Raw genomic sequence first — 112,474 nt, 5'->3', positions numbered from 1 at the left:
TCACCCTGTGCTTACCTGGGCGGGTGGCAGGTTCCAGTAATGAGGCTGAGACGTGAAAAGCCATTAATAGGAGTGAGAGTCGGTAGCTCGCTGTGAGACTGCAGCTTTCTTTAGTTCGGTGTTCATTATTTAATGTTTAATTTTGTTTGATTTCCTGGGTTTCATTTTTGTCCTTGTTTTATTTGCACTACTCCTGCTTATCAACCTGATCCTTCAACATCACTTTTTAAAGTTGTTCCGCATGCCAAAACACTTCATCTGCATTTAACGCATTTAACATTAGCTAGAAACTTTTTTTATTTATTTGTTTGCTCATCATATAGACTCTACATTGAGAAGATCTTCACCAAAAAAAAATCCAAACAGAAACAGCTTTCGTAATAAAGAAAGGCATAGTCTGTGTTCTTTCTTCGTCGTTTCAATAACAACATCCTGACAACAGTCACAGATGCAAGTCTCTAAAGGAGACTATTGTAAGAATTGGCCTTCACCATTCTGGTAGCAAAAATCCAAGATGGTGAAGGCCAAAATGCAGAACTCAAAGCTTCAAAACAGTCACCGTGACTATATCCACTTTTTATGAATTTAAACTGTGAGAACTGAATGTGGAGGTAGGCTATATAGAGAGTTTAATTATTAGTAAGGACCACATTTTGTATCAGAGCAACTGAATTCAATTTCATAATATTATATTATTCATATATAAACGATAAATGACACATTTAAATTCAGTTTCTAGTGACACACATTTCTGCCCACACTTATCGACCATTAGCGGTAGCTAGCTATATACTTTAGCTGTAGCTAAAATACGTGTGTGTAAAGTTTGTGCAGGTTGTGTAACAGATCATCCTCTAGCTGATTCACACAGTCCCGTTCCCTTTTCTTCTTGTGTCTGTAAGGGATAGGATTTATTCGCACACAGATGGGTTTCCGCCTCAGTTGTGCCAAATGTGCGTTTTTGACCAGCCGTGTACTTTTTATTTACCATTGACTTTGCAGCAGTCATCCCTTGTCTTACCTTTTCTTCTTAGGGTGATAAACACACCCTCAGCCAGGTTGCCTTGTATACACATTGTCTACACATTCTAACACCAAAGTGTCAAATATCACAGCTTGGTCAAAATGTGCAAGTGTCGGTGATGGCGTGTCAAAAAATGACCATGACATGCATAACGTCTTTTCAAAATGAACGTCCGTCTTCACAGGAAGTTAAGCCAACAAAATGCATTGGGAGTTAGAAGGGGTTGAAATCACAGAGTACTGCATACTGCATATAATAGTGTGTGCTCAAGCAAGATGTATCACATGACTGACGGCCGGGGCGTTCTCAAGGCGCCCCGCTAGCTAGTATCTCCGAAAACGCTGCAAGACATTTCCTAACAGCCGCTATTTGGACACGTTCTCTTCAAAACACATATTACAACTTAATAAAGGAAGATAACAGCTTTTAGCCTGGCTCATGGCACCCAGATGCAATGCATTTTGGGGCAGTTGAGAACTTGCAGCTAGCTCACCTTTCATACTCAGAAATTTGAACACACCATACTCAATTTGAACCCATATTTAATACAAATAGTATGCTAGCCTAGCCATAGCCTTTGTTTTAGCAATAATAGATATTGGTGAACTTGGGGCTGCAGGATTTTTCTTTTGTTGCAGTACTGTGTTTGGCCACTGGGACAAAATGGTAGCAAGGCCAACCAGGGGTCCTGATACATATTGATGTGACTCACATTTGATCTGTCATGCTCTTGCTATGCTATGTTTGTTGTTCTCTCCACCTACATGTCCTGTAACGGTGTGCAACCAGTTCAGAAGATTTTTAATTAGGTATTTTGGGAAATGTAGGAAATCACTAAGTGATGTAGAAGTACGCAAGACAGCTAAAAAGAAAATCGAATCATATCAGTGAATAACTCCTAGTGTACGTCAAACATCACACATTGCAGTCGTAAGAATCTCAGGGGAGTTTCTCCTTCCTCTAGGACCTCGATTAGATCAATGAGGCAAATTAGATCAAGCCAGTGTTCACCTTCACAAACATGATGCAGGTCTGCAAAAGCGCACGCTGTATATGTCTTTGAAAATAGCCAATTTAGAGCAGCAGATTAGCTCTGCCACATAGCCTCTGAGGACTGTGGGGTTCTTTTTATTCATTTAAAAACACCCACGTGGCTCATTATGCTGGAGATGTATTTCATTAAACCAGGGGTTTGGAAGACGGACAGAGAGAGAGAGAGAGAGAGAGAGAGATCATAAGCACCCCAAAGTGTGCCATATAAGGGGGATGTCCTACAGGTTAAGCTGTACTGAGCCCAAAGCCGTGTCAGTAAGGAAACGCTCATTAAAGCCGGGAGACTAAGAAACATGCTGGCAACACCTGTATGTACATCGCAATAAATCCCACGCAGCTGTTGGCCTGATTCGGTGAGCAAATAAATGTAACACTAATGCCAGAAATACTCTCGCTATGAAATCATGTGGAAATGTCTTACTGAGTGAATAATTACAACCAGCGAGGCAGCCTGTCTGACATATTAAGGGGAAGAAGTTTTTGGCGGTCAAACTGTGCTGATTTCACTTCATGCTCAAGAGCCTGAGAGTTGTTGACTGTCTGACAACCACTTAGCAAACCCACACTGGTTTGAACTGTACGTCCCAAAAATAAATCTTACATAATGCAAGAGGATGGAGGATGTGACCCTGTCTTCCCCTCCAGCAGGCCCTATGCTGGCCCATCTGGCAGATAATGTGCAACGACAGTGGCACTCAGACTCGCCGAGATCCATTGTGGTTTTCCTGGATGCAAAGAATCTGGTCTGCACAACGTGACAATAGATACTGTAGGCATTTTAAAGCCATTCTAGATCTTGAATTTGTCTTTCTGTGGTATGTGACTTAGTGCTGCAGGGGTCTACGTTCCGATATGGGTACGTTCAGTCAACGGGCAAAAGCGATTTATTTTTAGAGTAAAAGTTCCCATCGAAAAAAATAAATCTTGTTTTTAGTTTATTAAGAGTTTAAAAAAACGTGTCAGGTCTTCACGTCAGCAAACATAATAAACATACACAAAAGTCATATAATCAACAAAAGTAAAAAAAAAAAAGCAAAAAACAAACAAAGCAGGCAACATAAATCAGACAGAAACAAAAAAATAGATAAAATAATGTAAAGCATGTGTGTGCATGTTTGCATATGTGTGTGTGTGTGTGCGAGCACTGTATAAAAGCACACTTGTGTTCATTCCTTACGAGAGAGAAGGGTCAATTAGATTCGGATATGATCAGGACGGATAGTTTGGTTCCCCATTTATTGAAATGAGAAGATGAGCAGATGCTTTGCTCAGCTTGTTGTAGAGACTGGAAACAAAGGGGGAACAGCTAGTCTGGCTCTGTTCAGAGAAAACAAATCCGTCTACCAGCACCTGTAAAACTCACTAATCAACAAGTCACACCTGGTGTGTCTCTTCAGCACCACAAAGTTGCCAGGCAACCAGCGGTGCCGCCAGGAGGTTACTGTGCCTGGCAGCTTTGACTGACAGTGACGACAACAAAGGCAAACAACCCAAAAATCACCCAAACTAGAAGGGAACTTAAAGAGTGCTCGAGCAATGTTAACGGAAGTGCAAAATATTTTGTGTATGTGCCCTGTGATCCTCCTAAAAATGCTGTTTCCATACGACGAAACTGCATTGTGAATTTAGTTTTGACTGAAATGTGTTTTTAGATTACGTTGCTTTTGACAAATCACAAATACATTTGAATCGAGTCCACAGAACTTTGCTTAGGTAAGAGGTCAGGGTGACGGGCGGGTACAAAAACAAAGGACTTCCACCCAGGAGACTGTAGTTAGAGTCCTATGTAAGCCAAGTACTGTTGTTGCCTGAACATAACCAAGAAGTACTTTTGTTACCTAAACACAACCGAGAAGTTTTGTTAAATTTTTCTTGTTTTTTTATGTCAGTTTCGTAGTAATTTTTTGCCAAACAATTGTGTTTTTTCTAAACCGAACCAAGTAGGTGTGTTGCCTAAATTTAACAAAGTAGTTTTGTAGCATTTCTTTTTTGACAACAGTAACCACGTGTCTCAAACGGTCTAAAACAGCATCGGTAATAATGCAGGAAATACTAATAAATCCCTCAAAACGCAATTGAGAGTGCAGCTTAGTTGTATGGGAACTTCATTTAGTAGGAGACGGTTGGATTTGGATCCGCTCCAATATGGAATGGGTTCTTCCTTGTCCCATGCTACACCCTCACACCAAGTGTCATGAAGATTGAGCCAGTAGCTTTTGTGTAATCCTGCTGACATCAGACAAACATAACCTCCTTGGCGGCGGAAACTATGAAAGAAAATGTTGACGGATCGAATTGCTCATTGCAAGAAACTAACTGAGAAAACATTGGTTTTGAGGGCCTTTTAAGGCTTCCACGCGGTTTGACAATAAAATAATTTCCCGTAACAATGAAATGCTGCAACAAGTTATAAAATATGTTTTTTGTTTTTTTTGTAATTCATCATGACAGTTTCATAACATCTTCCACTCACAGTGCAGAGCATATTAATGCATTCATTTCCAGACTGTCTTATCTCATCACTGCTGCTCCTTTCATTCTTGGATTGGCAAAATTAAAAGAACACCTGAAATACAATTTCCGGTATATGTGCTTAGTCTGTGCTCTGCGTTGTCAGCCTGTCGGAACATAGCCTGTTAACAGTGTGGTTTCCTGCAGGGCCGTGTGTCAAGACGGCTTCCAATTTAATGTTGTTTCTGTTTTCCTTCCCTCCCCCTTCCTGCTCCAGGCTGTAACGGAGGCATCGATGGGACTGTGTCTTTGCGTGAAGCTCGTCCTCAGCTCAGCTCAGCTCACATCTGCTCCACCGCCCGCCCGCCCGCCCCACCACCCACCCACCCACCCTCTCTTGCCCCACCCTGCTTCCACAACCCCCACCTTTCCTGCTCTTCCTTCTCGTTCCAGCTCTGACACATACATGTTTCCCCTAAAGCCCGGTTGGACCCTTTAGCGGTCGGTATTGGCCCACTTTGCCAGAGTGGGTGACAAACACACCGCAGACTTTGAAACAGAGAGGCCTTTCTCCGCTCTATGCCTGAAGCCCTTCCCCAAAAACGACACCCTAGTCTTTCTGTTGAATAATTTCAACATGCATACAGCACCATTCATGCCATGCTGCAAGTCATCTTAAGCTGCAAATGTGTTTTTTAATACCATGATTGTGCAACATCTCATTCTCCGCTTTTGAAGGGAGCCCCTGAGAGACATTTTCACAACAGCTTAGAAACTGTTAAGACAACATCGGGAGTGTGCAAATTATGCAAAGGAGTCATTTAGCACATTTTGAAGTCATGAAGTTAATTTGGTCGCCTCATTTCTCCACAAGGTTGACTTACGAAGATTTGAGGAGAAAACTCGTATTAGGTTCTGTCACAATGCATTTGGAATATTGACGTTATCCACATTTTCTTTTTACGGGTTTCATCGGCCTGAGAAGTAGGGAACTTTCTTTCAACCCTGAGAGCAACATTTTATTTTTTAGTTCATTCAAAATCTTAAAAGTCGCCAAATATGGAGATTCATTGTTTTTGCATTGGACAGCAAAGCATGGCCACTGTGCTTCAACTTTTGTATTTCTGTGATAGCTGTACCACTGCTTTTTTGTCTTTCTTTCATTTTTTTTTTTTGTGTGCCCGGAACCAAAAAAAAAGTCCCACACATGTAAACCTGCCTCCTAGAAATTCCAATAATGTACAGCTAGTTTTCCACAGTAGTTTAGACACATAATTAGGCAAACTGCATCTAGTGATTTTAATGGATGTTTTGGCACCTTTGAAATTCAGTATCTGCTTGTATCAACAAGCATAACATTTATGGTTATGTTAAGCAGAACTTTATCAAGGTTAGGCAAAGACTGTGGTCTTAGTATTGGTCTGAGTATTGAAAACTCCAAAGTGACTCCAAACACGAAGAACGAAAAGTAAATCCTTCCTTAACCTTAACCAAAGAGCTTTTGTTGCCTAAACCTCACCACAAGCGGGACTCAAGACGCAAACTCCGGCATCACAGTTCTGCACTCTGTATGCCAACAATCGACCTGCACCTGCCTACGACTTCTGCGTGGTAGACAAATGTAGCGCTTCATTGGCGTAAATTAACATTGCCTGTGAACACAATCCAGACAAGGCGGCGTTTATAAGAAGTGGATGTAGTCCCAGTGATACATTGGTTTGTGGACGACTGTTTTGATACCTAGAGTTTGGCTGATGCCGTCTTGGTTTTTGGCCGTCGGCTTCTTTGATTTTTCGAATCAGATTCAGTTCAGTACGACCGAAGGCTGAAAAAGAAATTTTAACCGACCCAAAATGTTTCAAATAACTTTCAACGACTGTAAACACACTTGTGAAAGGTTTAAAGTTGTGAGACGAAAACAGGGACAACTCCGAGACCAGACAATGCTGTGGTGGCAACCTGTCAATAACAGGGTAGCCACCTCCTAAAGCATACTCTGCTTTATGCTCTATTTCACTCTAAATTAAACTATAATTTACTAAATGTACATCATGTTGTATTAAAGAAGACTTGAGTTTATGATTGAGACCATAAACTCATGTTTACAATGTTTTCTGAGGTAGTAAATCAAGAGAGAAGTAGACTCATTTTCTCATTGACTTCTATACAATCTGACTTTTTTGCAACTAGAGGAGTCGCCCCTGCTGGCCAGTAGAGAGAATGCAATTTAAGACAAATGAAACAAATCAAATATATGGCTTCAGTTTGCAGAGCCGGAGGTTGCTGCCTGGTTTCACACGACAACATAATTGGCAAAAGGAGCTAATAGTACATACAAGTAATTTCTAGAGGGCAGGGTTAACAAGACCCAAAACTATGAAAGTTGTGCAAGTGTGAATGCTTCACATGCAGCACAGACTTCTACTGGTGGCCACTAAGCAGCTGTGTCTGTGCAGTCAGGAGGTTAAGTGCCTTGTTCATGGGCACTTCAGCAGCAGCCGTTATTGAAGAGAAAGGGATTCTTTACTTTTGTTGTTTGATTTGATTTTTTTTTTTATCTGAATGCAAACAGATGTGATTCTTTAAAGTTTCTGCTTCCACAATGCTCCCACTTGATACAAGAAAAAACAACACTTTTGTGTTGCACACTGAAAATCAGTCAATGGTTTTGTTTTTCATTCAAAGACAAATAGTTTGACTGAAACAAAGCCGTTTATCTCTCGTCTACTTTATACTCTGAAACGAGCATCTCAGCGGCACAAGCTCAAGCAAGTCACCGCTTGTGAGAGAAGATGGAGGAGTATCAAATGCTGGTGGAGGAAATAAAACCTCCCAATGAGAACATCGCAGTTAAATTGATTCTATTACATGCTCTGCTAACTTAGAAATCTGCACAGCAATTTATTTGTCTGGAATGGCAAATTATTCTCCTCCCAGTGAGTGAGGAAGATGAAATGAATTCCCAAAACCCTGTACCCACCAGACGAATGTTTAAATATCTCCATTCGATATTCACATCCAGTGGAGTGAATGTGACTTCTTTTTTTTTTTCTCTGAGGAATTTGCTTCCAAAATATTAAATCTCCAGGTAACGAGAGATTTCGGTGTGAATCACAGTGTGCATGCCGTTTGAGCAAATTACACAGGCACTAAAATACAGATAATTGGACAGTTTATCTACATGTGTGTTTGAGAGAGACAGAGAGCTAATAGGTTATTCAAACTCTTCCCCCAACGATTAAGTGTCTAATTACCTCAAGGCTATGCAATAAGATAAAGACAACATACAGTTCAATATTTTGAAAAGATTTTTTACTAAAGTGGCAATTTGAATTAGACTTAACTGCTCATTCTTGACAGTTTTGAGTATAAAAACAACATTTAAGCGAGTCCTTTTTTTCTCTTTAAATACACCTGCGACTCAAGGCATCTTTTGATTTGTTTAGGAAACACATTTTCCAATAAAACTCTGATGTGATAATCAAGAATCGGCATATTCAACCTCCCTGTACATTCATTGGAGCACTTGAAGCTTCGCTCCTGTAAAGTTGACAACGGTCTTCAAAGGGTTTCAGGGTTGGTCTGCAGCACTCAATTTACAGTCACCGCGTATGGTGTATAACATCTTCACTTTACCCTTTGCAAAGAATTCAATGTAAACATGTCAGTGCATGAACATAGTGAATCGGAAAAGCTCCAGTTTGTCGTTGCCCTTCATCCTTTTGTAAGAATGGCTACTCTTACATGCACACAATAATGCAACTATTACCAATAATGTGAGTAAAGCAGGAGTCTGAATAAACCATTTGTGTGGTTTCATACTGTGACAGCTCCCTTTAATTAATATTACCATTTTCCTGAGCGATGCCATGTTTTTCATTCTTGAAGGATTGAGGAGGGATTTTCTTTGCCAAATGTCAAAAAAACTCATTCTGAATTTATACATGGAAGTAGGTACTTTTTCTTCTAGTGTGCCCAATGTTTAAATGCTCCAGGCAGAGCGCAGAAATCAAAACATAGAAGATGTTTACACTGTGTGCTCTGCCTGCAGCTTCACAGACTCCTGCTACATACCGTCCTGGCTTTAAAACTGCAGCCTGACCACTCAGAAAAACTACAACGCATGCTTCACATGTGTTGCTGGCATGATAAGGATAAGGCTGATGATATTCTATATTTTCCTTCCTGTCAACAAATCCCACGAAACGACCGAAGTTAACAATGTGTTTATCCGTCTCTCAGTACGCTCTGGCTTCCTTAACCCCTGTGTGGCCACAAGCCCGTTGGTACCTGCGGACGACATACATCTCTAAAAACAAGCTATGAATAAGCAGTATATTTTCATTTTTAAAAATGGCTACTGTAATGTAGGAACATGTCAACCCACACCAAGGTGTGGCTCACTGATTTGTCTATGGTGTCACAGAGGAATAAGATATATCAATACTGAGCAGAAGGATAAATTCATTGCTGGTTTTGGTCTCTTCTTGGGATTTGGTTTTCATGGTGTTACGTTGGAGTATTGTATTTAAGGACTTTTTCCTGCACGTATACATTTCCTATTCACATTTTTGATGTGCATATAAAAAGTGTCCATTATGTTTGTGGTGGAAATGAAAGGAAACTTGTCCTTTGTCTATACTGCTTAATCATTTGGATTATAACACACAATATAAATTGAAGTTGGCGCCCACACTACAGGTAACTGTTTGAAAGTATTTTCCCTCCCAGCTCCTGCTGATTTGAAACGAAGCTCTGCATCATAAGAGTAAACACAGTGTGGGCAGGGGACAACCACTGTTAGACCTATTTCTCTGCAAGTCCTCTTAACCTTCCAACATGCACTTGGCTATTAAGGCCCTGTTGAGATCAAACACAGTGGCAGGACATGAAAAAAAACAAAAACATAATTGACAGAAGAAGAAAGGCAGCTCTAGACTGCAAAATGAGCTGTTCTCAGCTCCCCTGCTCGGCTAATTTCCTCTGGCTCAACACAAATATTTTCAGGTGACACAAGTATTGTACCGCAGTCGTCCGTGGGAAACCAGCTTTCCATGACAAATTCATATGATTCCATGCAGATGAGAGGCTGCAAAGATGTTTATTTTCCTACTTAGAGATCTTCACGGCTCATTGTTGACAGCAACAATACATCAGCACACACGCCAGGCTGCTGGAATTGTATGGATACTTATGAGCTTGATGCATAAGCTATATGAATTTTTCGAAAGCCTTTCATTTTATAGAACAAATTTACAACCTGGTCCCATGTAACTGACTTCAATTACTAAACAAAGTACATCATAAAAACAACAAAATGTCTTAAAAGATACAGTTTGAATATCCTGCATTTGTATTAGATTCACAGTGATAGTATGACGTTTTGGTAAATACACATTTTAGCCTTTTTGCTGAAGTTACATGAGAAGGTCGATGCCACTCACGCTAAATAGAGCCCTGCAGGAGTCCTAAAACATGAAAATTAGCATTTTTGCACTTACCGTTCCCTCGTCAATGTTTTTGGTTAGATGACTGAAATAATGTCTGTGGTTAATAAAAGATTAAGATATTTTAACGTTTTGATTCAAAATACTTCAGTAAATACCCCTCTTGTGAGTTTTTAAGCTTAAAAAAAAATCTTTAAAATGTAAGTAAAAGTAAAAAACAAAACTAATTGTGAGTACAAAACATCACACCGACTAGTCCGCCTTTAGCTTAGTGGTGGTGACTTGAAGTCATGTGACCGTGGTGTAGTTCGTTGATAGCCTAACATTAGCTTTTTACTGCTGGTGTTTGCATTTAGGTTTCAAAAAGGATGAAAGTGGTGTTCATTTGTGAAGATTATCTTGCTCAGCAAAACATGTAAGAATCATGAATGTTTGTTTGACAGAGAGTTTATTTTACAACAATACAATAATCCAAAATCCAACGGAAAAATCCAGTTGTCATTTTGTCGGGGGAACAAGTGCGATGCTAACTTCCTGGTTGGCCTACAAAAATACGTCACCCCCACGGCACTCTATATCAGCTGGAGCCACCAGCTAGTTAGCTTAGCATAAGTTTACAAACGATCTGCTCACTAATTGTCATTTTTACACTTCAGTCTTTCTGCGAATTGAACAAATGAGATATAATTTGTTTATTAAGTAAGTAAGTTCAGGTGCTGGAAGTTAGATTTTATTACCTTCGGACAGAGTTACGCTAGCGGGTTCCTCTTTTTTCCCAGGATAAGCTAACCAGCTGCTTGCCAGCTAACTGTTAGCTTCAAATGTACTGCACAGACAAGAGAGTGGTATCAATCTTCTCATCTAACTCTCAGAAAAAGAGAATAAGCATATCTATTTTCCAAAACATCAATCTATTCCTTTGAAGCCAGAGATTCAGCTACTACAGTGAAGTCTGTCGTGCCATGTGGCGCTAAGAAACACCATGAAATAGTTTCGACTGTTATACAAGGGAGCGCACCAAAAGGGCTTCTCACAACAGCTTTGTCAATATGTTTAACAGTATAATTTTTTTCAGAGTTTTGTTTGGAAAGGTTTAAAAGGTGACTCTAACGCTGTCATCAAATCATAATCGTGAAAACTTGAGAATGTACAGGATGATGTCAAATACAAGCAGCTTTTTCTAAAAAGGGAAGAGTTGATCCAATGTAAACAGATTAGCCTAAATTTACAGAATATCCTCCTTTCTGGTGACAACCGCTCACAACTGGTCTGTATTTTTGATTCACGGTCATATTGCTGATTCAAATGTGCTCTGAATCTGCTTTCATCCTGGGGACTGTGTGCTGTATAGGGGAAGTATTTTTGTCCAGGGCTCATCCCTCTGTTAATCATGACAGTTTTTTTCCTTCCTTTGTTGCCATTTTGTACCTAAAATACTTTTGCTGCAACACAGTCACATTCAACACCATGATGCTTTCCCCCCCACCAGGGTTCCTCACTTTGATTTCACTAAACCTCGACCCCATCATCAGCAAAATCACTTCTTCATGAGCATCAGCATCCTCGTGATGACATCAACCACACATAATGCTGTCCGTGCTCCAAGGAGCATATTACCTGTCATTCAAGCTTGTAATGGATCTTCATTTGTATAATTTGTACAGTAAAGTTTATAAAAAGTTTTCTACCCTTCCAGAAATGATTTAGTTTCTGCTGTTCAACTGAATGTCAATGAATTACTATTTGCAGGCCTTGTTATAAAGTTTGTGTTTTTTTGTGCAACATTTGAGTTTGTTCTACTGTCCAAAAGAGAAGAAAAATTGTCAATAAAAAAACTTTAAGTGATACTTCATGTTGTTTGTGTGAAGCTTGTGACCCCTCTATTATTTTTGTGTACTCCAAATGGTCTGACGCAAACAATAAATCTAAAAACGTAACAGAGGACACAACAGAATATGAGCTTGACCTCTTGCAGTGTACTGAAGTCATGATTGATGTCATGTTTTGTTTTTTTAAACAGCAAACAGTCTGACTCATATTGTGCCCCGAGACATCATTAACGTTGCTATTAATGCAGCTTACGTTGGCTTGACATTCAATTTAGAAAGCTAATTTATTGTTCTCTTGATATTGACCAACTGAACTCAATTCATGCTAATCTATTAAAGCTCATGACAGTAATTTAAAGAACAGCAAACACTGCATCTCAATTCTAAAATCAGGGCATTTTGCAAGCTGCACGTTTGTTAAGCATGATAATCATCTGTTGAACTTGTACAATTTAAAAGGTAACTTTCCAAAATGCTAAACATCCATGTTGTTAAATCGTGAAGCTCCATTGGAAAAGAGGCACAGTAGACCCTGCGCAGGTTGCCAGGCGATCACATGGCTGAGGGAAAAGACAACCGTCATCACATGAGAGGAAACATACACAGAAAAGCTGCAGCCCCATGGTGGTATTGAACCACCTGACCATGACTGCTGTGAGGCGACTAACCGCTGTGCAATGTCAGTACTTAATACATCAATTCCTTTTGAAACACGACTAAGAGTCTAAAGCCACGCTTGCTGTGCTTTGAGCCAAATACTAAAAGAAACATGCTTATGTGTAGCAAGTATTACTACACGGCTTGGTTGAATACTCCGATCTGATTGGTCAGTTAGAGCATTCTACCATCTCTTATTTCTTCATAGTAGACTGCTGCTATGAAGAAATTTGAATTTGAAGGGTAATGGTTAAATGGACTTGTACTTATATAGAACTTTTCTCTCAAAGCACTTCAACACGACATGTCTTTCATCCATTCATACACGAATGACGGGGGCTACCATGCAAGGTGCCACCTGCCCATCAGGACTCCAACCAACCATTCGTACCCATTCATACACCGCGGGCACAGACACATCGACATGGACTAGCGGAGCTGGGGAATCGAACCGCCGATCCTCTGACGGACAACCCTGCTCTACCACTGACCCACAGTGGACAATCTGCAGGAATCAGAAAGGATGTTTAAAAAAAAAAACGAGTGTGCAAATTGTGTATGTATCCATATGACCATGGTCAATGTGGATACATATTGGACCACAGAATCCAGCTTTTAGTGCTGCGGGTCCAAAAAACAAAACCACCTTGGTAGACGAACAGATGCTGAATTTTCACATGGTTTTCTCAATTTGCCTTTTACCCCAGTCTTCAATGATTAAACATACTTTCAGCAACTCTTTAATTATCCCCAGAGCCCGGGTGCCACTCTGTATAATAAAACGCTGCAGGTTTCAGCTGGATCATTTAACCTCGGTCAGAAACTGGTGGCCACCATCCCACTTATGAGAATGTGTCAGCTGGAGATGTGTTTGGCTCATGAAACTCCCTGTTGGATACAATCAGTGTAATTTCAGACCTCAGAGGGGGAATGCAAATCAGTTGATATAAAAGAAAAAGACGGAGACAGCCTCCATGCTCAAGTAGAACTCTATTTGCCGTCTGACCACCAGCAACTGACGGTTCAGTTTGCTTACTTGTTTTACTCAATAACGGAAAGGAAGAATATGATTTTTATATTTATATAAAGTCTATATTCTCGCTGAGTTTTGCATACCCTGATGGCATACAGGCTTAACCCTTCTGTTGTGTTGCTGTCGAATTTTGGACGTTTCATTTAACTTTCGTACACCTGTGGTGTACCCGGTCAAAAGTGAGCGGTCGTTAAAATTTGAATGGGTGAGACTACTATTAGTGAATACAATTGAGTACAGGCACATCCCCGTTCATCAGATGGACACACTTCCTCTTCCACACCCCCACATGCAACTGTGTTTGAGTGCACACACACACACACACACACACACACACATATATATATATAAAATATATTTTTGGTTACATGAAATAAAATCTTTGGTTAATACAAGCTTTTCTACGATATAAAATACGTCAGTAAATACCCTTCTCATGAATTTTGAAGCCTCTTGAGTCTTAAAGATGCGGTTTCTGTCAAGTGGCTAAATGAAACAAAGAAAAGTCATCACGCCGACTTGTTCGCTTTCTGTTGTATACTCATGCAACGAGGATCTAGTTTGTTAAAAAACGTTTTAGGCTTTTTACTTTCTGGTAAAAATCCATTGCCTTCTTGTACAGGGGCTCGCCTCAAAGTGTGTCATCTTTTTGGGAACCACACCTTTTGTCATTCTCAAAAAACAATCATTGTATCAATGACATACAGACCAGTTAAACATAATTGCAATGCCAGGCAACGGATTTTACATTGTGGCCTGTAAATGATGACAATTTGGACTTTAAACACCTGTAGTGTGTGCATTAGGCTGATAAAACTGCATCCACCTTACTGTTAGGCTCTATACTAAAAAACAACAACACAGTACTCGGTAGGTACTTCAAAATATTCCTTTATTTGTAAGCAACTAGCAGAGGCCATTAGATATTCTGCTCTGCAGTTCTGCTTAATTCTCCCAGTGCTCGTATAATTGTAATCTGTTGTCTGAATCAGAATCCATTCTGTGTAAATGATGAGAAAATCAATACTAAGAAACTGCACTTCCCTCCCACATGTCTACTAATTGAAAAAGGAGCAAAACAACGTCTGATGAAAATCAATCCAAAGGGTTGAGGTTTAAAAGTTGTCGTTTGCGACAAATGCAATAATGATAAAACTGTATTTTTGTGTGGATTGGCTGTGCTACTGTGACCGAGATTAAACGAGTAGAAAGCAGCTTTCAAAACTGTCCCTGATTACTGCTGGTTTTCTGTCCTTCCACTCACTTAATTACCGTTAATTACCGTTAATTGCAGTTATTTGGGTTCACCTTGGGTTCACCTTGTGTACATCGCTCCCTGATGAGAACCAGCAGGACTCCCGACTCCGATTATTTAATCCAATAGTGACTCATAGCAGTTCAAACACTTGATGTGCACTTTTAAATCGACAGAGAGCAAAATTGTTTTGTATTTGGAAAAATAATACATAGTTTTTTGATACTTAGGAAAGGTGGCATTTAAAAAAAAAAAAAATTCAATAGTTAGTAAAACTTATTAACCTTATGTGTGTCAGCGGAGTGATACCTGTATGATTGAATTTGACACACATTGTTTAGCGATATATCAGATATTAAAGCAATATATCAATCCTAATGTATTGTATATTACACATATGATTATAAAGTATAGAAGAGAGAGCTCTGACTCACACTGTTTAACAAAAGGACTCTAACACTGCACAAGCTGTTGAGACACAGTCAAATCTTCTTTAAAGTTCCTGCAACCCATTTTAAAATAGAAAATGCAGACGAGACATTGTGTTCTGTGCACAGTTTACTGAACCCGGGGTTCATGTGAGACGAAGCAGTGAAAAAGCTCCACAGCTAATGACGAGTTTGACCTTTCGGGGCGAGGAAGCAACAGGAGTCTACATTCTTCCTGGCAACATTTTTTAAAGGACGGCAGGAGCAGAAGGGAACACGCTAAAATACACAGGCACAAAAACATCCTGTTAATTATCCACATTAACATAGAAAGATGTGGCCATTTCAGTGAGCTTTCTTTTCGATGTGAGGCTGTTGGTGGGGTGGAAATTAATGTGGCCCCGCGCAAGCTATCAAGAAGTACAGCATTCAAAACATGATGATAATGTGAAGCATTCACTGGATAATGGCATGAGCCACATCTCGTTGTCTAAATGATTTGCGTCGTCGTTGTTGTTTTCCCATAGAGGTTCTACATCTTTATAAATGTTTGCAGGAGCCATTATGGTTGCTTGCTATGACCACATCAATTGTTTTAAGACCATTCCAACACAGCACAATATTCATACCCGCGCTCGTTTGGTGGAAAACCAATTTAAAGTTGCAGAGATCAATAGCACCAGAGGGCTCATCCTCCGACTTATAGATTATGAATTTGAAATTGTTAGCCACTCCCATGGAGCACATTATTGCGCTTCAGTGGAATTTGGGAAAGTCATTTCAACACCTAATGCAGTTCTAAAGTTCTAAATTTCTCATAGGTCAAAGCAGCCTCATGAGGACGATGATGTATCGGGCCATGTTGTGTTCATGGTCATAGTCTCGGGAGGAAAGACCTCAATCTCATTAGACATCAGAGACCGCAGTAAAAGGTTTCCCTCCTACATTTTCATCATGTCCAGCAATTTCAATTTCGAGAGGATTTCACATTCTTTGCTCAGACTCATTATTTTGAATTTGTAAAAGGGCTCAAGAGGCAAATAAGTTGAACAAAGGCTTATTAACTATATGAAGATACATAGTTTTCTCAGTGCGCCAATGACGCGGTGAAGCATCAACCAATCAAATGAACCATTTCTGGTTCAATGATAATTTAATCCCAATAACGGACGGATGCAATATATTTTGCTGCTACAGTTTTGGGGTCCTAGGACAGGACTTTTCCCTCAAGAGACATGTTGACTTGTGGCATGCTGAAAAGAACCATCGTTAGTGCCGTTAGTTACACCTGTGCTTTTCCTACGATAGCAAAGCAAAGCGTCCACAAGGGGATTGTGAAATGTGTCACATGTTCCTCAGGAAGTCGGAGGAAGGTTAATGGAGCTTTGTTTTGACTTATGTGCCATTGCTAACAGTCATTAGGTCACGGATCTTAGTAGAACCCTCCGTATGCAGGAGCCTAAAATCAGGAGGGTCGTTGGCATAATTGGGTGGCACCTGTTTAGATCTCCTAAAGACTTCACGAAGCGCCAGTGCGTGTGTGTGCGTGTGTGTGCGTGTGTGTGCGTGTCACCTCAAACACTGAGATGAGAGGAGCAACAGCTTCACATTTTCAAATGCCCCCATGGTCACATTTTAAACACCACAAACATGAAAGTTATATCAACGCGTTCGGCTTTCCTCTCCGTTGATGATAATATTTTGATAGAAAAATCCACTCCCAGACTTGAGATCTAGTCTGCAGCTTCACCCTGGTGCCCCCAATCACCATGGTAACCAGTGACACACACGCACACGAGTATGGCTCTCAAATGCAGAAATGAGAGAAGAGTGATATCTCAAATGTATCTCGATGATACATCCTACTTCTGGTAATGTTGGCGTATATATTGCAACGTCTACCGGACGCATTCATGCAAAATGTTCTAGTTTGTAAGCAAATGCTTAATTGGCACTTGACAGGTCTTACTTCCTTGTCACGTGCATTGAGCAGGTTTTCAACAATTTCAAACATTTCAAATAGTTTATCTCAGTTCATGGTGTGGCCCGAAGGGGGAAATTCCCCAAACTCCAGCTGAATACTTAAAACAATGCTTGCTTGTCTTTGGACAATCATTTATTCACTTTTGTTAATCTTCCTCAGATTTCATGTTAAGCCTGTGACACATTTCACAATCCCCTGACAGACATTCTGACTTGTAGTAGGAAAAGCTCAGGCGTCAGTAATACCATTAATAGTTCCTCCCTATTTCCATGTAACCTTCCTCACATTAATACATGAAACAAACAGAAATGCCATATTTACGTCCAATTTTTTAAATTGTTTTTCACAGTTTGAGGTTTGAATGACGCTCTTTTAATTAACCTTCAGATAATTCCCTCCCCTCGAGCATAGACTGGCCAATCACTCACCGGCTCTGCTCCATAGACTCTTAAGCAATTGTTTCCGATTTCTTTTATTTTCAGGCTTGTTTTGTGGATTTCAAGCTGGTCATGGTGAATGTAATAGTGATACTCGTTACCAGGAGAGGTTGGAAGGATATGTATGTTTCCAAAACGTTACGTTTCTACGTAAAAACCTGTGGAGCTGAAATTATCAGAGTACGTTAGCACATCATTAACTAGCACTTCTATGCTACGCTAGCTACTGAAGGAATACTGAATGTTTACACATGCTGCTTTTGCTTTTTATTGTTTTTTTGTAACAGTTAAAGACCTACATGGCTTACAGAGGAACGGCGTTGTTCTTTAATTTAATTGCTTCCTGGCTTATTTACATTTGATTATGTGTATCGCTTTTACACGGTGATCTGTAGACTTTAGCTTCTATCTTTATATTTTTAACATGTTTTCACTGCTTAATCAGTTTGATACGTCCTTCAAACGCATATTGTAGACCTTTCTGTTTGCTTCTCTCTGAAATCACTTTTTTTTTCTTTTCTAACATTAGATAATTTTTCATCAGGGAGTGCAGTAAGTGTGGCCTCCATGATAGCTCTAACAGCTTGATGGAGTAGCAGCGGGGGGGCTGGGGCGTAGTAGTGCGGGGCCAGATACGCCATCTTGAGGGGACAGGTTAAAGTGCAGGCTGAAAAAGGGAGGGGTCGTAACAACAATCCAACGCTCCAGGATGTAGATTGACGTGTTGTAAAGTAAAATGGTTGTAAAATAGTGTTGCAGATTAAGACTCCTACTGCCTATAATAAAAACATCCACAAATCTCAAGAGGAGTACAGTAAAAATATTTGGATAAAAGGCTTCCGACCTCTTAAACACTGCAAGGCCTTGCATACCACCCACGAGCATTTCGGGGCTGACACCACGCATGCTACTGTTATCATCCTCAACAGTCTGTTTTGAAGCTGAGATGAAAAAGTGGAGCTCATCTGTGTTGATAATGATTTTGCCCAATGACTTTGACAAAATGCGAACAGCATATTTCCATGTGCGGCGTTGCCCTTGGCTCTTTTCAATCCTCTGTCTTTAGCTCTGCGGCGTTGACCCTTTTAGCTGTGCTCAATTTGTTGGTTACAAGACGATCTCAATGCCAACAAAGAGTGGGAGTTTTCTTTTCAAGTGAGAGCTTTTGCATAAAATGCCCTGGCTGTGTTCCTGCCTCGCACTGGCCCGCTGGTCTTTACAGATTTTCAGTTTCACCTATGGGCTACGGGGAATCAACATTGATGTTATGTTTCGGATCACATCAAAAGGAACAAGTTCTCCACATCATAGCCTGTGGGAAACTGCTGGCCTTGCATTGCATATATTTCCAGACCATCACATTTTATCACCATTTTGCATGCACTGCCCACCTCATTTTGAATTCCCCAGGACTGCTACACGAGCCGTAAAGCTGATGACTTCTGAGCCCCTAACCCTCATGCTGGGCATGGGGAGAGAATATATTCTAGGTCCTCTCTGAGAGTTGATCGTGCCAAAATCTAAAAGGATTGTTTTGTTTTTTGGAGAGTGAGTCTTAGGACTGCGCATGCATTTTTTAATTTGTAACAAATTGTACAAATAAAACATATTTGAAAATGTAATGGTTTATTTTTTTAATGAAACGTGTTACAAACGAAGAAGTTACAACACTACGATTAGTGGAAATATGCCAACTAATGTTTATTTTTCACCTGTCATGGCACGTGACTGGCATGTGAATGTAAGTTTCACTAAGCCATGCATACAAAGCAAATACCAACATTAATCTACACAGCATTCCTGTCTTTCAATTCAGACAAGTAAGTGAATGTTTCAAATACTTAAACACTGCTGTTATAAGTGGCCTTTCTTCAACAAGGGTGTCAGCTTTGATGGATTAGTTCACACAGCTGCTCTTTTTGGAAGCTTGTACGTACCCCAGCCGAGGTGCAATAATATGCCAAATCGCCCGGATAGTCCACCGACTCTGGACTTCAGTGTGATGTATGAACAAACAAAGCCCAGTTCAAAAAGTTTAAAAGTTGTAATTTCTGGCACCCCTTTTATGTTTCATGGTTGGATACAAACCAACTTAAAACATCCACACAAGTATACGAACCATGAACAGAATTAACTTAATTAATTGACTGTAATGCGTGATATTGAAGTATGACACAGTATTATAGTTATTTGGCTCAAAATTGAGAATGCCTTTAAATGTTAACTTTTACTGTACATTAATTTGAAAGCAGGATTAATGTCTTAAAATGATGAGAACGTAATGATTAAAAATAAATCCTCCATGTTATGTTTTTTTTATATAAAGTCATAAAACAACACCCTGAATTCCAGAAAGGACTACCTTTTTCCTTTTCTTTCTGTTTTTGATGATGCCCTTTGATGCTTTAGGAAGCATGAACTATGTGTTACAAAGCTTTTCCCTGGTCACAAACTGCAGTAAGTTTTAGGGCAGCTTGAGGCTAAATTATGAGATTGGTTAAAAAGCAGATATACATTAAAGAGGCCATCTGCTGTTTCAGTCTCTTTGGTTTATAATGCAATTCAACATTGATAACCATACAGAACTGAAGTACAGAGAGAGTGAGGTACATTTGCCTCGAGCAAGAAACCTGTCAAGTCCGGCAAAAATGTAATCAACTCATGATTTCTCTTGTGTTTATAGGGGTATCGGCACAAAGTATATCTTAAAATGACGCAAAACTGTCGTTCGTGGCAGACATTTCCTGTTTGAATCTAAAGCTTTCAAGTTGTTGTCATCTTAATTTTTGTATTAGTTCCTTTGGTAGTACTTCACTTTTATTTTTAAACAAATAATCCATTAAAATAATGAGGAGAGACACAAACCTGATGGCTTTGGGCAAATGACTGACTGGCTCTGTGAGGTTTAAGGCCTCGTCATAACTTTCGTGTCCGCGAGTGTCCGCGTGAAGTACTGAGCATGCTCCAGTTTCGTTCCACACTCCAGTCCAGTTGGTGTGTATATATGCACCTCTAGCTGGTTTGCAAAGAAGGAGAAGAAGATAACAGATGGATGCCTGCTTTGAAGAGAGGTTGTGCGTGTAGATCCACCGTAACCCACATTTATGTAATTTGGATAACCAAATGCAGTTTATCATGTTAGCATGCTACAATTTGCAAATGAGATTCAAACACAAGGTCCAACAGAGGATGATGGGGAAAGTCATTAGTATTTAGTGTTTCACAAAATCAAGGCCAACCACAACGTAAACCAACAAAATAAACAAGTATCTTAATAAAAGCGAGAAAGAATAATCATATGATTATTTCATTTCTGTGTATTAGCTCTTAAAGGTGCACAGATCTATGTAATCAGTGATCATTCACTCAATCCTACATGCAATCACTTCACACACAGGTATTTCAATTGAGTGTTTTGTTTTCAATTATACATCTATTCATATTGGTCAATTAACTCCACAATCGACACTACAAAGTGATTCTGTACAATCAAACTGTGCAAATATTAGCTATAAACACAGTTATTTTAATTTATGATCCATTCATTGAGCAGACTGGTTTTTAAAAATGCTGTTAAATAGTCTCACGGGATCCACCAAGAAGCTGGAACACGAAACATGAAAAATATTTAATTAAAGGTTGCCATAGAAACAAAAAACAAAGCACTTTTTCGAAAACACGACTAATTAGATGGCTTAAAACTGTTGGGAAAAGGTAAGCTGTGAAAGCACCGTAGTGACAAGTCAAGACATACCTTAACCTATACTGTTATGGGCAGGATCTGTAAGACTGAGTTGTCATACTTCATATTCACTATTCACAGATATGCCTGCACTCCTGCTGTGTTAATGCTAGTAATTCCTCTAAATACATTGCAAATACAGATCCTCAGCCCACTACATGCGCCACTGTACAATTATCTGGTCAAGGACTGGCTGTCGGTTCAACAGGCTGATATAACGGAGAACGTCACACGGAAAAGACGTGATGTGAATTATGGTCGTTCTGGATTACGCGTGTGGAGGAGTCATTGGCATATGTATTCATACAGGCATGAAAATACAGTCATGCAAACAAAACGTCTCCTACATACACACATGCATGAGATACAATACTGTTTCTTTAATGGGAATAAAAAGGGCTAAAGGTCAAATAGGAAGTGGGGAAGAAGCATACAAAGAAACAGACGCGATTTTAAACAGGGAGCCTTAACTCTGGGCAATGTGCAACGTAACGGGGCTAAGCAGGGGCTTTGCACAGTGATCCACATGGTGTGTGGCTTTGTGAGAGGGCAGATGGTACCACTCAAGCAGGAAGTGATTGACATAATGACATGGCCGACCGTGGAATGTGGGTGTATGTGTGTGTACTGAATGAGTGTATGCGTGTGTCTAAAGATACATCCTTAAAGTGGATTCGAAGAAATCTCTCTTTTTTTTTTTCATTAAACCCTGCTATTTTTGTGAGTACGTGTGTGTGTGTGTGCGCATGTGTGTGATGTCCAGAAATTGCACCCTGTTTTGTCTGCATGTCGACACATCAAGTGAAAGCTGATGCAAGGCAAAGGCCAGTCTCGTCTCACTGATCACGCATGAATAACCACACACACTTTGAACTCTACCAGGCTACATCTCACCGCTATAATACATTTAAACAGTTCAATTCACTTGTTCTATAGCGGCCTCCCATCTGTAACTACCTAAATGTCTGTACGTCATCTGCAAGATAACAGAGAACACAAGGAGGAGGACTCCACTTCCAGGCGTTATGATAAATGGAGGTAATTATTTTTCTTCTATTCTGGGGAGAACCTTAAGAACCGCTGGGGAAAAGGAGGCTCACTAGGCGGTCGCATGCAGAGAAGCGGGGCTGTTACGCCCAGAGTGGCATCATTTGTTATCACTTGGGTACCAAAGTGGGGAGGGCACCGTAATGGAGACTTGAGCCAAAGTTTCATACTTGGTGATTAAGTCAAGAGGGAGGCTTCATCCCCTATAGGGGTTACACAAAGTGTTCTGCAACCAAAAGGTCACGTGATTGATTCCTGAAAGGGCCTGAAGTGTGTCCATCAGCAGCTACATGTCTAAGTGCCACTGAGCATGACATACAGCCTCTCCTCCCTCCCTCAGTCAGTGCATTTTTGCAAGAGATGTTTTGATACAACTTCTTTTTCTTTCCCAACATCGACTCCCATACCTGAACTTGCGTCTCGGCTGATCCCAGAGTACCAAACTGATACCAGTCGAGGAAAACAAAATATGTCATAATACTCTAATATCTATTTTATATTGAAAACATCTCTTTCAAACAACTGTGTTATTCAATTTTCATATGACATAAACTTTACAAGATTACCGTTGAACACATCTGGACATAACACTGTGGACCTTCATTTAAATCAGTGTAAATCATCTAGTGAGGAATATCTTAAATGTTTAACCCTTTTAGAATATAAAATCAGCTAAATACAATCAGACCATGTGTTGATGTCTTCTGCCCCAAACGTGCAATGTTTTATGCAAGTCTTTTCAAATGAGCTCATGATAGATAGATACAATGCCGCCTACATTTCTCTATGAAGTAATGGATGTGACTGCGCTTTGGTTGCTCTCACTAATTAACAGTTCTTGATCCTCTGGCTGCGTCCCCGAATATTTGAACATTGTCAGTGTTCAACCACTCATTAAAGAATCCGGCCTCGATCCATCAGAATGCAGCAATTAACAGACCTGTTTCAAAAATTACCTTTTTATTGCAAAGAAGACAGTCTCCCTCCAACTCCTCGAAGAGTTGAGACAAAACAACATTTATGAACAGTTTCAGTCAGACGTTAGACGGCATCACAATTCTGAAAGGGTGACAAATGAACGATTGATGCTGGTGAACCGCTCGAATTAAGAGTAGCTTTTTTGCAGTTGAACGCCACAATTTGATTGAGACGCTGCAGCACTGGGTTAGTATATCTGAGATGGCTCTGAAGTAGGTTTGTTGTTATTTGATAAATCTGATTTTCTTCCGTTTCTATTGATGACTTGTCCTACCACTCTTTAGCAAACTGTGCAGTACCTCAGGGTTCCACACTGGGACAGATTTTATTCACGCTACATATGTTCCCACTTGGCTACATTGTACAGAGACATAACATTTCATTCCACTGTTACGCTGACAACACGCAGCTGTATCTCTCAATAAATTCGATAAAAACGATCAAATTATAAATACGATCAAATTTCCTCACAGTTAAACTATTGTAATTGTATTTGAACAGGTATATATCAGAAATCAATTAATAGACTCCAAGGAGACACTCCAAAGACAAATCAAGAAAAGGGAACACATTACTCAAATATTAATGACGTTACACATTTGTTTTAGGATTGATATTAAGACTACTTATTACTTTATGACCTGGCTCCAGAACATATATCTGAACTGCTGTGCCCTTACCAACCAGTCTGAGCAGCAAACCATATTATATGTGGGGTGGCCAGCAATGGCTGCATGCTCAAGGACCTCTCATGGTTGACTCACACTTTCTCAAAACCCCTTTTTATTGCCAGCGTCTGCTTGCTCACACCTCACTCACTGCCGTTGAACGGCCTTCGGCTGGTCGGGGCGGTGGTGATATTACAGCTGAGTGCATCGCCGATCCCCAGCTGATACTCTGCGGCAAAAGACACAGTGCGGGTAAAACAGTTTGCTCACTTGTATTAATTTGGATGGTGTGTTTGGTTAACCGCTAATATAACTCACAGTTTACACACCGCTGTACCTCGCTGCCACTGAGCCGTTGATATGTGAGCAGACAGCTTGGTGAGTTTTTTTTTTTGTTTTTGGCCAATTGTGGGTTACAGACACACCTGGTTCAGATCAGTATACTCTACTGAGTGCACATTTAGAGTTAATATTATCAAGAGTTACCATCAAATATGTTTTCATTATTTCTGGAGATGGCTGCTTATTACACACATCAAAGTGAAACATATTTTAAAAAATACATTTTATGGTAAGAGCTCGGGTTATATTTATAATAAAGTGCTGTCATTATAACATAATATTGCAGCAATGATAGTAAGATTACACTGAACACAATGACAACTTGGAGGTTTTGTCTCAACTAAATGATGTTATTTGTTCTTTTGAACTGTTTAAGTGGCTCTTCACAATAACAACTAACTGCTACTGATACGTTTGCCTCTAACATAACAGCTTTTCCAAAATAGTCTCAGCACGGGTCACCACCCCTTCCAGCAAGCAACAAAGAAAGTAAAAACTTGTTACAAAAGGAATAATAAGTGAATGGTTTAAAGGTGATTGGGTTGTCAGCCTTAGTAAAAGAGGAATGGATGGCACACTGCAGGAGAACGTTGTGTTTCAACTGTTTGTTTTCTTTAAAAAAAGAATAAGACGAGCCGCAAAGTCAGCACAAAACAGACTCAACCCAAACAAAGAATGATCAGATCAGGTAAAGTAAGAGATATGACAGCAACCTGTGGTTTGGGTTTGACAAGGGTCATTGTGACACACAGGGGAGACATTTTTAGACATAAAAAGACAAAACCTACAAAAATGAAACTACTATTTTAACTATTTAATGATCCCAGTTTTTAGAAAACAGATAAGGAAAAAAAAAAGACTGTCTTTTGATACAGCTCCACTAGATCTCTGTTGTCACCCTCAAATACACAGCTGTTGTTAATTTATTTCGTAATTTATTCCCTGTTCATTTTGAAGATTTGATTACAGAGCTTGAAAGGGCTTTTGTAAACTGAAGGCTTGAAATCAGTGTGCCAAAGCAGTCTGGTCCTCCTCTCTTCTTCCTCGACCACTGTTGCTCAGTTTGATTTATATATTCATCCTTTCTTCTTTCATTTTTATTGCCATTCTGCATCTCAAAAGTCTGGAAAAACTGCCTTTTTACTTTACTTGTTTCGAATATAGTTGAGTTAAAGAGCTATTAACTTCTATTTGAGGCTCCCTGCATGCATAATTATTTAAAAAGGGAACACCTTAGGGCACAATTCAAAAAACCCTGTAAAGGTAAACGCTCAATAAACTGTCTTCTTTGTTAGGCTATTGGTTTCAGTTGTTGTTGTTTTTTATCCACACATGGTCTTTTGAAGACGGATTTTAATCTTAATGTGATGCTCTTGGAAAGATGAAGGCTAAATAAAATGAATGAAATCTCTAAAAAGGCTGGCAGCTTGATTACATTTGATTTTAGTCTCTCTGCATTGTCAGTTTAAGGTCATGGTGCTCATTTTTTCTGTCTGCTGCGAACACGAATTTTGGACTGGAATCTTCTCATAAATGCCATGCCTGTGTTTTATTACTTGCATTTGTAATGTAAGAAGAGGTGTTTGGTGTGACATAAATCAAGAGGGTTTTTCTTTTAACCCCTGAGTTGCACTTTTAGTCAAATCTCATGCTCTTCAGCCTTTTCCATTACAGGGGGGCATTGGGATTGGGGCAAGACTGCCTCTACAACTTTGAAAGTAACACAGGACCAGAGATTACCCACCGGATTTGCAGAGCGCAGTGTATGACGACATACTTTATAAGTACTTGAATAATGCTCACTGGGATACTGCAAGTTTAAGAGCTCACAATCAAGAAGGGGCACACCTTGCCCTCCCTTGCCCCACTCACAAGGCCTACAGCGGGCTCCAGGAGGATTGTGAATATGAGGAGAGTCGACTGTTGCATGCTGATTGATGACGATATCCGACACAACTAAACCCACCCACCGTTAGATTTAAATGCCCGCGCACGGCTCTCTCTCCAAGCTCGTCACCGTGCCTCCCGCTGCTCTGCATTTATAAGGCGCCCCGGTGCGCGAGAAAAGGCACAAGCGTGCCTCGTCTCTAGAGAGGCAGAGCGCGTCGCTGCGGCTTGGAGACGTTTTTTTGTTTGTTTGGATGACAGACTCGTGCAGCCGCTGCTGAGGAAGAGACGCAGGAGCGCAGGAGTTTTATCCCAAGTTCGCTGCAGCAGGTCGTTGTGACAGCGACCTTGTTGTCAGGGGGGTGAGTTGTTCCTTTTAATCCACTCTGCTCCCTTTTATATGTGTTCTTTTGTTTCTGATGAAAATTAGGCTGCGCATTCCCCTGGTGGATGAGGATGTAGAAGGGCTGCCCTTTTTTCCCTTTGAAAAGACGTTTAAAAAACGACCATGGTCACTGATCAAAAGACGCTCAAAATTGTTCAATAGTAAAAGTTTTTTTTTTATTCATTTTTATTTTTTTTATCGACTTTTTGAAGACGTTGCCTTAACAAACACATTGAGAGCATATCACATTGTATTTGCAATAGTGACATTTTTCATCCTCTACATTGTGCTAATAATAGCTTATCATCGTTTTGGAGCTTAACTAAGAAACCACATCCACATTTCTCCGTTGAAAGCCAGTATTGCAAACCCCAGTGAAATCTGGTCTAAATGTGAACGTTTATTCCACCTCTACACATATTCGGTGAAAAGACAAAGTCAATTTTAATCCAGTTTTTAATGTCTTTTTAAATGTTCAATGTAAAAGTAGTAATTTATAAACTAACACATCCACAGTTTCCACTAAAAGGACAAACAAACCCATGTGTCACAGGCTACAATTAATTTGTATTCATCAAGCAACAACTTATGTTTAACATAAACAATGTCATTTATCTACAATTACAATGAAATAGAAAAATACATGATTATGGACAGTGCAAACAATAAACAAATCCCCCTTTCCTTCTATAGATGCTTTTTTTCAAAGCCACCACAAGCCTTTTTCAGATGGTCATGTGGTGGACACCTGTTAATAAAAAATAAATAATATCAATAAGAGTTTGTTATACCTTTTGAGCAAAACTGCAATTGAACTTTGACATGCACAACTAAGGATACACATGGTAGCCTCTCTCTGTTACACATCATGCTCTACAAGGTGTGTGTGTTGTTGTATGCCAAACAACAATGTTTTACACAACTTCTTGTCTGTACATCACTTTGTCGTATTCAGTCCCTCCTCATCCAAACTAAATTAAATAAATGCAATGTTATAGTCTACAGCAACAGCCCATAAAGCCAGTCACATATGCATGCCAACATTACACACAAGCAAGTGTTGTTCAAAAATAGTCTGGCAGCATGTTAGGCTATGTTTACTGTTGGTCCAGGACCACGGTGCAGTATCCTACAAGCTAAGATGCTAACGCTAAAAACTAGCAGCCTAGCGCATCGAGAACAGCATGTAATTAAACAAAAGGTGGTAATTCCTGTATGCTTTATTGAAATGCAGTAATACAATTAAAAACAGAGTATAGTTGGCGTGAATCCTCGTGTTCATTTCATTAGTTCATTCATCTTGCTCCGTAAGTCCTTGTGCACATCCTGGCAGGTAGGCTACTACCTTCGAAGTCGAACCAGTCCTGCGCATGCGCATTACTGCAGTAAGGCCACTTATTTGACATTATCGGATGGAAATTCTCCCACAACGATGTCCTGGAAGCTTCTTGTTGGCAGCACACAGTCTATATATAGTTCCATGTGTATGCCTTTTTTAAATATAAAACATTAAATGCTTTGAAATTAAGTTTTTGAGTAGACCACATTTCACCAACAAATGCATTATGACTTTGGAGATATTCATTCGATCAATATCTGCTCTTTCAACCCCCAACTGAACAAGATCCCAGCATTTTCAGACAAATGGATGTTTTGATGTTGTAATCGTATTTTAGCTGGGTTTAAAAAAAAAAAAAAGAGTACAAAAAGAGGTCCAGACGTTCAGACCGAATATTTTCTACTGGAAATCAATGTCCCCGTTTCTGCAGCTGAGATTGTTGAGGGTGGATGGAGCGTTCCTGAACTAGTGTGCAAACCTGTGGATCAGACAGGATGTGTTTTCATTGAAATATCTCGTGGTCACACAAATTGCATATGTTTTTAGCCTTATTTGCGATGCTATTTGTATTTTTTTGCCAAAAGTCGGCACAACTTGTTGCTATGGTAAATACCAATGAGACTTAATCTTGACGGGAACATCTTGTGCAATTGTTGTCGATTGTATTGAGGAGAGCAGTGCAGCGAGTCCCCTTGCATGTGTGTGAAGTTTTGATGTGTTCCACTGTTGTGTAGTCATGAGATTGAAATAATGTCAATCGGGTTTCTTTGCATTTTGTGATTGGTTAATGTTTTATTTTTACATCGATAGCAACACGCACAATACTCATGTGATGTGTGGGGACTTATGTTGGCAAAATGCAGTCCACATTTGTCTTACTGCTGTTGAATAATCATATACGACAAAACGTGGCCCAGCTCTTTGGTCGATGTTTGGAGACAAACCGACGTATACAAAAAAGCAACCACATAATAAACGCATATGTAATTTTTGGAAAATGCACCGCGTGAGCACAGTAAAACAATAAAACTCGATTTTGCCCCTCTGACATGAACCCAACAACGGGACCCCGACCCTTGGTCCCTGCACGGCTGCTCGCTGCAGGATCAATACTGTTACAAGACAAGTAAGACGTTCATGCTATGTTGTTGGTATGCCTTTGTCTCCATTTGAAAAGATGTTAAACCTTTGCAAAGTAGAAGCTCTTTTCACAAACGACTAAAACTAGTTCAAACTTTACTTTATTTAGCTCCGAATCACCAATAATTCGTCTTTTCCGGCCTTTATTAAGTCGTTTAATTACGACATTATAATAGAAGTTCATCCTATACCCAGGTCAGACACCTAGCAACAAAAAAGAGAAGATTTTAATATTCAAGATCAGAGCGCATTTCAATCAATAGTCGCATCCGTTATTGGCAATTCCAGATCTTCGTAGGGTGCCGCTACACAGAGTGAGGATTAAAGTGCCGGGTACTTGAGTTATTCCTGTGCCCCAGGACAGTTCAGTCAGTATTTATGAACGCGCGCCACGGACCAAAAACCTCACCCCCTTCAATGTGTGATCTTTTTTTACTGATATGCAAAGTGGAGTTAAATCGTTTGAACGATCGCACGTATAGCTACAAGTCAGCGCCTCGCTCATTGGGCTCTGTGGAAGTTGGTTTCATATTGCAGCGACATCACACATTCAAGGGCATCCCCTTCCTGTGCTGGAAAGAAAATCAAACCGATAAAAGTGAACGAACTGTTGCAGGGGAGCAGAGAGAATAACCCAAAGCGGAAAGTGCGAGAGCGGGCAGCATTCAGAGAGGCTGTTGTAAAGAGCGGAGCGCTGACCTTGGTGCTGAATCGTTCTCGCTATACGCCGCGTGCCTGTCCTCGTGTACTGACCGACTGCGCAGTACGCGGCAGAGCAGCTTCAGCTGAACAGAATGTTCGCATCGGGTGTGTCAAGTGTTGCACCGAGCTCTAAAATAAGAGATGGTGTGACCCCCCCAGGGGAGCAATGTTAAGACGTTAAAAGACAAATCTTTAGAAGAAAATCCAACTATTGAATGATCACAGTTCTTGAAAACAGATGATGGGGAGGGGGATGACCACCCTCATGTCATTACTGTCTTTTTGATAAAGCACACATACATATCTACACTAAACTTCAAATAAACAACTTTTACTCATCTCTCTTTGATTTGTTCCAAGTTAATTTAGATAATTTGATTTCAGAGCTTGATATTTACTGCTTTTGTAAACTGAAGCCTTATGGACACTGCCTTGAAATCACAGTGTGCCAAAGCGCACTCTCTCTCTCTCTCTCTCTCTCTCTCTCTCTCTCTCTCTCTCTCTTCCTCCCAGGATGAATTCATGAATGAAACTTTCTTTCATTTGTATTGCTATTACATAACATTTCTCAAAGTCTACTTTTATGATAAAAGTCCATCACTCAAACCAGCAAAACACATACAAATATGTAATGCAGAATGCACCAATGCTTTTGGGCGATAGTATTGAATCGATATCATGGATGCATTAACATGTTTATACTGTTGGGTAGTCTAATCTAAAATAATGCATTCTATTCTATAAACTGACCATTTCAAATCTGTAGCTGTTAAACGTGCACTATTTCATATATAGTAGCTTAAAATGGAAATACCACCAAAGTAGCATACAATTGTACTCTGTGCTTGCGTCCAAATCCCATGAACCTGTTAACATCGAGTCTTGCCAATATTTGCATTTAGAACATTACCCTTTGACACAGTGTTTAGTCACCGTGATGCCAATATTGAGGATCACAGAGGTCCGAGCGGGTCTGATCAGTTGGAAAATAGAATTTTTCATGTCCATGGCGATATTTTGCATCCGCAGCTCAACTGCACTTAATGATCTGTGTAATATGACACTCTGCTTGAATGAATCATGCACCCTCTTTGGCTTATGTTAAATCAACACACTGGTAATTTCCTCTAAAACTAATAGAACTTCCTATTTCCCCTCTTCCTTCTGTTGCTTTTCAGAAACATCCCTGGGGACACACATATTCGCACTCGCACACACACCAGATCGGACACACACACACACGGGCACCATGCAGGAGTCAGAGCCCACAGTCTGCCAGCTGCAGCCCAACATCATCTCGGTGCGTCTTTTCAAGAGGAAGGTCGGCGGTCTGGGCTTTCTGGTGAAGCAGAGGGTGTCCAAGCCGCCTGTCATCGTGTCCGACCTCATCCGCGGCGGCGCAGCAGAGGAGTGCGGCCTTGTGCAGGTGGGCGACATCGTCTTGGCTGTCAACAACAAGCCCCTGGTGGACCTGTCCTATGAACGGGCCCTGGAAACGCTGAAGAACGTGTCACCGGAGAGCCACGCCGTGCTGATCCTCCGTGGACCAGAGGGCTTCACCACCCACCTGGAGACCACCCTGTCTGGAGACGGCCGCCAACGCACAGTGAGGGTCACACGTCCTGCCTTCCCACCTTCAAAGTCCTACGAGCACTGCTCCCCTCTCAGCCCATTCAGCCCCGGGCAGCAGGTCAACAAGGAGCCACAGCTCAGGGCCATCGAGAACCTGTCATCTCCGTCCATCACCCAGTCCCTCCTCCAGAAGGGGGGCGTGCAGGCCCAGGACCCCCTGCTGATGAGGGACGGGAGCCGCGGCGGTCTCCTGTGCAACGGGCTGGAGGAGAACAACGAGCTGCTGAAGGAGATCGAACCAGTGCTGCGCCTCATCAAAAACAGCAAAAAGGAGATCAACGGAGAAGGCCAGAGGAATGTGGGGAGAAGAGATACCGAGATCCAAGTGGCCTGGTAACTCGTCATGTGATACTACCTTACTGAACCCTCAGCTAGTGTCTTTGTGTTCGTACCCCTCCAGAGTGCAAGTCGGAGTCAGAGCCTTTGTAGAAATAGAAACACAAGTTAAGTCAAGGGCTCGCCAACATGGTGGTTAGTGGCTTACAGAAGAGCCTACACCTGGTCCTCTGATTGAAAGGAAGTCTCCCCACTCACTTTGCCCTGCTGTCCCTAAACTACCTGAACCAGCTGCATTGTAACAGCAGCTGTCAGACAGGCATCTCGTTCACCTAATATGACTCGGTGTTCAGTGCCAAGTAATTACTGTCACAACATTCATGACGATATCGGGTGACATTCTTCAATTACTGTGGTAACTCTTATTCAGGTTTATATAAACTTCTGTAAAACAAACAATGTAGCTTGTCTAAGGCTGTTTTTCAGATGTTAAATGTAACTTCCTCTCTTGGGTCAGGTTTTGAGGCTATTTAGCTGCATCTGTGGCCTGAGATTGGTTCTAAAAAGTTTCCGAAAAATAGTTTGAAAGTATCAGAATGTTATTGCAATCTGACTTAGTTTGACACTACAGCTCCCATACAAATATGTTAGGATAGACATAGGATTATATTCGCTACATTAGTGTTGATGTCAATTCCCATAATAAGGTGACATTAGTAGACCCCAATTAGCAGTCTGCAACACAAAGCTTATCTCACACATTAGGCCATTCATTATCAGCTTGCAAGAGAGCGAAACCGTCCCTCTTGGTTGTGGAGGTCGGGTGCAGCAGTGTTTCAGCAAGCAAGTCGTTGAGACGCGTGAAATTGGCAACAGTTCTGTATTCAGCATGTTTCCTTTTCAACATTTCATGAGAGAGACTGACAAATGTTGTGCTCAGAGTGCTTTAAGTTTGTTTTAAGTCTTAACCCTGGAGAAGCTTTTCATAAGGCGTCAGTCTGCGCCAATATTCCATCCCAGACTCTAAATGGTCTGCACAGTGTACTGTTGATATTGGCGTCTCGGTTATCCGCTATTGTACTCCTCGACCAATTTAAATCAAATTGAGGCCACCGTCTCCTCGAATCAATATGAGATTCTTGACCTCGTCGTTCACGAATGCACTTTTCGGATATTCATTGAATTCTAGAAAGACGTGTGCTTAGAAAAGCATGAACGGTGAAGTCTTGCTTGAATGGCTATTCTTAATAAGGTTTAATCCTACAACATTACAGAACATGTTGACATTTGGTCGGCACCAGGCAGGAGCTAACTTAATTGTATCCTGTGTTATAACTTTGGAAGGTTTTCTGCAGAGCTCAAAGCAAAAGCTAATGAGACAGGTTATTGTGAAAAGAATAGCCAATAATGTGTTGTTTCCTTTCTTCCTGGGAACGTTTATGAAATGACATCTCTCAAATTATTTCTTGATGACTATTAATCATAACGGTCGGCTTGTTTTCAGAGCCGAAGCGGTTACGATTTCACAATCCAGCATGAGGCTGATGACGCTCTGCATCAGAGCTAATGACAAACGACACATGCAACTTCTCTCTGTGTTTCTGCGTCTCTGAACTCCAGCTCTGAATTGTGGGGATGAAATATGCTCGCGCAGATTGCGGCAGTAAAGAGATACACCGTGACAGGGAGTGTGAAAGGGACAAGGGATGCCTGTGAGGATTTACAATTAGCACGTGCTCATGAGAAACATTGGGCAGCGGGGGAGTGTGAAAGTCGGTCGATGGCGATATATGTGTGTGGGCGTTTTTCGATTGCAGGAACGCATACTTGAAATCACACGCCGATGAGTTTGCCGTGTTTATGCATTCAGCAGCACGGCAACCTCCCCTCCCCCCCTTCTCCTTTAGACTCTTAGGAATGTTGCGTTACAGCCCAGCCCTTTGCTGAGTGAGTGGCAGCTGCGGTATGTTAAACATCTTTTGTAATTAATTTTTAGGTACCTGACTTACCCTTGTCACTCACAAGTTTTTTGTTTTTTTCATTCTGTTGAGTTCTTATGGCTCACACCAACAATCTCACTGAGGCTGACATGTAGGAGCAAGTTGTCCCACTGCAGCACCGCAAGGGGTGAAAATGGGAAACACTGAATAAACGCTAGCCAAGCTCCGTCTACACACCCACGAAGGCCCGAACAGAGAAAACACCTGTGTGGGTGTGCAGACCCTTTAGACATTGTGCAGGGATTCCTGATTTAATAGCATTTTGGAGAGTGTACAAGTCCATGGTTTATTTATTTGTAAAGATGGAAGAAAGGCGTCTTGTTTACTGCCTGTGTGTGTTTGCATGTTTGGCTTTTAACAAATAAAAGCGCTATTTTGCACCAGATGTGAGCGCACACACACCTGACAGAAAATTGTGTATGACCTCCAGGGACCTTGGCGTGGGAAATGGCACGTCTCCCCAGCTGGCGTCAGATAAGAACAGAATGCTGGAAAACATGCCGCAGGAGCTCCACAACGCTGACACTGACAAGGTAAAATGAAACCAATGTTCAGCCCTTGAAATGATTTAGCGATAGAAGAAATCATGTGTGAGCATATGTTGGTGGTACTCTACCCTCTTAGATCAATAACTCCAAATCCTTGTGTCTGTGCGTGCATGTGTTTGCAAATGTTCATGAGCAGACCTGCTGAGTGAATCTGTAGCTGTATAATGCATGTGCATCCATGGCTGCTTTTGCCTCTGTGGCTTTGTACAATAATCCACACTATTGGCCCTTTTCATGCTTTCAGATACTGAGCACGCACATCTGTGTTGCTTCTTTGCACATAGTAGAAAAGCCTTTGCTTAAGATCCCATCACCTAGGCATTAGATCCTTCCGGTGCGGGGGGGTGGGGGGGGGGGACGCTGATGCTGCATTAAATCCAGCTTATGCCTTCCACACAGAAGGGTCTGGTCACAGGTCGGAGAGTCTGTGACAGGGATAGCGTCGTAATCTGCACATGGTCCACGTTATCCACCCACTTGTGATGTTGCTCCAGCCCCCGTCAATGGGACCGGATGGGGCGAAATGATTCCTGGAGGCCTAATGAATACGTGCAGCTGCTGATCCGTCTCTCTCCATGAAATGTGGCCCCTGTAGAAATGATGCAGCCCCTCAGACCTGCAGAGAAGAGAGGGTGTTAATGTGCGTGTTTGTGAGAATATTTGTGTGAGAGTGTTTGAAAGGGGGGGGGGGGGGGGGGGGGGGGTGCAGGCATTATTTGAAGGCGGTAAGAGAGGATATGTATGTATAATGTGGTAAGGAACTAGATCTCTTTCCTGGTAGTGTGTGCTCAGACTGAGGAAACGTGTGCTTCTAGAAAAGTGTGTTGGGGAAGTGGAATCAGTGTGCGCGTGTGTGTGCGTGTGTGTGTGTGTGTGTGTATATGCATGCGTACCGACTCATTAACAAGACGTTCCCCTGCAGGCGTTTTGCTAGACACTGATGCTAACTTGGATGGCTCATCACTAAGTGTTTAATTCGATAGACTCTAGTCAGACACTTAAGAAAACTTTGTACGATTTAAATACATGAACTTCAAGCGACATGCTGATGGCCTGCAAATTAGTTTTTCTCAATTTGGTGAAGGATTTTCCAAGTGCCTTCAGTTTGAGCTTCCACTCTTGCCTATAATTTAATATTTAAATGCCCGTTGCAAAGGAAAGGTGACAGAATGTTCTGTCAAATTCCACCAGCTAGTGAGCTCTGGAGACACCACCTGTTTGATGATCCGTTGAATGCGAAGATATGCCTCTGCACCTTCCTTTGTTTTTTACACGCACTGGCTTAATCACCACTGAATAAGGTACCAGATGTCAAACCATAAATGTGCATGACTAAACCATATAAATATTTAACGACTATCTATTTCCACTTCTGAGGCTGTCAGTCTCACTTTCTTAATTTGATCTTTTCCCATCTACCCCCTGTCTTGCGCTCATTATCTCCTTTTTCCATCAGAAGTTTTAATTGGTGGGTGAATGAGAAACTTTTGCTGCGTAACTGCATTAACCAGAGAGTCTGTCTTTGGTCATTACATCCTGTTATGAAATCATCTTCATCAGGTTAGCTTCAATTATCTTTGTTTCTAGCTCCATGGACGCTCCCTTCTGTTACATCCACACCTCATTCCTGACATTTAGGCCTCGTAAATGAGTCATGACGGGATTTACAAGTAAGTGTATGTGTGGTCCGGCAATTTATCCCAGTAATATGGACTACAAGAGGGAGGTCTGTGTCATTAAAACAGACTGGACTTAGTTTGTGCATTAGCAAACAAGGAGATCAGGAAGCATGATCTGTTCAACGTTGTCCCTCTATATATTTGTTTTTCCATCAGTGTTGTTGTAATTGCTAAGACATGCTACTGTTGCTATGCCCGACAGCTTTCTCCTCAAATGTACTTTATAAAATTAACGGGGCAGATGTACACTCGAAATTTGTACTAATTTACAAAAAAATGTGTCCTTGATTTCGGAGTTGGATAAATACAAGCTGACATTTGCAGCTGGTGACCGTCTATTGCAGACTGAAATGTTGGTAGAACGTTTTATCAGCTGTAGTGAGTACATGATTACAGTACGCCAACGTTGGCTCCATGACTCGGTTGGAGAATGTTTTATGGCTGACTTTTTCTTTAGCTCAACCTTCCCAAAATCCAAATAAAGATGTAAATTGAGCTGCATTTCACAAATGTGAAAACTGCCCATTGAGCAACTCTACAGCAGTCGGTGTCAATGTGAAATGATAAGGATCAGTAAGTGTACAAATTGCAAATTACTGCTGATAATTGAGTGGGTGGTGAATAAGTGAACGAGGGAGTGATTTTGGACACAGACCTTGAAGGACCTGCCAATCGTAGCTGCATTGGCGAAGCTGTGATTGGGCAACCTCTGTTCGGGGGAGGGGTTTAGCAAAAGGTCAATTGGACATGCTTCATTTACTAGCTGAACTCGCTCTTATGTCAGTTTTTTTTTTTTCAGGAGCAAAAAAGCCGGCATCCTTCCACAGTGACTCTGACATTTAAAATGTACGTCGGTACACATGTATGAATAAAGCAAAAAGTAAAGTGACATTTACGGGCTGTTCATATAAACAGGCTTCTCTGAAACCTGCATGTGGCGTTAATAGAAAAGTGACTCTAAGCTATAGCTTCTGGTCAGTGAGCGACAAGACATGCATTCATCGTCAAATACGCAACTGCTCTGCTTCTTCTGTCAACAACCTTTAATTCCTTGCATCTGCTTTTCTTTGAGAGCTCTTTCCGGTACAATGATCTTTCTTTCTGTCCACAACCTCGGTGATAATGTGTCATATTATCTGAGCCGCACAGTGGGGGTTACTGCTGTTGGAGCGTGAACACATAGGAACTAAGCTCTCATCCTCAGTGAGTGCAAAATCAAATTCAATTCAATCCACCTCATTCCTCTCTGCTGTTTGAGAAGATGCGGAGTGACAATGAGACCCAACTGGCGTGACTCTGTTGGTATTCGTCTCCCCGGCGAGGATGATGATTGTGGCACTGTCGTTCAGAAGATGCTCCGCTGTGCGAGTAACAATGCTCTGGGAGACGATGAAAGAGCGTCCAAGTTGTGGCATTGATTACTCTGTGCCATTTTCTAGTAACACTTACAGGCGGCTTTGGGGTTAAATTGCAGGCATTCACAAGTCAATAGCTACAGTATTGGAAAACCCAGTGAGCCTCGAGTTAGCTCGCCATCAACCTGCTGTTAAATGTTGATTGCCTTTATCCTGGAGCGGGAAGTAAAACAGAAACGGAGAGCGGAGACAATGTAAGTAGTTTCTGTGCATATTCCTGTGCTAGAGACACTTAAGGACAATGACAAACTGAATTTCCTTGAGAAAAAATTGTCGATATTCCACAGAGAGAGAGAGAAAGCTCTATAACTCCTGTTAAAGTTCCTCTTGATATTACTTATGATATCCCCACTTACAATTGACAATTAATGTCCATGTGTGATACTCGCAATCAAAGGCCCACCACAGTATGACTCCCGGTCATAAACGACTTACCCCGGCTTGCACGAAAGGTGTCCGAGAGGTCAGCACCGTTGAGCCGGACGCGGTACAAAGACATGACGTAAAGACTCATGAGTAATTGTTTTTGTGCTCTTTCCAGCCGTCGGCTCAGGGCAGGACCTCGCCCACTAAGTCACTGCAGAACGGCAGCCCCTCCAAATGCCCCCGCTTCATCAAGATCAAAAACTGGGAGACTGGCACCGTCTACAGCGACACGCTCCACCACAGCTCCAGCAAGGTGAGGCGCATGGAAATCAGCTCAGTTAATGCTTGGATGAAGCCGTCTGCCGCAGCGTTTACATTTGTCGCTGAGGCAGCTGTCCTGGCAAAGATGAGAAAGAAGATCATCTTTGTAGCTAAGATTCTTATGACAGTGGTGACTCTCTTAAGAAGGCTGTGAGGTGCTATGGTTTCTTTATGCCCTGACACCCTTCACGATGGGGGAAAAGGCTTAAAACGACTGGCGCCAAGTGACCAGAAAAATAGCAACACCTGAATGATGCAATTGTAATGTAATGCATCACAGCAGCCGTGCAAAAATGACTTCATTTAGAATTCTGTTGAGCCCATTTAGGTTGTTTGTGTTTTGACTGTAGGACTGCAACCAGCAACTATTTTTTGTTATTAATCATCTCATCTGTGGATTGTTTTTTCGTTTCTGTAAGACAAATAAAAAATGAAATAACAATTTCTTATAACCACTAAAGTTGCAAAGTTTACCATCACATAAGATAAAGAAAAGCAACAAATCCTCACATTAATTTGTTCAATTGTCAAAATATATATAGTTTATCAATAATCAATGCTATGGAGAGTTTTGAGGCTGCACTTTCAATTGAAATTATACATCCACCTCATTTGACTAGGATATAAAATATTAAACATTTGATAATAAAATGAAAAGGGTTGAGTTGAGGACGTATCGAGACAAATGTTACAGATGTGATATCTGTGGCTTTACTTGTATGTTAACGGCACTGATGATCATCAAATATGATGTGTTGGTTGACTGGAAAAACATTCAGCGTGCAGACTTATCAACACATGATTTGCAAGTCAAGTAGATTGAAGTACAATAGCGCAGCGTGGCGTGCCTTTTCTCAGCTCCTCACCAACTATACATACATTAGAAAGTAATAATTAGCTAGAAAGCGGGGGGGTTTGGGAAATCTTGGGTAAAGCTTTTGAAACAATAAATCCTTCCAAAAAAACCTACAATTTCTTCTGAAGGGGACATCGTAGCAATCCATCCAACAGTTAACAAAGACATTTCACTCGAAACCAAAAAACTTAGCAGCATAAGTTCTCCAAAGTGGTCCATGCCTCCCGAATGACATGCTTTTTCCTGATCTGACGCCACAATCGACACAAAAATCATTGTTTAAAAAATAAGATTTTTTTTAAAATCTTACACCACAGAGGTGAAGGCTGGGTTTAGGTTTAGGCACAAATCCAACTTGTTTTGGGATTAATCATGATATTGGTTAGAATAACATAAGGTTACAGGACCTTTTATCATCATGGCTAAAATAATAAACACTTGCTTAGGGTTCGGAAATGAGAGAAACCAACGTTGATTGTTAGTTGGAGGCCGGAAATAAACAGTAGTCTACTGTTAAAGTCCCAATGGTTTAAGACATTTCACTCAAAACCAAAAATATCCCCGCATAAAGACCATTTCACACGGGGGAAATTTTTTTCGTGCAATTAATCCTTATGTTATATTCCAACTGTTGTTTTTGTAATGAACACTTACACAGAATACAAATATTATGTAATATACTATTTTCTGGAACGAGGTTCTGAGTTTTCGCAACGTGAATAAAGGCATCAACCAATAAAGTTGTGTCGAGCGGGTGGAGTGACGCCCATATTCATAAAACAACACGGAGACTCCGTATAGTCCAAACCAAAACATATATTATTACTCTTTTGAACTTTGACAAAGGTTGCGTAGACCTGATCCACTCCTTTCGTTCGTACCTTTCAAAACAAAAGCCCTCGACATATTCTCAGGCGAGAATTTAGCATTTTCATGTTGCTTATTTCTCACGACTTCTGTGGGAAAAGGCCTTGAGTCCTCCACATTAAATGGCCACTAGAGGGCTTTGTTGAATGTTAACGTGCTGTTTAGAGCGTGAAACAACGCGATTTTTGAGCAAACGACTTGGGAAGACAGTCTCCACTCTCATGGTGGCTTCAAAAAGCTAAAAAAGGTAATTCACATAAAACGTAAAAACAAAAAGCTGCATGCAAAGAATTAGCTAAGAAAGGTGTTCTCTGTGATAGATCCCCATTCATCTTTCCATTTTATCATGCAGCCAAGGGCTTCTCCTTCTCGTTAGTAAGCCAGTCTACCGAGCACAAGGTGAGCACCGCTGCTTAAGCATTCACCCCCCAAAACACAGCCGCCATTCGTAAACAGCAAACGGCAGCCTAATTACGTCTGTGACTTATCGGACACAGGCTGTGCATCCCAATGAATGGCCTGTAATAGCATCTTCAGATTTATTATATATCACAGACGCTGCTGTATTCGAGGATGATCCGTCTTTTTCAAAAAGGACAGCTGGCTGGCATGAATGCCCAGAGCGGTATGATGAGCGGACGTGCTGGAGCACGAGTGATTGCTTTGTTTTATTTTTAACACTCCCTACTCATCCATTTCCCCTCTTTCACTCTGTCACCTCTCACTCTTCATGTTGTTTTGTCTCCGCATTGTTGTCCTCTCTTGTTGCCAATTACCCTTTCCCAGCTTCCTCCATTTCTTTTGGAAATATCCCTTTTTATTTTTGTCTTTTCATTCACATATTCTCACTCCAATTTACTTTTATGTAGCGAGGGGTTGGATTTGTTGGAAGGGACACGAAGGGAAGTTTATTTTTGGCGGACTGCCGCTCCACGTCTTGGGTGTTTGGACAGTGCAAGTGTGTGGTTCAGCGTAACAAGCCAATTTTAGCAGCGCTGGGGTCAGTGTCAAATTTCCTCTTCGCCCGCACGCCTGCGCCATCGTTCCTGTCGTCCGCTCTCGCTCACTCATTCGATCTCTCTAAGCTGGTGAAGGCATTTAGGCAAACCAAAGTGACAGCTGACTTCAACTCCAATCATATTAAACTGACCACACAAGGTTGCTCTCAGCAATGAGCAATTTTCCCCTCTGCATCTGTCTGTTTTCTGTGGTTCCTCCTCACTCTTTCTGTCTTCCTGTCTCCGCTTAATAGAAAGATACCAATCCATGACTCACTGACTTGCTCATTCATTAACATGCGTGCCAGCCATGTGTGAGCCATGTAATGAAAGAGATTGTCAAACTGTTATTATGATCCCTTGTGTGCATTCAGAGTCCGGAACTTACAATAAAAACTGAACCAAGTGAAACATATTATGATACAACTGGAATTTGAAAACCTTTTGGTGTGGATGGATGTGATCTACCAATGGTCTGTTGGCCTTACGAAATACAGTTGCAGTACATTTGTGGTCTAAATCATATTGACACATTTTTATTCAGGAAAAAAGTAGTGAAGGGTTTGCAAGAAAGTCTAGTTTGTGTGTGTCCAAAAGGAAACAAAAAACTAAATAAAAACAAGCAAACTACAAAAAAGAATGAATAGACAATAATAAAAATGACAACGATGACAAACATAACAAACACAATATATGTGAGTAGTGAAACATTTGATACAGCTATAAAATAAAATTGTAGTACCACTAAAAACAACAAAGTGTATGTAGTGACTGAGGAAAGGAAAAACAGATATAGTAAGGGTGTTCTGTGCCGTCAAGTATTTCTTTAAGCTCTTTTCGTCTGATGGCAAACCATTCCATATCTTCATTTCTCTGAACATAACGGTACGTTGCAGTACGTTGTCTGGTAAAACATTTCAGGTGAACCTATTTTTCCACAGCACCCTGAGAGTGTTAGAAACTTCCTTCCAAAGGGCAAAAGAGCTGTACTGATTATGATTCACACAACAGCTAGAAGAGCAGCCAAAAACGTCTAAGAAACTTTCTAGTTGCATGAAGTTTAATTGAAGCATTTACGTCTGTTTCATATGAAGCAGAACCAAGACTTGGCCAGTTAATCCAAAATGAATACAGAAGGAATGGTAATGTGATAGCTCTGGCCTTATTAAATTAAGAGTTTGCCATGCCTCTTTCATTTTGCATTCAATCACAACGCAGAGATGGAGACAGGAGCTGTCTCTTGTGAGTGAACCCTGAAGGCCTGAACACACGGGGAGCCGACGTGGTATTTTCTGTTAGTGTCATTCTTCGCTGAAGAGTAAACATTGTTGATATTTGCAGATACATTACCAGAGAGCTGTACCATACGCCAGGATCACCTGGCTCTTCAGTTGCAATTTGGCAATGACGAAAAACCAACAAGCTGAATTAATCCCCGAAAAAGCCTCCCTCATCTGCCACGGTGTTTGTCTTTTCAGCTGCCAATCTGCTCTGAAAATGTGTGCCTTGGCTCTGTGATGATGCCCAACCAGCACGTCCGCAAACCAGACGAGGTCCGAACCGAAGAGGAGCTTCTTCCACTGGCCACTGACTTCATAGACCAGTACTACACATCCATCAAAAGGTAAGCCCGGCCTGTTCCATCTGCAGAGTTGAGAGTTAATTTCTGCCACGGATGGGCAATAATTAATGTTAATACTTCATATGTTTTTTATTTGCATTGCTTATTACGCTTCTACTCTCTGCATTGTCTTTTTGTTATATAGCAATGAATCTATCCGGCTCCGCCGGCTCCCTTCCACTCTCTATTGTCTTCCTGTCACATCTGCACAAGCAGGTGGAGCATAAATACCCTCCGTGCTTAGTTATGTGAGGAACACCAGCTCGTGACTTTTGTTCTTCCCAAAAACAAATCATTTTCTAACGTATTTGTAAAAAAGCTATTAGAAATCACTCTTTGTGCTTTGCTGAATTTTGAAGCTGATGCTTTTGCCGTATTTGGATTTGGCTCCACCCGTACTGAACGTAGGCCTAAATGTTCTCTCATTCTGTTGTGCATCTGTCCTGCCTGCAGGTTTGGCTCTAAGGCCCATGTGGACAGGCTGGAGGAGGTGACCAAGGAGATTGAAGCTTCAGGAACTTACCAGCTGAAAGACACCGAACTGATTTATGGGGCCAAGCACGCCTGGAGGAACGCTGCCCGATGCGTCGGGAGGATCCAGTGGTCCAAACTACAGGTAATATACAGGACGCCCATAACCAGAGCATGGGGCTGTCGATGCTTTCCACTCTTTAAATGTTGTTTCGGACATTTTGACAGGTAATGTGGATCAATATGGATTCTGCATATCGAAGATGCTCAGAGACCTAGTATAGCTGTTGTTTGGGTTCAGTCATTTTACTGTAACACATCAGCTTACACACAAAAAAGTCCTGTTTTTATATGATTTGTGTATTCAAAGCACTTCGCTGTGCGTAAACCTGCTCCCTGAGGTTTCATTTTCATGTTTGCTTTCTAGGTTTTTGATGCTAGAGACTGCGCAACAGCTCATGGAATGTACAACTACATCTGCAACCACATCAAGTACGCCACCAACAAAGGCAACCTGAGGTAAAAACAAGTGCAATCACACACAGCTCAACTATTCGTCTTGTTTCCTTATCATGTTTTCTAGTGTTCAACTCCCGCTTGTGTTCCTACACATGTTTCCCTCCACCATCTGCCGCTCGGTGCATCTCATCACCCCCCTCTTTATCTTCGACTGCCCTGACTTGCCCTGACTTGACCCACTGTCCCATCTGTCAGCGAGGCGCTCCGTCTCTTCACACTGTATCTGACACTATCTGCTGCCTGTCTATCTGTCAGCGTCTCGGCACCAATCATTGCCCTCGTTGGCGAGGCGGCAGACCTGGCTAACAAGCAATCATTTGTCAGACCTGCGCGGCGCTCTCTCACGTTCTGCCAAGTCCTAATCACATGTGACACCTCGTATTTACTTCTTGGAAGATGGATAGCTTCTGACTCATTACTACTCTTAGCCTGGCCTTCGGAGGGACAGCCCGGATACACATGTTGATGAAAGCCAGCAGAACATCCTCTCTCAGTCTGGCTGGTTTTAACATAAATGAACACAGGCACATAAATAAAGATATTGCAACATGTTTGCAATACTTTCTGGAATCCTTTTGCTTATTCCAAATCACCTGTCAATGTTACAAAGACAGATGTTTTTGACAAAATATGAATATAATGTAAGGAAGGGACCTAAAATGATGCACAAAACAAACAAGTTAATTGATTTCGAGTGGGAAAAATTGTGCAGCGCTACAGTGCAGTAAATATTCGTAGCAAGTGGGAGATTATCGTGTAAAATGTTATTAGATTTCCCTTTTTAATAGGTTTCACTTGAACTAAAAGACAATATATGTTGTAATATCACACTACTCACAACAGCTAATAACCAATCTATGACGCATTAGTAAATTATTTATTAAACATTAACAAAGCCATTGGTTACAACTTATTACTCGTTTGTATTACGAAGTGAAACAAAATATCAAACTACTGCTGTACAGGGATGTGATGTTACTTCATAAAATCTTCTCTTTTTACTTCTCTATTTTTAGGTGATCACATATTGCATGTGCTAATACATCATCTGTCAAAAGTATTTGACTCACGTACAACAAAGCTTTACCTGCATCTAGAAAAATGAATACATTTAGCTTGCTGAATACAATATTTCCTGCTTCTTTTGGACATTGATTACCCCACTGTATGTTGTCCACAAGTGCTAATAGTGACATGAAATGTCTGATCGTACAGACTCTAACTATTGGTTTGACCAATTCCCCCTGCAGATGTAGACTGCTGGCACAACTGGCCCAGATTCACACCAGCTGCTCTCCCTCCTCAGTGATTTACAACCAGCTTAGCAGAATTACCACTTTTCTTTTTTTTTTTGTACCCGGTCATGGCATTAAAACACCACTGTGATGTAGAACAGACTAAAGGTAGAAGCCATGAGTCCTCTGACATAGCATGATTGAAAATGCCTTTACCGACCATCTGTTAGCGATCTTGTTGATTGATGTACTTAGATATTCATACTCGGGATCTAATGCTTTGTTGCACAGCAGCTTACTCCTTCAGGGGAGACACTCCACGGGAACAGGGTACACATTTCAACTAATAGAGTTAATTACATAAATTAAGGCAATTATTTTTTGTATTACAAGTTTTCTGAAATGTAAAGCTTAAATATGCAAATTAGCCATTATCTAATTAAACGCTAATTTGCATACATCTCCACAGCAGAAATATGAACATTGGATTAAGCCAGGCTCAATATTCTTGTTCCATTTTGCTAAAATATTATTGTCAACGTTTTTTTTACGATCACTCCTTTAAACTCCTTTAAACCAGAAAATATTGTCAACATTGTCATTGATATATGAACAAGCCCCTCTGTAAAAACCTTCATATAGATATGAATGAAGCTGGAAAGTTTAGAGTATGTAAGAGCTACTGAAGTGGAGAAAAAACTCATTTTGAGAAAACGACCTAAATATACAAAGTATTATTTAGCATGTTTTATTTCTGAAAGAAGACATTTTACGGACAACAAATAGCTCAAAATGTGTGGCTCACCTTAAACAGCATGTGCAGATATCAACATGCTATTGATCTAAGAATTTGCTGTGGCACGGTTCAGATATCTAATTATGTCATTCCCAATGTTTTTTCAAATAATGGGATTATTAATTGTTATTAATATCTACATTACACATTATTGAGATACCTTTTTTTTTTGTCTTTTTCTTTGTTTGTAGGTCGGCCATCACCATATTTCCTCAGAGGACAGATGGCAAGCATGACTTTCGAGTGTGGAACAATCAGCTGATTCGTTATGCTGGCTACAGACAGCCTGACGACAATATCCACGGAGACCCCGCTAACGTTGAATTCACTGAAGTACGAAAGAGGATTATTACTCTTAAGTCTGCGTGGTAAACCTGCAACAGAAACCAGGTGTCCTATTTGCGCTCAGCTCGCGTGTTGCCTTTTGTCACCAGATCTGCGTGAAGCTCGGATGGAAAGCTCCGAAGGGTCGCTTCGATGTCCTGCCCCTCCTGCTCCAAGCCAGTGGGAACGACCCGGAGCTGTTTGAGCTTCCTGAAGACCTCGTCCTGGAGGTGCCGTTCACACACCCAAAGTGAGTGATGCCTTCCCTCTTAAGTGTGCAAAAAAAATATACGGAATGGAGGAAAACAAGAACAGTGGGGGCGACGCACAACAACAACAACAAAAAAAAATGCCATCCACCCACTCACACATCTCTTAACAACACTTCTTAAACAATGGGGTACTTTTCAGCCAAGAAGTCTGATTGGATTATTGTCACATTCCAACTGTGCTGCATGTTCCCAGAAAGCACCGCTAGCCATGCTTTAGCTGTTGCTATGTCGGCTTTTGTGGTAACCATGGGGCTTGTTAGTGAGGTTTTCAAGCTCCTGTCTTATGTGTTCACTTTACTTCTAAGAAAACTTTCCTCACATTGGTGGACACTTAATAAAGCTACAATGCCCTTGAGATCTCAAGCATTAAGCTGCTGCATCTAATACCCGTAATCACGGTAAAGAATTGGGTACGACAGCCACACGAGTGTTCATACGTACAGATGCACGCAGAGCTATCGCTGAGTCGCTACACGACCACAGAGAGCATTTCAGAATCCCTTGACTCACTGATCTCATTGCCAGACCCGCCCCCCGCCCCCAAAAAACAAAAGAAATTGGCATCTCTTGCTCCGCACCCTGCATCGACTGGTCCTCAGCTCCGGCAGCAGCTTGGCACAGGCCTCGACCACCAACAGCGCTTCATCATTACGAGATTAGACCCGTCTCTGCAAACAACACACTGAAAGCGATGTTATCAACCCCTCTAGAGGGTGTGAGCACTGAGTGCTGGGAGGTAGATTGACGTCCTGTCTGCTTCTGTCCAGCACTGAAAAGCTGTCCAAAGTGGTGCGTTTGTGTTAATGTTGGTTTTGGCTGCACTTCAAAGACGGCTACACATTGTTGTGGTTAATGATGATGTCAATGTTGGACGTAGGGAAGTTGAAATAGTTTCAGATCCCACAGGTCATTCCCCTGTTTGCTCTGCCCAGGTACGAGTGGTTCAAGGACCTGGACCTGAAGTGGTACGGCCTCCCGGCTGTCTCCAACATGCTGCTGGAGATCGGTGGTCTGGAGTTCACTTGCTGCCCCTTCAGTGGCTGGTACATGGGCACAGAGATTGGCGTGAGGGACTTCTGCGACAGCTCACGCTACAACATGCTGGAGGTAGTGCGTTGTGCCAAAGTACAGAGTCATGCTCCCTTGGAAACGGACGCCACCAAATGATCCATTCAGAATGCCATTCTTCTGATCAACGGCACTTAAAGCCGCCTTGTGCTTTGTCACAAACGCTCTTAACATAAATCATTGTACTTGTCTATTCCTTTATTTGGCAAACGGTATTGAACCGTTCTACCTCAAGACAAGTCAAAGAGTAAAATCCAAATGTTAAGATCATTCCCGGCCCCTTAAATTTAGCCCCTGAGGCACAAAACAAAATCTAACTTCAACGAGTTAGAAGATGTTACAGATGTTGAACGTGCAGAAAACAATTTGGATGCATGAAACAAACCTGAATGTCACAGAGACATTTCATTGCAGTGCCGTCATATTCAATTTTCTTTCTATATCATGTAGGAAGTTGCTAACAGGATGGCCTTAGACACCAGGAAGACTTCCTCCCTTTGGAAAGACCAGGCACTGGTAGAGATCAACATTGCTGTTCTCTACAGCTTCCAGGTAGGAACATCTTTATGTGGCAGTATTTTAAAGGAATACTTCACCAAAAACAGATGTTTTGAATGTCAAACACAAAATTGTTGCTTTGTAAGAGAATGTCTGACTGAAACATTTTTTGATGTGGAAACAACCATCTGGTGCTTCCACCTCATAACCACATTGCAGTTTTTGGCATCCAACCGGGACCTTTTTTGACACAACCTCACCGTCCCACCAATGTCTGCTGGGACTCCTCTGTCCATCTGTATAGTCAATAGGTTCCAAACACTCATATTGATGCCAAAATATGGCTAAATATGTTTGTCTCTAGTGCAGTTAGACACTCCTGAGTTTCGTCCAATGTAAGCAGGCATAAAAGATTCACTTTAATGTAATCAATTGAAAACATTTGGATGTGAAACGACGCCAACTTTGATTTAGAAAACTGCCTTTTGCAACTTTAGTGTCTTAACTATTGTAGTTACTGAATCATCAGAGAAAATAAATGAGTCAACGTCTGTGTCCTCCATTTCTAGACATGCAAAGTGACCATAGTAGACCACCACTCGGCCACAGAGTCCTTCATGAAGCACATGGAGAATGAGTACCGGGTGCGAGGTGGCTGTCCCGGGGACTGGGTGTGGATTGTGCCTCCCATGTCGGGAAGCATCACACCGGTTTTCCACCAAGAAATGCTCAACTACCGCCTCACCCCGTCCTTTGAGTACCAGGTAAGAGGGCGGTATGCAGAAAACATCTAGTGCTTATAGTGCGTTAGAGCTTTACCTTTTTGCCTCCGGTTGAATTCACCATAAAACAGTCGGTGATAATAATATCTGCACTTACATTAACTTAAATAGTCTGTAACGCAATTCACAGGATGTTTGTCAGAGGGCGCCACCACAATTATAGACATGCACTTATGTTTACAACCCGGTTGGCTGCAGAGCTATATTAAGGAAGGCATTAAGGTAAATTAAAGTTGGAACTCATTACCTGCTGGTACAGCACGTTAAAGGGAAAGTTTGCACAGCAAATTGTAAATTGCAGCTTCTTTTATACCAAGCCGCTGCGCAAAAGCACTGAATATCACAGATGATGTCTCAGTATCTTGGAGTGGATTTGAAAGTTAAACAAAGACAACCTCTGAACTTTAATTTCTTGTCCCATATGCAAAAGTCTGATCCCTGGAATACCCATGTGTGGAAAGGAGTCAATGGGACGCCCACAAAGAAAAGAGCCATCGGATTCAAGAAGCTCGCCAAGTGAGTGTGCAGTCACGCAGGCATATTAGAAGGAAACACTGCTTGGTTTTGTTACATTTGTGATTTGGTTTTCTTCTTGTCCTCATCCTGCTTTTCGAGAGTCAAAGTTTAAATAGCAGCCTTAAATGTCAAAGATAATTCACTGTAGGATGTGTGCATGATAATCTAAGGCCAAACGAGTAATCACTTTCCAAATACAAAAGTTAGACACACGGGAAGGAAGCTGGTGTACTCAGCGGTGAAATTCATTCAATCAACCCCTCAGGGAGTAATCAAAGCTTTGTCAGTGTTATTTCTGTGAATGCATGCACTACAGGCTCCGCTCTGTTAATGTAATTGCCTCGAGGATTTGACAAGCTAGGTAAACAATTGTCATCCATCCCCTACCTTAACATATTGTCCACACAACCCTTTAGGGTTCTTATCCCCGAAAGAAAAGTGTTGAAACGTATGGAATTAGATTTGAGTAATTTCAAGGTCTGGATAAGTATGAAAAAAAGAGAAAAGACAGTATGGAAAGAATTTGTGTTTCCGGACTATTGCCCCTATTGTTTTTAACTTTCAACTTTCTAAAACTAAATTGATCATACAAGCAGAGCCAGCGCTGCCAAAGGTTTACCACTGTGTGAGAGAGAGAGGGCCGGCCACAGCCAAAAGCACAGCAAGAAGTGTGGTGTGTGACGCTAAATAGACTTTATTTCTCTTTTAGTTCCCTGGTGAATTGCACATGAACATATCTATTGTTACTGTAGGATTTGAAGGTATACAGTTATTTGAATTTACACAACACTGTTTTAGCACTGCAACAAAAAAAAAAAAGCTGTGCATTGAACTTGTCTTGGTTTGGTGTCAACCAACAATCATCTTGCAATTATTTGGCAACATAATTCCACAGGCTGTATAATCACAATGTAACAAACATGTCAACAGTTTAATTTTAAAAAAGTATTTACATATTAAACATCTAGCTATTTGTACTCACTGGTCTAAAAAATCTACCAAATTGAAATCTGAGCCTGGAAAAGTATTTTGAAATCGAACATTTTTCGGAGACCTGCATAACAAATCTTTTATCAGACATGAGGGCGTATTCTGGTCATGGCACAGGATTAAACGTTGCAAACTGTGCCCTCAAATCAATGGTCTTTGGTTTCAACAATGTGTCCCTGTGCTTTTCCACATCTCATTCTCACTCATTCTCTCTCTTCGCCTCTGCAGGGCTGTGAAGTTTTCAGCCAAGCTCATGGGCCAGGCCATGGCCAAGAGGGTGAAAGCCACCATACTGTTTGCCACAGAGACGGGCAAATCGCAAGATTATGCCAAAACTCTCTGTGAAATCTTCCAGCACGCTTTCGACGCAAAGGTACGCTTGCTCCTACCTTGCATCATGTTATCCGAAAGTTGGACACGAGCTTGGAAAAAAGGAAGAATTGAAAAGACATCATTCCTACACCTCCTCACCTCACTCCTCTCGCTGACGAAGCCAGGCAGATGCCAGCTGAGTACAGGCGATGAGAGGGTGTAAGAAGAAGAAAGTGTGTCTTTTTGTCACATTTTCTTCTTCTCTCATGCAGTAAAGTGCCCACGGGTTGGAGGCAAGATTTAACCACCGAAGCGTTGAGCGGTGCAGTAGTTTAAGACAAGATCCCGAAGCACCCCTGGCTGTGCAAATCTGTTTAGAGAAATAGAGAGAGAAAACATGCTGCTCTCAATCATACACTGTGTGCTCTTCCTCCAGGTCATATCTTGTGTTCCCTTCCTGTTTCCCCTAGTGTGATCAATCACATAAGAAGAGATCCCTGCATGCAAGTGTGTGGATGTGTGTGTCACTGAGAGTGGGTGTCTGTAGATGGATCGCAGGGCAGATGCGAATGCCCGGGGCAAATCTCTGTTGTCGTGGGGCTAAAGCCTGTTTCCTCTTCACGCCTTTGGTTGTGCACGTGTGTGCGTGTGTGTGTGTGTGTGTGTGTGTGTGTGTGTGTGTGTGTGTGTGTGTGTGAGAGAAATACAAGTCCTGTGGCAGACAAACGCATTCATGCTGAGTGGTATTCCTCATGGATGCTCGTCGTGCGGCAGCAGCATGTTATCATCTCGTTAGAGGCGAGGACAGAGTGGTCATTACAACCTCTTCCTCTGCCAACGGCAGTGTGTTCAGCCTTGATTTACACGCTCAGGTCATCTGTCGTGTGGAGTGTGCGTCCAAGCGACGAGAGCGAGATAAAAGACCATGTAAATGGGAGCTAAGATTCCCTCCGCCCGATGCTCTTTTTCTGTGATATCTGCAGGTCATGTCGATGGATGATTACGATGTGGTGGACCTGGAGCACGAGACGCTGGTGCTAATGGTGACCAGCACATTCGGCAATGGCGACCCACCAGAAAATGGAGAGGTATGTCGGAAGTGAACCACTCCAGTTTGATTAAGTTAATTACATGACAGATTACTGACGGCCTTTTCTCTGGCTACCGCAGAAATTTGGAGCTGCCTTAATGGAGATTCGCCACCCAACATCCAACACAGAAGACAGGAAGTGAGTTTAGACCCGCGACCGGCCTGCGTTTGTATTCCTGCATGTCAGTTCCCATCGTTACCCTTTGAGTTATGCGTGTATGCGTCTCATCTCTCTGCTTTCGCCTCTTGTCCAGGAGCTACAAGGTCCGTTTCAACAGCGTGTCCTCCTACTCTGACACTCGCAAGTCCTCCAGCGACGAGCCAGAGGTTAAGATTAACTTCGAGAGCACCGGACCGCTCGCTAATGTCAGGTAAACCAAACCGAACCAAAGAGACATAACATAACACTCTGGGATTACACTTCTGATGAATACTATGCTACATAACAAAAAATACTGTGATGATTTGCTGTTTAAAGGATCTCTGGACATCAAGATAAGATACAGGTGATACTGTATATGTCAATAACATTGAAGTCATCTTAGTCCTTGAACGGCTGCTGATATAATGGTTATACGGACCCTTGATGTCTGAAAAACATTCACTTTTCAAGTAAATTCAGTAAACCAAAACAACCTATTTACTAAATGACAAATTCAATACTTACCTGGATAAAATCAGGGTTGTTTGTGTCTTACACAACATTTTTGTCATTGCAAAGGGAAAAAGAAAAAAAGCCTCCACCGATAAAGTCTGCTGGACATGAATGAGATTCTTTCAATCATCTTAAATGCTGAAATCCTCTTAAATGTAACTTATATTTAATTTAAATCCTTATCCAGATTATTCGTTTACTATCTACATTAGTTCAATTTCCTTTGTTAAACATTTTTGGAATGACAAATCTTATTGCAGTGGAGAGTTTGCTGACCTGGTAAAGAAGAAGGGGCCACAAAAACTATCAAACAAAGAACTGAAGTGAGTCGAGCTCTTCGCAGCGAAGCCGCGAAATTATTACTTTTCAGAGCGCAGAAAAGTAACAATTTCCATCCACAAAAAACAGATAGTTCAAGAAAAATTGAACATGTCCGATTTTTGATGCTTTTTTTGGAGAGGGAAGAAGGGCCAAGCTGCTTACATGGACTCGGTGGCGGTGCTTTGCGAATATCTGTTTGTGTTTTGCATTGTTACCACGACCTGCCTTTTACACTGTCTCTTTCTTCGTGTGTGTGTTTTTAGGTTTTCAGTGTTTGGCCTTGGCTCCAGGGCCTACCCACACTTCTGCGCCTTTGCCCACGCTGTGGACACGCTGTTTGAAGAGCTTGGGGGGGAGCGCATCCTACGCATGGGGGAAGGAGATGAGCTGTGTGGCCAGGAGGAGTCATTCAGAACCTGGGCCAAGAAGGTTTTTAAGGTCTGTTTTGGCTCGCTTTAGTTCAATTTGTCGATCTAAACAGTGTGGTGTTCTTGGAATGGGCACACCGTTTTTTTTTGTTTTTTTAATGCTGCTTCTTTTGAAATTCAAAACACATCTGTTGCCTCCACACACGGCTCTTAATGCGGCGTAGGCCGAGCCGGCGACGAGCAACTGACAGTGCTAACAGCGATAGTGCTGACAGAGCGTTTACCTAAGTGGGGAACAGGAAGGGTGGGCGCTATGCTTGCGTGACGGTCAGGACGGCGTTATTAGCTGTAATGGCCGTATTGGCACAGTGGACAGCGGCAGCCTTGAGCTAGCCAGTGGGGCATGCTCACATGCACAAACATGCACAAACATGCACTAATTAGCACGCACAGCTCTGTTAACAAATCACAAAGAAGCATGAATTAACACACACAGAGGGAGAGCGACTTCATTCTCTACTCATGTAGACATTACTCCACTATATATTTACATAGAATCTGAACTTCATTGGCATGTTGGTTAATTGTCATGGCTTGGATTTGAGTTTTCTAGGCAACCACAACAACATGAATCAAACCAGAAGGGCCTCTCATCACTTGAGAGTTCAAGAGATCATTTTCCAAATCCTTGTGTTATTCCTGTGTGAAAGGGACACTTTGATTAACGGTCCTTGTTGTTTCCTGTGGCTCCTCTGTTGCATGTCTAGGCTGCCTGTGACGTGTTCTGTGTTGGCGATGATGTGAACATCGAGAAGGCCAACGACTCCTTGATCAGCAACGACCGCAGCTGGAAGAAGAGCAAGTTCCGCTTGATGTACACGGCCGAGGCCCCGGCCCTCATAGAAGGTAAATAATAACCCTGTGGGAGCGGAGTGGTGAGCTGTTGACGGTGTCTTGATCTTAAAGGGGAAAATAAGTGCTAATATGCACTGCAGCACAAAGTGTCAGTAATGTATCTGCAGAGGGGTGGTAAGGTCGTCGATGAAGAGCAGTGACTCATCCATTATATCACCTGGAACTAAGATGTGGTCATTTTGGGCAGTTTGTGGTGCTGTTGAACAGTAATGCGCTATACAGGGAGGTGTTTCTGTTATATAGCCTTCCCTCATTGATATACATGGGGTAGACAACGTAATAGCATCTGTAAGAAATCAAATATATCGGATCTTCCAAAATGTTAGATTGTTCCTTTTAATAAAATCCTATCTATAGATACATAGATTACCTTCGATCAGTCCCTAAATGCAGGAAATGTAGATGATGTAATTGTGTGTTCTGTCTGCCAATAGCATTCAACAGTGTTCACAAGAAGAAGGTTTACGGAGCAAAGATGCTAGAATCTCAAAACCTGCAAAGTCCCAAATCCAAGTACGTATGAAAGACACACGAAATAGGAAAATAATTAGTCGCATATTTGTCTGTTTTGGCCAACTTGTGAAATTATGTGTAATTGATCGAACTCACTCTTCTGGTGTCCAACTCCTTCATTCAGTTTACTGTGGTGTGTGAACTAAATGGAACAGACTGAAAAGTGTGCAGCGTTGTTCCCTAAATCTCTGATCTCTTTTTCAGTCGCTCCACCATATTTGTGCGTCTCCACACAAACGACCACGACAGGCTGAGCTACCAGCCCGGCGACCATCTGGGCATCTTCCCTGGCAACCACGAGGACCTTGTGACAGCTCTCATAGATAAACTGGAGGACGCTCCGCCTGTCAATCAAATTGTGAAAGTGGAGTTCCTGGAGGAGAGGAACACTGCCCTAGGTGGGTGACGCTATTAGCAACGCCACGCTACTTTAGGAATACGGTCGGCGTGCAACCAGGACGTCGGGATCAAAACATGAATATGAAACATTGTCTCTCGCCACAGCAGACAGCACGAAGTCACACTTTAGGGAGGTATCTACTGTATGCCCAGAAATGTTTCAGTGAAGATGCATATTGGTAAACAGTTGCGGTGACACTGGGTGACACAAGTGTGATTTTCACTGTGACTGTGAAGCGAGGTGTTTCTTCAACAGAGTATGTGAGCCTCATCAAACTTCACTTGATGCATAAAACCGTTGTTGGTAAAAACAAACGGCTGCTTGCTGCACCTGGGAATGAGGTTGATGAGTTTGCAGGCTTAAAAAGCTAAACGGAAAGCTAAAATAAGCTCCAAAGCTCTGTAGACTTGAGGGGAACTGTAGAGTTGGGTGAAGATTATCTGTGGATTTATTATTTACATGAGCTTTCCCTTTTCATGTTACACATAGTCTTTTGATCCACTGTTAATATAAAACAAGAATGAATGCAGCTTTAACCGACTTCCTTTCTGCAGGTGTCATCAGTAACTGGACACATGAGACTCGCATCCCTCCCTGCACCATCTACCAGGCCTTCCAGTACTTCCTGGATTTCACCACCCCACCGAGCCCTGTGCTACTGCAGCAGTTTGCCGCTCTGGCAACCAATGACAAACAGAAAAAGAAACTAGAGGTCCTCAGTAAGGTAAATTCATTTAGACTTTGGCGTTAACCACCAACACTGATTTTTTTTTAATTATCGAGCTGCTACAGTTCGTGACTAGACACATAAGGGATGTGCGTAGGTTATATCCAAAAATACGCTCTTTTACGTATGCAGCTGTTCTTTCACTTTTTATTAGAACACACAAAGCACAGTTCTATAAAAAGTCACCATGTGTTTAAGGCGCAACAATAACCAACACATTCATCATGTTTGCCATAGAAATATGTGCGATAGTTTTCTGTTTCTGAAAGCCGATTCGATGCACTTTGCACTGAAATATGTACAGCGGGAGTGAGCTGGCGCCAAATTAAAGCCGTTGATCGCTCTAACCCAGAGCCATTCCCCCTTGCAGTGCCTCCCACAATTCACTCTCCATTTTTGTCAATGTGTGGAAAAGGCTGGCTGAGTCCAAGCAGTGACTCATATGCTCATACATCGAATTATTGTCACCAAAGCAAGAGGAAAAGATGGAAGGCTTCTGAGTTCAGAAAAATAAACGGTAGATTCAGCACTGCAGACCATATTATATAATATCTATATACATGTTGAAATTTCACGCTCATTTCAGGTTTCTCTGACTTTCTAATCATCACCATCAACAGGCACAAGAGAATAAAAAATGTGTATTTAGTTTTATTTGTGTGTTCTTTGCTATGAAAGCAGGAATTGATTGAATTTGAATCACAACCTTATGAACAATGTCTCAAGTAAACCAACTATATCAATCCCTGAAAAGCCCCACGGGCCCATCTGTGCATCAAGGTTGAAAAGCTCAGGCCCCAAAGTACTATTGCATGTTAGGATTTTGCTAATTGTTCATGCAGCGCTTCAAACAGTGCTTTAGGCTCAGCATGGAACCCCACCAGGCTTCCTCATGGGCACTGTGTCGCTCGTTAGCAGCTTGAGAACAAAGCAAAAGTTGGTTTGGTTTTTTTTTTTAAAGTCTGGTAGCAGTGCTCTAAATTCATCACATCCAAATGTCAGTGATGACACACGAAAACAGTTGGGCAGTGAACGGAGAATGGCTCCGCTTGTGGCTGCCTCCTGCCCTCCGAGTCACAAGTGTTGGCAGATCTTACCAAGAGACAAATGAAATCCAATAAATATCCACCTGTATTTTTATCCCAACCTTGTCTCTCTCTGTGTGACATCACAGGGCTTGCAGGAGTATGAAGAGTGGAAGTGGTACAACAATCCGACAATGGTGGAGGTGCTGGAGGAGTTCCCCTCCATCCAGATGCCCTCCACTCTGCTGCTCACCCAGCTGCCCCTGCTGCAGCCCCGCTACTACTCCATCAGCTCCTCTCCAGACCTGCACCCAGCAGAGATCCACCTCACCGTCGCTGTGGTCTCTTACCGTGCCAGAAGTAAGGACCTACAAATCACTTAGGGGCTCTCTGGGCATTAGTTAATGTCTCTCCAAGGATCTTAGGGCTGTGTGGGTGTAGCTGCAGGTGCTTTGGTATTTTTCTGCCGACAGTGAGGATGAACTTTTATGCTCCCTTTTACGATTTTGAGGGTCGGAAATTGGTCTTTTTCTGTCACCGGCGCAGGGGCATTTTGTTCGTGTTCCGTCCTTTCTTGTGAACGTAATATCTCAGGAACGCCTGGAGTTTATTTCTTCAAATTTGGCTCAAACGTCCACTTGGATTCAGGCATGAACTGATTGAAATTTGGTGGCTAAAGGTGACATTTTGGATAGACTGCAACATGACTGGTTGGCAGAGGCCTTTCTTGACCTTTCAGAAAATAAACAAAATAAACTCATACCCTATGGTTTCCAGTAAAATGCATCTAGCAGTAAGTTATTACTCAGAAAGAACCAATGAGTGCAAACGCTGTGTGTATATATATCTTTTGCTTCGGTTCAGTTTGTGCCATGGATGAAAAAGGACTGTGCTGTGGCTCTTTCAAGGTTGCTGCAAAAGCTCGAGAAGTCAAATGACTCAGCCTCTCATGAGAACCCTCCGATGGCTAAAAAAAAATTGATCGCAAGTTATCTCGGAGAGCCAGTCTGCTTCATAGGGCAACCAGACCACGACTGTAATTACAAGAAACGTAGATTCAGAAACACCTCAGGGAGATTCAATATCTGCAAACTGATTCTATTTAGAGATATGGACACAGACACAAATGACTTGAAACACTGCAGGTATACCAGTCTGTCTGAGAGTATATAAAATGATTTTGCTACTAGTGTTTCAATTGAAGTGTTTGTGCATTGTACATCACAAGGCTCTTATATCTCTAAACTTTGTAATTAGCATCTATACGCTCAGCCTGTCAAGTAGTCAGCAAACATTACCAGTTGGTAACGCTACTATTTTCTCTCGCACTTGTAATGTGTCCCAGTGCAAACATATTACTATGATTGTAAAGGCAACGGTTGAATTACTGTAATTTTCCTTTAGAGAGAGAGGGGTGGGGGGAGAGAGAGAGAGAGAGACACGGCCCTAGCCTTGGAAAATGTGTTAGGGCCACTATTCTCCTGTTAGTTTGTGCACTCAAAGAGAGTGGGAGGCGAAGAGAAAACGGTAAAGTGGTAATAATCCTCCCTTTCAGATGGAGAGGGACCTATCCACCATGGAGTGTGTTCGTCGTGGCTCAACAGGATAGAGAAGGGGGAGATGGTGCCGTGTTTTGTCCGGGGGTAAATATCACAATGTTTAAAACGTCATGTGGCAAGAAGGTTTGACATCTTGGGGAAATAAGCTAAACTGCTTTCTACCACTCTAATGTCTGCATGCTAAATATGAAGCTACCACCGGCAGCTGGCTAGCTTAGCTTTTAGTTTTCATGCGGAAGTGTTCTAAGGTTTAAGCGAAGATGTTTGTGTTTGGAAAGTAGTGAGCATATGATTTCTGAGACTTAGAACTGCACAAGAAGCGTGAGTGTTTATCAGGTGTTTTGATATAGTTTTGCTGCCCCAATCTAGTAATTCATCAAGGATTTACTTTTTTAATCATTTTAAATCTTCGTTCACCGTGGAGGCATGCAAGAAAAACGTTTTCTTCAAGAATCCAAGGTAACACAAATGGTCGTTTTGTGGATTAAATATTCCTTTAATCTAAACAAAAACCTAAAAGGGAATTATGGCTCCAGCTATTACTCAGTTGGGACCAGTAATTATTATAGAGAATATTCCCACATAACCTCATTAAAACAGCGATTTATCATTTTTACACTAAACAAACAAAACATAATGTGTTGATTAGTGAGCTTTAGCTAAACCAAGTTAGCCAGCTGCAGGCTGTTTAGCCTCATATTGTGCATACAGACACAAAAGCGTTAAACATCTTCTCAATATAACTTTTGGCAAAAAAGCGTATTTCCAAAAATGTCAAAATACGTCTTTGAATTAAAATGACTTTGTGGTCACTTTAAGGAAATTTTTACTTTTTTAATTAATATTTTCTTGTCTATTGCCATGCTTTAGTGCAGCATCATTCCACCTTCCCAAAGACAACCAAGCACCTTGTATCCTGGTGGGACCAGGAACAGGTATCGCCCCATTCAGAAGCTTCTGGGAACAGAGACTATATGACCTGGAACACAACGGTTGGTTGTTGTTTTATTTCCTTATAGATGTATTTATTACTACTTTATATCAAGACGCTTTGCAGTGGATTTTCACTGCTGAACATGAACCTGCAGAGAGAATGATTATAATAATATCCAGGACAAGCTGATAAATGTACTCTTACAGTTAAACTGCTGTCATATGCACCTCTGAGTAAGAATGGAATTCGGAGATTAAAGTGACACGCAAAACGGCAGACTGTCACTTCTACAATCACCATTTAGAGCAACAAAGCAACTCCGCCTGTCACCTTTTAGGAATCAAGTCGTGCCCCATGATCCTGGTGTTTGGTTGTCGGCAGTCTGAGATGGACCACATCTACAAGGAGGAGACCATGCAGGCCAAGAACAAAGAAGTGTTCAAGGAGCTCTACACGGCCTATTCCAGAGAACCCGACAAACCAAAGGTACGAGCGCTAAGCTGTCCATAGCTGTGGGTGAGTCAGCTTGTCACACCTCTCTTTTGTCTGCTGTGTCGGTTTGAAATACAATCAGAGGAGAGAAATGTCAGAATACAAACCGCTGTGGTAATTTCTGTTCTGAACAAAAAGAACAAAGTATTTTATGTATCCAACAGTCTTGCAGTTTTCCAATTCTACTTTATTTTACTTTCCCTTTCTGTCACTGGTCTCCTGGCTGTTTTTCCACGTTGTTTCCTCTCCTACCTTTCTCACACTTGAGTTCTTCATGCACACTCATCATTCCTCCTCTGCCTCTCTGTCAGAAATATGTACAGGATGTACTGCGCGAGCAGCTGTCGGAGATGGTGTACCACTGCCTGAGGGAGGAGGGGGGACACATCTACGTGTGTGGGGATGTAACCATGGCCGGGGACGTTCTCAAGACCATCCAGCACATCATCAAGCAGCAGGCCAACATGACGCACGAGGATGCCGGCTTCTTCATCAGCAAGCTGCGGGTAAGAGAGAGGGAAACATGATGGTCACCTTTTTAAAAACCCCCACTAAACAGCTTGGAGTGATGGTAGTGTCAGGAAAGAGGGGATCATGAGCTTTGAAAATAGTGAATATGAAGTGCTGTCCACCGTTGCAGAGGTGCCCTTTTGAGCAAAGCAATCAACACCCAGTTGAACAAGTGAAGTTCTACAGGGCGGCTTCTTCCCATGAATGTATGGAGCTGCTGAAAAACAGAAGGCGTGTTGAGTCACTATTTCCTGTGAAAAACAAGGTTAAAAAAAAAAACCACCCCCACTGGCTTATTTTTCATTTGTGAACTCAAGGGTAAAAAGGCTATAAAAAAAAGAACGACACGTGTCACCAAGCCAACTATATTCGCACACTTACCTGTGTCGAATACAAATGGACTGGAGAGTCGTTTTTCAGTACTGTTCAGTGAATCCGTTAAATGCAACGACTGCAGGCATGAAAACAGTCAGTTTACCTCTGTTCATCTACAATTGTTTTATCATAATGTAAAGTAAATCGGAAACGTTGACAAAAGATTCTAAACACTATCTAGTAAGATCTCCACAGTGAACAAAGAAATCGTGGACTCTGTTATTAAGATTTGACTGAATTCAGTTATTTCTTTGTGTCATTCACTGTTAGACAATATCCTTCTCATATTGTGATCCCCTTCTCTCTCTCTCACCATTCCACCGCATCCAGGATGAGAACCGCTACCATGAGGACATCTTTGGGGTCACCCTGCGCACCTATGAGGTCACCAACCGGCTTCGTTCAGAGTCCATAGCCTACATTGAGGAGAGCAAAAAGGATTCAGATGAGTAAGTTGTTTGCATCTTTTTTCTGGCATTTTTTATTTTCCTGAAGGTCATTTAAAAAAAGGTTATTCCTAATGTCAATATTGATGTGCAATAATCTAAGTAGATTAGTGATTTTACAAAGTATTTTACTACAAATCATAAAATTGTGCTGTATCATTAAAGAGTGAGTATCTGCAGATGGGGACCATGAGCGCCAATATTACAAGCATATTGCGTCCATTACTATCACCCACGTTAGCTTTGGGCCAATAGAACCTCAGACATGATTGTGACACATCATTCATCAATCTGTCACTTCACTCGGGGCACACTGAGCGCGTGTTTCTGTTTTGTTTATCACCAACAGGTCTTCAGTATTTTGGCTGAAAAGTTTTAGAATGCAAATGAGGCATCAACATCAATTTCTATTACAATTCTCCCATTAGTTCTTGTGTTGTATTGCCATGAATTATGGGTCATGTTATCATTTTATAGGGTGGCGGTGCTAGATACGTAGAAGTCACCTCAGCCACCAGAATTAATAGGAAGAGCATAAAGTTTGACCTAACCGTGCAACATTTATAATTTTAGTGTTTTAGGAGACAGAGCTGCTTTTGGTCCAATGCGTTTATGGGCTTCATTTTCTTTTTCTTTTTTAGTTTAATGTAACATGATTATTTTAAGATTCAAGCTGTGAATTAAAGCTCTTCACGAGTATCCAAACGGCAACTTGGTCATTTAAGTTTGAGAACGCAGGCCTACCTTCAAGTAGCTGTACTAGCTTAACTCATTTTGTAAGCTGCTTTAGGTAACCTGTTGACTGTGAGTCATGAAGGTCCCATATTAGTGAGATGTCTTTTTCGATTGTGAAGCAGGTCTACGTGATATATAAATACTGTGAGTGTCAAAAAAAGCTCAGTCCACGGATCAATGCACGCAGACCGTATTCAGAAACTCTACCATTTTAAATTCCAGATTAAATGAGAAAATGCCTTTCCAACCCTTTTAGATCACATCCCATCATCTATTAATGAGCTAACTTCAAATCACATTCATGAGACAATTTGTCTAATCACAGCTGGTTATTACCCCCTTAACCTCTTCCCAAGGTCCTAGACATTCAATACTGATACCCATCACACCGCAATGACAGCTTTAGTGCGGATAGAGCCCACTCCCAAGGCTCTAGGACCTTTCTATCAACCCTAGTCCCCAGCCCAACGCAATGGGATTTGTCTAATTTCAGATTAGATTTGAGAGGAAATGGTGCATAGTTACAAAATCATTTCACAGCAGGTTAATAGCAGACCACCTCAAGGTCTCACTCAGAGAGTACCAGGACATTCTGATGTAGCATTTCAAAATTAGAGCCCTCAAAATCTCATTAAACAATATATGCAAAACATTTACAAAAAATTATTTCTTTGTATTTTATACGAAAATCTATTTTTTTCCCTGTAAAAGAAAATAAGGAGTGTGCTTACACAAGCTAGTACTAACTAATTTAAACCAGTGATATCAATCTGCAACTTTTAGTGAAGGCAGGTGTGAGTGTGTGTGTGTGTGTGTGTGTGTGTGTGTGTGTGTGTGTGTGTGGATCAGCGGCCCTCTGAAGCTCCTTATTGTGCTACATTCTAGGCTCGCCCACTTTTAAGCAGCCCAATCAAATGTGAAAGCTTTAACATCTGCTAAAATACAGCTAAAATATTCCTTTTTCACTGGGGAATACGTCACAATACAGAGGCTAAAGATGCTCTAACTTCTGTTTCACTGGCCGTCAGGACATCCATAAAGTTGCGTAGCTGACACACAACAGCAGGTACACGGCTACAGTGACACTCTGAAGACGGCGACAGAGCAGATGCGGAAGACTGGAAACGCTGACCATAAAGAGCAGACTGGTCTTTTTTGGGTGGGGGTCTTAAAGAGACAGGTGTCAAAACGGGGCGTTTCCGACGGAGGGGGAGTACAGGTATATTCAGATAGACAGTACGAGAAAAAGTGTTTTTTGAACATTGAAGCATGTAAATAGGTTCTAATAGAAACCAAAAAATACAAACATGAACCTGAAAATGAACATACGTATGTGTCCTTTAAAAAAGAAAAATAACCAACATTCATTTATTCCTTCCTTCATTCATACATAATTTATTTCCTCCTTCCTCGGTTCATTGTTAGTCTCCTTGTGTCGGAGTGGATTTTATGAGGCATGGTAATGTCTAGTCTGTACACACAACACATACAACTAGGATCACTCACTTGACTCGTCTGCAACAGCTCTGAACTGCGTGGGATGCTAAAGATCTATGATGTGTTTTCTTATTTATTCATCCTTTCTTTTTTTTTACCAGCCAGCTGGCTAGCTCATATTTTAGAGAAGGCACAGCCCATTTAGATTTATCTCAGCCAGTGATATTACAAGAGCAGCTCTATCTCAGAGAGACATTTTTATAAGTAACTCTAATCTGCAACCTGTAGTTGTTGGTGACGCCGACGTGTTATATCGCCCCTCGTTTCAGATGAAAACAGAGTGGGTAACCATAGGAACCCGTGGAGAAGAGCCTTTAAACTAACAGGATTAGAGTGAAAGCAAGTGGGTCTGTTCCATTTCTGTTTTTGTTTCCGTCGTCAATTGTGCACATTCAAGATTAGACACTTCATATACCCTTGCTACGAGAGCAAAACAAGGGCCCTACATATCCACTATGGCTCATTAAGCACCAACATAATGCATCACAGACGATGGCTCCTGCGTGGATTGTCACTTGAATTTCACATTTGGCCATCAAAGCCCCTGTTCGCTGGATGAGTAATGACTGTAACATCTCTATTTCCATGTCTCTGTTGCTCCCTCTGTCCGTCTTTCTGTCTCTCCTTCTGTCTTCGCTCTCAGGGTTTTCTGCTCGTAGGTCTGTGAATCGGGGGGGGGGCTTTCTGAACAACGACCACTCTGGAGGGACACAGCAACGCTGGTTAAAAAATACTGTGCCAATTTTTGTACTGTAAAAAAAAAAAGTGTTTCTTTCTTTTTTTTTTTTTTTATACCACTTTATTGTTTCTGTTCGGCTCCGCGATTTCGTCTGTAGCAAGTTGGAAATGTTCTGTTCTCTCGTTGATGATACTTCCAAAAATTATAAATTGATCATTTCGATTCATAATGTGTGCACCTAGTGTAATGACCTGCCTCATTGTGAATGCATGACCAAGACGAGAATATACTCAAGAAATATATAATATACTGTGTGTTATTGTTACAGTGAAAAGGCTTTCATTGAGGTTTTATATTGACGAGGAAAAGTGTGTCATTGATGGCAAACTCAGACATTTCTGAAGTATGAATTAAGTCGACTTTATGTTTCAGAAAAGAATCGGGGCTGGTTGAATATATCCGGGCTGTACATTTTTTTTAATCATCAAAAGCTGTAGTTTCCAGGAAAGTTCAAAGGGGAAACATAATTGAAAGATGTACAGGCATGCGAAAAGAACAACTGAAAGACAGATTTTCTGCACGCAAATTTGCCGCGTTGACAGGTCGCCCTGAATTATGAAAACCGTGATTCTGTCACAGCCTGAACTAACATATTATCTATCGCTTCACTGGCAGTTCATCAAAATGCATACGCCTCTGTGCCAGCTCTCTTTGTAGTGGCCTGGCCGTACTCTCCCTTACATCATAATGTTGTCATGTGTCCCAGCTGGTGCTTGCCCAACTCACAGCAGCTGGGTAGGAATGTGCAGGGCAGCCATTGAGGAAGAAGTCTGGACCAGAGTCGGTACATATTTAAATAAACTCTTAAGTAATGACAAATATAATAACTTTAAACTTCCTCGTGGCGCTCGGATTTTAATATATCTTAGTATTGATGTGTTGACTAAACGGAGGGAAATTCAATGTGTCAAATCATATAATCATTGTGGAGGGACATTGTTTTGAAAAACGTTTTTTTGCTGAGAGTTAGAGCCGATTAGCCGGCATTCAGACTGAAAAAGTGTTGCATTGTTGGGGGGCATGTTTCAGTCTGAATGCAGCCTTAGCTTAGCATAAAAACTAGAAAAAGAGGGAAATGCAACGATATCTCCCTACTAATGAAATTGAAATTTATTGTAGTCATTATATAGAATATATATGCGTACTGAATATTAACACGTTATATCTCATTTGTTTAAGCCGCACACAAACCAAAGTGCAAAAAACGCTCCGTCTTTCTTTAATTAGTGAGCTGTAGAGGTGCTGGTAGGAAGATTTAGTTATAATTTGATAGAGCCAAGCTAACCGTTTCCCCCTCTTCCAGTCTTTATGCTAAGCTAAGCTAAGCTAGGGCTTGGCTTTAGCGTCATACCATACAAGCGATAGCGCTATCGATCATCTCATCTTATTCTGGTCAAACTATTCCTTTATAAATGACATATCTCTGTTACGAAACACGAAGTGACGCAAAATAAAAAAAATCGCCTTTAGCACCCTGTGCTGCCCAGATCTCACCTGACAGCTATTGAGCTTTTAAAATTTGCATTTATCAGCGTCATAACTCCTCTGCCACTTGCCTTACATTAACTCCTCTGCCTACACTCAGCACGTTCATTCTTTCTTGTGTCTGCATGATTGTGCGCAACCCCACGGCTCACGCACCACCCTCTCACTGTGACCTGACACCTGCTCAGTAGCATCAGCATGCATGCGTGTTTGCGCGCACACGCATGTCCGTGTGCCATAGAAATCATCATAAAGTGTGCGCCACTCTCTATATGCGTGGGTGTAAAACATGCATGTGCTCAGGTGTACGTTTCTCTACATGATTACTCTGCTTGTCGTCTGTTACCTTGTCAAACTGGTCAGATTTTAAAATAAGCATGAATTCGTTGCTCTGTGAGTCACACAAGCCTGAAAATGTAGTCTTACAGATGGTGTTTTGGTAACAGGAAACTGCCCACGTGGCAATTTTAGTTTTTGATCTCGGCAGTTCAGCTCTATCGTAATAAGTTGCAGTGAAGTTTTTCATTCAGGGACGAGAGGCAGTCGCTGTGGTCATTTGATGCTTTCCAATGAGTCAGGGTTGTAATTTGAGTATATTGTGCAGGGGGCCATGCTGTTTATTGATCACCCCCTCTGCAGTAACCTGTGTCTTCTGAGTCCTGTTTGTTTCCCTTTCTCTGTCTTTGATTCAAAATTAAAGATAACTGTTAGCATGATTAACGGATCTCAATGTGATTTTCAAACGTTCTTCACAGCTGCCGAGAATATATATATATATTTATTTATTTATTTTTTGGGGGGGGGGGGGGGTTGTTTTGTTTCTTTCTGAATCAACTATTTTTACTGCTGGGGGAGAAATGGGTGATTCCCAATGCCCCCCTGTTGTTCATTCTGGATGAATGTCGCCACTGTATAATTTGCCAAAACAAGATTTAGTTTAATTGGAATGAGAGCGATCAAGAAAACGTTTGTGATGTAAAATGTGCAGAAGGAAAGCAATTGATACAAGACATAGCTTCTATATATAGCTTCTATAGATATATATTCAAAGACAAAGTATACGATATAAAAGAATACCACTTCGATCTTTTCTAAGAATGTATTTTGATTATGTAAATGAGCACTATGATTCTGCTTGATTTAAAAAGAACAAAAAAAGGCCTGTTCTACGGCGTCTCTCATATCCTTTAGGTATGGGGATAAAACAGCAGCGCATTATATACACGCATGGTGATCTTCTTCCTGTTCATATTTCAAACAGCTCTATTTACCAGCACTGTGTCAGTCAGTGAGACTGTATTGTGAGGTTGTCCGGCCTTTCTCACAGGGCTTTGGATGGTAAAAAAAAAACATTCTTGAAGGAGTTTCTTTTTCTGTGTTTGCATATCGCTGCTGCTATGAACAACTCTGATCCGATCAGCCTCTGCTATAATGACCTTTGTTGTAATTGATTGAGGATATTCCATTTTAATGCATCAACTGCAAGGACTTTGCATTTACTTACAAATAAAGAGAAACATTTACAGAATATGTCAACACATTTGCTTGGTTTTGTTGTTCTTGTTTGTATAAGAAAGGAGCCTGAAAGGTTTATTCCTGCAGCGGGGCTTGTTTAAGGTCCAAGCGTGTTTCAAGTTTTAAGGTCAGATTTCGATGTTGATAAAAAGTTTTCTTTTTAAATCCCCCCTGACAAACACGGTTGCGGCAAACAAACCATTTGCTAACCCTCCCCCTTCCTGCCTCTATAAGTGTCTGTTGTCTAGTCGGCACTCTCAGCGCCATGGAGACGTGTCAACATACCAAGACATCCAAACTTTACACAAGGACTCTGATTGGTGATCTGCTATCGGGGAGAGAAGCAGCGGCCTTTCTAATGAACCCAAAGAGTTTGACCCTCCCATTGAGCAAGATAGGTTGCATGAACACATACCTGCTGCTCAACTGCAGTGCAGTGATTTTCCCATCAGAACGCCACATTTTCGTCTGAAAGCAAAGCAACACATTTGTAAAAGGCAGGAAAGTATATTTTGCTCAGCATCACCATTACTCAGCGTCACAGTCCCGGTGCATGGGAAGAAGTTGGCCATGGACACGCTGCTGCCTTCTGTGCTGGAGGACGATGACGCAGAAAGTGAGAAGCTGCAGCTGGGAGAGGTAGGAAGCTGACCGTCCGGCCAAGTTCTGCAAACGCTTGAGCAAGGGAAGTGTGAACAACCAGGTAGGCAGCTGGAGCCTTGTTGGACTCGTCGGGCAGATTTTCGATTTTCATGAAGTCTGACATTGATTAAGACGTAGGAGAGGGACTGGGTGAGAATCCAAAGTATGCTCTTGACCTGCAAGAGTATATTAAGAGACATGAAGACATAACACCATCTCTAGACACATCTCAGCACTTTCCTTGAGAAAGGGAAAAAAAAGTCAAAAGACCTATTTTCTTTTCATAGATCGCTCTTTGGACCTGTGTACGTGCATTTATTAAATAGAGGGGACTCGGTGTCACCCTGAAAGTCTTTCCTCAATTACTCTTTTATAGTCTAATCACAGGGCTACACGCTCTACAGTAAGTGTCAGGAATACATCGTGAAAGCAGTCCTGAAAATAACAATAAATGGCATTGCCGACTGAGAAATGAAGAGAACATAGAAGGCCATAGGCCTAGAAATAAAGGGGAGTGAGAGACGGAAAAAGCTGCAGAAAGAGGTTAAAGTGAGGTGTGAAGAAAGGAGTAGGAGGGAAAGTAAGCAGTTACAAAGACCGGGAGGACGGAGGGATGCGAGCTCAAAGAGACACATTGATGGACTCGCTTGTCCAACGTGTAGGTATCTGTTTTATTCTCCTGATAGCAAATCCATCCGATCTCCTCGCTCCGGCTGCCAGCAACCGCCAGCTTTGAGGAGTCACGATGTCTTACTTTCTCATTCTCCATCCAGCGAAGAGTGAGCCGGACAGGGGTCGATGTGCGTGGGCCAAAGGACCAACGCTCGAGTCCTGACGGGAATGTGCTAGACGGAGGTGAAAGCGAGGGTGAAGAGGAGGAGGAGGAGGAGGAGGAGGAGGAGGAGGAGGAGGAAGAGAATGAAGAGGAGGAGCTCGGAGGAGAAGAGCGTGTGATCTCTGATGAGGACTACGACACAGACTTGGAGCTCGGAGGTAAAAAGGAGAGATAAGAAAAGGGTGGGGAAGTTATCACATTTTACAACAAAGGATGTGATGTTCCCTCTTATGTTTGAAATTGAACCAGTTGATTCTGTTATTTTCTGCCTGAAATAATATTCCATACCAGGCTCCAGCAGTGTTTTTTTATTTTTATTTGTAGTACTTTGACATTGAATCCTAATTTGATCTCGATCAGAACATGCATACAGGAGCCCTCCTGTCGCCCCCATGTGTTAATCTTTTCCCTCTTCTGGCTTTCCATCTTCTCAACCGCTAAGCGATTTCAGAAAGAAAAAACAAAAAACAGTAACTCCTACGTACGCCTGCCCACACATGTGAAGCCCTGTTCTGCATCTTAATGATTTCGTCCAGGTCTTTTGTGTCGTGCTTCCTTTTCACCAGAAGTGAAAACCATCTGGTATGAATGAGCTCACCACCCGACGGGGTGAATTCAGCCACGAGGGAGTTTTCAATATCACACTCAAAAGGTCCTCCTCCGGGGGGGGAGATTGGCCACATCTCTCCTTTTACAAAGATGTATTGATAGCGAACAATTCAGACAGCGATTGTCTTTATTCATATTGCAGATGAGGAGGAGGCGTGTGACCCCACGGGGCAGACGTGCTACATGGAGGCGTGTGAAGCGTTACAGGTGGCGCCTGTCTCCTACTTCCTGCAGCACATGCAAAACAGCGAGCTGTCCATGATGCATCGTGGTCTGGGGCCTCAGGTACTTTAATCAAAATGACTAGAGGGTGAGGATTGGGGGAGTGTTATGTATTTGTTCTTTTTGCTGAAGGGAGGGTATAGTCTGACTTTTGGGGGAGAGCAGGGGAGGGTCTTTATTTATTTATCTATTTTCACTCCAAATGTATATTTCATTATTGATTCATTCTATAATTATAATATAAGAATATAAGAATCCAGGTACGGGAAAAAAAACGATTTCATTGTCCATCAGCTGAGCTGCTCTCTGTGGCCAGTTCAGTCATTCAGTAGCAATAGCAGTTTATTGTCACTCACTGTCACCACTCTAATGCCGTCACATTTGTGTCAGTGAAAATGCACAAAAAACTATACACGATCTGCTCAGTGCCGCACAACAGAAAGATAAAGTTAGCAACTGAACACACTGAACTGCTCCTTCAATTACAATTGTAAGGAAGCATATGTTTGTGCCGGATACGCATTGTTTGTTATGTTGTTGAAGTTCTGGATGTAAGTTAAATTGAGTCAATGTTGACTTTTAGTTCCATGCGGCACACAGCAAGTCCTGTGTTGACCCACCCACCCACTCTGACCTCCTTACGCGCTTCTCCCCGCCAACCAAGATTAGAAGCATATTTGTCACAAACAAATGCAATCTGGGAGAAAATACGTTTCCCCTGAAACGTAATTGGCAATTTAGTTCCACTATGTGACCTCAATTTTTAAGAGATCAGGTTGACTTTTGCCAGGTGGCGAGAAACCTGACTCCAAAAATAATTATAAAGTTGCTCTGTAACTGTTGGATTTGTAAAATAGGCAAGTGTCTGATAAATTCACCTTATCACTCAGGTGATTACGTGCCAATATTGTGCTCACATGTTGTTTCTGCTGCCCCCAAGTGGCCCCCCGCTTCACCTGGGCGAAGGTATTCCAATACAACCTGCCTTCTTGAAAAAGATCTACAAATATTTGAACTTTCGCTCTCTCTCTCTCTCTCCCTTTAACACTGTTTCAGACCAGCCCAGACCTATACGTTCAGTGAATGACTCATTAATTCAAAGTCACATCCCCCTCCAAGGGACTGCACTGATCATGATAAAGTCTGGGGTGCACTGTGTCAAATGCAATGCAGCCGAGCTTCAAGGAGTTTTCAGCCTTTTTTCTTTTCTCCATGAAATAGATCATGCATGTACATATCTTTGCAGTACACTTTACATATAAAATTGCATAAGTCGAGTCCGTTATAGATCTTGGCAGTACACATTCAAGTGGAGAGACATTCACCCCTTTGAAGAGAGGTAACGCTGCTGGCGTTGATTTGGACTCGGTGAGAGCTCATTAGGCTAATCTGAATTTTAATTTAGCTCTGGGAGCAACGTTCTTATTTTTTATCCTAAATGACGGCTAATGCGTTTCACCTTGTGACCAACGTCAATATTGTGTGTACATGTTTTAGCTCTCATACAACCCAGAATATATATACACACACACACACACACACACACACACACACACACACACACACACACACACACACACACACACATACATACGGATCTACAAAGACATAATCGAAGGTTCCAAATCCATTACTACATGTGGAATTGAACTAACGGATCTTACTAAGTGCATGTGTGCTTTATTTACTTTTTACCACATACTCTTGAAAAACTAAAAATTATTTTATTTTTACATTTAAACCCTATATAGCTTCATTTTAGCCCACAATTCAATTACAACTATCTGTCAATTTCACAATGAATCAGTGTAGAATCGCTCTGTGGATGTCCATCTCTGACTGAGCGAAGACTACATCTTCTGCAAATGTGAAAATGGATTGCCCGGAGCTCTTAGCAACCACAGCGTGACGTTTTTACAGGCTTCCACTAGTCCATAACGCTGCAAATGAAAGTTGGTAAAGTAAATCCATTCCTTAACAAGCCATTTCCCGAGGTTTCAGCTTCAGTAAAATCATTCAGACAGATAAAATTGGGTTTTGAATAAGTCTTCTCCTGTCAATCACGGGGAGTAAAAGTAAAGTAACAAAGTGCAGCTGCCAAAGGTTATTTGTATAATGTCTTGCAGATTGATGGGCTTCTCACGTCTTGGCAGGCATTTAAACACACTATATTCTCTTGCTTTCCTTCTTTTTCTGAAGATCAAGTTAACATAAGGCTTCATGCAGCCAACTTTCTCATTAGCCATGCTAGAAACTATATTTTTCATGTTCTGCGAGCTTCATTTCTGACCCACGCCTCCACACAGCTCCCTTCTGCTTCATTTGTCTCACGCAGGTTTAATATCCCCCTCCCTCTCTCCCTCTCTCTCTCTCTCTCTCCCTCTCCCTCTCTCTCTCGCTCGCTCTCTGCCCACCTGCATCAGTGCATCTACTCTTTTTAACTGGAATACAGATAAGAAAATATACTGCGGTGAACAAAACAGAAGAAATTCACTTTGGTTGTGTGTTTGCAGGGCACCAAAGCACTGGCAGTTCCCCTGGTAACCAACACTTCAATACTCAGGCTGAACCTGCGAGATAATTGGATGGAAGGAATGGGCGGAGCTGCTATAGCCGAGATGTTAAAAGAAAATTGTTACATTACAGGTGGGTTTTACTGCAGCTCTCAAGCATGCACACATTTTCTCTTCCTTTTCCCTCACTCCGTTTCACTTTTTGCTCGCAAAAGTGCCCTCCCCACTCCCACTCGCACGCCACTCTCACCCCAATTATATGTCATATATATCTGGGTTCTAATTTAATATTAGTGCAGTTCAGGGAAGCAATGGAGGGATCTATGGAGAATGACTCCTGTGAGTCATGCAGGCTTTAAACTGCCTTTGTCACGCACCACTGTTCAACTTTTAAGGGTAATCCAATTTTTTGAATATGATACAGTATAACAGATTATTCGCCGACGTGTATTTTAGCTGATGCTGCAGCAGACATTAGCCGACACAGCATTTTAACGGAAGCCTATTTTTCAAATGAATAGATAAACAAAAATGAAAACTCTGAAAAGTTAGAGATGAGTCGTCATTAGTTTTGCAAAAACCATAACATTGGACAAAACAAAAAGTTCCGACCAGATGATGGTGCTTTATGAAAAGCTTTTGAACCACTCAGATGTAGGATGAAGTGCTGTGTATCTCTTCCCATAGGGCATTTCCTCAAAAAAGGGAAAATAGCATGTGAGAATTATATGATTACAAATATTCATTATTCATTAATTTTCATTAATCAGTAAAACTTTCTTTTTTTTTTACTCGACTGCACTTCTGGACTCTCTTCGTGATGGGAAACACATCAGCTTCTCCTGCCACAAATTGTTCATTTAACCGGCCTTTTTTCTCCAAAAAACTTCTGTGTTAATCCCAGAAGTGGATTTATCCAACAACAATCTTGGGGATTATGGGGCCAGAGCCGTCGCCAGAATGCTTAAGGAGAACAGCAGCCTGGTGAGCCTCAATCTGTCAGGAAACAACTTCACAGACCGGTCGGCTGAGCACCTCGGCCCGGCACTGATTGCCAACTCCAAGCTACAGCACCTCGACCTCAGCCACAACGCTCTGGGAGAGCGCGCAGGTAGCAAAGCAATTAGTTAGATATAGTAACGGTCACATATTTTCTGTGAGGCCTTACCCTTTCAAAGTATGAAACAGTACCCCTGGCTACCATTTTTATTAAGTTGATATAAAAGATTTACTCTGGAGATACATATTTTCACATATTTGGCATTAGCAGCACCAGATAACTGAACTAAAGAACCCAGAAATTAGAGATGTGAGTAATGAGATGATTTATCGCCAATTTTACTCTAAATGGCGCCATCATTTTCTAAATGATCATCATGCTGTAATGACAAAGACTTGAAATTAGCGATTGAGGTCATAAACTCATCTTCACAATGTTTACCAAGGTAATAAATCAAGTGAGAAGTAGGGTCATTCTCTCATATACTTCTATACAATGAGACTTATTTTTGTAACCAGAGGAGTCGCCCCTTGATGGCCATTAGAGAGAATGCACGTTGAGGGCACTTTTACATTGGCTTCACTTCTCAGTGCTCAAGGTTTCCGGCTGTTGCCTCCAAAAGGCTGTCAACCTGGAGACAGCTGAGTCAGCGGCTAGCAGCTAACAGCGCTGACAGCGCTAAAAGTGTTTACTTGAGGGGGAACCGGAGGGTGGGGACAGCGTTATTAGCAATAACCGCACTATGAGCGTAGTGCAGAGCGGCAACCATTAGTTTACTGGTGGGGCACAACAGAGATACTCACATGCACGCATGGACGGCCCGGCTATGTCAACAAAGCACATTTTACATTGCAATTCGTTGTTTGCTGCTATATTAATGCTCTGAATTTCAAATTTAGCACCATTCAACTTCAGACTGTTAACAAATTTGGAAGCACGTTATTGTCTAAAATAAAATTGTCTGCTGCAGCATTACGATTTCCATGAATTTCCCTTAGAGCACAAACATATTGGGACAGATAGTAAGTAGTTGCTAAAAGCAGCTGTGTAAGTGAATGCAAAGTTATCTTTTCTGCCATAATAAATGATAAATGATGATAAATGAATATGCAATAAAGCCCTCTAAAACTGAGCAAATACTATTATGAGTGCAGTATAATTTAATATATGTGATTACTGGTATCTACTATCATTAGAATTTGTGAAAACCATTAGCCTTATCGCTAAGCAGTCACAGGACAGCAGGCAGCAGCAGACAGTGGCATTCAAAGGTCAAGAACATTTCGCCTTCATTAAAACCTCTTTCAATTATCATGTGGATGAGCTTTTCCAACAGGCACCTTGCGGAAGAATGGCAAACCCGGATACAATGAGCATCTGATGTGGTAATTCAAAATAACTGTCTGTGGGAAAGGGGACACCACCGTGTCTCAGTGTCATGTGTGCGGCTATGATTCATCCCTTCATATTCAATTTTATTTCCTCCACTGCTGAAATATCAAAGGACATCCTTGTGCTTGTTGAGTGCACTCTTCCATACAGTAGAGAGAAAGTATACCAATCAAACACTCTGACATTCATGCTATGGTTTTATTGCTTTTTCCATCATGCACAGTAAGAGTGGTTTTCTTTCTTTTATTATGAACCGCTGAGTGCTGTGCACATTCTTATCCTTGGGATAAAGTGGGTGAGATGATGATGGGGATGGTTCTCTTTGGGTTTTCTGCCTCTACGGCCCTCACTCACTTGAGCTTTTAGGCTGTGATAACACACATTTACACCATCTCAGTGAAATCTGCTGTGGATGAGACACATTGGTCCCAGAGAGTGTAGAAGTGGGTATTTGATTTGAATAAATACTTCTTATCAGACTTTCTTACGACTAAAATATCTTTCGTTTGAGATTTTCTTCCCTTGCACCAGTCTGAATGTGAAGGATTTTCCAAAATCAGATTTCTACTATTTGAGAAATTCTTTTTGGTTTAACAATTAAATACTCTTTACTTAAATACTTAATTGTTGTCATGGATTTTCTTTCTTATTTGTTTCCATCCCAAGGCCAAAACCTGGGAGACTCCCTGTCAGAGAACACAGGGCTGAGATCACTAAGTCTGGCCTGGAACTGCCTTCAAGGGAGAGGAGCCGTGATGTTGGCCAATGGCCTCGGGGTAATACACCCTGAAATCAAAGTTTGAAAATATTAAATTACTTTTTAACTCGGGGAAGACAAAAGAGGATCTACAGGTAATATACAGTGAAAGGAAATAAATGAAAGAATCATTTGCTCCCCTTCAGTCACAATGTCATCAGTGGGGTTGGACACTGACGTTGGCCGATAACGCCTGGCTCACAGTCCAGTGACTCCCAAATGTTTGGATGGGGTTGAGATCAGGGCTATTTGCAGGCAGGTCAAATCCTTTTAACACTAAACTGGGAAAAACGTTTCTTCATGGAACTGCCTTTGAGGAAGAGGCCGTCCTCATGTTGAATAAGGAAAGTGTCTTACCCAAACTGTTGCCACACATTTGCACTACTGTCTGAAGTATCATCGCATAGTGTTAAAATATCTGAACTATATTCAATCAACACATTTTTTTGAATTTGTGAACAAAACTTGCATATTAAGTTTAATAATATGATTGAGGAAGATTTATGTTTATTGTATATCATAACATGGCTATTTTGCTTATCCCAGTGGTCAGGTATTCATTAATCCTCTCACAGCAGGAGAGACAGAGTAGAAGCAGTCTATCTTAATGACCAAGATGATCAAGGGGACGCCGATCAGTAAGCTGCACTCAGTTCTGATTGATTGTGGTCTGAGAAGCTGATTACATCAGGATCTGCTCTCTCACTTTTAATCAAGGTCTTCCTTTGGTCCTCGGTTAATAATCATCTTAGAGACCTTGTTCAAGTTGTACTTGCATCAGAAATCTTTACCAAAGACTAATTATTTTCAGTTTTTTTTTGTTTTAGGGAAACATTTTCCTCAGAAGAGTGGATCTGACATTTAATGGCTTTGGTAAAGAAGGAGCCATTGCTTTAGGACAGGCTCTGAAAGAGAACGCTATCTTGGAGGAGTTGAATGTGAGGTACAAGTCTTTGTTCTCTTGGTATCTGGTAATCAGATTCAGTTTCACTGAGTTAAAAGGGTCAAAGGTTGGAAGTTCAGATCATTCTTTCGTAATCAAAAATAAGAGTTTTACCTTGTTTGGTACTAACTGTGAGGCAAAACTAACCTCTTTTTGTTTCACTAATAAATCTTAAACGATGGTAACCTTTTTTTTTTTTTTAAAGCTTTACCATAAACAAAGTTCAAGCAAGTCAGTTTCTTCAGCCTCTCTTTTAACTTCTCAAGCAAAACAAAGCTTCAAAAATTCCCAGTCATTTGTGCTACATGGATGAATAATGCCTTTTAAAAAATAACACTTTATGATTGCTTCCCTCACACTCCAACACAGTTGTTTTTTTGTTCTCTCCATTTTGTTTCTCACCACAGTAGCAACCGAATACCCCCTGAAGGAGCTATCCACCTAGCCATGGGCCTCAAAGTAAACAAGACAATCAAATCCCTGAATGTAAGCTGTTGAAAGATTGGTCCTAGCTTCAAAGACAATGGGGGGCATCAGTGGATAAAATGGGATAAATAAATGGATCACTGTACTCTGTTTTAATGTCAGTGTGCTGGCAGGTTGCTCAGGGGCTCATCTGGCTGTAACAAGTCACTGATAGAAAAACAGTTATGGTGAAGTAGGACATTGAAATTGAGTTTGAGCAGTTTGAGCATTTAAAATTGATTAAATTAGCACTCCTGAATTGAAAATAGAGTTTGGGTGTTTGGTGAAGTATAAACGTCAGAAAACTCACTATGATCTGGAAAACCTAGGCAGGTCAAGATTTAAATCAGTTGGTGAAGAGTACCAAAGTTCAAAGACACAATCCAATTTGCATCTGCATTAGTGGCAGCTAATTACTGACATTGTTTTTTTTTCTTCTTTGTCTTCTGCATCTAGTCTACTTCTATGTTTGATTTGTTTGATATAGACAGTAAATCACACTATAGTGTGTGGATGTGTTAAAAGTAGCCTTGCTAGCTGGATAGCTGCTGGTCAGTTCTTAAAGGAATAGTTTGACACTTTGGGAAGTTACTGCTAGCAATCAGTTAGCTTAGCATTTGTGCACTTCCGGTGTAGGCACTACTCGGGGTCCTGCTTTTACAGATGACGCTCGCACATTATGATTAGCTGAGTGTTGGAGAGATCAAACTGTCTCGCTGGGCGCCCATAAGTGCTGCCCCTATTCTGCATCTGTTTGGCTATACCTTTCCAAGCAGTTACTGAATGCTCACGTTAGCCTAGCTATGATGCCATCCGGTGTTACAAACTAGCCATAAAAGAGCTTTTGTTGCCATAGCGCGAAGGTAGGCTACCTGGTCAAACAAGCGGGACGTTTTTTTTTGTTTTTTTTACAATTTCCATACGCAATTTCATATTTGAATTAACTTAATTAAAAGGACATATAATTTGTTTTTTGTGAGCTTTATTTGTTAGGGGGATTTTGCAACAAATGAACAGAGCCGGGCTCGCAGCTGCCCTCCGTTTCCTGACTTTATTTACACTAGCTGTCTGCCAGAATGCACATTAGTGTGTTTACCAAAATGCTGAACTATTAAATATGGCTCTGTCTAATAGGAGGCTTATTTTGAGATGACATAAGGAGAGGGAATCAATTCTAAAACTCCAAAATATCCTTAAAGTGTCTTTCATCACAATTTTAACAGCAGTAAAACCAAAGTAAAGAACCCAATCTGTGGCAGTCTGGACATATTCTTACATAATGTTTGTCTATGACCAGATGGGGAGGAACCCCATCCAGAATGCTGGGTGCTTTAGGATCCTAAAGTCTCTACAGGAAAACCCAGATTCAGCCATGGAGAAGTTAGACTTTTCGGTAACTCACATATTCCACCCCTAAGAGACTTTCTGTGAATCTTCTTCTTTTGGAACTTATTCATGCTCTTTTCTGTTTCGCTCTCTCTAGGACATCACAGTGAACCAGGATTTCGAAGATTTGTATACGGCAGTGAAAGAAATATTCCCTGCGCTTGCAGTAAATCATGGGGGCAGAGTTGGCGCATTCAGAAAAGCAAAAGCGTGAAAAGTGTAACTGTAATTGCTGTACTTTTATGCCAGGAAAGAAGGAAGGAGTCTCGTCAAAGCCCTGTGGACGTTTTCATCGACAGATGAACCAAATGATGGAGACATGCAAGGATATCAATTTTAAAAGATCTAATTTTTTTTAAAAGTAATCAAAGCATATTCCTCTGAATAAAATGCATTTATAGCAAATAAAACTTGTTAAATACCCATTCAATTTATTTAAAGTTATTCAGAGTTTGAATAACACATTCCTGCATGTGTGCATGCTTGAAATATAGTGCTGTTAAAGTCATTGAACACAGGCAATACAATACAGGTATTGAGTATGATTCTTTTTAGGTATGATCTGATTTGATGTTATATAATGTCAGTGGGTAGAATGATGGAGGGGATCAGAGAGCATCGCATTGTGTATGAAAAGATGTGAAAGTGGGTTGCACAAAAAGGATTTAAGTACTGCATGACTAGTCTAATAGAGAAACCCGCTTTGAAAGAACGATCCACTGTTAGATAAGAGACCTGTTTACTGCAGCGGGACAACTCAAACAGTGTTAGATACAGTAAGCTGTCATTTGGAGACATGTAGCGCTCCCACATACACCCAAAAATGATCTGCCATCACTGAGCCCAGTCATTTCATTGTATATTAACAATAATAATAATAATACATTTTATTTATAGAGCGCTTTTCAAGATACTCAAAGACACTTTACAAACATTAAAAGCCTCGTAAAAAGCTAAACATAGAACACAATATCATTAAAGAAAAACGTAAAAACTATAGTTATAACTATTCAGATAATACATTCAGTAATTTAGTTGAAGTCTCTGAAAGAGGTTATCTCGCATGATGTATGATTTTACTCATGATGTTTGTTTGTACAGTTTTCTTTCAGGGATGTAAATGACTAAACCGTATGCTGAATGCAGTTTTTTTTAATATTGTTAAAGTCTTATTGCTGTTTGGTGACATATATGTGTAATAATAATTACACAGAGATCCAAAGCATTAAGGATGCCAATAATTAGAATAAAGTTAAATAAAACACAGGTGTTATTCATAGGCTACAACTGAAGCACTAAGCTGTTTCTGGTATAAGATTTCAAAATGTCTTTCAGCAACAAAGTTGTTTTTTTCCTTTTAAGTTGCTCATTATCTCAACTAATCGGGTCTGATCGATTGTGCGTATTGATCCCTTTGTCCTGAGTCACAGAGCCACGCGCGTGTTTTTAAATCTCCGGTGGGCTCACCATTGCCAGGGTGATCAGGGTTGGCTGTCAAAACATCAAACAGACAGGTCGAGTAAACATTAACCAGCCCAGTGTGTGTGTTCACGTGTCAGACCGAGTCTTTTACTTCACAGAGCAACATGGCGACGACTAACGTTGCCTCTGTGTGGGCTAAAGGACAGAAGCTTTTCAAGTTTTCTGTGAATCTCAACCAAGCGACCAGGTAAAGAAGTTTACTTTAATGTCATTTTAAACTTCTATATCTAAATGTGACTCTCAAAACTAAAACATACTTAAACAGACTTTTCTGTGTTTGCTGTGTTAAACCGAGCTTTAACCGCTTTGTAACTGTCGCTTTTTCAGCCCTCACCTTATTAACTTCATATTAATATTTGTCTTTACTCAAGTGTAACACATTATATTGTGGGTCTAAGTGATATGGTGAATTGATGCGTGCGTGTATTACATAATGCTCTGAGGAATTGGGGTCATTAATAACAAAACAAACAGGCAGATTGCCTTATATGTTTTCGCTGGACCTCTGAACTTTGTCCCGTGAAGCTGACACTGAATGTAACCGACCTTAGCTCTGCCTCCACACTGTATGCATTTCCTCTGTGGCTGGCTGTTTTAAAAAAAACTCGTTTCTGGCTCGAATGCTAGGCCCATACTTTTGTTATTTTTTTTGAGAGGGAGCCATGGGAAATGCATTTCTAATTATAGTTCCCAATTAAAGTCATTGGCCCTTAAGGATATTAAAATGAGAAATCTCGCTGACCTTGGAAGTTTGTGGATTTTAGAATAATAAATAAAGCCTTGGAAAATGTTTGTGAATCAAAAGACGGCCTTGAAAGTGACAAATATAAGTAAATAAATACACAATAGAGCTCCCAAATCCATAAGTGGGCATGTACCAACTATTCTCTTTGGGCTGCTCTTGGTTCAACACTTCACACCCTGAGAAAAAAATCACAAATTCAGATTAACGTCGACATTGACGCAACTTCAAACTGGTTTAAAAAAGTAATGAGTTTATAAGTAGCTATGAAGGTCATTTAAAAAATGTGTGTTGGAGCTGTTTTTAACACTCTATATACAGAATATATAGCTCTGTATATAATATTTAACTCAATGTGTCTTTGTGATTATGAGCCATAAATAAGTAATGTATATGTCAGTGTAACCGGTGGGTTAGTCATTGTTTGCTTTAATGCCACTGTCATAGTCTTTTCCAGCTCACTAACTTTAGGACAGCTCCTTAAACTCTTATTTCTCTGCTCTCTCACGTTGACAGGCAGTTATTCATGTTGAAATACTAATTGGAGCTTCTTAGATTGTAACAATAGTTCTTAAAGTGAATGATATTCCCCTTTTATTTCACTCCAGAGTGGGTGAGAAGAAGTTTTATGCTGAAGACACAAGCAACGGCATTCAGCCCACTCACTCATACAGTATGCATGTTTTTTTATTGTATCAAAGGATATTAGCATGACTATTTTTTAGCCCATATGTCACGCATATCTCCACGATCCTTTTAAGTTTTTCTTTTTTAATATCGACAACTTTTATGTTGTTGCTTTGAGCCTTTGTGAAAACTTTCTTTTATCTTGTTTCTGTGTAGGAGTTTTTCAGAGAATGGCGACAAAGGCTGGCTCGGTTCCATATTTCCGCACAAAGTCGATGCCAGGAAAGATGCCCACTCCAACCTGCTGTCAAAGAGAGAGACCAGCAACCTGTACAAAATCCAATGTAGGCACAAGATCTTTTTCTTACTTTTCAAGTGGCGGCACATGTTCTTTCAGCGTGAGGCTGCAGGAGGCTGAACGCGAGTGAACGTGATGCAGTCACATCATATTATAATGAAGTGGATTCTGTCTCGTGTCTCGACAGTCGAACATTCGTTTGTTCCTGAAGAACAAAAAGGGCTAAATAAATAATGTTCATTAAATTCAATCCGGAATGGCCTCAGTGACCTCAGAGAATAACTGAAAGTAACATGAGCAACAAGCAGTGGACTACAATGTAACAAGTCCTTACATGTGAAACGTACAGGCAGCAACAAGTTATTCTATGTTAGTGTGATGTATACAGTCTGTGATGTTTACAAGGCGACATCCCACATTTATTTCTCCTGCTTTTCTTTAGAGTCTGTGGTGATAACTGTGTCTGTCTCTCGCAGAGAAATCTATCGTTCTTCGCAGGGCTTTGATCTTTTTTTGTGGCGTACGTCACACCATGTAGGGATTTCCATTTGAGCACTCTACCAGCCGTAGCCTATAACCTATTGAGAGCGAATCAGTTTTGTATATAGAAGTCTTCGTTGAATCGGGGTGTGAAATTACTTTGTTGAAGAATTTGATGGTTGCTTGTATTTAAAAGTGAAGAAAAAAAAAAAAAACATCCACTTTTGAAAAGTCTGTCTGTCTCTCTTTTTTTCTTTTTCAGTTCACAACGTCAAACCAGAGTGCCTGGAAGCATACAACAGTCTAGAGTGAGTGTGTTCACTGCTTTAAAACATTCCCTGCATTAACTGCACTGGTCAAGTTAAGTTCTGTCAATACTAAAAGAAGCTTTATATACATCCATACAATCTGACAAATTTGGTAAATTATGCTTTGCAGCTAATAGGTTTCCCACATTCACAAGATGGACATTACTCCATCGTATTCTTCAGAGTAATTTTGTGTAGAATTGAAGTAAGTTTGGGTGAAACAGTAAGTTGGACAGTTGTGGACTTTAAGCTCTCTGGGTGCCCTCTAGTTGGTCATTGCGGTGAAGTGACAGCATATTTATAACTGCCGCTGTCACACAACGTGTGAAGAATTTGTGCATCTTCTTTCGTGCTGCCCCTTTAGGGCCGAGGTACAAATCAGGCTCCATCAGGACCAGGATTACCCGTGTGAGGTGGTGGGAAGCTGGAATACCTGGTACGGAGAACAGGACCAAGCTGGTAAGCGGAAAAAACATGACTAAAAAAAATGATGAGAAGAGTCGCCTCTTCTTGCTCTCGTCTCTGCTTTTCCGTTCTCAAGGCCTCATGAACGACACCATTTGATTCAAGTAGCTGGCTGTAAATTGTTTGGCAGAGCATCACAGAGAAATGCACAGACACTATAGCAGATGACTCACCGGCAACACTTCTCCTTGTACATATGATCATTTACAGTGTATACCATACATTAACAGCACTCGGTGACAACAAGAAGTGATCGCATGGTGATGGGTCTGTGTCTCTGTGTTGTGTGGGCGGCATCAGTCCTCACACGGTGCTACAGTGACATCTGCTGGTTTGTTCCTCGCAGTGCATCTATGGCGATACAGAGGAGGCTACCCAGCGTTGACTGAATGTCTGATGAAGTTGAACAACAACAAGGTTGACTGAACTGTTTCTTAATATTTTACGTTGTCAGACAGAATAGGAAGTTCAAGAAAAGGCTGATATTTTAAGTGCAGCTTAGAATTTGATTTCACGCTGCAATAGAAAAAGCACTGTATAGTATATCTTTGTATATTCTTATTGTAAAAATATTTTTTTTTATCTCTCTTCAGGAGTATGAAGAGTTTCGGAGAGAGAGGGCTAAAATGTTGGTTTCAAGGCGAAATCAGCTCCTTCTGGAGTTCAGTTTCTGGAATGAACCCGTGCCCAGACCAGGACCCAACATCTATGAAATGCGAACCTATAAACTCAAGGTACCCACAGATTCCACACATTACAATTGCATGACATGTGACAAGTATCAGAATATAGCTCCATTGATTTCATTTGAGTTCTAAGAGACTTTACGCAGTTAATCAGTCAGTTCTCTCAGTTGTGTAACATGTATTTTTACTACAAATAAAACACAAATGTAATGCCTCTCTACATGATAAGACTACAGATAGCATACCGTTGCAGAGATCTATTAAACTCTAACGGTTTACAAATGTAATGTTTTCTGAAGATCTCTATTTGTTGTATAAATCTAGGGACACAATGAAGTTGATAATGAAAATGTGTAACGTAATCTTTCTGAGTAGCCCGATTTATTTGTATTACAGCCATGTCATGATTATTTAAAGGTTTTTTCAGAGGGCATTTTGGATATGTCTCTTAATCACTCCATGAATCAGAAAATGCCGTCAACAGCCACTAAAGAAAAAGGAAGAAAATGTTTTATGAATGTTTTATGAATGATATTTTTTGTGAAATTGTATGTTTAGATATTCAAATGAGGCATTAACTAATCCTAACTTTTGGTGCGTTTAGGATAAATAGACAAAGTAGTAAAAGAAACAACCTAAATGTGCATTTTTGATATTTTCTTTCCAGCAGTCTGAAAGAAGACGTCTATGGAAGCAAAGTAGCACAACATCTGAAAATTGACTAGTGCATTAAAAAAAGAAAAAAAAGAAAAAGCTCCTAGAAGGAGTCAAGAAATTGTCGTCTTATCTCTCTTTATCAGCGACCACATCTCAGCTTTTAGATCAGCTATTGACAAGATGCAGTTTGACTGCATGGTTTAGGATAAACAAGACATTGCAGCACACGTTAATGCCAAGAGGTTTGCATGAATGGAGCAGCGCACCTGATAAAGTGGTTGAAAACACAGCCATGATAAAAATCTGTGTGCAACCAACGTTCTGTTCTTCCTGCATGTGGGCTCATATGTCACATTGAGTAGATTGATCTGTGTAAAGTAAATAAGATATGAATGTGCTGTTGGTGGGACCGTGCTGGTTTATATACAATGAGCACTTTGGCTGATTAGGCTGTATGTGTACATGTAAAATAAGTGTCCTGTGTGAAGGGATCGTGGTGCAATTTATTAAATGTCCTATTTCAGTTCAAAGCTGTGTTAATATTTGACCTTGTGTGTTTCAGCCAGGGACTATGATTGAATGGGGAAACCACTGGTAAGGCTCATCAAGCTTCATTTTCTTAAAATATAGAACCTTTTCCATCGTAAACATGAAGTATTGCAGGTGTTCAGGTCATCATTACACTCCTGAAAATAAAATAAAATGTCTTACAACAGGGCGAGGGCGATCAAATACAGACAGGAAAACAAAGAAGCAGTGGGCGGGTTCTTCTCACAGATCGGCGACCTTTATGTTGTTCATCATTTGTGGGGTGAGTGTGTGACGTTTTCGTTCATCGCCTCAGAGATATCGTGGCTTTACTACCTCTCATAAAGGAGATGGTCGCTAAACAAGCTACGACTCTGTACAGGCAGTTTAAACTGGTGATGTCGTGTTTAAAATGCATGTCAGGTTTTCGGGGTTGATGATTAGAAGAACGTGATAAAACAGGAATCACTGAAGTAGAAACACTGCATTTATTGTCCTCTGCAGGTTTTGTATAATTTTGTCGTGCTGACTGTCCGAACTGTAATTTTACCATGTTGGTCTTTTCTGGTCACAAGACGTCTATTTCATGTCTGCCCTAAAGGCAAATGTGTGAAATAAATAAAATTGACTTGACTCACCGTGTCAAAAAACAAATGTAGAACAACCTGAGAAAATTGTGACTAGTCCAGATAAAGTAGTTTGACACTTAGCCACTTAGTTTTTTTTTGATATGCAACCATGTCAATCATTGACCCGTATTTCAGTGATGTTGTAATGGAGCCAACACAGTACCACGGTCAGATGCTGGTGTTGACATATGCTACATGAGTGTCAGAATGACTGGCCCCATTCACGAATGACAGCCTCTGACCCACAAAATAGGCAAATGAAATACCCCTAACGATCTAAAGTGTTACCTAGATGTAGGCAGTTCTAAAGGGATTTGTATAACTTTGCAGAATTACTTTGCTTATAGCTATTTTGCCTCCTCTGTGTCTCATCAAATTGAAAAAAAGGAAACATTCGTTTGCATGTTTCTTTGGCTCCAGCTCCTGAGGTTTAACCCAGTTGAACATTATTTGTGCCGCTAGAACAGAACTCAATTTCTTAAGAATGTTAAAGCTAAATGTTTTGTATGAGCATGGCATGAATTTATTCACACTTAATGTCATATACGGTTTGGTCAACTGTGTTTGCAGCTTATGAAAGCCTCCAGTCCCGCGAGGAGACCAGGAACTCTGCCTGGCTGAAGGAGGGATGGGATGCAAATGTGTATTATACAGGTAGGAGAGATGCAACCCACACACACACACTCCCAAGAAAACAAATGTAGCATTTAGCCTAAGGTGGTTTAGGGATTTAGATCAATCAATGACTGAAGTTGTGCTTTAACTTCATTCGGTGTTAAAATGATAGCAATAGGAAGTCAGATAGGAGCTATAACAACATGTGAGAGTATTTGAATTGAATCGAGATGGAAATCAGATATTGTTGTTCACAACATCAGTGAGTCAACGGCTCAAAAAGACAACTTGTGTATTGAGATATAAAGTTTACTGGACTATCAGATGAGAGTACAGGCAGAGGTCAGTGCAGATATTCTGTGGAAAGGAGCAACATAAACGATTATCTGGGAAAAAAACGTGTGAACAGTGAACTTGATGCTATGACGGCATTCTAATGAACACAGAATACGTGTGCTGACCTGTAACACATTGTGGGAAATAATGGGAATTACATCATAATGGTCTGAAGTTGCAACTGGAAAAGTTATACTAAGTGTGTGTGTGTGTGTGTGTGTGTGTGTGTGTGTGTGTGTGTGTGTGTGTGTGTGTGTGTGTGTGTGTGTGTGTGTGTGTCGTTTAAAATGGCAATTACATTTGATTCCATAATCTTTGAGTTTAAGTTGAACTCTTTAACACGTTGGTTTCCCTCTGTCTGTCCTCAGTGCCTCTGATCAGAAGCATGGAGTCTAGCATAATGATTCCCACCAAGAGTTCACCTTTGCAGTGAGAAGAGGACTGAAACTGAGAACATCTCTCTGACAAAAACTCATTCACCAACGGCCTGAGCAACACGTTGTTTTGTTTTTTTAATCTGCTGGATGATCCGTATTATGTTCAAGTATGTAAAAAAAACTATTTCTGATTCTATATTTGCACAGCAGCCAGCTGCTCATGAAAAGCAGCGATGCAGTAGTTGTGCGCATAGATTTTGTCTAGAAGTTTAGGTCAAATATTTAAAAATATGGAATGACAAACTTGCACAATGAAATGCCAAATTATATGCATTACACTACTTGCATGTATTTTTACACTATAGATTGAAAATGACATGATTGTGTAGAGCTATGTGCGGTATGTTTCCTGCTTTTTGTTTTTTATCGTGACTCATGAGTGGTGGTAAAGGGCCGTGTATTTATTTTTAACAATGAAGGAAGAGTCTCCACCCAGCCTTTTATGATTGAACTTTTATGACTGAATATGAATCACACAGAATGAGATCACAGTGAGCTTCACAGCTGTGACTGTGAAACACATGTTAGATCAAATAAAACGTGTCAGACCTCACTCGTTTAAAGCAGCTGATCATTTCACCGATTTAGAATTCACAAAAAGTTGCGTAAAGAGCTTCGCAGGAGCAAATGTGTGACTTCTGGTATGAGGTGGTTAGTTGACTAACACACAGTTTAGTCGTCACAGAACCAATGTTATCAAGACAAATAATGTTTGAAGAGGAAAACTGAAACTTGGGAGTATAACTGCTATAAAAGAAAAACACGAGTAGAATAAAAGCTAAACTACATTTACTAAGCTAAACTGTTTTGATGGGTAACAATGTTTTAAGCTATCCTTGTGATAGTAATTCAATTGGGAGATTTGCTTATTGGGTTTATTATAAAGAGTTAAATGAACAGATCAATACTTCATTCATAGCTGAATGAATGAAGTATGTATGAAGCTACAGGCAGCAGCTGGTTAGCTTAGCTTAGCATACAGACTGGAATCAGGGGGAAGACCTGGCTCTGTCCAAAGATGACAAACTTAAATGAACATGTTATACATTGTGTTTGTTAATCCATGCAAAGACCAACGTGTATTAAAGATAACCTGTAGCTTTAAGAGGAGGGGGCGTGTCACTTCTGGGGCTGTCCCTTATTTTGAATATACAGTAGTTCAGCGGCGCTGGAGTCGGATTGCGTCGGATGTTTTTCGCCTTGTGAGACGGGCACAGCGGGTGGTGGGTGGTTGTTGTTGTTGTATTCGTCGGCAATGCTCATCGTCCGGGCCTGTATTTAACATTGAAATGATAGCGCACAGCTCGGAAGCCGTGTTTTTCTTCTGAGCCGCGTGCACTGCTCGCAACCCGACAACATGGACTTGCACATATTGGACCACAGGCTTCGGGTCATCAGCATATCCAAGAATGGGCTGGTGCATTTCACACACCCCCTGATTAAGCTGATATTTCTCCGGAACAGGACACGGTAAGGAGCTCCATGGATCGGGGTCAGATGTTTGTGTGGCACACCGGGTAATCCAGCACGGATATGAGCTAACCCACAGCGCCTCTTCATTCACCGGGTTATTTGCCCGTGCATGCCCTGCTCTGCCTCCATGAAATGATCTACTGCGAAGCATGGAGCTGTTGGGAATTGCAGTAGTTTGTGACAGATATTTAACGTTTTGGAAAACTGCACAACAGCAAAAAATGATATTATTTAGGATTGTAATTTTTAACATGGAGATATGTTGCATTCTTTATATTTCCTTGTGTTTCCTTCTTTGTATTTGCACAAAAACCTTCAGCAGTTTGGTTAGCACAGTGCATGCTCATTATGTGAACGTGCATATCTTTTGTAGTCCTGTAAAGTGCATGCATGCATGCATGGCAATGCATACAGGTTCTATAAAAACAGTACCAGCATTGCTCAAACGTCTTAAAGAGCATGCAGAGCCCCCTCCACTCTATTTTGGTGGGACCTTGTTTCTGCAGCCCAAACTTGACCTCTGACCTCCTTTAGCCAAAGCCAGCATCCAGTTTGCAAATTGTCCGGCTCTCATGTTGGCATTAGTACCAGTTTTCAGCTAATCCCTAGATATCCTCCCTTTTGTTATGCAATTGTTTATTGCTCTGGCTGCCCCACATATGCATGGCTTGAAGAAAAAAGCTCAACATCTGTCTTTGAGCTGCCCGTGGTGCAGGACAGGCTCAGCAGCTGCTCTCATGTCAAGCTGCAAAGAAGTTGTGAGCAAATCTCAGGGACGATTTTCCTCCTCTGATCGCCCCCCCTGTGCTCTGTGTGACGCCTGAAGTCTCGATAACTCGCCGTCCTCAAGGACTTGCTTATTGTGAGTATCGGCATCACAACGGCCCTTTTTAATAAGCTGTTTACCATCCACGAGTGGATCATGAGCCTGAAACACACTTCTCCTTCATACCTTGACATAGAGAAATGAGATTTACATCATGTCCTGTCAGACACACCTAGCTGCATCCATCAGCGCTCATTTGTCTCAGAGGTTTTGACACGTCCACACTAGGATTTCACCATACTACTATAATAAGTGAATAATAAGTCCCCTGTGAATGATACCAGGATGTACTGTGAGTCAGTCAGTATTTCTGAGGTACAGGCCAGCGGGGGGGGGGGGGCCTAATGAGTAATTCTAAATCATCAGGACCTGTGCCTCCCAGATTTAAAGTCTGTGTTTTATCTCATGCAAAGCCTACATTTTCATTTCCACCGACTCTGTGTTGCTTTCAGTGTCCGGAGGGAGAAAAGTAGGCTGAGCCCAGAATGAACTAGAAAAAAAGAATAGCATGCACGCTGCCCTTCCTTTTGGATTAGCAGGCCTCTCTGTTTGACAGTGTGTTGTTGTGCTTGCTTTGGAGTTATGTCATCACACTGTGGTGTGGCTGTGTTTTGGCTTGTTTTTCCTGTTATTTTTCTATAGCAGAGTTTTGCCCCCGACCCCGATCAATGTAGACGATGCAGACGGGTGGAGTGGTGGAGACTGAATTCATAGCAACTCAAAAACAATGGAGCAAAAACAAGGCTGGTTGCCTCTGTTGGTTTTAGCCATCTCCCTCTCTCAGGCCCCTGCTATTCATTAGAGAACAACTCCCCGAAGAATGGAACGCAAAGTGGTTTGAAAAGCGGTCCTGAGCAGAATTTTAAGGAGGTTACCGCTTACAGGAGCCAGGCTCATCCCCAAGTTCTAAGAAGGTCTGTTTGTCTTTCTGCATCATCCAACACAACTGGGGGGGCACACCTGTGGTCCAGAGGATGAAAGTCGTCCTCGGAGACTTTGCCTCGTCTAGGAAGTAGAGGCCTTATGCGATGAGGCACAGCGTGCCCGCTATCAGCTGCACCGCTAATCTGTGAAGGTCGGCTCTGTTTAGTTACGGAGAGACTACGTGTCATCAGACGGGTTACGGCGTGAGGAAAAGTGCCCTCGAAAGTGAGGACATGTGATCTAGGTCAGGTCTTGGATTTGGTTTTCGGTTGGGACTACAAATCAGGCTAAATATGTGCCGTAGTGTTACGGATCATGTAAGAGAATGAGTGTCTATCTTCATGCATTCTTGATAAAAGTATGTATTATGAGTTTCAATTAAACACTGAATGAACGCTACCATTAAGGGGGAACAAATGTGGACCATGGGCCTGCATGCTGTTAGTTTGTAGTCTTATAATGTCTGTCATTTGTTGTTTGGAGTTTATGGGTGTGGGAATAATCAAAGCCCAGTATCGGCCCCAGATATTGCTCTTACTGTACTGTGGATGCAGCCCTGCAGGTTCCACAGAGTCCTCCTTTCTTGCCGGCGGCGGCGGCTCACTAACCGAGCCTGAGTTGGAACAATGCCTCTGCTGAGCCAGAAACCCGTGGGGGAGGCGGGGGGTCCACTTGTCTGCCTCAGTGATCTGTCAAGGTTGGGGCTCTCGCTGCCCGATAACATGCAGGGATTTCAATAAAAAAACAAAACATGCCCATTGTTCTGAAAAAAGAGGAGGCCGTGAGAACGCTACAGATCAGTTTGTGGGAAGCTGCAAAGGTAGCAAGACAAGCTCGGACGTCCTCTTGACGGATGGGGCCCGAGGTGGCTCGGAGGGGGGGCCTCACTCCCCGCACCTCGCAGCAACATCGGCTCGCTCCGCTCTTATCATGTTTCCTCAGCTGGAGCATCAGTTGCAGGAACCCTCACTCCCTCAGCGCCAAACTAACCGCCCATGGCTTTGTGCAGCTGGATCAAAGTCCAGACGCTTGTGTGCTTGGTCTTCATCCTCCCCACTCGGACGCTCCCCTCGCTACCTGTTGCTTCCTCCTCCCGTTTGGTTATTTTCCCTTCTCCTTCACTTTGTGTCGCTTCAAGCTTTAATAGAAGGAGCTTGTTGTTTTTTTAACTTTCTAATTGGTCAATTAAATTTAATATCAATCGATTGATCAATTTATGGTGATGCAAAATGTATTTTTCTTAATTATTGCAGTATTTTTTGGAGACAGTGGGATTTGTTGTGTGTGTCTACTTGTGTTTGTCTTTGTTTCACCTTTTTGAGAAGTTAGTCGAGTAAAATTTGGTTTGTTAAAGCTGTGTGTGTGTGTGTGTGTGTGTGTGTGTGTGTGTGTGTGTGTGTGTGTGTGTGTGTGTGTGTGTGTGTGTGTGTGTGTGTGTGTGTGTGTGTGTGTGTGTGTGTGTGTGTGTGTGTGTGTGCAGGCTTGAGCTTCCAGTGTGCGTCTCCAGAAGTGCTTGTCGAATGTTGGAATAGATTCAGAAACACACACAGACATCACAATTAGCTGACAATTTCTATTTTTCCGAAATCGGCAATCACGGCCCCCCTCATTCTGAGATTGGGTAATAAAGGAGCCGGGGTTTCAATTTCTCTCTTCGCTTTCTTTTTTTAAATTTCTCTACAAAACGATATCGGTTACACATCAATGTCTTCCAAAGAGCGACCGTCTGAAAATATGCACCGTTATCCCCATATTTAAACGATATTGCATCTCCCCTCTCTCTCGATGACAACCTGCTTTTCACTCTGCTTTCGAGGGTAAAAGCATTTTTACATGTTTTACAAACCAGTAGTTTGGTTTTGAGCATAACTCAAATCCTTACATGCTGCGTTTCCTTTGGGATCTATTTGTCCTCTACTCGTCTGTTTTTCCCCTCTTTGCGTGTTGATGTGGAGCCAAGCGTAGCCGTAAGGACCTTCCTGTTCCTTGACCTACATTTTTGTGCATTTGTCCTACATAGTTCTACTAAGTGACACAGAACAATATCTTACTTTCGTTGAACAGATTCATATTTTCGGAAGGAAAGAGAAAGGAAATTGATATTGCATCTCCGCAACAAGAGATATCAGGTTTTCTCTGCCTTTTCATGAGAAGTCGAGGGTGCGTGCTGGCCGACGATAAAAGCAATCTCCCTGAGAATGTGGGGGGGGATTGAATAGTGATCGTAAAAACAATGTCAGGCAAATGGATTCTTCTGTGTGCTCGTCACCTTTTTCAGTCATGACGCTCAGGAGAGGCCCTTTTTAATCTGTCTTATCCGTACATCACGAACGGGGAAACCAAAGCACAGTTGCCTCACAGATGGGTTTCCCTCAGGTTGCTCGACGCAACGAAGTCCTTTGCTGAGGGTCTGCCGGCCGCGCAGGTGTAACGCGAGAGCCCCTCACTGTCGCACCGCATGCGATAAAGCTCCACACTAGATCGGTCTCGCTGGCGGAGTAGATGCTTGGCACACGCTACCTGCAGGAAACTGCGAGCTAAGAAGGTGAGGGGTCAACAGGAAATGAGAGGGGGGGCGTGTGTGTGTGTGTATTATAACACAATGGGCTGGCTGAGCTCGCTAACACAGCTGTTAGTTAGTGTTACAGTGTTCTCTCCCTCTGTGGGGGTGATTGTCCCATCTCCTGGCAGGGATTACTTTTTGCTGAGTCAGGAGTATTGCGGCCTCACTCAGGCTTCTACTGTAAAGGCCTCAGCTGACTGTTAAGCAGAGGAAGAGGAAGGTTTATCTCCAGTGAGACGTTTTAGGAAAACAGGAACATGCGGCGCTTCCTTTTTTATGGATTCGGGGGAAAACAAAAGGGAGGGTCATCCATGTAGAAGTTGCTCATGTCTTCTCTCCACATAAAATGAAACCAAAGGCTTCTCAAACTAATGCTGAAAAAGTCCACCATCGCTCCTTCAGTGGTATTCTCAGTGTTACTCATTATAGAAACAGGAACGTCCCAAGGATCATTTAGTAACACTAAAGCTACTACTATGTTACTGACTTTTTTTTCCCCACAGTATGGAGCTTAGTGGATGGCTCTAAAATACCGGGTGCTCGAATAATTCAATTCAATCTCCATGTTTTTGTGTTACACTCACCAAAGGTATTTGTTTCTGGTGTAGAACAAGAGGAATTTGTCCCGTACAGAAACTTCATTTGAAGTATGGTCATCTTAAAGGTTTCACTGCCCAGTTCTTTCCTCAACCCGTATCCAATCCCATGGGCCTCTTTTAACTGTTTTCTTTTTTGTTTTCACAAAGGCAACATTCAATAGAACTGAACACTGTGTGGCCCGGGCCAAGCAACAGCCTTTGAAAGCAAATGCTTTTGGCCCCGAGCCTGATGAATACGCAAATACCAGACTGTAGATAGAGAAAGCGTAGCGCGGTGTAATCTAGGAATTTAAAGGTTCAGTCTTGTAGAGAGCAGTCCTTGGATCCCGAATGATGATTGTGTTTACAGTCCTGTGAATTCTGAAACGAGCATGCTGACCCATTTAGAAAGGCGGAGGCCCTTCCCTTGAATGCAGCCGTTGCTAACTGAAGCAGTGTCCCTGTTTGCGGCGTTACCCGCCATTTGCCACGGACAAAGGAGCGACGCCGGCATAATGCTGATCCCGGGCTTGTGCTTAGTGAGTGACGGCCAGTCCTGAAACCAGTGTGAATTTCGGAGAACTCCTATGTGCTTTATTCCTGGTAACTGTTAATGACGATCTGGACCTCCCTTTTGTTGGTTGCAAATGAATAACCCCGTTCTTCCTCTCTCTTTCTTTTCCCCCCTCTCTCCTCATCATCTCCTGCCTCTCATGTTTTCTCTCTCCTACCGCGTGCTTCTCCCCGTCTGCGCTTCCTCTCCTGGTTTGCAGATGTAAGTTTTTCAGTCTGACGGAGACGCCGGAGAACTACACCGTCGTTCTCGACGAGGAAGGATTCAAAGGTAAAGGAGCCCCTTGTGTGCACATCTTTCATCAAGCGGGGAGGGTTTGTCCTTCTTCTCTCTGACCGCTTTACTCCCAGGTGTACACCATAAAGCGATACCATAAAGTATACACTAATCTAATCTTTCTCGTTTCATTTCAAGATCAGTTTACTAGTCATGGGTTGAGCTTTATGTGAAAACAGTTGGATCATTTCTTTTGTGGCCCTGTGATGTCATCAGGGTCATCGCAACCTTACAAACGCAAGCATCTCATCATATTCTGTCCAATCAAAAGAGCAGGATCAGAAAACACCAACCTTGAAACAGGGTTAGAGAGTAACGAGTAGTCTTGAATTGGGCCACAGCGTGGGACTTTGTTGTTTTTAGCAGTATAATGTTGCTTCTTTTCCTTGTTCTCCTCGCATAACTCACAGGTAGGACGGGTGTATGTACGACCATATATAATCTAGGGGAAAATATAGCTGTACGAGGATCAATATTCACGCAAAATAAAGTTCTCTCTCTCCTCCCAGACTGAGAAGGTTGGTGGACATGAGAGCGTATGTGTGAGCTGGTTAGCTGCTATTCTATGTCGCTGACTTACAGCCTAACAGAAAACCTGTTTGCCTTGTTCTTTGAGGTTTAAAGATCAAGCTGCACTTATGGTCAAACCTCTAATTAAATCATTTGTTAGGACTTGACAGCATTTTGACTGAAAAAGTCAGATTTCTCATGAATATCAATTACATGGAAGGTAGCTTTGGTGGGCTCAATAATAGTGACTCCTTTTTTTTTTATTAATTATTTGAGCTTCTCAAATGTCGGCAGTTATTTCTTTTTTTTACCTTTTCAAATAATTTTAATATTTTAGTTGTTTTCTGGAAGACATGGTTTTTAACTTTTTAGGACTTTTTCTTGGTCAATTTTGATGGGTATCTGCCTTTTATTTTGAAAATATTTTTTTTACACTGAACAATTTTGAATCCCAAAAAAAGTTAATGGAGATTCATCAGTTGTGTTTGTAAGTTAAGCCCTTTATGAACGTTTCACCTCGAGATTGTACCCGTCGCTCGTGGGGGGAAACGTTGGGTCTCTTTAAATTATTGAGTGCGTATGAGAAAAGTGTCATAACAGATAACTTCTGTTATGATTTTGCGCTATATGAATAAAAATGTACCCGACCTCTGTCTGACTACACTCCTGGGACACCGTCCGCTGTATCGTTGACTGTGCACATGTTATAGTCCCGTCCGCTCTTCGTCCAGCCATTTGTGTCGTTTTACATCTAGCTGTTAAAGGCATTTATCGCCTCCGGCTGCTCCGTTTCTCTCCGTCTCCTTTGCTCTCCTTCTAACCGAGAGCCTATTTTAAGAGGTGAAAGCTGGCGTAGCGGAGCCACAAGGGGCTGTCTGTGACAAATGATGCCAACTAGAACAGTTGCTCTTTGAAGGAGAAAGAAAAAAGTATTCACTGCAGGAGGTAGACACCAATTGGTAATGTTTTTGAGTTTCACTTAATGATGCCATGACCACAATTGTTTGTGCCTCTTCTGGAGATTTTGGAGACGCATCTCAAACCTCCAAAGAACGTTTTTCTCTCCTCCCAAGCATTCTGAAGTTCCGCGCTCTGTTGTTGAAAGTCGAGCAGTGTATGGAGAGCTAGCTTTTCTTCTTTTACACCTGTTATTTAAGTAGCACTCTTAAAAAGGTTAGGGTGCACACTTCACCCCAATATCTCTTTCTTTCAGCTTCTTGTTCACTTCCTGGATAGACACCTGTTTCCCCGGGTAGCTGCCAGCTTCCACTTGAGTCTTGTTTTTGGGACGAAGAGTAAAATATTCAGCTTTTACATTTTGGCTGTACCGACTCACAGGTTGTCACAGCCACGTCTGAGGGATTACCATGTTTGAACTTTGACCCTTCCGTACCGCCGACTAACAGCCGCAGGTTCTGAGCTAATTCATGCATCGGTATCGGGTCTCACACACTCATAGTTTTACTTGTCGCCATGCGGTATAAATAGCAGGGGGCATTGTAGGTCTCCATGGTGAAGGAAGGGACAGGAGGTGTGTGTGTGTGTGTTATACTGAGCAGCAATCGAGAGGAAGTTGTTACTTAAAGCTTCCTCATAGTTTATTCCTTCACGAACATAACGATGCATCACCGGTAACGTAAAGTTGTGATGAGGGGAAGATGTTTAGCACTTAATTAAAAGGGGGGGGCTTTACTTTGAAGTTTCCAAATCGTCATTGTAATCGCTTCAGAAATGTTTGGTTGCATGACAGTTGGATGTACATCTTTCACATACCTGGTGGTTTGTTTTAGCTTAGTAACTGCTGTTCCTCTTCCTGTTCCCACTAGTGCAGTTTGGTTGTGTTTTTGGTGTGACACACACATTTCTGGCTCCTTTTTAAAGCTCTGTTTTCTTGATTGGCTCTGATTACTTGCATATAATGTCAACCTGACGCTACGAGTGTTTGCAGCTGTGATTTCAAAGAATTCAATTGTCAGCGAAAAGGGCAAGATATCCTGACTTTTTTTCGTCTTTTCTCTGTGTCAAGATTCAAAAACATCCTACAATTCCCATGATGCCACCCAGTAGCATTGGTTGTGTAGCACTGACCTCTGTGCACGTGTCAAAGATGTAAAAGATGCACATTGAAATACTGTTGAAACTGTTGAAACAGTATTTCAATGTGCATCTTTTACATCTTTTAAATGTCTAAAATAAAACTGAGCCTGTTTTGTTTTTTTTACTCTAAAGATCTTTTGACTTGTAAATCACAGCTAGTTGATCATGTTCAGTTAAAGACATCAGTCGTGGATATTGTGCCGATGCCCACTGTCTCACTGAGCAACTTTTTCCTCCTCTTGTCCCCTCCGCAGAGCTCCAGCCCTCCGAGCATCTCAAGGTAGAAAGCTCCATCTGGCTGCCGCTCAACGTGGTCTCAAATGGCAACGCCTCCAGCAGCTCGCAGGCCGTCGGCGTGACCAAGATCGCCAAGTCGGTCATCGCCCCTCTGGCCCAGCAGCACGTCTCTGTCTTCATGCACTCCACCTATCAGACCGACTTCATCCTGGTGAAGTCCCGCCTACTTCCGTCTTTTTTGCTTCCTCAGTCTTTGCTCCACTTCTGTTCCACTCCAGTCCAATCAGCGCTCACACGAACCCTGTTGACGTGAACGAGGCGCAGTGAGCTGTTCACTCTTGTGTAATTCAGAGACGTCTGGAGCAATTTTTCAGAATCTCTAAATTGCATAAAAGACCTCTAAACTCACAGTGAAGCCTTTGCACCTACCGAGCTCTGCCTGACAAAAGAAGCCACTGTGTCTGCATTTTGCTGTGAAGGAATTAATTCCCAACAGAGCTGAATGCACTAAAAAGTTAGTTGATGTATAACATGTGAAAGTGTTCAGAGGGCAAAAATAGATAACACCCTGACAGACGTTTGCGTCAGCAAATAAATGAGTGGTTGACGTGCTGGCTGAGCTCAAGCGTTTCCTTAAAATGAGCCGGTGTTGCCTGAAACGACATGATGTAATCTGACCTTGTATGTGAAATGAACTCACCGCAGACTGTACGGTGTTAATGTTCCACATCCGTGTCGTGTAGGTGAAAGAGAAGGACCTGTCCGTGGTCATCAGCACCCTGGAGGAGGAGTTCAACATCTACAAGGAGGTGGGAGGAGAGTCGGTCCCTGTGCTTTGTCAGGACGTTTCCAACGGCCTCCAGAGGAACGGCAAAGAAGGTAAAGAGGGCGCTGTCCCGTTTAGTCTGAATTCACTTACATCACACTCAATCCCAATCTCCGCACTCCACAGTATGAAAGCCGTCACGCAGGCATTTTGGGCCCTTTATGAACCCTGTCCCGTCAATCCGCATTTCTGCAGACTTTGCCCAACGGAATTACCCACAATTCATAGCAATGTGACGTTAAACGCGGGGGTTACCAGTGGACGCATGGAGACGTAAACAAAGAGCACAGCTCATTGGTGTTCAGGCTGGCAATTTGCAGAGTTTTGTTTCAGAGGATGAAGTGAAGATCCTCTAGCACCACCTTCAGGTTCTTTGTGTAAAGATGTCAAAATTAGTCGCAAATCGGACGCGAGTGAAACCTGCATCATTGCTGTTTCTCCAGAATTGAAGGAGTTACAAAAGTAAGAGTCTAAAAAAAAAAACTGTTACTTGAGAAACGTGGGACAGTCTAAACATAAATATGCTTCATATACATATTTATATTTTATATATAGTATTAAGTATTACTGACTTCTTCCCACTGATTCTGACTAATACCCTGTGTGACGTTATGACGGGTATAATGAAATATGTATCTATAGAGAGAGGAACTTGCTGTTGAAGGACACCTGTTGTGCTTAAGAACGCCGTGTTTGACTTCAACAAACATTGCAGTTCATGACATCATATAAAGAAACCATGCAAACACACAGCGTCCTTTACAGGAAGTCATTCTCGTGCCACCATGAGGTCCGGAACATGCTGTACGAAGAGAGCGGAAACGTGCTGAAAAATATGTCCGAGCTTTCACAATATTTCATATCTTTTCATCTCTAAGACGCCGGCTTCATGTCAACGTCGTAGACCAAACATGTAGGCAGAGTAGTGATGTAAATGCTGCTCTAATTTCACTGCTTTCTTCTGCAAGACTGAACGAGAAGATTCCAATGAAGTTGGGAAAACTTGACAGGAGTTATTGGAGAGGGAGGCGAGTTATTGGATTCTCAGCGATAACTCCCCCTCTTGTATGGTTTTCATGTTAAAACACTGCTGACTTGAACCTTGATCTTTTTGTACGAATGAAATTATGAAACTTGGATGTCAGTTGTCAAATCCAGGGAATATGTGCCCAATAATTAATCTGCTTAAAAGCCTGAGAATCATCATGTTTTTTCAGCTTTTTTTCAGGGTCTTCGGGGCAAACAGGAACTGTTAATAGCTAACTCAGCCTACTTTAAGTGGTGCTAATTTGCCAAAAGGTAAACAAGTATGGACAATGTTACAGTTTCCCTTTTATAAAAATGTCTTCTTTTTTTTTTCACTTTTATATGAGATCTAAAATATGCAATCTGTAATGCTTTTATCTGGGAGAGAAAAAAAAGCTGTTCTTACAGACGAACACTGTCTTTGCTCTTCCAGCCATCCAGCCGACAGTTCACCCGGTGCTGATCCCGAAGAACCAGTTCTGTGTCATGTCTCTGGACCCGGACACACTGCCGTCCATCGCCACCACGCTCATTGACGTCCTCTTTTATTCCAACAAGTGAGACGCTCACTTCACTCGCACCGCTGCAGTACCTCTGCAAACACACAAGGTGGCAGCACATGATGCAAACTAGACATCAGCTCACTGGCTTTTTACATTAAACATGGCAGATAGCCACACAGGTAATTTGTTCCACATCGGTTTCATGTGCGCTGAGTCATGACATGATTAGTGAAAACTTGAATATGAGACACACTGACCATTTGTCACACCCAGATATTGTAAACATAGAAGATTATTGTGCACATACGGCTTTTCTTTTCTTTTATTGCTCGCTTTCTTTTTTTAATTCTTAATCCAAGAAAATAAATGTACAAGCCCTGTGCGAATAAGCTTTCTGTCCTACCCTGGACTTCTGTCTGTAACGTTTGCTTTTGTCTGTATTGACAAATATTCTATCATGTGACTTACATAAATCCCTTTGCCACTGTAATGTCTCACCAAATGGTCTCTTTTCCTCAGTAGTCCTAAAGAGGATGCACCGTCGTCTCCCAGCCAGGACTTGGACTGCATCAAGTTCTTCTCCTTCTCCCTCATTGATGGCTACATCTCACTGGTGATGGACACGGAGGCTCAGAGAAAGTAGGAAGCAAACCGCACCCAGCAGAGGGCTGAACGATTTTGAAATGAAATATCTAATTGTGATTATTTTAACAGATATTCCATTTGATCTGTGCTTAACGAAGATGTTTTCTTAAGTCTGTAGAATAGGATGTGAGGGCCGGGATATCTCCGCAGCACCACAGTGTTTAATATAAAATGATATTTTGACAGCTATTTAACAAATATTGCACCTCCTGTGGTTTAAACTTTGCAATAAGCCAAATTGCAATTTTGATTAATTGTGCCACCATTATCCAGGTGTTTCAGCGTCTGTATTTGCACGCTTTTGTGTGGCGATTGCTATGAGAGGGTTTTGCTCTGTGCTTCTCTGAAATGTTCTTGTGTATGTTTGCACTTGGTGGAATTCAGTGCTTGTTCTTTGTGCTTTAGGTTTCCTGCTGATCTCCTCTTCACGAGCTCATCCGGGGAGCTGTGGAGAATGGTTCGTATAGGGGGACAACCGCTGGGCTTTGGTAAGGCCACGTTCTCACACCTCAGAATGTATTCATTTACTCTACATACAGGTCAGTCCGGTGGTACAGTCCAACCTGCTTCTGGATCTGCTCCCCCTGCTGGGAATGATCAGGGTTTGATGTCTGACTGGTTGTCAGAAATCTTTCAGGTTATATCAGCTCTGAATTATGTTCCCTGCAGACCAGATACTGAGTTTACAGTTGAAAAAAAGCTTCTGTGTTCTGTCAATAAGAATGAAATCGGCAGACAAACGGTTTGATTCACTCGAACATGTGAATGGAATGCACTGTGAATTAATGTAGTGTCAGAAATAATACACCTAAAATAAGAGTCTTTCTTATTTTTCTGAGACATAATTGCAGGTGTGATTATTTCCTTTGGTTTTTAACCTTCAATGTTGATGCAGATGTTTTTTTTAATTTATTTATTATGTAATAAACTATCTATTGTTGTGTAGGTTTAGGTAGAAACTGCAGTTATTGGGTAGTTTTCACTAAAATATGTGAATGGGTCTTCCTGTAGTATCGGTTCTATTGTCTTATGTTATTGTACTACATTTCTTTTACTTATAGTCTGAAGTTAGTTCCATTCATATGCATGTTGGACCTTAAATTAATACAGAACAGACAAAATGACAGCAATATGATATCTATAAGAGAATCCATGTTATCACGTGGTTATATATCCATGCAATGTTACATTTGGCTTTATGATGGTGATCCTAATATCAGTGTATTTCTCCTCCACTCTCTGCTTTTAGATGAATGTGGTATTGTTGCCCAGATATCTCAGCCTTTGGCTGACAGCGACATCTCTGCCTATTACATAAGCACCTTCAGCTTCGACCATGCTCTGGTGAGTCCAACGTCCTCGCGTCATTAGTTAGGACACCACCATCGCTGTCATGGAAGTCAGACGTTTGACACACGTTTGACTCAAAAATGATTTATTCTTAGCTCGGATATTTTAAGGTTTGTCTCTTAACGTGGGAGATGTAGACAGATAAGGACCAAGGAAATGTCACGTATCCCAGCATTCCTTTGGGGTTTAAACATGAGGAATGCTTGAGGCAGGTGATTCCAAATCAGCTTGAGATCAGTGAATTAAATTAAACACAATTTGATTCAAAGGATTCTCTAAATATTTCATTTTAAAAACACTGATTTCTTAAACTGAGAAAATCAACTTTATTTAGGTATTCTCAAAATGTGTCCAGTTTAATGAACACTAGTGTCTTTAAAGATGCATTTTATTGTAGACATTTTTTTTACATTAACTATTATTATTAATTTCATTACAATGTATGTGTGGAATGTCTAGAGAAGATTTATTGAACTATTTAGACAATATTAAAGTTTCTTTCGATGACATATTCTCCTAGATGTTATAACACATTAGGTTTGGGTAAACATTTTGAATGCAACACCTAATGTAACCTGATCTACCTTAACTTACTGTTGGTATATCCATGTTAAACAGTGTTTTTGTGGTGTTTGAATTGACGACATTACCTCATAAGTAATGCTGAAACTGCACAAATTAAGTTGAGGGTTAGGCCCAAACCCTCAACTTAGTTTGTGGGTTGGTTTAAAAGGTTTTACCAGATAAATCCGGTTACATGGAGTGAACTGTAAAACCCTTGTGCACCGTAGATGAATTGCCTCATGTGTCTCCTATTACTGCTTTAATAGACATCCTGTATCTTGTTGTTCTTTCTCGTCTTTGAACCACATCGCAAAGTATTCATACAACCTTCAAGTTTGAGATAGTTTGGCTGGTAAATCAACTTACTTACCGATTTCTTAAATTGTATTAAGCTTTGATGTAACCAGGTTTGTCCCATTGAGATTAAAGGGAAGAGGATGGCCTCTCTCAAAACTACCTCCCACCATTGAAGTGATTGGTCATATCACAAATAGTCCAGCAGTTCCAGTCAGAGTTCAGACATCATGGACTCGATAGATTTCACCATAGTTTTTAGCTCGCTCGGGGTTTCTATGTTTAGAAGTGTAGGATCAGTCTGTAGATTATTCCGTCCAGTAGGTGCAGAAAAGCTCAAACCTTTCCCTCCCAATTCAGTTCCGACTTTGGGAACAACACAATGCAACAAGTCCTGCGAACAAAATGGAGATGATGAGATAAGAAGGGAGGAATCTTACCAAGAATAGTTGGTAGATAAAGAAAACATTCCAGGCAGTGACTGAGATGTCTAAAGTATGAAATACTTCAAATGGAACAATATGGGAGTCTTTGGGTATCCCCTACATTATTCAATAGTTCTTTTTCCACTCCTACCTTTTTAGAATGCACTCTTTTATAGCTGTACAATGCAATCTAGCGTGTCATTGAGCTTAACATACTACTTAGTCATAGAAGGTCGTTGCACTGAATCATTTTCATGGAATTAAATTCGTGCTCAAACCGTGTAAACCTTAGTGGCGTCACTGTTTACCACAGAACGGAGAAAAAAAACCAGCTACGCCATAGTTGGTCTCGGTCTTATTTCAGTGAATAATTACTGAAACAATCACGATCATTTTCTCTTCAATGGAGGCAATTCCAGTTCACACCACTGAATTTATTGGAAACCACTGTACGTATGTGGGCGATGTCCATATATTGTATTTATATTTACTTTAATAATGAGAGTTTAGCATTTGGAAATCAGTATTATAAGACACTTTCTCAAACCCTTAATCACAACAAAGTCTGTGTTTCACAGGCCAACATTAGGCAAGAAGAAAAGAACGTGTACCTCCCTTTTTATATAGAGATCACAAAAAGTGAACCCTCTTGTTGTTTTACTTTCTTTTTCTGTGTTCTAGGTCCCCGAGGAGGACATAGTGAGCGTGATAGACATGCTCCAGCATCAGAGGAAAGAACCAGCCGCGAGTTGATTCCTGAAGTCCAGCCTGAGCTGGATGATCCTGGCTCAATATGGCGCCCCTCGCTCCAGCTCCAGTGGCCACGGGTGGCAGGCCAGCAGGACAAGATTCCTACCCTGTGCCTAGACTAGCACTGCATCGCCAGCAGTATTAACTACTACAAACTTGCCATGAACACCAGAAGCGCTTCTCCATGGTGTGCATTCACAGTTTGTCTGTGAGGCCTCCTGTCTTACCTATCTAAGGCAGGATGCACTGAGTCCCAGGGGGCCCACAAGCTCACGCATGCACACAAACGCATCCAGACACTCGTTCATTCAAACTCACAAGCACAAAGTCGGATACATGATGGACTCTTTCTCTCTAATGCAGGTGGTCTGAAGTTGAATTGTTCATATTATTTAGCGGCAAACGGCAGATCACACCTGCATACATTTCACCAGTGCGATAAACGCACAACTTAGTCTTCCAGTGACGTTTGTATCCTAATGCCATGTGTCTAAACAGCCTCTTTTTTTCAAATTGAAGGCTATTTTGCTGCATTATTTTCTTTCTTTCCACTGAAAGCGTGAAGCTTGAAATGCAAGGCAGTTGTGAGAATGTTGAATTTACAATAATTTTCATGCAAAAGAAAACTGAGAATTTCTATTTTTTGACAACAGGCCTCACTCATTTTGGTTTAAGAGGAATGTGTAGGTAGTTTTTATATATATATATATTAAAACTACTTCAAGCAGGACAGTAGGCTTCGTCAGTGCTCTTTTTAAAGAAGTCCGCATTTCTTAACTGTAGTATTACCCAAGGTCAGTAACACTATGTCTTATTTTTTGTTATTTGCACAATATACTTTTGACTTAGCTAATATCCCTCAGATGTTTTCTTTGGTACAACTTTTGTACAATTTGAAGTAAAAGTATTCTTTAAACATTTGTAATTTTTTGTGCTGCTTCATTCAATAAAATGTTGAAATTAGTTACTCTTTGTTGACTTCTTGGCGTGAGCCAGTTCAATTCTTAACATAAATGCAGGTTCATTTGCAAAACTGCATGTTACAACAAACACTGACTACCTTGTGACAGACCGATGTCTTCAAATCTGTCATTCATCACTCATGAGCCAACGATGTGGAGTTAGGATGACGGGCCATGTATGACTTTTGGTTTCAATACAGTGCTGATCATGACTTTCCAGGACCATCCCTGTGGTGTTTGGTCTGTTTTTTGCCTTAAAAGGAAGTCTTGGAGTCGTCACTTTAAAGGTGTCTTTACCATTGGTTTTGAGTCAGGGGTGAGTATAACAAGAAGAAAGATTAAACAAACTCCATACATTCCTTCAGCTTTGGAAAGAGGCTGTCTGGTGCAAAAATCTTAATTTACAACCAGCGTGTTTACCTTCAGGAAATTAGTGGACGACGACTTTGTCTTTTGATGGAATTTATTTTAAAAAGCATTTCATTTTTAAAACTATCACTTTGTTCATATTGTAATTCTGCAAAATGAAAAGTATAATTGAATGTCATCTGCATAGAAATGAGATTTTCCTTTTACACCGATGACCTGCCTAAGGCGAAGAAAGGAATGGAAGCTTGGGGCGCAGCAGAGGACCAAGATCCAGATCTGGACCGACGCCATCAGAGAGGTAAAGTAACATTTTACTGCAGGTTTGATCCACTGATTGTGATTCAATAGTCAACACGTTTTAGATGAGGGGGAGAATGGGACTAAATCTCAACTCTTGATTAATATTTATTAAGTTCGCAACGTTTCTGACTTGCATCCACTTACAAAACAGTAATGTCTACTTACGATCCCTTTGTCATAGGTTTATGTATTAGTCTGAAAAATGATTTTGTGCAGCAAAGTATGTTGTTGATTCGTTCCCATCCTTCCTACCATGCCGCGACCTTTGCTCATTTTTTTGTCGTCTTTGTTTTTTTGCCCGAGATATACAAAGTAGAAAGTGTGTCATTTCATGTGTTGATATTTCAACTTTGTAATTGGTGTAAGATTTTTGCATTCTATAAAGCAAATGATCTCTGTCTGAAATGTATTCTTTTCTTCCGCTCTTTTTCAGTGTAAGTCCCACCCCTGTTAAAATGAAAGCAGCACACTCTGTCATAACATGAGAGATGAGTGAAACGGAATTTTGTCATTTCTTGGAGCGTGTGACCATGTGTGTGTGTGAGTGTGTGGGTGGGATGTAGATGACCAAACACTTTAGATACTGAATATATATAGGCCAGATTACCAGTGAAAAGTGTTTTGCACCTTGCTGTTTTCATGTGGTTTGAATCAAGAACCGCCGGACATCAAGCAAATCATTGACTTTCACTATGGATTATAAACTCAATGGATTTCTAAGGCACTATGGTAAATATCTTTATAATTTGAATGCTACATTTAAAAAGAAAAAATCTACATAGCCACTTAAAAAGTAGTACTTTGTACAATAGTGACAAATTCAAATGTTTATATGAGTAATGTTACATCCGTTTGATGCTTTAAGTTTTCTCTCTTTATCTGCAGCTCAGGTTCACAACATTCTTGGCTTGTGACCCCTTAAAATTAATTAATCTCTGCTTCCTTTCCCAAATATTTATGAGCATATCACTGGAAAAAAAGGCCACTTCAAAAATATTTTTTTTAAAAACGATGAATTCAAGATGTTTTGCTTGTAATTAGTAAAAGAGAATCTGCCAATAGCACAACGGAGAATTCGTTGTGTATGATTTCTTGAAATAGGGTGTAATAGTTAGCTTTTAAAGATAAAAAGAGATCTTCAAATGAGCTGGGAGAACCTATTTAGAGACCACTGACAATATTCAAGATGCATTGAAGCCCCTATAACTCACAGAAATGTTACTTGTTAAGTGGTTTTGTCTTATATTAAGGGTTATGAGATCATTTGATTAGTAATAAACCAAATAAACTTGGTGAAATGTAGAGTTTTTACAGTTCTTTTTACCTTATAATCTGTGTTTCATTTTGATTTACCTGTATCCACATGATCTTTTCTTAGTACTTGTCTTGATGCTCCTGGAAGTCCAGTGGAGGCCAGTGTTTCCTGCTCCAACTCTAGCCAACACCAGCTGGAACTTCGACAGCACTAAGTTGCTTACATCCGTACTGATACTTGAAACAAATGAGCTGCTGGAGGAATATGTAAGTACCACCCAGTGACTCGGTCATGTTGGCGTTTTCTTTCGGATGATATTTGTCCTGGACACAACGCGCAGGCCTTTAGGGACATCGGCCCATTCCACTCACTCATCGTATCAGATAATCACAAAAATAGATGTACACATAATTCCCCGCTGAATCGGCATATGTGCGCAGGAGTTCCACCTCGCATTGATGCAAAGATTCAGTTTAAATCTGCACTAAACTTTAAAGTTGTGCTCTAGTTTTAAATTGATTTGGTGATACCCGTATCAACCATGATAACGGCAAGTGCTGTTTCACACAACTGCAAACACTACTTGGGCAGCTCCTTTGTCAGAAATACAACAAAGAGGTTGGTTACATTGCTTAAGAGTTTGATGTGCGCAGTCTGTCTCATGCAACTGCATGAACACCTCACTGTGGCTGCTCCCTCTTGTTCCATTAGTCCCTGTAGTATTTTAAACTCATCCGCTGTCAAATGTTTCATTGATACATTTTTAATGACAAATTGCGTTTCCTGTAACTGCGTCACAATAAAAGCCACCTGGTGTTTTGCTCGTTGAATGCTTTTAATGTGAACTAGTAGCAGGATGAATTTGGTTCAAATTAGCAGTAATACAGCTCAAATATAGTGTTAGGAGAGTGAACAGTAAACAGCTAATTGGATTACATGCATGCATATAGTTTGCTGTGAATCCTTATGCTTATAATAACAGAAAACATCACCTTCAGGTATACCATTTACCATTTTAGATGCACATTTTACACTGATCATCTTCAATACGCACTGGTGAATGGTGAATTCATTTGTATTCGAATTCTGTTTTTACAGATAGGCTTTCATGGATCCGTGGATGTTTCCGTTCCAGACGATGCTCCCAACTCATCAGTGTCCGGTGTCACCATTATTGAGAAGCTGCAGGACATCTACATCAAGGGTGTGCTTTTTTATTTGCACATTTCAAAGGTAGAAGAATATCAGAAGGGTTCTTGGGGCAACAGCGAATCTGTTATCGAGCCACTGTCACGTGTCAAGGGAAACCTCTTCAACCATTTAGCTCAAATTAAGGCCATGCTCACCAACATCGACTCTTTGCCGACAACACCAGCCCCGCCACAGTGGTCCCACAATCTTGACTTTAAAAAAAGAGAATATGGAGGGGGTGTCATAGTCGCTCTGAAGGACTGGCTTCCACAAGTGTCGCAGGCACTTGCGGAGGCATCGAAAGTGTTGGATTCGAAAGCAGGGATTGAACGCGTTTAAAGGGGCACTTCTGAGAAGTCTGAGTAAAATACCCTGATGATGTCACCTGGTATCGTCGTCTTCTCTGGTATATTCTGCCATGCTTAAGATTTTTCTGACCAAAGCCCCAGTATGATCAGAGAGTAGGCTTACATAACTGGGAATTTAGAGATGCAGATGATGTACTTTCCCTTTATTCTTCTTCATGGTTAAACTGTCACCGCTACAACAGCTGCCTCAGGTCAATGCCAGAATCCTATAGAGAGGGAAAGGTCCCGTAGTCAATGGTGAGAAACAAGTAACTTTTTGATTCCGTTTGAAATATGCCACGAAATACACATGTGATGTTTGTCAATTTAAAAGATCATTTTAAACGTCAAGAAAGACATATGAGACTGTGAGAATATGTAATTAGAAAGACTACACACCCAAAACTCTCGTAAGTCACGTCTCTTGCTGAAGCTACGATGTGTTTCGTATCGGGATGTACTCGCACTCAACGACTCGTCTTGCTCATTATTTTGCTTCCCGGCTGATAAAAAGAGTCGCGGGATAAAACACATCGAGTCAGAAAAATGTAGAATGTTGTGCGTGGAACATAGCTAAGTTACCTAGCTAGCTAGCAGGCCAAGGTAACAGTTGAGTTGCTGACGTTCATTGTGTGAGAAGACAGATGTGGTTCACTGATCAGTTTCATACAAAACTAAATGTTACAACAACACATCTATGACAAGCTGCAACGTTCTTGAAATGCAAAATGATCTTTTAAATTGACAAACAACATACGTAAATCCCGGCACAATTCAACCTGGATAAAACATTTTTTTTCCAAAATAAGGTCGCCAGAACGGGCGTGACTTCACCTCTCTTTTGGATAATGTGTTGTAAAGAACAACATATTTGGGGTCAAACTTTACTTTAGTTGATCTTTGGTGGAAAGTCGGTGTGTAGTGTGTGTGTGTGTGCGCCATTATAGCTGACCATGAGAGCACAGCAACGCTACCCATTGGAAATAATGGCCTTGCTTTGCACAATGTTTATTTTGTTGTTGTTATTTATGGATATTTATTTGTTTTAAACAGGAATTAATGTGAATGATATCAATGGCAGTCAAACTGTGATGTATCTTAAATTGTGAATATTGATGTATTCACGTCATCATACACAACATGATGATCAGCATTTTTGCACTTCCGGTTCCCTTGTCTCAAAGTCGGTATGGTTTTTTTTGTGTGGTTTTTTTTATTAGATGCCTAAAATAAGGTCTGTGGTTAACACAAGCTCAAGAGATTTTAAGAGTTTCGTTCTATGACATAAAGTACGTCAGTAATGTCATCTGTAGAACACTAGTCCGCCTTTAGCTTAGCGGTGGCGACGTGAAGTCATGTGACCGTGTAGTTTGTTCATTGTCCAACGTTAGCCTGTATAAAAGTGGTGTTCATTCGTGAGGATTATCTTGTGTAAGTATCATACATTTTATTGCCACAGAGTTCATTTTCTGCTACAATCCAAAATCCACTGGAAAAAATCCAATCGGCTTTTTGTCGAGGGAACCGGAGCGATGCTAACTTCCTGGTTGGCCTTCCAAAATACGTCACGCCTGCAGAACTCTAGTATTGATATTATTACTTTGTTGGCAACACTTTATTTATACAATGTAACACTTATCTAAAAGTAGGCTAAAGTATGTGAAGAGGAGATACATGACAATCCTGTGAAAGGCTGCTTCTTTGTGTGTGTGTGTGTGTGTGTGTGTGTGTGTGTGTGTGTGTGTGTGTGTGAGTGTGTGTGTGTGTGTTATACCATTTATTCCAGTCCAATGTTTGAGTTCATCTGTTATTTATTCATGTGTAAGTTGTGTAGTTTTATCCCCCCCCCCCCCCCCCCCCCTCCGCTGACGTTGGTGTCAATCGTTTCCTCAATCAGTGATGGTGAAAACAGGTTTGCATCATTAGGTTCAATCTGCGGTGCAGGACTCTGCGACAAAGATATGGAAGGAAGGGTACAACCGTTCTGTAGTAAATGGCATTTTGTTAAAGATGGTGTACTCATGGGTTTGCATGTATGCCTATAGGTCAGCTTTGATGTCAGGAGTAACTAAGAAATCCTAAATCAAGACTTTTTTTTTTTTTATTCTGTATGGTTTGATGCCTTCTATCTATTCAGCTTATACCTGAGCAGGTGGTACGTTCCAGTTCGGTGAGGCCGAGGTAAAAGGCCTCTTACTGACCGTATTTGCAGCTTGCCTTGGGGTTGCACATTTTATTTGTTGTTCTTTTGATCTGTTCTCTTCACCTCAAGTTTTTTTTTAATGTATTTACTTATAATTTATTTACTTGTTTTTGAATTTTAGCGTGTTCTGTTTCATTGATATTTTTCAATTCCACACAACATATGTTGCCCTTTATATGGGGTGGCTACATGAATTAACCAGAGGGTAAATAAATGTGTTGATGAAGTATATACTGTATGTGTGTGTGTACAGTGTATATATATATATGTATGCAAGTCAGATTCTGCCTTGTTCTGTATCGGTTTGCTTTTTGTTTCTTTTGCTTAAAAAGAGCTAAAGGTCAAGCAAACCGAATCAAACCAGTAATGTAGAGTCTGACCCATAGTTGTTCAATTTGACTGAGCTGGGTTGACGTCAAAGGATATTGTTGAGTGTGGTTGGCATCACCCCTGTGCACAGGAAGTGTTGCGTCAGGGGGATCAGAGAAGGAATTGATCAGACATGATGTAAATATGTCATCACAAATGTAATGTGATAAACAGCTGACGTGTGTAAAGAATGTTATGTGTGTTGAACCTGAAATGATGCAAGAAGACATTGTGTTTAGGGTGAAAATAATTTGCTTGTGCAAAATACAACTTCAACTGTTGTGTGCGGAGCGTGCAATAAAATCCGGTGATAACACGACCTACTGTATGTCTTCTCTATAAACTAACCAAAATCATTTTCCAAACCAAAGCTCTGCCGGATCATTGACTTAAATTTGACATTAAATACATGAATACGTTTTTTTATCTTTACAATGTTTAAGGATGTTTTTGCACTGGAAAGTTATTCAGAATACAAAAACACAAGTTTTCATGAGAAAACCTTTGTGACAGTTTAATACAAATCATCTCCATCAGTGATCTGCAGCATTTCCTTAAGTGGAAGTGACAGAAAGGTGTTGACTTTTACTTTTTTTTTTTCATCAAAGGATATGGCTTAGATAGAGATAGAGATAGAGATAGGGGACATTTATTTTCTGAGCTGCTTTCACACGTCAACTTCGAGAGGCTTGCAAGTATAAAAATCATCATCACTATAGGAAACAGTCCTTGTCATATTCGAAAACTTGAGCGGAGTCAGAATGAGATACAGAGCAGGTACGGTGCGCGTTGTCACAAACTTTCTTCATTCATTAACTAATGTGTGTCTTTCATAATTACGGGGTGGATTTAGAATCTCGTTCACTTGCGTTTTGCAGGATTTCTGACAGTGGCGTGTGCCTGGATGGTGATTCTGATTCAAAGCTTGGATGCAGGACCTGCACCACAGAAACATGCTGCTGGTGTTTCATGCAATCTGAAGGAGCTGACAGCCCTCACCACAAGTCTAGTTGAAGAAAGCTTGAAACTTTTTGTAAGTAACATAATACCTTTGTGTGTCTCTCCAGTGTGTCTGAAGATGATGTGTGTAACTGTCACAGTCTTCATCACGCTGGAATTCTTGCTTCAACTTTGGACGTATCTTTAAGTTTCAGAAGCAGAATGTTGAGCTCAGAGAAAGTTTTCTTCGTGTAGCTTTTAACCGCTGTGGAAAATCCATGCCTAGCTATTTAACTCAACGATCAGTGCGAGCGCTGGTGTCATCACAGTTAGATTATTGGTCAGTCATTTGGTCCGACAGCAATTTGAACGCAACAAATCCTCTAAGTTAAGTTTGTATTTGTTTACACAAAGAACAGTGTAGAATATTAAGACTTTGTGATTGTATATTTTTCTGTTCTCTAAAATGTGATATAGATATTCTATCCATCACACTTTGTCTTTTGATTTAGTGGATGAGTTGTTAAGTGATTCAATTTCTCAATTATTTAAAAGATGAAAATGATTATATAGAGCGATCGTATGTATTAGAAAGGCTTTGAGTTGGTGGTTGTGTTATGTATAATTAAGTCACATTGTGAGTATGAATGTTACGCATGTGTACTGATGTACCCCAGAAAGAGTAGCTCCTGTTGCAACACAATAACTTCTGGGGATCTAAATAAACTAAACAATCACTGAGCAGAAATGCAGGTAGTAGGGAACGCGTATTTAGAGAATTTGCTTTTGCAAAAGTAGCAATGTCACAATGTGTAAATATTTAACATTAACAAATATAACTACAGAAATATTATGGGTAAAAACAATTTCAAGTATCAAAAGTACAAGATGTTCAAAATAGTTAAAATCACCCATTTCAGTGTCAAAAGAGTATAAACAGTTATCATATTGTCGAAATACTTCAACTGATGCAGTGCAGTGTAAGCAGCGTTTTAATGTTGTAGTTGGTGGAGGTGAATTGTTATGTTACTTGAATGAGATGCATCTCTGTAACCACTATAACACGGTGGTGCTATGAACATTTTAATCTGAAAAGTAACTAACTATAGCTGTAAAGATACATGTAAAATAATGAAGTAAAAGTACAACATGGTGTACTTGTTAGTTAGTTTAGGAGTTTCATTTGCGATACAGAGAGTTTGCAGGCTTTATATTTCATGAGATGAATAAAATAAATATTCCAACTAAATTCACTGTTGGTCTTCTCTTCCAGGACAAAGCCAACGGGGAGCACCTGGGCACTTGGTCCCCTGGCTTCCCTGAGCTCGAGGTCCACCAGAACTCTCCTCTCGATGGGCCAAAAGTCCAGTGCAGCCTCCTCTTCATGGCTCAAGGCCTGAAGGAAGTCCTGGAGGACCAGAGGGACAACCTCAATCCCAAAGATGTTTCACTTCACGAGGAGCTCAAGAACACCATCGCCAAAGTCAACATGCTCGCAGTGTGTGCCAAGCATATCCTCAGTGGGGAATGCTCCCCGAAGCCCCCCCCACCCAAAATGCCCGAGCATGCGTTTGAGAGGAAGCAGTGGAGTCACACTCTGTTGAAGACAGCCAGGGTCTATCTGGACTGGCTGGAGCGTAGGTCTGGGGTCCAAATTTCCAAGATTAAAGGGAAGAATATGCTCAAACGTAACGCTTCTGAGGCGACACTTCAGAAGTACATAGAGGGGAGTGGATACCTCTTGTAATCAGTTTGTCATGAGGCAACGTTACAGTTTATGGCAGCTTTTTTTTTAAATGGTGAAGGATTTGTTGATGCTTATTTGTAATGCATTTGGGACATTTGAAACAAATGTCTGTGTCACTTTTCATACTATTTTTAAATAAATGGAGGAATATGATATATAATGTACATTGTTTTTAAAGTATCACTTGAAAATAAGAATCTGTGTGTTTTTGGTACCTCAGAATGAGTCGTTATTAAAGGCGGCAGGTTCTCTTTACGGAGCCGGAGGCCATGTTTCTAAGGTAGCCCAGAACAGACAAACTAAACACTGGCTCTAGAAAGGAACAGTGGCGTTTTTATTTTTTCGTGTCAGCCACTGTAGTTCTCCTACACGCTTGGCACACGGGAGAAGTAGTATGACATTTTGGAAAGTTGGCATATTTGCTTTCTTGCTGAAAGTTGGATGAGAAGATCAGTGAAGAGCAGAATCAATGTTCGCATAAAACTCTCAGCAAGGTCGCAACATATTAGTGATTCCCAAAAATGTCAAACTATTCCTTTAAAAAGCTATAAAAGAAATGGCTTTGTTCAGATAAACTCAGCGACTAACATCGTTCCCATGTGACCGTAATTAATCAACTTGCCAAAGAGGCAAATTAAAAGGGGCTCTAATACGTTTTCTAATTACGACAGTTTGTTTTCTCGGCCTTCACAATGATTAATTGTTATGCTCTGGCCATCTATCCCTTGTGAGCAGGCTACGTTGCCTGAGGTAGAAAGAGAAGCTGATATGAATCACCTATAGAGAGCCACTGGTTTGGACTCCAA

General features: G+C 41.2%; 3 protein-coding genes across 7 annotated transcripts; all 3 read left to right on the top strand.

The window, feature by feature from the left end:
* Positions 1-26,465: 26,465 nt before the first annotated feature.
* Positions 26,466-68,857, top strand: nos1 (nitric oxide synthase 1 (neuronal); the record flags this gene model as incomplete). 4 transcript variants are annotated; one of them, XM_079161399.1, is made up of 30 exons in its annotated part: positions 26,466-26,624; positions 31,007-31,793; positions 34,167-34,269; positions 37,920-38,057; positions 42,265-42,410; positions 42,861-43,023; positions 43,306-43,397; positions 45,620-45,761; positions 45,863-46,002; positions 46,957-47,131; positions 47,543-47,644; positions 48,160-48,354; positions 48,803-48,888; positions 50,107-50,251; positions 51,174-51,278; positions 51,361-51,419; positions 51,535-51,651; positions 52,196-52,258; positions 52,520-52,694; positions 53,392-53,530; positions 53,974-54,052; positions 54,257-54,450; positions 55,007-55,176; positions 56,354-56,564; positions 57,760-57,847; positions 58,634-58,755; positions 59,035-59,183; positions 59,501-59,695; positions 60,405-60,523; positions 68,720-68,857. In XM_079161399.1, exons 2-30 carry the CDS (start codon positions 31,078-31,080, stop codon positions 68,721-68,723), a joined length of 4,332 nt encoding a protein of 1,443 aa, XP_079017525.1. In that variant the 5' UTR covers positions 26,466-26,624; positions 31,007-31,077. The 4 variants fall into 4 exon arrangements, with proteins under 4 accessions (XP_079017525.1, XP_079017523.1, XP_079017522.1 ...); XM_079161397.1 differs by lacking the exon at positions 68,720-68,857 and adding an exon at positions 67,907-68,015; XM_079161396.1 differs by lacking the exon at positions 68,720-68,857 and adding an exon at positions 63,396-65,773.
* Positions 68,858-77,507: 8,650 nt separating this feature from the next.
* Positions 77,508-86,149, top strand: nipsnap1 (nipsnap homolog 1 (C. elegans)). The gene is made up of 10 exons (XM_079161400.1): positions 77,508-78,924; positions 80,323-80,450; positions 81,147-81,192; positions 81,557-81,651; positions 82,004-82,074; positions 82,251-82,391; positions 83,563-83,594; positions 83,717-83,811; positions 84,728-84,811; positions 85,477-86,149. Exons 1-10 carry the CDS (start codon positions 78,842-78,844, stop codon positions 85,539-85,541), a joined length of 840 nt encoding a protein of 279 aa, XP_079017526.1. The 5' UTR covers positions 77,508-78,841; the 3' UTR covers positions 85,542-86,149.
* Positions 86,150-86,734: 585 nt separating this feature from the next.
* Positions 86,735-102,920, top strand: castor1 (cytosolic arginine sensor for mTORC1 subunit 1). Of its 2 annotated transcripts, none has more exons than XM_079161755.1 (9): positions 86,735-87,015; positions 92,683-92,753; positions 95,621-95,814; positions 96,347-96,482; positions 97,889-98,012; positions 98,481-98,597; positions 99,009-99,091; positions 99,853-99,947; positions 101,918-102,920. In XM_079161755.1, exons 1-9 carry the CDS (start codon positions 86,903-86,905, stop codon positions 101,987-101,989), a joined length of 1,005 nt encoding a protein of 334 aa, XP_079017881.1. In that variant the 5' UTR covers positions 86,735-86,902; the 3' UTR covers positions 101,990-102,920. The 2 variants fall into 2 exon arrangements, with proteins under 2 accessions (XP_079017881.1, XP_079017880.1); XM_079161754.1 differs by having other exon boundaries at positions 98,478-98,597.
* The last annotated feature ends 9,554 nt before the right edge of the window (positions 102,921-112,474 follow it).

Source organism: Pholis gunnellus (assembly GCF_910591455.1).
Source record: "Pholis gunnellus genome assembly, chromosome: 6".
Classification (NCBI taxonomy): Eukaryota; Metazoa; Chordata; class Actinopteri; order Perciformes; family Pholidae; genus Pholis; species Pholis gunnellus.
The sequence above is the reverse complement of the archived record's forward strand: the minus strand, read 5'-3'. Positions and strand labels throughout refer to the sequence as shown.

What these genes read in the sequence shown, in the direction of transcription:
- nipsnap1 (XM_079161400.1), top strand. Translation starts at nt 78,842, where the DNA reads ATGGCGACGACTAACGTTGCCTCTGTGTGGGCTAAAGGACAGAAGCTT. An exon ending in CGGAGAACAGGACCAAGCTG is followed by an intron (nt 81,652 to 82,003) that starts GTAAGCGGAAAA and finishes TGTTCCTCGCAG; the next exon opens with TGCATCTATGGCGATACAGA. An exon ending in TGCAAATGTGTATTATACAG is followed by an intron (nt 84,812 to 85,476) that starts GTAGGAGAGATG and finishes GTCTGTCCTCAG; the next exon opens with TGCCTCTGATCAGAAGCATG.
- castor1 (XM_079161754.1), top strand. Translation starts at nt 86,903, where the DNA reads ATGGACTTGCACATATTGGACCACAGGCTTCGGGTCATCAGCATATCC. An exon ending in CGACGAGGAAGGATTCAAAG is followed by an intron (nt 92,754 to 95,620) that starts GTAAAGGAGCCC and finishes TCCCCTCCGCAG; the next exon opens with AGCTCCAGCCCTCCGAGCAT. An exon ending in GACACGGAGGCTCAGAGAAA is followed by an intron (nt 98,598 to 99,008) that starts GTAGGAAGCAAA and finishes TTTGTGCTTTAG; the next exon opens with GTTTCCTGCTGATCTCCTCT.